The following is a 123108-nucleotide window of genomic DNA, read 5'->3' as shown; positions in this document are numbered from 1 at the left end:
GTCGAAACGAATAAGTTGCTCCATTAGCTTTACTCCCAGACAATGTTTTTCAATGAACTTTTAAATCTTATGGACTAAAATTTTTAACTCAGATATCAATTTTCATATGCGAAATTATGGTAGAAAGTTTTTATTCTTTTATCAAGACAAATTTTATTTCAATTAATTTGGTAAGCTTTAATTAACTCTGCTAGAAAAAATGGAATTAAGCTTAAATGTGTTTTCGGTAAGAATCTTGATCTACGTTCAGTATAATTCAGTAAATTTTGCTGCCAGGATAAAACGCGAAAACATTTGAAAGTAGCTTTGGTCTATTAAAATTCAAATCTATAAACGACTGGCTGCAAACAAAGTTTAAATTTAATTTTTTATACGAGCTAAACTTCATATTCGATCAGGATGAAAGAAAAATGTGAAAATTTTAGTTTAGTTTTAATAAAGATGAAGTATAAGCATATTATTCAGAGATCTGCATAAATTTAAAAATTCAGTGTTTCCTTTGGTGAATGAAAGTGTGTGTCTGAAAATTGAATGTCAAGTCTGAATGTCTTCAGCAAAGCAATACAGCGACCAATAGATTTAAAACGACTTGACTTGTGTCGAATGAAAAGAGAGTGACAGCGTGCTTTTACTCTGCATCAGACAAAAGAATGTATGGAACAACAAAAGGAAAATATGAAGAATCAAGATGGTAGAATGAGATATTTCACTTAGCCGCCATCAGTCGGCGAAGAAAGATGAAATGAATGAAAATAGACCAGCACTGTGAAAAAAAAAACGTTGGATCAGTAAGGTAGTAGGTACTTCAAATAATTAACAAAATGTTAGGTTAGAATATCCGAAGGATATTTGTGTTTTGCTGTGGGAAAAGGTGAGCATCGCAAAGAGCTGATACAGCTGTTTGGATGTAATACTACAAAAAGTATTAATTATGTATTTCTTATGTAAAAAGGAAAAAAATTGTTGCAAGTTTTTTATATAATTTTGTATAGTATCAATTTGAAGATCTCTGTGAATATATGAATTTGGGATGAACGAATGTCCTTCAAGAAACAGTATGCTATGAAGAGGACAAAAGACAAATAATCTACTTTTGGTTAAAAGAGGCAAATTATATTTTATCAAACTGCGGCTGAACAAAACCAAAATTTCCACTGTTACCAAACTGAAATGTTTGCGAAATATTAGAATACAGAAAATCTAATGACTCAGTTGTTTATCAGTTCTGTAAATTGAACGTACAAAACTAACAGGAAGAATTTTAAATTTTAGGTTAATTAAAATTAGGTTTCTAAATAAATTATCTAATAAGAGATTTACAGTTTATAAATTCACAAATGAAGTCTCATATTTTACTCTCGTCTGATTTAGTCTCCAAACATTTTCTTAACGAACTAGAACTAGTCTCAAGTCATTGAAAGCATGAAGTAAGGCAAAATTTTCCGCAGAATATGAAAATTATGGAAAACTGATACCGAGAAAATTGGTAAAAGAACATGACGACATATTATTCCGAGGATCCCTGTGGGCCTGCTCGGATAATTCTGTCTCCAGGAAATGAAGGGATCCAGAATGGAAAGTTAGTTACATCAGTTCTTTGGTTTGTTACTATTATATATAGAAAACGTATAATATTATATATCCAAGACGAATACAAAGTATTTTTACTTTACCAGAGTATTTCGATTTTCAGTTCACTTTTAAATAAAATAAGGTGCTACACTTTAACACAAGATATTTATGAGTACTCCAGCGCATAATAGTTTGTAATAAGACAAATCTTTGTGACTTCAGGTATTATGTAATTAAATTAACGGCTCACAATTAAAATATGTACAATGTTGTTGTTAGATATACGTAGCTTTATTAGAAAGATCAAATTTAGAGACATAAAACAGCTCAAGTATCACACAAGAATAATGATAAATAATAAAAAAAAGAAAACATTTAAAGTAAGAATCAGAATAATTAAACATGGGAACAAAAGTAAAAATCTAAAAATTTAAACAACAAGGAAAGGAGCATAAGAGATGTAGTTTTTACAAGGAGTTCATGAAAGCTCTGGTATTCCAGTACAGTTTACTTATCTCAACACGTGTCTGAGACTCTTTATCTAGTTCTGGGCCTATAAAAAGATGCTCATCATTCGTGATACCCGAATTATAAATTTGGCCTATACTAGATGGAAAGATGACCATTTTTATTAAGATGATGTGCCATGCAATCGTGGCCTGTTTGCAGTCTGAAGTTTACCACAGCCTCTTTACGGGGTTTTTGACAAAACGTTTTCCATGTTTCTTGAATGTTAGCCCAGGATTTTCCTGTAGATTTTGCTGCCTGCTCAGATTTAAGAGTATCTATTAATTTCTCAAAAATATGCTTTTTAAATGACTCTGGATGAAGTGGTTTGCTCTCTTGTGGCTCAAGTGTTCCTCTTTTGGCTAGTGAGTATGCCTTACCTACATGCGAAGGGCCGATACCTACTACATTGGAAGAATACATTGGTCGATATCTACATTGGAAGGTCGATACCTACATTTTTTTTTTGAGGGGGAGGTCGATATATACATTGGAAAACGATTGTTTTGCAGTGTTTATAAAGAGAGTTCAAGGTTTGTCTTTTTTTTTTGACACAATCTGGGTATCTGTGTCATGATTTACAACTACAGTCTGGATGGCTGCTTTGGAATCGACTAAAATATCTGCTTAAGAGAAGCAATCGATCTTTATCTTGAGGTCGAATTGTATCTTGAGGTTAAAATATGGGCAATATTTGGTTACATTTTGTATTTTAATATTACCGAACATGGAGTGCAATCTAATTTGCATGCTAACTTTCATTGGGGATTTATTTGATAGTATAATGTAATGTATTTTTGAAGCGTTAATTTTTTTTTTTTTTTTTTTTTTTTTTTTTTTTTTTTTTTTTTTATGCGAATGTTGAACTTTGAATATTTAACCTTAGCGTACATGCGGTGATGAAATGATCACCGTTTATTACAGAATATAATCTGTTTTAAAGTTTTTTTATTTAGTTTTATTCCCTTTCTTTTGACGGATTCATTCTGTGTATCAGACTATCTCAGGGTCTGAGTAGAAATCAGCAGTGATCGAGAATCGGATTTTCACTGCATTTTCTTAAACATTCTTTACCTTCATTAGTAAGAAAACTCTTAATATTTAAAAATTAATAATCGTTTATGATTAATCGGGGAAAAAAAGCGGATTGTTAGAACCGCAGTGCTAAGTGTTGTGGGATTAAGTTAATAAGAAGTTCTGTCAGAATTCAAAAAATATTAGCTTTTATTAGTTGCTCTTTATTTAATCATTTTTGCAGAGAAGGAATTCATGTTAACCAATGTACTAACGAAAATTAATGCAAAAAAATTGTGACTAAATAAAATAACAATCAGATTAAGAATTATAGCACAATCAAACCGAAATGCATAGGACTATTACCCTATGACCCTCATTTGGTTACTGTCATGGGATAACAAAACACGTAATTAATAGTTGTTAAGAGTTATGTATAAGAAAAAGATAGAAGGTTTAAAATATTTCGCATGTAGAAGAGACATAAATAATATTTTGGTTTAATTGGTAGCTGCATATTTTCCGAAGTTCAAATAGATGATTGGAAGGTAAATATGATAAGCTAAAATTAGGAACGAAATTATGTTTTATTTTTTAGCATTTTTACCATACCACTGAAAAAGTGCGAAAGGTTTATTTAAAATAAATCGTATCCATTTGTAATGGAACACTTAAGAAAATAAATAAAATTATTCGCGCTAATTATTGAAGGACAACACCGACTTTTATCCTCAATGAGTGAGTTATTTCTGCTAAGCTGCAATGTACTGAATCAATGCAATTGCTCATGTGGTGCATATTGCAGGGAGTTTGCCAAACACTGCGGTACTCTGTCAGGCAGTGATTACTCGTAAACGTAAGGTTTCCGTTTAAGTAAGAAAGTAGACATTTAAAAATAGACAGTTTTGACAGGATAATTTTGATGTTTTAAATAATTTTCTTCAAGAGATACTTGGCTTCTAAATAATTTTGAATTATGTTGCGTATGTTACATAAGAAATGGTTGTTACAGTTTTCTGTTTTGTATAATTTATACTGATTACTAAAAATTACATCAAAACGGAAATTTTCAAAGAAAATCTTCATCAGTTTTTTTGCAATAATGCAATGTCGTTTAGAACCCTACATCATTAAAAACGTCATGGAAGAAACTGGAAAATAGGAAGAAAAAGGCCAGTTATTATTTGAATAATTGTAAGTTTGATCATAATGATTAGTATATACGATTATTCTATATACGATATGCGATTAGAGATTGATCGTATATAGATACGACTCTATACGAATAGTATATACGATAATTCGTATAGAGCTCTTACTGTGTTAATAACTTATGTAGATTTATGCATAGAAAGCAACATATAAAACATAAAATTGTTATTAATTAGTTTGGAATATCGGCCTTTTAGTTGGGCTGGGCAAATTGGAATGGTAAGTTACATTGCTAAATCCATTTAAAGTTTTCTGTCTAACATGACTAAATGTACTCAAATTTAAATGTGAAGCTGCGTGATTTTTACATAAAACGAAAGATAAAAACTTTTACCTAAGCCTACGTAAATGCGAGCTGTAAATGTTGTGTTGACCTAACTCTTCTATTGAACTTCGCTCATCGTAAACATTAAGTAAAGATGAAGCATATTTTCAGAATAAATTTCGAGCTTCAGATGATTTCTTATGCAGTGTCTGATGCTGTTTTAATGCTCGTAAAATTTATTTTATTGGCTTTTCAAACACTTGCCGCTTAATGTGAATGCAGCTGCAATTCTGACATTCATTCGAATCATTTATGACTAAGACATGCTTTCTGATGCAATGGACACTTTCATTACCATTTTCATCATTTTTTTTTTCATTATGCCAAACAATGATATAAAAAAGTAAACTTAATTGGACTTTAAAGAGTCAGCGAGCTCTGATTGCAGCATACCTATGAATTTAAAATTTACTTAATATATTAAAAAAGAACGCATACCACGGAATTTTCTGTTCTTTCCCTTCTTTTCTTTTTAAAGAAATTCTTTTAGAAAAATTGTTTCTTAAATTTTGGGTAAATTTGTAAGTAATTTGATCTAGTAATATATTCTAGATCTACTCTGAATTTCTCCACTCATATCATAATTAGAATTCAAGTTACGAATTTGGAGGGAGGTGTAATATACGTTATTTATTAAATAATAAGCAAAATTTATTTTCGTTAAGTCTTATCGTATTCGTTAAGTCTTATCGTATAGAATATGAAATCTGCGTACAGCGTTTAATACCTATTAAAGGGCTCTTAAGTCAGAAATTTTATATGAAATTGTCTCAGTTTTATGTATTTTCGTGACTATAAATTTACCCTGATTCTTATAATTCAGAAGGTAATTTATGAAAAAACGTTAAGTTAGTTGAAGGTTAAAAATAGTTTTTATTTTAAATACTAGTTTTCCTTAAATAAGCAATATTTTGAAAATTTTAAAAATCAAAACTTCAGTACGGTCTGCTTTTTTAAATTCTTAAGTCGCTATATGTGCTTATAAATGTTTAGTGATAGCGTCATAAATTTTCCTAAACTTTTGAAATGTCTTAAATATAATTTATGCTCGTTTGTTTTATCAATTAAGATATGAAATCTGCTGCTCAGAATAGAACTATTACAACGCATCCGCTGGAAATTTATCGTTATGCCTTATTAAGCTTTGATTTCCCACAGGACACAGGACAAAATTCACACACAGGACAAGAAATCGAGAATTAAAAGCTGTCATGTATGTCTTTAAAGCTGTCATGTATTTAATTTCGAATTAAAAGCTGTCATGTATGCTTTAAATTTAACAGTAGTTAGTTGTTTATAGACCCCCCCGCCGAAAAAAAAAAACCTGCAGTGCCCGAACTACCTGTCAAATGTTCTATTACTAGTAATAGGGAAAGTTTGGTTTCCTTGTTTGCTCGTTAATCAGAGTGTGCATGAACTATATGGCCAAAAGCCATTAAATAAATTTATTACATTCAAGAAATTAGATGCATTTTACGAACTCTATTAAGATTGCACCCTTTTCCCTTTTTACAATATTTTTTCTCGACACTCCTTATAAAAACTATTTCTAACTTCTAGAAATTTTCGTCCTTTCCCCCCTTTTTTTTACAATTCATTTAACTAAAATTCAAGTTTGTTTTTTACAAAAAATTTTTCGGGTTCAATGCTTCTGGTTTACTTCAATCAGATACAATTATACTAACTTTATATAAGGAGATAATATGCTCAATATTCCATTAGCAAATAAATTATTATTATATTTCTTTGCAGCTAATGAGCATGTATTGGAAAATTTATTTCGATATCAATTGATTCCATCTTATATATGTATGTACATAAGGTATATTCTCCCTCTTTTCTGCATGCCTTCAGGTGTAATTCGAAGCATACTCGACGTGATTCGGGAAGTCAGGAGTTCGAATCCCGGCGAGAGCTTTTCAGACTTCTTTAGTTTCCAAACTTCGAAAAAAAAAAAAAAAAACCTAGTGACAAAAAGAGAGGTTATGTACAAAATATAACAAATGTACAAAATGTACAAAAAGAGAGCTTATTAGTTCAGAAAATTACTGTTTGCTTTATTGTAGTTAATTCATCATTTAGTTATCGTTTGTAAATTTACCATCATTTAATTATAATTTATTAAAGTCACGAAACATGCTCGTATTTGTAATTATCTGAACCTTTTCAAACAACTAGTGCCAAAATACTGTAAATGCTGCATATTTTCCTTTCAATGATATTGTAAATCACAGTGGCGTAGGTAGGGTGGGGCAAGGGGGACATCTGTCCCCGGGCGCAGCATTCAGGGGGCGCCAAATTGATGTTACGAAATTTTAGAATGAAATGCTTTCCGTTCTTGGCACAGAGAAAGGTATGTTGGCACAGAGAAAGAGATGTTAGTAATAACAACGATATGAATGATAATAATGGCTTTATTGGAAATCGACCGATAGCGTATCTGGTGTTGCATTACATTTCAAAACGGAAAGATCTACAACAAATACTGCCAAATAAGAACACTAGTACAAAGCAAAATCTATGCACCTGAAAATACATAATTATTTAATTAAAGCCTTGTACCTCAAAGTTAGCTTGCGAACATAATTTCCCTGCTGAAAATTTATATTCAGATCTGCACAAATCAGATTGGGGTCAAAATTCAAGAAACTAACATTACGATTAACCTATGTATTGTGTGAAATGACATTCACCTGTAAATTCGTTTCTTTTGCATTTACTTTGTATTGCAGGCAAAGCAGTTATGGATTCGTGGAACGGATAACATCTTTATAAACAAACATTAATTCCAAAATGATCGATTCTAAGCAAACTATTAATTCGTTAAGGAACAAATTAAAGTACAGAATTCATATGTATAATTATTGATGTGTATGCATAACTACAGAAGACTGTGCATATTGAAAAATGTAAATACATCTGCTTACTATAACGTAAGTAAAGAATGTGCACTTCTCCAGAAGACATGCTGATCTGAAAATTTATAAGAAGACTAGGTATTATTATCATAGTTGCTACTGTTCTCTTTTTAGTGTCATTAATATAGCCAGAAACAAAATAATTTAAATAACTCACAGCTAGCGGGTGATTTTGTGTCCATAGTAAACAAATTTCGTAGCATTCGAAAAATTTTTGGTATTATTTAACCTATAAAACTATAGGTAACTATCTATAAAACTATAGGTAACTATCTATAGACGTGATAAATTACATTCATGCGACTTTAAAATCTTGAAACCTTCTTCAGATTTTATGTAACACAAATACTTTTAATGCTTTATTTATAAACATAGACAACTGATAAACTGTTGGATAGGACTATAATAATGCTCCCGAAAGGAGTTGAAAACTTGGTATCCTATATACTAGCATAACTATATTTATGACAAATATTTTTAAAACATCTAAAATACTAGATATATGTAACGAATGATAAAATATTTGCATAATGAAAAACTCTTCACTCGCCTCGTCTAAGATAATATAGCTTGATTTCTTACGCGCAGATTATCATGTCTTTTTTCAAAATGTGCAGGTGATTCGGATTGTTTACATACACGCGGACACAACAAGAAATAATCTGCAAATGAAAGACTTGGTAATTCAGGGAGCCAAAAAGGCTCTCTCGCAAAGTCTGCACCTTATGCAGTAATAGGTTTTTTGGAAGCGGGAAACGTGAAAAATGAGAATTCTCTCGCCGGCACTCTAACCTGGATCTCTCGAATACGCGTCGAGTGTGCTACCGATACACCGCGAAGGCATGCAGGAAGAATGGAGAAAATACTTTATAACCTAATAAATGAAAAAAATTCAATATGAATCCATTTTATGCTACGCATCGAGTAGCGGATAAGCTCGTGTGTCGTGTTAAGAGAAGGATTTCTTCTTGCGCGTATTCAGTATGAAGCGTTTCGATGAAAATATCAACGAGGAGTGTAATGCTATGGATAGCTCTTTTCTTGGGAAGTATTCTGACCATTATTCTTACAGAATAACCTGGTAACTTCTGAACATCAGGACTAAATTAAGTACATTCCTTTATGATGACTTTTACGGTCTCTGATACACACGATTTCATTCAGAAAAAAAAATGTTCAACATAACGCTGAGAAAAAACTTACACCTTACTCCCAAAACGGTGACTTAAAAGCAGGAACTCTGTTTTTTATCATGGCCCTCATAAACCTGATCAAAGATTTGTGCTTAGAATTTACGAGTCATGTATTCTAAATATGCCATTGATAAGCAGTGATGGATATTATATTGTTATCAGGTACAAAGTGTCAAAAGATACTATTGAAGTGTTTAAATATGACTCACCAGGTTGCAGGGACGTTTGGTATTTCGAAACATGAATAATTAGATGCGCCCTGGTTTGGATTCGGAGACCGAACCACGGATCTTCCAGTGCTAACTGGACACGCTACCAATTTACAACATGGCAGCACATATGTGGGAATGCCATGCTTTATAAGAAAGCATCTTTTGGGGAGAAAAAGAAGTATCTATATTTGCATTATATTTAGAAGGTAAATTCAATGTGTTCGTCGTTATACGCTTTGTAATTTCTTTTTTAAGACATGACAGTTGAATGCTAAATTAAATTTATATATTTCAAAAAGTAACCGATCAGTTAAGATTCGGGAAAGCTTAGGAAAATTCTAGCAGTTTATTGAATGTATTTTGTGTTATTACTGTTTACTTTATGTTACTTGTAATAAAATTTATACTTTATAGAAGAAAAAGTCTTGCAGTTGCGCATACGTACCTAAATCTTATTATTTATAGAAAAGAGAGTTTTCATAGAGGTTGCACATGAATGAGAGTAAGTAAGAAACAAAGCGAGCAAGACTACTTGTTAGTCTAGAAGCAAGAAAATGTCAATAGCACCAGAAATCGGAAAAACTTTTGTCGATTTAGATATGTCATTCCCACCTCTCTACATGATTATTGCTCTTATACGTGATATTTTGACTTAATATAGTGTAATTAGCATCTATTAGATACTTCTCGATTTACGATGGAGTAATGTCTTGATAAATATATTAAAAACTTGAAATATCAATATCTCAGCATTCTCGGGGGTATGTGCAGCTCCATATTTTATCTCGCCAAAGATGTCTACCAGAGGAAAGATCAGTGATCTAGTTTTGTAGCTGTGTAGTCTGCTGAATAATTAATTTCGTAATGTAGCCTGCTGAATAATTATTATTTTCGCACCATCCTAAAATTTAAAAATTTAAATCAGATTATATAAATCGAAAGCCCTTTGTATACTACATTATCTTTGCTGAGGTCCGTAACATAGTATATTTAAGGCTGGTATCGTTTGATTGCATAAAACAAGAATTTGATTGCATTGCCGGAAGATAATGATATCTTATTACGTTGTAAATGCACTCTATTAACTAAAAGGATGTAGGAATGTCTGAAATTCGTTGTTCATAATTTTACACTGAATATGACTGGTGTGTATGATAAAGGAAGACTATGAACATAAACATTCTTAAACAATTGGAATCAAGCCCGCCAGAATTCATATTTCAAATAGACAAAACTTTTAATGAAATATGACCACTTTTCTTAAATTTTTATAAGCATTTTTAAGTTCAAATTTTAGTTTCCTCTTTGCTTTTTATTTCTATTTCAACTCATTCCATTCTGTAAGTGTGCAGATATACATCATTAGCATTTATGAAAACGCAGAGAGGTGTTTATGTACGGTAGAAAGCAGATAGTATAAGAGTTCTGCAAAATAATTCTATTTGCAACTGTTACAAGTACCTCAGTGTCTGTCATTCATTAACCCATTGCTTTGAATGAATAATTGCTTCGAGTGAATAAAACTCTGATTTCCTAAATCAGAGTTTCTTAAACTGTGGGTCGGGACCTGTAGCAGGGTGTCACCAAAAACTTTAGCAGTTTTGATATTTCTTTAACTTATTATAATAATTTTACAGCTGCCAAATATTTTTACACAATGTATTTGAAAACAGATAAAGATAAGACAATACAGACAAATTAAAAAACAAGAATGTTTCGATGCATTCTTTTTATAATATAAATGTTCAATTTACTTGCCTTGCACGTGACGTTGTCATTTCGTCTGTTACTTATTTAAAATTTTCACATTGTTCTATGTCTTAAAATTCGAAATTCAAGTGAATGATCTAAAACTGCAAAAGTATATTACAGTACAAGTGAAAAAATTGACAATTTCACTCATGTGTGTGTCGGATTTGTGCAATGCTTATGGGGTGCCATAAAATTTTCGCAACTATAAGGGTCACGAAAAATTCTCGGTGATAAAAAAGGGTCTCGACTGAAAAAAAGTTTAAGAATCATTTGATCCTGTTATTAACGTCCACAAAGTCGATGACAATTATCTTAAGATGATCGCTGCGAAGTATCCTCAGATGTTCTGTGCTGAACACAATTCCGTTAACAGCTGCACCAGATTTAGTTTTAGCTATTAAGAGAAGCTTAATATTAAGTTATTTAAGTTTATATTTAATATTACGTATTCTGTTTCTATTATAAGTTATATAAATATATATTATATAACTTATTATTAAATATAAACTTAAATATTTTGACTAGATCTGTTTTTGACATCTTTTTTGTTTTAAATCTCCTCTCTGATGTTTGTTATACTTAACCCTTTGTTGCATGCAAATAATCTAGAGGAGTTAAACGAGAATGTCTGTATTTTTTCTACTTAAATAACCTTAGTAATAATAAAAAAATAATTTTATTCAAATTTCGTTTTAAATAATGGCTACAGTTTGTTCGCTACAGTGGACAGCATGCATATACGTCCTTGCATACAAATCTCTTCCCAACGATTTACGGTCATTGCATTTGAAATCATTTCCTGCTTCGTTTGCAGTGATCATTACCATCTTCTAAATGGTAAATGTACAACTGACATGTACATACAGATCTCGCAAATACCTTCATTTCGTCGATTGGGATTGAATTCATTTTGCTACAATTTTGTAACCTGTACCTATTGGGTTAAAATGCAAATGTTTAGAAATTCCTTGCCAAACATAAACACTTCCAGTGGTATTTTGGCTCGATGAGCGGTACATTTGGGTTTCAATTCACTCTTTTCGGTAGATCTTTATCGACCCACACCACAATTTTCTCAAACTGACATTTAAAATAAAATGTCTAAAATGAATAATTATGAATAAAAAATGGCAGTATAAGAAAATGTAAGCAATATTATATAATGTTTTCTATCATTGAAATTGAGAAATTGTACTAACTCGGAAACAGAAGTAGCAGCCTTTTTCCAAATAGCAATGCTTTACATAGTGATGCTATGCAGCCATATAAGATCGACAGTTGAAAGTTCTAATAATGTAGAATAAATAAACATAGGAATGGAATTTGTTAAGGCATTTACAGAAGAATAAACAAATTTAAACTTTTGTCTATTAGAGTGGACATGATGCAACAAAGGGTTAAGGTAGATAAGTCGTAAATGACAACTAGATCTGGAACCATATCTAGTCTACATAGCAGATACGGTTTGGCCGTTTTATCTAGCTTATAATCAACTAGAGCTTAGGGTATGAATTCTTTTGCTATTGATTCTTAGCCGCTGTTTAAAATTTGAAATGATTCACGAATTTAAAACTGAAATTTGCTCCAAATTTATGTTTTATAAGGTATTTCTCCCATTTCCCTAGCGAGCCTTCGTGGTGTAGTGATTCTGCACACTGAGCCGGTAATTCAGAGGTACGTGGTTCGATTCCCGGCGAAGGCGGTTGCTATTTTTCATCTCTCCAGCTTCCAAAAAATTCCTAATGTCTCTACAGTTTATCGAAAAATTTCTTTCTTTCTTGTGGTTCCCTTTTACGATTCTGGTTAATTCATAGGTGTTTGTAACAGTTCAGATATCAGCGCTTCTCTAGTATCTGTCCAGAAAAAAAAAAAAAAAAAAAACATATATTAAAATCCTGAATTTACAAACCAGGCTTATAGTTTATTAAAGAAATTTATTAAGAAAGAAATATTTTTTCCCGTAATGAAATTTATTGAAAAAAGAGGTTACTAAAATCAACGAGTCCCAAAGTATTCTTTCCTATCAGTCTGAAATTGTAAAATATATACTGCCCACACAAATAAAATTATGTCAAAAATAGAATACAAGAAAATTGTGATATCACCGGAAGACATTGAATATATTATGGTGTTACCTTTAACTCTTCTGTGTCAGTGAGTACCAAAGTCCCTTTGCTAGCACCAAATAAACTTTGGCAAAAGAGAGACAGAGATGAAAGTGAAAAAAAGGTTCTCCGTTCCGAATACAATGAGCAGCCTCAATTCGACGCTCGCTTAACGAGTGGAACCGACTAGTGTCCCGAGTCTTCTCGGGTAGTTACACTCACTTAATCTCGACTCCCGGATAATTAATGCCCGTCGCTTCCAATCTTATAAATAGACACCACCCCACCCAACGATGATACCAGCTGACGAGAATTTTCGCGCAATAAGAGCGAACATATTCTGAGACTTCCTTTTCGCTCTTTTTGTCTTAACAATCCTATTATTCTGCTGCAATAAACGAGGTTCTATGAATGTTTTTGATAATTCTGGCTTAATTTGGTTTCTTAAGTTTGGGCCTCAAGACAATATTCGGTGATTTTCGAAAAGGTTTGAAGTTTTCGTTTCGTTGTATGCAAAATCTATGAATATTTGTTAGCTTAATTATATACATTTTTGAACTAATTCTGAATAATTGTGTATATTTTATTATTATTGTTGTTCTAATAATGCACTATTTTCTTCTAAGGCCTTAGAAAAAAGGCCTTTTTAAAACTAAAGCAACTATATATAGGTGCTACACAATAATTCGCAACTATGTATGTAGGTAATGAGATTAAAAATTTGAGAACTATAATTCTGTAATGTTTATTAACATTTTCTAATAGTTGTAACTATTGCCAGGTATTTCATTTTCAGTTGTAGAGTGTTTAGGTTTTTTGAAGTAATAAACGTGAAAAATGTACTGTGACTCCAGGACTCGAACCCGGGACCTCTCGAATACGCATCGAGTATGCTTCCAATTACATCATAAGGTATTTTATCCCTTATATCCGTAGAGGGCATGCGAAAAGAAGGGATAAAATACATTATATGCTCTTCTCTTTTAGAGGACGAATAGGGATTAGGGCACTCAGTCGACAAGTGTTGGTGGTTTTTATTCTATTCAAAGATCTAATAATGTAGAATGAATAAACATAGGAATGGAATTTGTTAATTATTCTATTATAAGATCGACAGTTGAAAGTTCTAATAATGTAGAATGAATAAACATAGGAATGGAATTTTTAAGGCATTTACAGAAGAATAAACAAATTTAAACTTTTCTCTACTAGAGTGGACGTAATATAATAATTTTAAATAATAATCAAAATAATTTTAAACAAGCAACTCTAAAGTTCATTCCATCGAAATCATAATCAGTAAAAAAAAAAACATTTATATGCTAATTAGGTTATTTGGACTAAATATTTTATTATGAGAAACGGAGATGAATCCGTCAGTCGAGAAATTCAAGACATCCTGATCCTTTATGCTATCTTATAAACTTTTACTACAGTTTTAGAAGATGTTTCATAAACTTGATTCATATTTATATATTCAGGGCCGAATTAAGACTTTTAGAGGCCCAACGCACTTAAAAAATTTTGGTACCCCGCACAGATGTTTACGCCAGATTTTTCTTCATTCCTTCTCTCTGTAGATTTTTATTTAGCTGTACCATCCATTTCATGCTAAAATTAGTACCTAAGGACCTAGGGATTTTCCTGAATACCTAAGAACCTTTTTAGGATGCCCCTTTCTTTGATGCCTTAAACTGCGCGCTTATGTTGTTTAATGTTTAATCCAGCCTTACATATATATTGCAGCGTTTTTCAATACACTTCAAAACTGGAAGCCAAATGAGATACGTAAATAAATATTATACATTATTTTAAGTAAAATAAGAAGTTTTGTATCAAGAGAAATTTCTTGCATTTATCATGACCATCGACCCAGAGGAAATGAAAGATTCTCATTATAAAACTTTATTTATTTATCAAAAGGATATATTATCTTAATCTAGTAAGAATGTTTAAGTTCTTTTTACCAGTCTTTTGATATAATATCGGTGATCTGGTTGGGAGCGAAATATAATTTAGAGTGTTCTTGTTGCTCGTGGATTGTGCCGCTTAACACTTGTAATTAGACCTAAGTTCAGATCCTGACAAACTTGCTGACTAAATGGATTCTTTTCGTAATTTTCCACATATGAAATGTGAATAGAAGCCATTTTAGCTCAGAAAATCCTCCACAAAGGTATTCCCTCTTAGCTAGATGATTTTGTGGCACTTGATGAAATAAAGAACTGACTATTGATCCATAGATGATTTTTTTTTATGAATTTGTCAGTACAAATACTTATTTTGCCCTCTTTTTTTACTGAAGTGAAATGGATTAACCTGTATAAGAAAGAAGCAGCTGATAATGTTTTAGCACGAAAAACACACATGAAACCTGTACTGCTTTATAGCCCTTTTTGGTGAAATTCGTTTGGTTTTAGATGTAATAATCACCTATGAAAGGAAGCTGCGGTGACAGATTTAACTGTATTTTCTTCAGCATATGTTTCTATGAGTAATTACGTATCATGCCCTCGAGTGTTGGCGGAATTTCGGCAACGGTCGTCAATCTCCATACGTTACTGCAGAATTCTAAAAGACACGGTCATCCGTAATTGGCACTAAATAACGCTACTTGGCCAGTCGAGGGTTAATGCGTAAGTACCTTTCTATGTATTATAGTTTTTATTCGTTTTATGAAATCTATATTTTTACTATCGTGAATTTTATTATTTTTTCTGTTCTTATATGCGCGGAGTAGATTCTCTTCTGTAAGAGGTCAATAGTAGTCTGAATATATTTGTATTCATTTTTCCACTCTGCTTCTTTTCCATCTGGGTAGTATCTTAATGAAACATTTCCCATGTTTTTTACAGAAATATGAAAAGAGAAGAAATTACAAAAGTGTTAAATTACGACATCATTTAGGAAAAAAAAAATATCAATTCGGGTTAGTCTTTGTTCATACAATTTTGTACATTTTAAAAGTACTGCATTTTTTTACTCGATTTTTATTTGATAAATACATTTGTTAACATCAGTTCAATTGTTTTAATTACAGTCGGTAGATATTATTTGTGACTAAATAAGTAAAGGGTTTTAAAATAAATATTTAATTTTTTTAATTAAAATTTGTAACAAAAGATAAAAACTTGAGTAATATTTCAGTGACATCTTGGAACTAAGAAAAGCTTTCCTGCCGTCGTCTTTTTCAAGCGGGGAAAAAATGTGTCATTCCCCACGAAGTGTCTACTTCTACTTTATCTTTTGTGAAAGATCTACAGAAAGTGATGATGAAAAATCTTTCCTCATCTTCTCGTGATGGCAGATGAGATAAGGGATGTCGTCTGCAATGCTGCTGAGTTTTTTCATCCTCCCTTACGAAATTCTCCCCCGGAATTCTCTCTTATCTTTGTTTCTTATTTATTATCTTTGAGTAATTGTTGACGATTTTGTTTCAGACTTATGATATGAGCATATCGGCTCTGTGGAGTTTTGAGATTTTTTGAAAGCTTTTCAACCTAAATTCCGATTCTACGGTTTGTTGTTTCTGAAAACTACTATTTAAGTTAAAGAAACGGATATATTTCCAATATATATTAATTTACTCGCATACAGGAGATCATCAAACTCATTATGAAAACATTTCCTACTTAAAAGCATTTGTTTTAACGATTCCAGATAAATAATACTTTCAATGATTAATAATATTGCCGACAGCTGGGGCAGTAATTTAAAAGCTAACAAAGAATGGTGAAATTCGCAGGGTAAATCATGAAAATTCATAGCCTTTCTTCCGCTCTTTAGAGATAACGGAAAGTCGTATAAAGGAACATTGTTTACACAAGTAAATGTTCAAGTCATAGGAATGACAAAGCTTCACATTCTATCAACTGATACTTTTGAAGAATACTTTGTTCATGAAGAAAGTAATTTAATTTTCAGTATCTTTCGTTTTAGCTTCTATTCAAAGAAAACTTTGCATTCACGATAAACTGTCATCATTTTCTGTTGAACAAAAAATGATAATGAATAGAAAATGGCTAACAATTTAAAATTGGAGAAGGACAACAAATTTGAGGTTCAGAGGCAGAGGATTATGCTGAGATTTTTATAATAAATACAATTATTGTTCAGAAATTGTAGTAGAAAAGGAAATGAAAATAGATGCATGAATAACGTAAAAATCGGAATTTTGCAGAAACAAGGGCTCAAATGAATTGCATCTGATTGATAAAAATTATTTTTTGTGTACCTCAAAACTTATGAGGTAACAAAAAATAATTAATGCACTTACTGGTAAATATAAATAATTAATGTACTGTTAAATTAAATAATTAACTTACTGTTAAATATTAAAAATGCTTGATTAAATTAATAAATAATACTAAACCTACAGCGAGGCTTTTGGGTTCACAATTTAATATTTTGCCTAATTATGGTCGTAAATAATCACCTTTCTTATATCTAAATTAGAATAATGTGTAAAAAAATACATATGTGTAAAAATTTGCTATTTAAAATTTTTCAATCACTGTAAATTATTACTGTTATAAATTCACTATTTTTAGCTTATATATTAAATTTTTTATTTACTTCAAAATTTCTTCTCGACAGTTTCCTTTTTTTTCGGGGGGTGTGTGTGTGTGTGTGTCTGAGGGGGAGGATTATTTTTCATTTTATAAAAGCTTTTTATCAGTGCATAAGACAGTCAGTCACGAAATTATTAATTTTAACCTGAAAATAACATTTCAATTTAATTCTGCTTTTAGAAAAAGTAAAGTAATTTTTAAATATTTAATGCAATTCGTTAAAAATCTATGGCTATGATTCCTATTTTATAAAAGTTGGTCTTCGAAAAATACTTTCAGGTTCTTTCAGTAAAAATAGAAACGATATAAATTATATCCACATAAACTCTTAAATGATGATAAGGTCGGGGCACATTTTCCTTTTTTCAGAGTTTGTAGTGCATAACAGCATTCAGTTAGCTGTGACTATGGAAGAAAGCAGTTAAAGAGGAATTCAGCGTTCACAGCAGTTCAGTTATTTTTAGAGTCATGAATACTATTTCTAGTGTGCACAGTGATACAGCTATAGCAAACTATAGCACAGTAGTACAGCTAGAGGGACGTAACTATTAATGAGATTTTGAATAAAGAATTAAACTGGAAAGAAAAAGGAGTTTGTTTTAGATCAAGTATTCAAAGAAATCGCTACAAGATTTCAACAGATGCATGCTCTTCTGCATTTAAATTTTAATTAAAAAATACAAATATCAACTAAATTATGATCACAGTGACATCAGTGGAGTTTATATATGAAGAGAGCCAGCAAATTCAGGAACTGCTTCAGGCGGCAAAATAAGGGATTACCCCGGGCGACAAAAGTACTTTCTACGACTCTGATATAGCATCTAATTCAAGCAGAGTTACTAATTCTTACCATGACGCTACACTCTGTAATCAACTGTTACAACAGATGCGTGCATAGTATTTCTTTTCCTAAATATTTTACCTAGAATTTCTTATTAAAAAGGAAAATTCTTCATTTCGCATTTGTTTGAAATGTTTAGAACAGTGTATTGTAAAATTTCCAAAGCTAATTTCGGTATTTTTATGTATAAGTGTGACATTTATAAAAATTCATTCCAAACAGAATATCTATGGAAAATCTATAAATATATATATAGATATTTATCGATAATGTTCTGCTAAATAGTTTCCTGAAATCTATTAAACTGATTGCAATAAAACGTGTTAGAATAACTTCTGAGTATTTAAGTTTTAATGCTTAGACGTTTCTCGCTTTGAAAGAGGACATGAAAAATTTTACATTTTCATAAAAATTGAAGCAAATCAAAAACTTCTATTTGAAACAAAATTTAGATTTAGGTAGTAAAAGGGGAGGGGAAAAAGATGCGATAACACTGAATTTTTAAAAAGGTTTTCAAAACTCTTTAAGTAATAAAAAAAGCATTTAACTTACTATTCACCTTTTTCCAAAATAGCAGAAAAAAATGTATTATAAACTTTTGAGAGTGGCAAAATAATTCTGATTCTGAAAAGGAAAAAGATGGTGTTCAGCAGATTCTTTCTAATGCAGGAGTAAAATTTATCGGTAACCGAAAACTTAACTAAAAGAAAATTCAAAACACGCTCGAGTCAGATCTTCTCGCTTGAGAGCTGAAACATTTTGGGAAAGAACAGACAAACAGATATTCGAACAGATCTTAGAATAACTGTGAGGCATATAGTAAAACCTATTTAACCTATTTCGTACAAAATGAACGTAGTTTTTCGGCTGGTAATGTTTTCGTAACCAGAAAAAAATTCTTATGGATAATGTTAGAGGCGTCTGAAAAAATAAAAAAAAAATTAAAAATAATAAAATGAACAAACAGATAACATACGAGATAAAACTTCTGTAGGAGTAAATATTATTTTACAAGAACTTCGTTTTGATTTATTACATCAAATCTAAAATTCATTAAATAAATTGCTGAAGTTTAAAATATTATTAATTTTTATTTCTTTCATATGTTTTGTATTGATATCACTTATAACGAAAACTACAAAAACTTCACTTAGCCAACCCATTCGACGAGAATCAAACTTACTGTCAATTACCTGTATTCAGAGTTCTTACCTGCGTTCAAACACAGGCGAATGGGCTTGCTGAATGGTTGTTTTTAGTGATTTTCCCCACGTGAAACATGATTACGATCCAGTTGCCCTTATGAAGTCCTCCAGGAAGGCATCTCTCTCCGTAAGAAGATAGCGCTTGCGCCCATATTCAAAATATCTAAAACAACCCAACAAGAGATGTTATCCTCTCTACCACTAGCAAATTTCACGAAACGTGAACAGACTCTTTTAAAAGCATGATTTGCTAAGCGGATAATGACAGTGACATCATCATCATGCTTTATTAAACATAATGTGATTGGAAAGCTTTATTTTCTAATTTACTCTTCTGAAGTTTTAGCCGGCGAGCTTAAAAAAGAATATCGAATTACGTATTTCTCATCTACTAGAAAAATTGGATCCTACAGCAGTATGTTTTGACTGAAGAATAATAACACGATTTACATAATAATGTAATTAATATAGAAATTAGCTAAGCTTTTCGATGCAAAGGAAACTCCTCACTTTATAATTTAACAAACTCACAAACCAAAGTTAGTGCTGATTTTAAATATTTACAAAAATAAATAATTTCTAATATGCTTTGCTAATTTTTTAATTTAAAACCAACCTCTATCTAATGCTTATTTTCTCCTAAATTTAAAATATAAATATTTAATGTGTAGTTATTTAGATTATACTACGGAAAACGGAATAAGTAAATACTTCTGAATTTTACAGTCATAAAGCATAAAATTTCAGAAACACTGTGCTTATTCTGTTGCATCAATGGTATAAATAAGAAAGTAAACATTACGGAGTTTTTAATTATAGTCAATTTTCATTTATAAAATGAGCAGTAGATGAATTCATAATAAGTCTTAATTCTTTCAAAATCGTGTTTCTTACAGCATAGTTTTATTAAACTATTTTCAAAAATGTACTGCTCATGTATTTTGAAAAAAATTAAGAATTTAAATGAAATAGATTTCTGCTAAGTACTCTTAAATAAATCGATAAACTGTTTTAAGTTTGTTTATTTTATAAGTTCCAAACATAATTTGCAAAACAACCGATTGATGGTTTAAGATAAACCAGTCTGGGAGACCTAAGGCAGTCATTCTTTTTATGCAGTTTCTTGAATATGAATATCTTTCCCATGTATCACACTCCATCACTAACTTTCTTCAGTAAGGAATTTCAAGAATCATAAACCATCATTAAAATACAATTTATGTTTTACCAAACATCACTGCTTAGGAATGTTTTCGAGTATCTTTACACATTAAACTCCACAACCTTGGATTGAAGCAGAAGCGGTCGGCCTATCTGTTGGAAGTGCACTGCAACGTATTTTTCCTCCTATACGTGTCAGCTTCCGATCATAAATTTGAGAAACCCGGTGCAGCATTTCTTCGGAACGTGTAAATAATTATTTTTTGTTTTATTCCGTGGCTCTTCTAATTGGGAGAGTCGGGAAGCCAGATGCCGAGGGAGGGAGAAGAGATCGGGTCAGGCCGAGTGGCACGTATCTATGCACACCCCCACTGCGTTAGCGGCGGAAGAGATGAATATGGAACTAATAAAAAATATTCCAAAAACAAAATCTTGCGACTGTTTTTTAACCTGCGAAGGAAACTGGGGTTTTTTAGATTTAATTTAAAAAAAATTAAATTCATAAATCAATCCAATGTCATTTTCTTCACCTTTTTATTTGTCTTATAACACCATAGCTTTCCTTTAATATTGTATTATACTATATTATATCCAAAAAGTTTTTAAAAAAGAAAGCTGTTATTTTACCGCTTTAATAGTTTTTGGCTTATAAACTTCATTCATCACCATATACCTAGTGCTTTCTTGCATAAATTTAAAAATTTTCAACTTTTATGCCTAGATATTAAATTAAAAATTGGACGAAGGACTGTTAAATATACATTGATATGTTCTATTTAATATAATTTTTTCATTACGGTTCTTCATTTATCATGCACATAAATAAACGAAGAAACATTTTCGCAAAATTCCCGAGTTAAAAAATTAAATGAAATGCATTATTTTTATGTTTATGTCTTTAATTTTCTAGTACTTGGTGAAATAAGAATACACTTTATAGTTCTCCTAAGAATAAGCTTTAAAACTATCAGACAATTGTTTACATTTGAAGAATTTTAAGGAAATTTTAAGCTTCAATTTAATAAAAATGAAGCATAGGCAAACGCCAACCCTTTTGTCAGTATCAAAGATTACTCCAAAATCGCATTGCTCAACTTCCCTCGATAAAGTCTGCAACGTCATGTATTCTTAGCTATCATAAAATGTCTGTCAAGTTCAAGACTGTTTGGTATATTTATAAGGTATTTTCTCCCTCCTTTCTGCGGGGTGTAACGGTAGCACCCTCGGCGTGTATTCGAGAGGTCCAAGTTCGAGTCCCGGCGAAGGAAATACACTTTTTTTTTTCATGTCTCCTGCTTCAAAATAACCTTATGACTCTACAAATTATCACCAAGTCTTTCAAAGCGCTTCAAAGTCAGATGAAGGGTGTATGGAAACCTTTATTAACTCAAAGTTTAACAGCCAACTCGTGCTTACAAAATCCAACACTTTAGGCTTAAATCTAAAGACAATGAATAACTTAAAATTGATTTAGTTAAGTATAGCCTAAAGGCTTTACAGTTAAACCACCGGCTCTGAATCGAAGTCGGCGTAAACAAGCTTAATAGCAAGAATAAATTAGCGCTACAGAATCATAGTATGTACGAATTACTGCCGATACTCCTTCCTTTAAATACTTCCTTCTTAAACCTAATCTGAATATCAAGCGTTCTGGAAATTCGCATTCTGGCAGGGAAATGAAATGATGTTAACAGAAAAAGTATTTTAACTTAAAATAACGCGTTTGAAAATTAAATGACACTCAACAAGTGTATTCGTTCCATACTGCTGCACGTTAATGATTGAAATGGTGGCACAGTTTGAAGCTACATTTTATAAGTAAAAATAAGGAATAGCAGCTATTTATATTTATTAAATGTCACACTGCTTTCTGTTAGACAAGAAACATGCTACAGTATTTATTGCTGCAAAGTGTGAATAAAGAAACTACGCAATCCAAAAATTTAAGCATTTTTAAAAACCTATTTTCGAGTTTTTTTTTAAAAGCGATATATACATAGAGCTAACAGCCAGCATCTTCAAACCAGTCTTTTAGAGCAGAGGAAACAAGTATTTCAATAGTACACGATACAATCGAAAAGTCAAGAGAGATCTTTGATTAAAATACGTTTGACAGTAAAACCATGGTATGAGAAGAAATCCCTTCATAAGCAATCAGAAAATCTTATTCCATTGTACATAGGTTCATACAGATGTACTGCGTAATTGAAATCTCAGTATAAAATCGAGATAATATATTAAAGACAGTTTTTCAAGGGAACAGAGGAAAAGATATCTTCTAACCCTTATTTTCAAATATATATAGTTATCCTCACTAGCAAAACAGGCTAAAATTAATTCATCTAATGAAAATGGAAAACTTACTGTGTTAAAAACATCTAATGCCTGTAATCAGTGTGCGAGTAACGCATAACGGTTGCAGTCAAAAGCTGTAATAACGGTGAAAGCCATAATCGCACATAAAGCAGATTAAAAAAAAATCGATGAGGAAAAAAAGTGTAAGAGTTACGCACAAAAAGGCTTTTAATTTCTTTATTTACATTTTCTAAATTTTCTCATTGCAGTATCAGTTATAATTCTGACTGTGTAGCATATCCCTGCCTAACACGTTATAATACATAATTTAAAATCAGAAAGTCTGAAAATTTGCCACTTTTTACTAACATTGTGCTGTCTTTTTATGCATTTTATCATTCCACACACAGTTTCGAAGTTATTGTATCTCTTCTCGTGGTGCTCACCGTGTAGCATACTTCCGCTTGTTTTGCAAGATCTTAACATGACTTTCAGCTTCCATCCTTCACAGCCCCTTGTCATGCTTTGTGAGAAGCCACCGGAGCGCCCTAATGAGAATAGGACCCTCTTGTTTTTCAGCGGTACCTACTTCTGTGACTTCCATTGTGTTGGCAGAAAAATGAAAATGACGAAAGTCAGTTCTCTTTACTTCAGCGGCTAGCGTGAACAGTGGAGGTACACTGTGCCAAGTTTCAACTGCAATTTTGTATCTTTCTTTGAAACCCATTCCCTGACATATTAGCTACGGGGGGAGGGAAAGGGTATAGATCGAAGCGTTTTACATCATCCGGAATCGGCAAGATATTTTGAAGAGGAAAATACCTTAAGGGCAGTTGCTTTACACGCTGGGTGCCAAAAAGATTCATAGAGGAGGCAGCTATAAAAATAGGGAAAATTAAAAGAATTTTACTTCCCGATAGCAAATGTAGCATCACATATAGAGACTCTCTTGTTTTTAGAGTGACGCATCTTTTCACCCTTGCGACTTGCTTGCAATTTTTGCTTAATTCAGCTTTACTTCAATTAATCAGATCAAGCAGTTTAAAGGTCTTCATTTCTTTGAAATCTTTAAAACGTTTAAGGGTTGAGTTTTTCAAGCTTGCAATTTTTTTCTTTCATTTTAGAAACTACTTTTTTGGAAGAATTTCCTATAAATCTTAAATTATATTTTTTCCCAAAATATATCCAGCATTTTTTTATTATACGCAGCACATTTTCTTTCATCTTTAAAAGATTAAAAAACAAACATCTATAAGCATAAAGGGAATACTTTGAAGAAGTTTTACATTCTCTTAAACTGCTCCTGCTTATTAAAATAAAATATATTTTGCACGAATAAGCACAATTTCTGTTCTCGTAGATCAATTAATCATACAAAGAATGAAAAGAATAAATTTATCTCAATCTTTTGATCATTCCTTGAATTGGGCATTTTGAATATGAAATAGTGAATAAAACAAGAGGATAAAAAAATTAATACAAAATTTTTGGCTTCGATGTCACAAAGCGAACTTGAAAAAAACTGAAATCAAATTTTCAGTTATTTGGGAACACTTTGTTTCCCACATGGCATATTTAAAAAGCAGTCATAATGATTCGAACTACGGAACGCGATATATGAAGAAAACAATATTGGTTTTAAAATGATTAGACATCGTAAATCAACTTATAACCATTCAAATCAGGAAAAAAATAGGGTATACAAATATTCAATTTAAAATAGTAATTTAATTGTACGGCAAGTTACTACTTCAATTAATGAGTCGCCTGAAAGCGTGAATAGTTCATCTCAGTGAGACATCTCGTTGCACAAATAATTTATTTTAATAAACGAGAAATTTCCTCTGTCGATTAGAAATATCTGCAAAATACAACAGCAGTTCCCAAATTTAAAGAAATAGTTATTTTCCTTTGATTAGATTTTTCTGAAACGTTGGCGATTATTCGTGTAGCTGCAACTCCCAATTCTAAAAATTATGTACGGTTATTAGAATACCTGATGTACGGTTTTTATTATTGTTAATTATGTACGGTTATTAGAATATCTCATGCAGTTAGTGAACAAAAATCACCTGTGCGTATTCGAATAAATTATGAACTTTTTTTAAAAAAATAGGCTTACAAACATGCATAAAAGTAAGTAAAAGCATTAAGTCTTGATGCTGCTCTGTATATATATGTACTGTGGATAATATAATTAACATTATTAGATTATTATACGCAAATTGAACCTATACTTTTGTCAGAATTTACACAAGAAAAAATACGTCTGTAATTTTCTGTTAAGATTATTAAAATGTATATTAAAATATACGTTAAGGTAGTAGGAAAACTGTATATCGTTCTTCAGTCAACTATTACTCATCTATGTAATCTCTCTATTCAGATTATTCGAAAAGCTAAAAATTTGCTTGAGGAACCATTTAAGAAGAAAATTATATGCTTATTTTATGAATACGCTCAGATATGATTTCTCGACTTGATATTATAATATTATAAGCTAAATTTAAATAAATATATATGAACGAATTTATTTTAAAATTCCACATGAAAATAATTTGATTCAGTTTCTGAAGTACTTTGAAAGTTGTTGAATAAATCTTTTCTCATCAGTTCACATTCAGTCTATTTCTATAACATATATAATATGTATGATGTAGTATACTATACATTCCGGCCCACCAGCGGCCGAGCGGTAAAGCCGCTGAACACTCGTAGTTAGGTTCGAATCCTGCGAACGGGCTGGATGCATGGGTGTTTTCGTAGTTTTCCTCGTGTGTAACGTGTATGCCAGCCAGTTTCCCTTACAAATTCCTCCACTAAGGCATCACTCCCCTTAGGAAGATAGCCCTCGAGGCTTTGCCGTAATTAAATAACCTAACCTACTATAAATTCCACAATTTCTGAAACTTTATTGTAAAATTTATTTTTCTTATGCATATAAAGGAACTCTTTACTGCCTTCCTGTATCCATTCAAATAATGGTTTACAAGGTATTTTTTCTTTTCTAACCGAATACCACCATGGTCTAACTGGAAGCATACTCAAAGCGTATTCGTGAGATCTGGTGTTCGAACGCCGGCGAGAACAATGGAATCATTTCGGAAGGAATTACCAAGGAATAGAACTGAATTCGGTTTTACGAATTAAAATGCACCATTCGCATCGTATAATATTCGTTTTGCAGTCAAAATGTTTCGTATTCACGTGCAAAGGATCAGATTTTAAATGATATCTTTCATACATACCGATTTCTTCTGACTAACATACGCCCTATACCTTTATTCACTTCTTCACAATCTTTATCTGTGAACACGAAATATTAATACATTTTCATAAATTCAGATACACAACTATTTAGCGTTAAGTTCTGTTTAAATGCGTTTAATACAAATACTGCTTTTATTAAAGAACCATATTATGGAATTATAATTGTAATCACGAAAAAATTCATTATTTGGGATTTATCAGCTTATAATCCTTTCATGTCAACTTTATAAATTTTGGTAAGAATGGTTTCTGTTCGCAATGGCACGTCTTCATGAAATGCGTCAATCCATTTAAAACATTTTTCAGCCTCAAACACTAAATTTTTGTCAAGATGAGTCTTTATACTTTTTAATCAGTTCTTTGCATCAATTTGAATTTATCTGGCAACTTTTGATTTACTTATCTCCGATCTAAAATTCAATGAGTTTCTATTTTCTTAATTTCGCATTCAACATATAGTTTAAATTATGTAATATGTTTAACCTTAATATGTTAACCGTATTATGTAATTAGTAAAATAATTCTTTACAAATTAAAATTTATAATTTTACATGTTATAAAATTCAAAGTCTTAGCCATTAAAAAACTAAAAAATATTTTTTTGAGGTAACGCTTGTTTTCAATTACAAAAATGCAATGATTTTTTTTCCTTTTTGCTTCCTTGTATGAAGTATTGTAAACGCGAAAAAATTCGGGTATCATATTTCAACGAAAATATCCACTGACCGCTCTCGAATCCATTTGAACGATGTTTCTGCATGACATCTCTACGTACGGACAGCATAAAGGACCTCTTTTTCCCAAAACGCATTGTGAAATGGATTCAGAAGAGATTCATTTCGTGATATCTGTACGTAACTATGCATGTATAACTCAAAAACGAGTAGCTTCAGAACGTTAAAATTTAGTATATAGGACTGCTATAACGTGTAGTTGAGCACCTACCTGTTTGGCTATATATTGCTATAATATGAAGTGGTGCACCTCCTTGCCACACTAATAAATATGCATCCACTCTGTTACTCGGCTATCTGAGCTCAATTTTTTTTATTAGTAAATTGTGCATTTTTTGCTTTAATTCTTAATTATATTATTCTTATGTTCCGTTTAAAGATTTTATGCCTTTAGTTAATCTGCAAGCAATAGTTGTAGAATTATCTGCATGCAGTAGTTGTTAGCCGTATTTGATGTTTTAGGTTTTTCTGAATTTTACTATTTTTTATGAAGATGTTTTAAGTTTTTATGTAGTTTTGTCTTCCCGCGAAGTGAAAATTTAATTTTTTGAATGAGAAATATATCTGTAATGAAATTCGAGGAAATGAGTTTAAATGAAAATCAGCAAAAAATATGTATAATCTAATGGGCCGTCCAAGAAATCATAAATAAAAATATGTATAATCTAACGGGCCGTCATGTGGTGTCTATTTTTAACACAAATAGATCAATTTAAGTTATATAAAAGAAATTTGCTTAAGATCTTAAATCTTGATGTACATAGCTTTGAAACAGCTTTCAAAATTTTCAGCTCTTGAAATTCTAAACACTAGTACATTTCTGGTATTGACAAAAATAAGTCAAATTAAACTATTAATAAAGGAAACATATTTTTTGTTTTCTCTAAGGAAATTCATTCTCCCATCGTTAAAAATGAATCATGCTAAGATATGGGAAGAAATTGCGGTAAAGATATTGAAAGTATTTCATTGATTAAAATTCTAAATATGTCTAATATCTAATATATAATTCTAAATATATCGGTATTATTATCTAATAATCTGTTGTGCGAAAAAAATAACAAAGATGTTTTTGATATCTCTTCCTCGTAACGACATTATCATTCTACATCACATATGAAAGACATAAGGTACTTTCGATATCTCTGATATTGTAGAGACATTAGGTTTTTTGGAAGCAGAAGAGATGAAAAATGAGCAATGCCTTAGCAGAGACTCGAACCACGGACCTCTCGAATACGCGTCGAGCGTGCTGACCACTACACCACGAATGCATGCTAAGAAGGCTAGAGAAATACCTTATAACTTAATATATGGCTTGAAACAAAATATTCTAGTAACAATTTTTAATGGTTTACCTGTTAGTTAAAGTAGTTATCTCTTGTTATAGATTACAAATAAATTTTAAATTGCACGAAAAACTCTTTGAATTTAAATATTAATTTATTTTTTAATTAACTGTATTTGCACTTGTTTTTACATTTTCTTGTTTTTTTCTAAAATTCGAGAATGTTCTATACATACATTCCTTTAAAGATTATCACTTCATAAATATAGATATTATCTTTAAGTGCTTTCTTTCTCTCGCTTTATATACATATAATCGCTGCTAGAAAATTCTATTTTATTTAACACGTGTTATACACTCATCACTCAAAGATTAAATCTGTCGCTTTATTTCGAATCTTTTAGTTTGATATGTCGAACTGTGGAGTATTTATACCACCAAGAATAAATTTAACACATTTACAAGAAAATACCATTAAAATTTTATTGATGTACTTCATACTCATTCTAACTGTACAATACTGGAAGGTTTGCATGGACAGATTGATGCATAAACTCAAGACACTTAGCTTTGGAATTGCTATTAAAAAACATCTTTTTTTAAGTCTTTAGTTTCTTGATCTTTTGGTGCCTTTCGATGTTCTGTTAACTAAAATGTATTAGCTGTTTGTTCGGTGAAAAATATGTACACATCTGGTTTTCTTTTCGAACATCGAAAAATATCTCAGAATCGTTTTAATTCGGGCATATATAAAACCTATACATAAAGCAATTTTTTAGCATATACAGTATCAAGATGGGTTTGAAAATCTATAAAATTAACTGCGTTTCAGAAAGTTTTCCAATTTAAGGACTGATTCACAAACAACAGAAAATTTGGGAAACAGATATGTAACAAAAAAGTAGATTTCAGAACATTACGTTCCGACAAAAATGCTCTAGATTCTTTCTTCCGAATTTTAAGGAATATGAATGCATTTTTTCCCAAATAAGTACATTTTGTGAACTTTCAGACATGTTAATGAACTTTTTAAAGATAGATTTTTCTTATCCTTAAAACTCGCGCACAATATATGTACATTATATATCGACATGAAACTAATAAGTCTCGGTAAAAAATCTGTGCATTATATTGATTTTAGCTTTACCAGTTGACATATATGTGCAGATTACTGTACATCCATACGGCTTTAGGAATAAAAATCTGGAAGTTGAAAAAGAATCCGTGTCTGTGTAAAATACGTCACTCAAGGACATCTTCGCAGACCAGCGGCAAGATGTCCTGGTTTAAGACCTGAAGAGATCTGTAGTTTAATGATTCATAAGGCATATGAATCCATCCCTATAGTTCTGGACACTTTCAAAAAAGTTCATGAAACGAAGTTATATGCATGACAGCTTCGCCATTGTGAACAGAGTTCGGGTTCATACCATGGTGGTTCACGATTGGCGTCAGGGGATTGCTGCTGTCGAAGTCCATCGAGGCACCAGGTCCCACTTGTGTCGACAAGGACCCATCAGAAGCCACCCCTCCGCATGAATGTACAGGGCTGGGCTCGGAGTAAGAACTTGTAGCACCCGGGCTGCACAAACCTCCCCCCATGTGGCCGCCCTGATGCAACTGGGGGGTTGGGGGTTGGTCATTTGACATCATACCTGGTATCGAATCTTGTTGTTTCATGTTATTTCGCCGCCATTTAGCCCGAGCATTCTGAAACCAAACCTGAAACAAAATACAAGACAAATGAATTAAATATCAGAAATATCTTAAAATTTTGGCTGAAGTTTTCAATATTCAGCTTACTTTCTAAATATTAAAATACAGAAAGTAGGGAATTTATACATTTTTCGGGTTTGTGACATGAAATTTTGTGCAAATTGGCTCCATTAGGTTTTATCCCAAGTTTTTTTCATAATACATTTAAAAAAATTAGAATTCTTTTACAGAATGCCCCAGTATATGTCTACTAATATAGCAATCGAAAAAAATTACCTAGTAACAGAGATCTAATGCAGTGTCAACGATTATCATTTTGCTTACACATCCTTGTTAAAAATAATATAATGCGTAATCCATGTTACAGTAATGTTCCATTAATTATTTGTTTACATCTAATTATTATCATCATTTAACATTTTTCGAATTCGTTTGCCATTTCAAGTAAGCTCAGTTTCTCACATTAATCTCCGCGTACTAAATTCGATTACTCTTTGTTTAATTATTAAAAAGCTTGCGAGATAACGAGATGTAAATACGTTATGTGATTCACTTCTTTCACAGATGAATCATTCGTATCTCTACATGTAATCTGCAAATAAATAAAAATGATGTTTTGACAGGGTAGTTGGTTCAACTGGAAACTTTATCAGATTTAGGTTTGCCCTGAAATAGGAACTCGTGTAATAGCTAAAGTAGCCAATGTATGTTATTTCCATGTACAACAAAGTGGATCAGAGAATCTTTATTCTCGACATAATGACGATCAGTAGCTTTACATATATGTACCATTAAGGTAACAAAAATGGAGAAATAATGCAGTTTTCTTTCTGATTCTCTTTTCCCGCATACATAAAAAGAAAATATAATATGCGTACAGAAATTAAAACTGTTACGCAGATATTGGCTTAATCCCGAAGAAAGAATTCTTTCCTTCATGACGGTTATGAAATATACAAAGTTTAATCAACAAGTTTAAATTATGTCAGTGGCTAGTATTTTTTACGAGCAATTAATGTGATAATATAATATGTGGAATTTTGATTATAAAATTATGCTTACAAACTTAGTATTGATAAGTCTAGTTTATGCTGATAAAGAAATTAAGTACGGTAGTATTTCGTTTTACGTCATTAATCTGTTCCAGATCCATGTAATGAGTGATCCAGTCTTTAAGACCGCTGAATACTGGCAGTTCGACTTGGTGTGGGCTCGAGCCCAGGCGAAAGGGCTCGCTACATGATTGGTTTTTGTGTTTTTTAACGGGAATACGAACCAGTTTTTCTTCTTAAAACCACGAAGGCATCGAAGGCCATACGAAGGCATCCTTCCTCTCAGGCAGATAGCCGTTGCGTCTTTGCCATAGTCATATCATATATAACGCTTAATATAATTCTAAATCCCTGGACTTAAACGAATTTTTCCAATAGGAAATACAACGAATATAATTATTCCGCTTTTATAAAAATATTATTATAGCACAGTTTAATATTAAAATACCAATGCAGTGAGTGAAGTATAAACTCTGAATGAAATACTGCACATTGTAAATCTTTTTCTATTACACAGATCAAAAGCAATTTTCACTTTCTTGTACGAAGCTACGGACGTATTGTAATCGCGGAAAATTTCGAGTGTCAAATTTCAACGGAAATATCCAATTTTACTGTTCCCGAACCCATTTTGATGCTATTTTTACATGATTTCTGTATGTTCGGACAGAATAAAGGACTTTTTTTCCTCAAAACGAAAGATAAAATGGATTCAAATGAGATTTCTTCGTTACGACGGTACGTGCGTACGCATGTATAGCGATTAGCCGTAGAACGTTGAAATTTTGTACATGAGACTGCTGTAACATGTAGTTGTACAACTTCCTTTTATATTGCAATTGGCGGCACCAAACGTATATATATATATATATATATATATATATATATGTAAGATATAACAAAGTATGATAGCTGTTTCAAAAAAATAATTGACGACCTCAAAATTAACATTCTAAATTTGGTAATCTGCCCCTAAATTCATCTCTTCTCACAGGTTCCAGACTTTTCTATCTTATGTAACGTTTTAATGCAGATGCCTCTCGTCCAATCAAATTAATTCTCAACCAAAACTGTGAACTGAAACTTCAGCCTTCTTGCTATGAAAGTACTCTAACCTTCTCCTTTTTCCGCTTTAGCTCTCCTGCTGGTAAGACGCTTTTCATCCATGCTGCTGCCGCTTACTTGCTTAAGATGACGTCGTACTTCAAAATGGGAATTATTCTATTCAAATATTATTGAGAAATATCTTGTCTGAAAAAGGATTATTTGATATGCATGGAAAAAATAAAGATTGTGATTTTTCAAAACATGTTGTGCTAAATTGCGTCATCATGCTTTCCACTCTGCCACCTTCAAGCCACTACGGTCTTCTCGGTCATCTACGCAGTATCGTAAGCTGTTGGGAGGTCCACTGCTTTCATCTACGCATTTTAAAATCATGATATATATATATATATATATATATGCATTCCCCTTTACCCGGCTTAAAAGACCTTTACCGGCCTTTTTTTATTTATTTATTTATTTTTTATTTTTTTATTTTTGCAATCCTTGGTCTTAGTCATATACTTTCAATTACAAAGGTGTTTTAAATGACGAAAATGTTCATCATTTGACAATATGAGACATTTAAAAAATGTTAACTTTAAACAAATAACTGAACTTAACTTTTAACATGGTCTCCCGGTTCCTGTACCTATATTCAGGGAAGTTTTATTCTCGTTATGAAAAAATAAAAATAAAATTATAATTTTAATTTTTCATAACGAGAATAAAACGAGATTTCATAACGAGAAATTTGACTCCCGTACAACAAAAATTGACTGGGATATTTAATTTCAAAATTTGCAATCTCTGATGGTCATTTTCGAACTGCTTCGAGGGACCGGTTAATTAAGTTCAAGTTTAAATGAATTACAGCGAAAAATGTATATAATTTAATAGGCAAGACGTGTAGTATCCACATCAGATTTTTAGACATGTTCTAATGTCTCTAATCTTTGTTTTGTAATCAATTCATCCTCTTCGCAACGTAGCCTAACACAGTCGTAAATACAGTAGTCCTCAGTATACGGTATGCAATATCTAAGTCAAGGGTACGCATGTCGTCTTCATATTTTTCAACAAGCTCTTTCTTCACCTTCATGGTGATGTGATCTTAACCATCTTCGTCGCTCATAAGTTATTCCTATTAACTTTCTTCAGACTCGCTGTTAACGAATTTAGAAAACAATTACGCAAAAAAAGCACAAAATTCAGAGTTATAGCGCGGGAACAGTAGGAACAAGCGAACTGACGCTCATAAGCAGTCGTAGCATTGTCTCGAAAGAGACCTGGTATGAAAGAATATAAAACCGAAACAGCTAAACAAGGCTAGCCCCGTGTAGTCGTGGTTCATCGACTTCGAGTCGTATTCCAAACAAATATCCCATATGAAACAAGCAAACAAAAAAGAACTTTCACCTTCAAACGGAACGTATACCGAGATACTGCTATATAAAAGGAAACTAATTTTGGGTATTTATCGCCACTAATAGAGTTAAACTCATTCAAATAATCCCAATGTCTCTACAAGCATATATACTTACGTATGACGTCAACGAAAAATGTCCATTCTGCAGACCGTTTTGGAATAAAGAATCCTTTATTCTGTCCTTACGCACAGACGTCAAGCGAATGGATATTTCCGTTAAAGTATGATACCTGAAATTTTTCGCGATTACAATACTTCCTTTTATCATACAATGATCTATAGCACCGATACTGTATTTAATAACAGTCGAAATCAAACAATCTAAAGCATGTTTTCAGATATTTTACCTCATTAATATAAAAGCACATTTTCTGACATAAAAAGTGATGCTATTTTGAAACAGAAAACTAACTGACGTATAAAATCACTTTATAGAAAGAATCGTCAGATTAAATAGAGGTTGACTACAATTATACTATCCGCTAAATCAATGACCGCATCTTGACGTTGACAAGAAAATATGAGGAAAAAATACTGACTCCCTGCACATTTGGCACCTACATTTTTGATACGTAAAAATTACTATACGGATTTCATCAACGAGGACGCTAACTGTTTTTTACGTAAAATTCTTATTAAATTATCAGCTATGGTTAATGTATTTCAGAATATCTTTCAGAAAAGTTTTAAAATAAAAGATATTTTAAATGCAGTAGATTGAATAGAACAAGTTTTTACATAGGGAAAGAAATGTTTGCAATCTCACTAATAAAAAAGACGGAGCAGGATCAATAGAATAGCAGGATCAATAGAATTCATTGTTGAAAGGACTTAAATCATCTTTATTACCTTCAAACAGGGTAAAAGTATCGTCTACGTAGCGGAACCATGCCGGGAAGTTTAAAGTTTCAAACAATTTTCATTCATAATAATGCATGTAGATATCAGCCAGGATGGGACTGAGGGGGCTTCCCATGGCTAATCCTTCAGTTTGCTTGTAATATTTATTAAGGAAAACAAAATGTGTTTGTTTCAAACAGAGTTGAGTGAGAGAAATTAGCTCATCAATTTCAATGCAAGAGAAATGAAATTCGCGAAGTCTGGTTTCTAGACATCTTAATGCACCCTCCACTGGAACATTGGTGAATAATGATTTTACATCAAAACTAACCATAAGTAAATTTCTAGGAGAAATGTTTTTAACCTTTTTTACAAACTCTATTGAATTTTTTATGGTGTAAATGTTATTGTCTAATAGAGTTGAAAATCTAAAAACTTAATATTTAGCTAATGGATACGAGGCAGTACCTAAATTTGATACAATAGGGCGGAAAGGAATACCACTTTTATGAATTTTGGGAAGAGCATATAATCTGGCACAATTCGCAACAGATGGGATATGTTTTAAGTTGCTTAAAATGATTTGTGAAGATTTGATCGCAGTTTTTATTTTTGACAAGTCCGAAAGTGAAGGATCTTTAGGGATCGTATTATATGGTCCTTCGTTTAAGAGTTTAGTGACACCATCGATGTAAGAGTTCTTATCCTTTCAACAACGAATTCTATTGATCCTGCTATTCAGTTCACTTTTGAACTTCAGACTTGCAATTCTCTTCTGTTTCTCGACATTCTGGTCACACGTAACACATCAAACTTCAGTACTACGGTTAACCGTAAACCTTCATCGGTTTGCCTTCCACTACACTTTAAATCATGTCATCCGACTAAACAAAAGTTAGCTTCATCTTATTCCTATGTTTTCCGTGCTCTTCCAAGTTTGCTCCTCTAAACTAGCCCTTGATGAAGAACTAAATTATTTAAAAGCAATAGCTATTGACGGGGGCTTTTCATGCAACATTATTAATCAAGCAGTTAAAAAATTCTCATCTCAACACTCTAAAAGGCGAGTATATCGCCGTTAGCCTTAAACTAAATTGTTATTAGTCCAGCCTTGCTATTTGTCTCTGAATTTATTGTTACATTATTCTTAAGTTCCACCACAAGTCGTCGGTGTTATTGTAAGCACAAAGTAGGACCATTTGTGTTAAAGAATTTCATGAAAAATAAAGGGTTTATATTACTCTTCTTGTGTGCTTGTACACACCTGTGCGAGAAGTTTCCAAGACTGATTTTCAAATCAAACGATCCACAGCACCAAAAATTTCAAAACTCAAACTAGCCCAACGCATAGTCATTTCAATTACTAGTGAAATCTATGCTTCATTTTCTCCTTTTTATTCTATTCATCATTGTACAGTGTACTAGAATCGAAACGAAGAACATATTTTAAATGATAACGGCTCTCATTAAAACAGCGCGCAAACTATTATACAGAATGATTCGCTACCGCCATGTACAAACTTCTGGCATGGGTAGGTTACTCGGTGACGAACCGCGATCAGATAGCAATTCAGGGTCGGAAACTCTTCCAACATGTGCATGTATGTAAACAACACGAGAAATAAAATAACAGCACATAAGTGAAGAACATTATTTTGTATAAAAAAATGCAATTTGGCTACGAACAACCTGTAGTTGCGATATTAAGAGAGGCCACAGAAAGTGATTGGAGTTTCTATTACCAGCTACAATACAAGATTGACATCGGTGCCGCATGGACTGGCGGACGATTTGATATATTCTAAGTATCTTTCGGACGGCTGCGGCAGCTACACAAATGCTTATAACATTCTCCTTCACTGTGCACGGGTGTATGATCCACTAGAAGTTTCATGTGATCTACCCCCATCCAAATCTAGGAAAAATAAGTCTGACGATCCTACAGACTGAGACCACCATGCCTGATCCAGTGTTACCTAAATATCGCATTTATGTGTTTCTGAACGTTACAGCTGAAGTGAAATGGGGTCCTATCATGCTGGAGCCATATATCAAGGCAGAGCCATGTTTGATCTGTCGATCATTTCACAGTTCGGTAAAAAACTTTCTACAAAAATAATCTTATAACACCCGTCCGTCCAAATGAATAGACATATTAACTGTTTCAGATCAATGTCAGATAAAACACTGACAGCAAACCGGTTAGTGTTACACATATTTGTGTAACATGGGGGTTCTTCCACCCACTATATATGCCAATTCTGGTAACTTTTTTCTGGTGAAATATACCTCATCTGTGAATAAGACAGAAGCAAGAGAAAGGAGGTCCACCGCTCTGTTTTTGCACATAGCACTGAGAAAAAGCAACTTTCTGTGGTAGCTTTTTGCGCTGCTCATAATTCTCCAGTAGCTCGTAATTTCTGCACCGCTGCTAGTGGTATGGCTACACTTTTTCACATAAAACTTTGATGAGGTTGTGCAAATGTTTGGGTGTTCGGGATGCGCCTAGCTCGATACAGGGACCTGTTTGAGATTATGGGGCCCTTTATAGTCCAGATATTATATATCAGTTCCTAATATGATTTTTTAATATCTAGAATGTTTTTTTGGGGGGAGCTCCAAGAAAGCGGGGGTCCTAAGCTATAGCTTGTGTAGCTTTAACGTAAATTCTGCGCTGGCTGCGTATGCTAGATACATATCTGCTAACTTTTCATTTGTGGAAACATCCATGTTACTATCTCTGCGGGTGGTTGTCGAAATGATGGTATTCCTGCGCCGTCGTGTTATTAGTTCCTCAACAACTTCATCTATTTACGTTTCGATTGCTTTTACGACCCTGTATTACTATCCGATTCTGATTCATTTCTTCGAATAACCTAACCCTTCTAGAACCCTTCTTCTTCTTCTTCCAAGCACCTACGAAGACATATTCCTCTGTTCATTTCTTTCGAAAATTTAAAATGTGCTAAAGAGTCTTTTGAAACACGCATTCGTTGATTAATTTTTCACAATCATGGAATTTCGGCCGTAAGAAATAAAGCAATTATTTTCCTAAAATTTTGTCAACTAAATAAAAGGCTTTTTTGGTATGGGGCATAGTTTCACCTCTTTATTAGACTATAATATACGCATATTACTAGGGTTGTTCTGCTTCTTGAAAGAAAAGTATGGACACTGTTGATCAAAATATATACACAAATGAATAATAATGAACTGTTTACAGTCCAATAAATATTCATTCATTTTTAATTAAAACATTCATAATTTTTAGTAAGAACTTTCATTAAAAATATTGCATCAGTTTCTTTATTATAAGTTTGCAGAATCCAACTCAAAATATTTCCAATTATTGAGATAAGGAATTTGGAAAAAAATAAGATTTTCAGTTCGCTCGGTTTTAAAAGATCCTTTACAAAACAAGTATAACAGATTTAAAATCATTGTAGCATTCAATACCCCCCTTTTTTTAAAATTCCTACTATTAGCTCACACACTTACTATATCTTGTTCAAATTTTCAATCGTTAATGAAATACTTTTTATTCATTCACTCAAGTTCAAATACATTTTTATAACTTGTAGTGGATGATACTTGAGGTTAACGCAGTTTTTTCATATATAAAAATTTTTTAATAAAAATAAAATAAAATTTAATAAAAAGTTAATAAAATAAAAATTTTCTTTGTTGACCTTTTTTATATTCACACTATACAGCTCACCTTTATTTAGGAATTGACTTAAAAAAATTGTTTATATTACTTGTTTGTGGTGCCGTTAACCTAAAAATTTATGAAATTCCTGAATGTCTGTGTATTTTTACTACTCCCCTTTTTAATTAAATTACAACAAGAAAAGGCAACGAAAGAGCACTTTCTACAAATCCCTTCTTCCCCAAAACTTGCCTTTGCGTTAATTTTGCAACAAAATATAATTTTTGTCGTGAGTTGAATAATAACGTACATTGCCTCATTTTCTTAATAATCACGCTTTATTACGAAAATGAAGAATAAATATTTTAACTTGATGGATGTAAGTTTCTTACAGTAATTAGAGACATCTACAGATACTATCAAAATTGGCTGCATTTAACTCGTCATGAAACTTCCTATATTGCAAAAGCTGACGGAACATTATTTGCTAAAAATAAAGATATTTAATTTACCGAGGTACACCGACATTACGGTGTATTTAAATACAAACAATCCGTAGTACATATGTGTAATTAGTAAATCTAATGTTATTAGTTCACAGAAACATAAAATATTTATAACATTATATAAATAATTAATAGTAATAAAATTTACACCTGTCAAATGTTTACACGCGAAATTGTTAAGTTTTATGCAGTCTGTCAAGACTTCAAACGACAACTCACGACTCAACTATAAATCTTCAGCTCGGATGATTATATTCCTCTAAAGATTTTCTTACAAAGGACGCGAATGGAATTCGTAAAATTGTTAATATTAAACTGACTGGTAAATTCAGCTAGTTAAAGAGAAAACTTGATGTTCAAACTCCTATATTTTCTCTTCGTTAGTTTATTCCTCATAAAGATCGCGTTGTGTATTCATAATGTAGTTCCCCTCTGATATATTCACACTATCTACTTCACCTTTATTCATTCTTTAAAAAGTTTCTTTGTAAAGATATTCCTGCTGTGAGAAATCGAATTCAAATGTTTAGCCGTAATAAATTATGGACACCAAGTTTCTTTATTTATTCTAGTTTCCGACAATTTTGTGTTTGAAAGTTGAACCAAAACTTTTTTCTCCTACGTCATTCCGTATTTGCATTTTTGTAAACTTTACATAACGAAAGCAATTAGCAGAAGGATATTTTTCTCAATTGCTGTAAACTGAAATATCTGAATTTCACATTTTCTCCTGCTGTTTTAATGGATGAGGTTTATATTTGTAAAACGGATTGAGGAGAGTAAGAACCAGATATATTTGGAACGTTACAGAAATAAATACCCTACATTCATTTCTTATGAAAAGCTGAAATGTAACAATCCTACATATCTTTTTACTTGTTGTGCTATCAGACTATATACTTTCCTTACTTTTTAAACATATCATTTAACTTTCTTAAGACGGAGGAAATGAACAGGGACTGATACTTGGGAAAAGTATTTATTCCTACTGGAAATAAAAACTGATGCTTACGTTGAAGTCTGCAAAACTATGCAGAAACGGAATAGTCAGCTTAAAATACGATCAACTTCCGAGGGAAGGAGTGCTTCAGACCATCATAATTTTAAAGCCCAGAAGCCATTTGGACTGAATCCAAGAAATGCTTTCCATTTCTTAGTCTCAATGTTCCCCTCTTGGGATGCAGAATTCGGTCCCCTCGGGTATATGCAGCAGTTTCGCGTGCCACTTCTTGTAGACAGACGAGTCGCGTTGTCTAACGTGGAATGCTTAATTCATATTATCTGGAAAGGAAAAGGAATCCGGTGGAAAGACTTCCAGAAAACGTTGAACAATAAAAGGAACTTGTCGAGGGAACAACAAACAATGGGCAAAAGGGTCATTTTTGATTGGAGATAAAAACTATTTTAGTGCCAGCGTTAAAAAGTAAATCGGAATAATTATAAAAACAAATTATGTGTTTACTAATGTAAAGTTTTCAGGTCTGATGCAACAATGGCGAAAGGGCCCAGACTTTTAACCTTATTAAAACTACGTCAATAGCTTCGTTAAAAAATAGAGAATCTCATATTCCTTTGTTCTGAGATGTTCTTTACCCCCAATGAATTGTTTGGTAAAATAAAATAAAATTTAACAAAAAGTAAATAAAATAACATTTTTCTTTGTTTAAATCATTGAGTTTTTTATTTACTTTTTATTAAATTTTATTGAAGTTATTAATCAGCATGAAAAACATTGCTTCATACAACGCTATTATAACATCCTTGTGACAATATCTACATACGATTATTATTTATGAAAATTGTAATTATCTTCTTTACCAGCATAAAAACGCACGATTATGGAAAAATAAAAACGCAATAATCTGATTTCAGTCGCGTTACATCGAATCTAAAACTGCACACAGCCAGGCAGTTTTCAGCTTTAAATAATATATACACAAACATGCCTTTATATACACAAACTTCTTATAATTTTATGCTTGTCATGTATATTTTGGGACTAGGAAATCAAATATTCATTCTGTAGATTAAGAGATTTATGTTCTGCGCTTAGGTACAACTTGTGGGGGGGGGGTTCGAGAAAAATAAATAAGAAAGAAGTGAGGCATTTAATTTTTTAACTTTTCACATTCTATGCGTTTCGTCCTCATTTATCGCTAAATTGCTAGTACGAATTACAAATGCATAGTAGAGATCGCTTTTTTTAACCAATGTAAACCGAAACGTTTCCGAGTGTTTCGGCTAAATCTGCTTAAATTATTGAGTTTAAAAATAAAAATATCACATCTGTGTCTCTAATAGCAAAACAGGATAAAAAAAAAAACAAACGATAATTTAGTAAAGCTTCGGGGCACGATTAATGAAAATGGATGCTACCTTTTTTGTGTTTAAACTGAATGCAGGAGGCAATTATTTTCTTAAAGTTTTTTTAAGGATCTTTTTTCAATAAAGGATTAAGAATTTTTCTTTTTAAAGATATTTCCTTCATAGAACCCTCATAGTATGTATTTAAGAGTTAAATAAGTTTTTTGTTACCATTTATCTGTAATTCGGCAATTCATAGAGAAAGTTTGGAATATAACTCTTAAATGATCCTTAAATGGGAATATGCGAAAGTAAAGCAGTTACCAACCTGTAACACCCTCTTCGACAAGCCCGTTTTCTGTGCCAGCTGCTTCAAGTCTTTCGCATCTGGATTTTGGTTGATGGCAAAGTAAGATTTCATCGTTCTTAGTTGATGGTGCTTGAAGGACGTGCGCATGCGCTTCGTCCGTTGTCCTCCGTTGCTGGATAAGGGAGGAGAAGACTGTGAGGTTGAGTTCGTGCCATCGAGATGAGAAAGGTGGAGATTGCAAGCTGTGGAGTCGATGGGTGATAAACCTAAATGTGAAAAAGTTAGACATTGCAATAAGACCTAAGTAAAGACTAGGATTTTAAGTTGACCTAACATCTACAAGTCATATAAATTAGAAAGAATTTGACAATCTCTATTAAAAGACTTATAAAATTGTTTGGTATTTCTTGGTCCTAATCAAGAATTAAATAAATTTATCAACCGTGATTCATAACATTCCAATGCTTAAAAGTTCGCAGGTATTTTAACACATTCTTGTTTGAAATATAACAAATTATTGCCCAGTTGCCTTCTAGGTGGCACCTAACAGAACATAAACATTTGCTTCAGTGCTCTTACCATTCACGAAAGCACTAGTGAAATCCCACTTTTGATATTCGTTATAAACCCACTATCACGTCGTTTTTGAACAGTTCGAATTGCGAAAAAATTATGACCGTTTAAAAATCATGGTGACAGGAAAAAGCAACAGAAGTGAGAAATCTGAAAAAAAGGAGTCTCTAGAGTGAATGAGGAAGATGTTTTGAGATTTTATGTATTTTTGCCTTGCCGCGAAGTAAGAACTGGATTGATTGCGTAATATAAATCTAATAAAATTCGATAAAATAAACTTAAATGAAGTGCAAAATGTGTACGGATTACAGAATATTCAATTTAATAATTTATTTTAGCTAGTAACATATTAAATCAAAGACATCGGTAGAGTATCGCTTCATCCCCAACAGTGTTCAAAGCGACGCTTAATAGAATTTAAGATCGCGAGAAATTCATACACATGTTTTGTTAAAATTATCTGAATTTAAATTTAAGGGGAAAAATCGGATTAAATATGCTGATGCTCATCATTCTAAATTTTATTAGATATTCAGACTTCTCACGTGTATTGTTTTTGATGTAAAATGACACAGTATTGTGAATATTAAATTGATGTAGTGCACTTTTTAAATAAGACGGAAAATTAAATTACGAATTTCTAAGTAGAGATAATAGCTACATTCTCTTAATTTTAATCAAAGCGAAGTTCATGTTTTTAAAAGCTGCAAAGCGATTCTGTAATTTAACTAAACCGCAAAATAAAAATTACAAACTTTTAAAGAATCTCTTTAAAATAAGCCCAATGTCTTATTTAAATTTCGTATATCAGAATCTTTCACAATCGTAATGATTTCCTTTCATCATTATAAAGTGATAACTCAATTAAAAAAGCGTAAAATATCCATACGTATGCCAACATTTAAGATATCATAATCCTCAACAAACTTTTAAAATGCAAAATATTCAATTCTCACATTTAAAAGAAAGCAAAAGAGAGAGAAATTTCTTTTACGACGGGATTTCCGAAATTTAATTAAGAGTAACGTATCAAAAATATAGGAGAAAAAACTGAACGAGGAGGAATTGTTATGACAGTTTCGTTAAATTAAATGTCACGCAAAGAGTGCTCTTCATTTACTTCATTAGCAACTATTCTTTCGAATCTTAATTAAAAACTCCGGTTGTTAAATACTGTTCGCAAGGAAAAAGAATGAAAGACCTGTCAATGAGAAAACAGTAATTTGATTTAAAATTTGCGTAAAAAATCAGTTTTTTTTCTCATTCGAATTACATAGTTCATTTATTTCTAGTTCGTATGAAAGGTTTATTAATAACATTCAATTAAAATGTCATTTCATCAGCAGACAGAAAGTACGAGCTTCTATACTATATTAAAAAGCAAACTTCTTCCAGTATAAAGCTTACTGATGGATCGTTTTAGACGAAAGTCCAGAAGCCCATTAATGGCGGACCAGGACGTAATATTATTCGGTGATTAAAACTGTAAGCATAGTTGACTGCATAGTTAATTGCTACACAAAAATAAGAAGCTACACAATTATTTCTGGCAAAATCTTCCCCAGTTTAAAACATAATAATTCCCATCCTTTTAAAATCTGAAGCCACGTAGATTCGATTGCATTGGATTTTTTTCACTGCACTGGACTAAAAGCCCGCAGTAACTATCTGTTTAAAAGGAGAGATACCTTCGTGGAGAGATTTTCTACGAAAACTTCCTCATATTGCCACAGGAGGAAATCAGGAAAACACCCATGCAGCTAGCACATTCTTCGGGAGCTAAACCTGTGTCAAACTACCTGGGTCAATGGTCTTACCGATTTGGCCATTAATGGGTCCACCTACGACCATCCACGAAAATTAGTAATTTCAGCCCAGCTGTAATTTTTGGACCGGAATACAATTAGCTACACAAGTATTTTTGCATTTCTTCTAGGTATAAACGAAGGTCAATATTTCTTTAAAAACAGTTTTTTCTCTATAAGCTGAGAGATTTTGAGAATTTTGCAATAATTATGCTATCCATTTTCAAATAAAAACATAAACATATATCGTTCTCGGAATAGAAGAGAAAAGCATAGATTAAAGAATATATAAATTAGATTAAACATTTAGCTCAGTACCAACACTCACATTATCATTGATGGGAAAACATATTTCCTTTTTTTTTTTAACTTCAACTCTGTAACTTTTAAATCTATTATGAATTATTTGTAGGTTTAATTTAATGGGATTTTTCTGTTCTTGACAGAATTTGTAACTTGAAATTGAGAATATCGTAGTTCTTCGCATGTGAACGTAAGTCGTAACATTTCTTAGGAGAAATAAAGTCCTTAAACGCTTTACCATAATAAACTGTTCACGTATTGCGGTCTTAAAAGTTTCTTTCAGATATGTAAACATGGTAAATTTAAAGAATTTCTTGTTTTATTAACCAGATGTAAACTATGCAATATACTTAACACACATATGTTAACTCGCTTAGATCGATAGCTCCTGTACTTACCCCTCTCTTATTTTTTGCATAGGAACAAGAAAGCGGAAATGCCTATAAAGCGTCAGCGAAAATATGAAAGATTGATGAATATGACGTACCAGAATTGAATGAAGTAAGTAGTTACATTTCTGTTAAAAAGCCGGAAAATTAAACAGTAAAGATAAGAAATAGTACTAAAGACAGCTTAACAAAAATCAAGAAAAACACAAGTTATTTAACAAATAACAGACAATTTTAAAAATGGAGGAAATATGAATATAAAACGCAGCTTAATTTGTTTAAGCCGCGATTTTTTTCAGATTATTTAAAATAATATTGAGATGTATTTAACTGTATTTCGTATAAAAATTTGAACTGAGTTTACCGAATCTAGCCAGACATCATCTTTGATTTTACTCTTTGTACATTTCTTTGTGGTAATGTTTGCATTGTTTATCCTGTGGCACTCAGTATTGAGATGAACTTCCACTTGCCAAGGTTTCAGCTGTTTCAAAATAGTTTTTATAGTTACTCGGTTGTTTAATTTTCGTGCAGGCACTTTCGTCGTTGTTTAAGTTAAATGTGGTATGACATGTTTCATACTGCTCTCATATTTCTTGCCATTAATTTACGCCACGCTTTAATTGCATTTTTCGTAAGTTCCTGGGCTTACCAGCGGCCGAGTGGTAAAGTCGCTGAACACTGGGAGTTCGGTCCGAGGTTCGAATCCCGCGAACGGGCTGGCTGCATGGGTGTTTTCGTGGTTTTCCCCATGCGTAACGTGTATACGAGCCAGTTTCCCTTAGAAAGTCCTCCACGAAGGCATCCCTCCCCTTACGCAGATAGCCCTAATGTGCTTTGCCATAATTAAATACACCACACCACCGTAAGTTTCTGATCTTGTAGCTCTTCGAAATTCCATTAAGGTAGGTTCATTTTCGAAAAAAAAAATCATCTTAAAATTAAAAAATAATTGTAGGTATTAAAAAATATTTGTGTGTTCTAAATTAATTTTTATCGATTGAAATTTAATGTTTTTAAAATTGCAAACTATATTATATTAAATCCGGCCTCGGAGTCGGAATACGCGAGGTCCTACCGTCCTTAAAAATGGAATCGGATTTTTCGCACTCGATGAACGAGGATTGCATTTTTTATACAAATGATGAAAAATGTAATTACCGGAATTATGTCTGGATAGGGCATCCGCCCCTGCTAAGTCTCCATTTTTCTTCTTCCTCGGCCTGCCTTTCCGGCCTGTCGTGACGGTCCCGCCGCACGTCGTCGAGAATGGGCCGTACCCCAAGCAATGCCCCACCGTCGGCCTCTCCGCCAGAAGACTTTCCTCCGCCCCAGGATGCGCGAGAGGATGGAGAGCGGGATGTTCGTCAGCCGGCGGCGAGGCGAAATAGTCTCGGGACATCATCTCGTAATGCGCTCGGCAGTAGACAAGGTTATCTCGCAGTCCGAAGTAATCTCCTTGCGTCAGGGCCGTGTTACACCACGCGCAAGTGAAACAATGGAGGTGAAATACAAGATCTCGAGCCCTCATCACAAGCTCGGAAGCGAAGATCCCGTGCTGGCAACGAGAGCACCGCTTCACAGCAAATAATCTGCAAAAACAACAAAGGAAAAATTTTAATATTTTAACAAGAACCTTCATCAAAAGCACATGCATTTTCAAGCTGAAAACTATGCGAGAATTTCTCATCAGTTGATGAGATAATAATATTCCTTCGTGCAGGAAAAAAAAATTACGTAAAATACATTCAGGCTTCTGTTATAGTAGATCAATTATGAATGAAGTCATATTTCAACATGGAATAATTTCTTTTTTTTAGATATAAGAAAATATTTGCAAAAGTCGGCATTATTTATCACATACCATACATATATTTAACACATACGTACATTTAAATATGCATGATTAAATATTTGAAGTTTTTTCGTAACGTACACATCTATGTAAACTGATGGCATTATGCGAGCATGCGTAATAATTAGATTTCGCTTTCAGTTCCATTCAAAATTTATTACAAAAAATAACGGAAATCAATTTTTTTGAGGATGAGTACTTTTCTCGAAAATGATTGATGATTAAAAAAACGTATTAATTCTTTTAATATAACAAAATGTTAACTATATAATTTTCTCCTTCTCTTCTGTATGCCTTCGTGGTGTAAAGGTTGACACTCGAAAGGTTCAGGTTTGATTCCCTGCGAGAGCATTGCACATTCTTCACGTTTCCTGCTTCAAAAAATATGACTCTACAAGTGGCGCCCGAACTAAAATGTGGTGGATGGATGCTTCACGACCAGGCATTTGGCGATAGGGTCCCCTAAACCCTAGTCGCCCTTTAAAAGGGAGAGTATATAAGGTATTTTTCCCTCCCTTTTGCATGCCTTCGTGGTGTAACCGTTAACACACTTGGTGCGTATTCGAAAGGCCTAGGTTAGAGTCCCGTCGACGACATTGTAACTTTTTCACGTTTCCTGTTTCAAAAAATTCTAATCTCTCTACTGGAAACATATAATTTAGGATTTGTCTTAATTTAACGTATTATGATGACAGTAATACTATTTATTTTATTTTATATTTTAAATAAGACATTTTAACAGGAAATATAAATGTGAAATGGCACATATAAAGGACAGGAATAAATGTCTTATAAATTTGCATAAACTGATGCTAAATAATTCTATGCTTTATACAGTAAACTATGAATGAAAAGAAATCTTATCATTGACGTATTCGGGGAGGGGGAGAAGATATATATTAGAACAAAATAATATCTTCAGTTATAGCTGGTTTAAAACAGGGTTTGATAAACTTTTTTTTCAGTCGCGACCCCTTTTTATCACTACGATTCTTTCGCTACCCCCAAGACCCATAATATTTACGGAAATTCTGTGGAACCCCATAAGCACTGCGCAAATCCGACACACGCGTGTGTGAAACTGTCCATTTCTTCATTTGCACTCTAATACACTATTGCAGTTACAGGTCATGAACTTTAATTTCTAATTTTAAGACATAGAACAATGTGAAAATTTTAAATAAACAGACGAAATAACAGCGTCACGTGCAAAGCAAGTAAAATGAACGTTTCTATTATAAACAGAATGCGTCGAAACGTTCTCCTTTTGACCCTCTGCTGCAGGTTCTGCGATCCCCAGTTTAAGAAACGCTGGTTTAAAAGAAAATTTTTAAAAATCCTCATCAGTTTGGAAGAATAACCCCTAAATCTTTAGCCAACATACGAAAAACGTTTTTTGAAGAACATTTAAGCTAAAAATTAGAAAAACGTTTTTTGAAGAACATTTAAGCTAAAAATTAACGAAAAAAAGATTTCTCTTCATAAATTTAAAGCCTATCAGAAATGAATACGAAAGAAAGCATAAAAATGCTTTTGTTCACGAAAGATTTGAAATAATCATTGATAGCGAAATGCAGATACAGAACGCGTCGCAATTTACATTTGCGAAGAGAGGGGGTGGTAGGGCTGTGAAAATGGTGTTAGGCGACGGTTGACGAAAGATAATTTAAACGTAACAATGAAAAAAGAGAAATGTGTTTTAAGTAAGCTTATATGCTGTGAAGACTTCAACTTCATAATGGTTTTCACAACTGCAAAAAGTTTTATTGAAACACTGAAATGTCTTCATAACTGAAGCATTTTAACGAAAACCGTTACTATGTTTAAAATATGTGATTAACAGTTAGAAAAGATACTGTTTCAGAATTTAAGATAAAGAGCATTTGTGAGTAAAGTGAATTTGTAAATAGTCACGACTAACTTTTTCTCTTCACATTTCCGGAAGACGATGTCATTTTTTGAATTTTTGCCATTCCTTGGCACAAAATCGGAATTTGAATGGTTTTTATTAGTAGAGTTCATTGGATTTAGCTAAAATTCACTTTATTGGAACGTGTAGGATCAAATATTAAATACATATTTGAATTTTTCTGTGAAATTAGCATAGCCGTTTGTAAATTAACTTAGATTGGAAAAAAAAAAAAAAAGAAAAGAAAAGAAAAGTAGCATGTGAAAACGTATCTTTCGTGTTTCACATTCTGAAATTTGAAAGTGCATTGAAGTAAAATAAAATAAAATGAATGAAAAGCCGTTATTAAAAAAACGAAATTCAATTTTTATTTAGTACTCATTTAATGCTATTAAAAATATCATTTTAAATTTACCTCAATTAGCCTGTCTCAATTAGCAATTAGCTCTGCCTCAGCGGAAGGTCAAGGAAGCTTTTCTTAAGAAAACTCGCATAGGGAAGTTATGAAAACTCTCATACAAGCTAATCAATTCACCAGGATTTAAACTCCGGTCGAACTAGCAGTGGCGCATCAGTTTTACCGCTCGATTGCAAGTGAAACTACTATTTTAAGTTTAAATGAACTGAAACTTAAAATGGTAGTTTCAAGAACTATATGTTTATTAAAAACTTCTTAGCCATAAATATGTTTAAACATAATCACAAATGAGAATGCTCATTTTCAACTAACACAATCCCTTTAATACAAGCACATAAACCAAAATAAAAAATTCTCAGTTAAACGTAAACAGATATATTAAATATAAAGAGAATACACAGACGTTTTAGAATAATTTTCGATCTGCTCTTTATACCCAAAACAAACAATACGTGTCCCCATTTTTCCCAAAATACACATTGTGTCTCAAATAGGTGATGATAGAAAATATCAATATAATTTGTTTTTTAAACAAATTTTCTTTTTTTTATACATAAAAAGCAATAAATGTATATTGCCTGCAAAATCAGAAAAGGGTTTAATATTATTATATTATTCTTTAACTTAAAGATAAACCGCAAAGATACAAAAATAATATCAAAAGCAATAAACCACAGCAGATTAAAATATTCAAAATCAGAATAGAATGCAAACGCCGAAACAAATATTTTAGGAGTCCCGTGTTATGATCGAACAAGGGGAATTCTCCTTGTTATAGCATAACAAAAAATATACTTATTAAGTACAACAATAGAGTCAACAATAGCGTCAACGTCCGTCAAACCAAATTTCCACATGAGATTAGAAACAAAAGTTAGTAATAATTAAAAAATAAGAAGAATAAAAACGGTGTAAAATTTCAGTATTTCTCTTAAGCAAAGAAGAGATGATAACTTATCTAAACCTAAAAATGGAAAAGTTGCTAAGTCAACTAAACCTAAAATTGAAAAAGCTATGACTTAAAAACAGGAACCAAAATGAGTACTATAAAATAATTTAAATGCACACATTTTTAAAAACTGCACAAAATCATCATTTCCGTTGCATTATTTTCATGATATACTTTTGACTTTCAAATGAATCAGATATTCTTATTTGTGTCCATTGTGGTATTTATACCTTTTACGGATGTTTTATCTCTGTACTCAATTTATTTACGTTTGATGTAAATAATTTATCTGCGTAATTTGTCAGTTGACAAGAAGGAGAAATTAACAAAATTTCTATAAAAATACTGAAATATATAAAATCGGCGGGAATTTTTTCAAATTAAATCAAAATGAAGGCAAAAGTTTGGTACGACATGATAATTGCACTAATTAGAATCGCAAGCTAAACTGAAAAATGTTACCTTAAAAGCAAAATTTTTGTAATCTGAATGGAACATTTTCTTCTTAAATATTTCTTGCATGAATGAAAAACTATTTCGCACCAGCTTAAAATAAGTATTATATAATTAAGACACAATAACACGCCGAACAAATACTAATTCAGAAGTCAAACAACAAAAATCAGCGTTATATTTTTAAATTTTCACAGAAAATAGGTGATGATAGAAAATATAACGCTGATTTTTGTTATTTGACTTCTGAATTAGTATATGTTTGAGTGGATCAACCTAAACATACTAAAAGCTTTCTAAATATTTGAGAATATGCTTATATATATAGCTTATGTGACTTTTTTAAAGAAAAGGAATTTTTAAAAGCTAATGCTAAAAAATGCATTTGACACTATAGTTCCTTAGCAAAACTGTAAAATCATGTAACAACAACAAACATTACTAAAGTAGTAAAAACTAAATGTAAAAATTACAAATCGAGATAATTTGAAAATCAAAAAGGGAAGAAAAAATTAAGAAATTTAAACGCACAAAATATTTTAAAAGGACGCTGGTAAGAAATTAAATACATTTCAAATAGACAGTAAATATGTACAAAAAATTGCAACAAATGGCAAATTAGCTCAAAAGTTTGAGCCGGATTTATCAAGGGAAAAGCAGCTCAAAACTTGAATTAAGCTAACACCTTTAGCGCGTTTCGTCAAATGATAATAATTGAGACTATAGACGTAATTTCATTAGTAGAATAATCCAACTTTATAATCTTAAAAAAAAGTAAGTCTCAATTATATCACTTCTTTTCCCGACGCTTGTAATTTAAATTGTAAATGTAAAACTCACTCTAAAACAAGAAAAAGCTGTACAAGAAAGCTTAGTTAGGCAAATGTACAATTAAAATCAATAGCTAAAAAGCTATTAGTCCAAAAATGATACAATTTTAAGGGAGACACCTTCTAGCCGGAAGAATATAAACTTTTTAAGCAGAAGAATTAAAAGAAACGTAATAAAAACGTATCGAAATGGGTCTTGCAAAGACCAAAGAAAAATACAAAAAAAAAAAAAAAAAAAAAAAAAAGAAGAAGAAGAAGAAGAAGATGAAACATACTTGCGTCCAAAGCGGTGGCCTCTTCAATTTAAAATAATCAAAATTGCTGCAAAGAAGGTAAATAGAAGAATTGAAAAGAAGTGCTACCAGAAAAGTAAAGTAGTTAAATTTCTCCAATACGGTGAAGCTTCGTAGAAGGGGGAAACAAACGTAAAGAAGTAACAGCATGCAAACGACTAACCACTTAGTGTCCTCGGCTGCAACTTAGGCATTTCATGATATGCGTCAAACTGGATACCAAAAATCCTAATAACTTTAAGTTAAACTCCTCTTAAAACCTAAAATAAAGGAACTTCGTCTTTATCTCAATTGAATCAATTAGCAGAGTTTTGCACGACATCGTAATCAAGCTCATAAAGATTTCCGATTCCTCTCCAGGCATGGCAAACTCCGTGAAGGCAATAATTGGCTTTCCCATTCCACATTCGGAAAGAATCTCAGCCAACACTATAGCAACAACTTAACAGGACGATGAGCTACATAATTGGTGGTGAGAACCAGATGAGTCGTATATAATCTTTAGGGAGACGTTTAAAGAGGGCGGTAAATTAATTAGAAAATGGAAAGCTAAAGAAGAAATCTTTTGTTCTCTCAGCAGAAATTGACGAGTAATCGTGCGAATGTGCGTTTTAAGATGCTGGCATCGAAGAAATTTTGAGATTATGAGGCTTAGATTGGAGCTCCGCAGTGAGAAAAATTTCAAAGCTATCAAATACCCACTCGTAAAATTCACTTCTTTTCCATGCCGACTGATTCAAAGTAAACCATAATTCTTTTGTACTTTATATGCTAATTGCCTTTTTCTTTCCTCCCTATATTTTTCTAAGAAATCGAATAGAAAAATAAATAAATAAAACAAAAATTTCGCACAAGTCAAGATGTAAGAGGTAAAAATGCGTTCCTTTTTAGGACGGTTTAAAGTTTTAGTCATTGCAGTTGTAGGGCTTTATATTTATTTCAACTAATAATTTAAAGTTTTATTTTAAACTTTCTTATAAGCCTCCATTCCCTAATTGTCAGCGTCGGAGTAGTTAAATGTTGTAGCGCGCGTGAACGAATGCAAATTTTCTATGTTGAAGGAAGTAGTTAAAAGCCGAGTTTCGGTAGGAGAAAGGGAGAGTTGGGCCCTAGCTGCCGTATTTACGTTTGTTTATTGCTGGTTCAAGTGCTTAATTCCATTGCTTTGCTGCCACTAGTGTAGAAGGGGGCAAGTTACGGGACCTCGCTGAGCCCTGTAGTCTAGTTATATCGCTTGTTAATATCTTCAAAATTTAGTTTCTTTATCTGACTTTCAGTTACCACTTAAGTATAGGCGAAGTTTGTTAGTGTCGAGTTGACGCATTCTAAATTTTAAAGAGTTAGTAAAGGGTTTGAACCCTTCTTCTGTGTAGTTTCCTGCTACTCCAGTATACAGATAGAAGTTAACCCTTCTGGACTCTACACAGTTTTATTTCAAATCTAATACAATGTGTAAATAATACTCAAGTAATTTTTAATTAAATTTATTTATATTACTAACATTAAAAAGATTATTGTTCCTATGCGAAAAGCAGATTTAATCTAGGATCAACATTCAAGCAAATATTTTTCTCGAAAAGACTAAGGAGATATTATTTACTGTCATTTCGTAAAGCTGAATTTTTTTAACTTTTCTCATTTAAAGGTAAGAAAAACAGAATAGCTAATAATTTAAATCTTTTAAAGTTTGGTGCGTTGGATTTCTTTCAAATTTTAGCAAACGTTGGCATCCGATGTCGCTTTTGGCAGAATATCGAAATACAAAGGAATCTTCAACTTTGCTTTTGAGTAGTACATTTTCATATGGGTACAAAAGAAAGTTTAAAATGGGGTTTGAAATGAAAAATTTCAAAGTCACAGGGTTTTAAACACTAGGTATTTAAATTTTTGCAAGTGATATTTTACTGCTTGCTTTGCTGTACGATAATGATTTTTTTTTTTTTTTTTTTTGCTAAATTTTGAGCCATAATGTGCTTTGTTAGAATACGAAGATTTCCTTTTCTGCGAATTTCAAACTATTTATTATTAAAATGTATATTTTTGATTTTAAGGGTCACAATACATTTGTTGCTATTCTCAATCTTTGAAATTGACAGAAAAAAGCGCATGGTAAACATTATATATGATTAGATAGTACTGTAGTTGAAACATGCTTTTTAACAGTATTTTAATAAAAACAGTAATAGTAAAGTCTAAATTTCAGCTTTATTTGAATCCGACAAATAATATTTTAGGAAAAAAGAGAAAGCAATTTCCGTGTTGCCAATCAGCGAAAGCAAATCGCTGACACTCTAAAATCAAAATGTAAATAAGTAAGAAAGTGTTAATTAGAGACAGGAAAACTGATCAAGTCATGTATAATTAATGTTTTTCGATCACCTGTGTAACAGATGAACCAAGCAGTTGTGGATCTTAGCTCCATTTTTCTACGCTGGCAGTATTAATTGTAGTTAACATTGTCGGTAATTAAATACGTAAAGATTTACCTGCTCTATCTGGAAATATTTAGGAAGATCTGAAGTTAGTTTAAGAGCATTTATTCCCAAACTATTGAAAATGCCTTGGTTTGGGTATATCATTATATTTTCTTTAATGTTAAAACTAAATTCACTGAAGCAGATTTCAGGTTCCCTATTTTCAACATATTAAATTATTATGATTTTAAAGTTTAAAAAAATTCTTATTAACTGAAATGTTCCGAACTTAAACACCGTTTCTAATTTTTAGCGAAACATAATCATTTGTAGTTGACAAACCTAATGATATAAGTTTAGAGTATTCCTTATGTTATGAAATACAGTCCTGATAAGGCCCATCCAAGATGTTCTAAGTCTATTTCATTGAAAATACTGAAGTTCTGTTTGACATCCATATCTCTGTGCCACGGAACTTTAAAAACTCGAAAGGCACATATTCAATTAAACTAAAACGATATTGCCTTACAACTTCAGTGTAAAAATGCATGAAATATTAGATTCAACCCTAATACTCTAAAATTGTATTTCATAAAATGCATCACAAAACTATCAGATAAAAGTTTTTTTAATTGTTTAATGATTGTTTGTTATAACCAGCATAAAATATTATTCAATATTTTATTTTGTTTAATTATTTAACGTTTTTTTGGATCATAATCGAAGCTAAAATGCTTCTTCATATAAATTCGTATAGTCTACTATATAAATTATACGAATACAGTATTATATTATATAGTCTACTATATAAATTATTCGAATATTGTATTATATTATATAGTCTACTATATAAATTATACAAATGCTGTATTATATTATATAGACTATCTACTATTCGTATAGTCTATATATAAATTCATATAGTCTCGAAATTTGCATTCATCAAAATTTCAATGATGACTGCTATCGAAATTTCATAGTTAATGTTTTAAACGTTTAACGTACAGAAATATATGCTTGTAACTTTCTACTATGTACGATAAAAGTAGGGAAAAAAGACAAGAAAATTTTCATGAACCGACTGAGCAATGAAAATATCGACTCCACATGAAATTCATTTTATAGCAGTATCCGCAGGAGACATTCTGAAAAGTTAACCTCTCTATTCGACGTAGGTTTAATTCACACCTAAACGTAACATTGCAGCAAGTTTTACATTGCTACAGACAGTAAATTTGGATTTAAAAAAGTGCGTTTTATTTAAAAATTGGGTAAAAGCATTATTATACAAATATGATATGATAGCATAAGTATTATTTCCTGTTAAAAATTCATTTGTGCACTTGTTCATTGATTAAAAATATATTATCTGCGAGTAGTTTGGTTAAACCTACGATCTTTTGCCAATATTAAACTCGCATCAACGGTATTTTTAACTATTCAAAATTATGTATATGTTTAAATATTATTTTCTTCATTTGTCTTGACGTTTTATACACATTTCATAACTAATTAACTAAATTTAATAAACTTTTCTTAATTTAATAAATCGAAGCGAGTAAAAGTTTCCAGTATTTTCTCAAGCGCAAAATATCGACAAAGTAAAACATTAAATTTTTCCCCAAGAATTATGTTAATATAAAATTCAGTTTCATAATTTTTAAAATAATAAAAATATGGCATGCGGCATATCTAAGGTCACTTAGTAATGAAAAATGGAAGCATTTAATTTTATTGCATGGAAGCAAACTGAGAATGGAAAATTCTGAATTTGAACCTGATATTAAAATTCCAAATCTAACATTAATGAATCTTCCGCTACCCCAAAGTGAAGAAGAAATTCAAAAATGCATTCAAGAAATTTAGATTTAGAACAGTAAAAAAGGAAATTTTTGAGTGTCTACGAGAGAAGTTAAATTCGCGTGTACAATTTAAAAATAGTCATGTACCATACATAATTCCCTTTCTATTTTTGATCTATCTTCATACTCAACCCCCCCCCCAAATAACATTAAGGGAAAGGCCATGTATTAGCACCTTCTAATTCAATCCTGTTAAATCTTATTCATTTTTTAAATGTTTCAAATAATATATATACAGGCAGGCAAACATTACACAAACTCTAATATATGTAATGCTTTAATTTAATTGTGCGATAGACAGTCTAAGAATTTATATTTATGAAAGAGCTGTATTTTTGTTGCTTAAAACAAATCTTTATCCAAGAATACGTATGAATATTATAAATACTCTAACACAGCTATAAAAACGGCTTATAACTGCTTAAAGATATCAGTATTCTTTTCTCGGCGTCACACGTAAATGTCTGTGTTCTCGAAAGCGTCTACTTTGCAATCGGTTTGCTCAGCCGACGGTGCAGCATGTATCTTCGACGCAGGCGTTGCAAGGTGTCCAAACTCGGCTGTCACTGAGGGCCAAGAAATATTCCCCTCAGTCACGGATAACAGGTGGATAAACGGCCACTCGAGAGATGCGATTTCTCTTTTTCGTTGCATTCGAATTCAGAACACGACTAACGAATCGGGAACAAATGAGTATGAACAAGCGGCGACTGAACTCCATACAAAAGGTACACAAGCAGATTGGAGATTGTTTTTTTCTTCTGTTGTCACAGATGTTGGCAGAAAAGTGAAGGTGCACATCGACAGAAATTCTCCATCCCTCTCCCCCTGAATTTATAAAGAGTTATTTTAAAGCAAAAACTTAAATAAATAAATAAGGATCCATTTCCATTTCTTTCAAAGTCTTATAATCTCTTCCATGATGTAAGATTATATTTTCAAATTTTTCTTAAAACGTCTATCATTGTTAGCAGTCTTGGTAGGAGCCCATCGATCGATTTTGATTTGCTGAAAATATTCTGAGTAATGTCTCACTCATCTGGGAGGCCGGTTTAGGATCAAAATTCCGCAATAATTAGTTACATCGTTAAGCAATGATATAGGCGAAAAACTCGGCAAAACTCTCTTTACTATTAAATAACGATAATTCTGTTATGAATTTTGAAAATATTGCTGAGGAATGTTATATTGCAATTTCTGGTACAAAATTTCAAGAAACTTGGCTCAGTAGAATGTATCAAAAAACAATTAAAATATTTGAACTCGGACGTACACGGAAACCGACTTCGGTAAAGCGATGTAAAAGCTGAATTTTCTCGTATAAAATAGATTTTCTTTTTGACAAGAATTAACTTTTGACTTGTGTTTCCACGGAAATCTTTTTGTCCATAAGCTCTGAAAATAATCGCTCATCATTCTCTACGATCGATCTTCTTTCTTAAAAATTAAAAGAAGTGTGAAATTTCGAGATAAAGTTTTGAAGTTTGAAATTATAATAGTTTGTGAATTTCATTCGTGGGTGTATATGCTTAGAAGCTCTTATTAACTTCCTAACAATATGCTAATCATAATCAACAATATGCGAATTTTTAATTGATTTTCTTTTACATTTTACTTACTAGTTTATACATACAGCATTAAAGGTCACATACAAAATTCGAGGGAAAAAACTAAATTTTCACAGCTTTCAATGGTTTGAATTTCATTTAGGAATTAGACATAATGTAACCGAAATAATGTGATTCCTTAGCAAACGAAATACAAGAAATAACGTAGATAATAAAACGATTTAAGTTTGTTAAAAGTGTGAAAGCTTGGCCGACATTTACACATGCAGGAAATTGTGATAAATGATAATACTATAAGTTTGTACGGATAATTTTATTATGTTTTCCCTCACAAATTATATGAACTTTTACCCACTATTTTTACTTACTATAATCAAAAATTCGCATTTTTTCCGAAGAAAGGGTCTATGCACACTTTTGTTAATTACTGTATGTACTGTATGTTGAAAATTAGAGAAAAAAATATTTTTCAAGAAAAAGGTGTTAATTAATTAAATTGAAAAGGCAACACTTTAACGTCCATGCATGCTATATAGCGTACTGTACAGTACTTATAAGTGCTGAAAGTCATTGCTTGCTGAACATCTCTGTCAAAGTAAGCTGTTTGATGGACACCGTGCCTGCACATAATATTTCTTGGCTAGCCGTTACATGCTTTAAGAGATAAACAGCCAAGCTTTTGAGCTAAGATCTTAGCTTTTTCACAAAGAATCGGACCCGAAATTGGGTTTCCCATAGAACGTTGCGTCAAAAATCCCTTGAAAACGGCATTTTCTAAATTTTTGTTAATTGTTGCCTTCATTGATTTTCTTGAACTTCCATCTTCGTTTTCAAGCAGTGACACGAAGTTTAAAAGTCTAGGTTTGCTCCTTTTAATGTCTGAAATCGTCGATTGTCCAGCACTACGTTTCCATCTTAATTTTTTTCTTGAATTCTCAAAGCGATTTGGATAATGAGCGATTTAGATAGTCGGAGTTCGGATAAGTGGAATAGTAGTGTATTTTATATTGAAGCAGCCTTTCCTATAGCTATTGCTTTAAACTCGCACTTTCTTGCAAGAATGTAATTGATCCGGCTCGCATATATTCAAATGAGGTAGAAAGAACCTATTTAAGGGAAGGTTTTGGAAGGCAACATCAGAGAGCGTGTTCTGCCTGTCTGAAGGCCACGCTGCTGTCTTTGATTTCCTAGCGATTAGATTTCTGTGGCGTTGAGCGCTTCTTTAATTTAATTTTTAGTTATTAACTGTTGAGTTATGCCAAAAGTGTTGGTTTTTATAAGCACGAGTTGGTGCAGTCTGTTAACTTTAATTTGTTTGGTTTGGTTTACGTAATAACAGCAAAGTCTCGAAAGCTATCTGCTAGAGGGGAGGAATGACTTTGTGGAGGACTTTCTAAGGGAAGCTGGCACGTTGCACATGCGGAAAACCACGAAAATGCCCATGGAGCCAGCCCATTCACGGGATTCGAATTCGAACGGAACTAATAGTGTTCAGCGATTTTAACACTTGGCGCTGGTGGGCCTGAAATTTAATTTGAGTCAGTAAAGAGTTTATTTGTTAAAATGTATATAGGATACCTATCAAATCCTTATACATTCCTCTAACCTTTTATTCAAAGGTTCAAAGCTACGGACAGAATCTGTTAAAATAAAGCGATTATGTGTTACTGATTAAAAGCATTTGCAATGGTTCTAGCAGTGAATTGAAGAAATTAGAATGTCTATCTCAAAAACAACGCAAGATGGGAGAAATGCTTTTATTGATTATTTAGCTGAAAATAACTGCGTTAAATAATGTTAGAGTAAAATAACTTCCTATAAACTTTTTATCGATTTAGAGCTATTTATTTAATCCTTAAAAATGTTAGTTGCTTCGCCTTAATCATTTAACCTATCTGCCTATGGAGAAGGATGCCTTCTCAGAGGAATTTTGAAGGGAAACAGTCGCACATGCGCAGTACATATGAGAAAAATCTCCGAAAGCCGCCCAACCGGGATGGTGGTCAAACCGAAGGACCCGGTTTTGAATCTCGGAAAATCACGGGTGTTTGAAAATGTAGTGCCTGTGGGACACTAAATATGCGGCAAGCCGAAAGTTCTCTCGAGAGGTTGTTGGGGGGAAGAGGAGTGGGAGATCCTCGGACCCGTCACACCCCTCGGGCTCTCTTCATCAAAATTGGAGACAGAACTCATGCGCCTTTCCTAGGCGCACATTTTCCATATAATATATAATTTTAGGATTCCACAAGTCCAAGTATTGAAGTTCAGAATGGGAGAAATTTCACTAAATGCTCTAGCAATCTGCATGTGAGCTAAAAAAGCAGGAGCATCCATCTGAGATCGTCCCACAATGCAACTTCACGAGCACCCCCTTCGGGCTTGTATCATCGCAACATCCCCCGCAGCTTTTTTATTGCAGCTTTTCGCAGATTCCTGTGAAGATAATAGAGTCCAACAAGAGACTGAACTTCTGCATGTTGTAAGATGAAAACAGCCAAGATATCGTGAATGGGAGAGCACTTTTTGACCTTGACAATATAGTGAAAGTTTGCTATTTAAATGTGTCAAAAAATACGATACTCGTGTCAAGGCGACTATTTGGCATATCATCACATTCTTTTGAAATGCCAGACGAATTTGTCATGTTACAAAAGACTTAAAAGTATGTTGAACGTCTCTCATAACATCGACTAATATATTTTTTACTTCCTTGTAGGATGTAAAGGAAATATTGTAATCACGAAAAATTTCGGGTATCAGATTTCAACGAAAATATCCATTCTGACACCTATCGATTGCAATTTAACGATATTTCTTCGTGACATCTGTACGTAAGGACAGAACAAAGGACTCTTTCTCCCAAAACGGTATTATAAATGGATTTAAAATAGATTCAGAAGAGATTTTTTTTCGTGACATCCGTACGTATCTCGCATAATTCGAAAACGAGTACCCTCAGAACATTGAAATTTTGTATATAGGATTGCTAAAATATGTAGCTGTGTACCTCCCTTTTTGGTGGCAATCGGCCGTACCAATACATATATATACATTATGTGTGCGTGTAAGGTATAACAAAATGCGATGGTTGCTTTAAGAAACGATTGGCGACGTCAAAATTAAAAATTCTAGATTTTATGTTCTACCCCTAAATTCATCTGTTCTTCCAAATTCGAGATCTTTCCATGTTACATAACAACCTAATATTAGCCAATAACAGATTAGCTGTACTTATGGCATCATACTTTGTATAAATACTCTTTGCAAAACAAGTATGTCATTCCTTTCCCTAGCCTCCGACACGCCAACATTCATGCCGCTCTGCTTCGCAGTCTAGATGCCTAAGTCTTACCTCTGAAAGCCAGTGTACATAAAAAATATTGTATTTAACTATGATAGAATAAATAAATGCCTTGTCTACCGAAAAGTGATTTGATGCGAATTATCACAAAATAAAGTTGTGTTTAGAAATGGCCACGTCTGGACGTCACTGATTTCTGTATCTATCTCTCTATATACGGCCTAAAATACCACATGTATATTAATATCCACTCTGCTGCTCGGCTTGGTGAGCTCAGTTCTTTGCATTCTTACATGTTGGTAAATTGTGCATTTTTTGCTTTACAAGTGATTGAATTATGTTGTTCTTATGCTCCAGTTAAGGTTTTCATGCCTTTAGCTAATCTGCATGCAAAATAATTCAAGCCATCAACAATTATTTGTATGACATCAACAATTTAAAAGTTGTTTAAGTGCGACTAAGCCTAATAGAGCAGCCATATTTGTTTACATTTCAATCTTAGCAGAATAGTGAATTAAGTCAGTTTCTGCATCTTCAGTGTCTTTTTCCCAAGCGGGATCGAAAGTAAACTTTCAGTTTTGCACGTCAGTCAGGACCGAAAAATCAGCCTTCTTGCTGCCTGGCCGAATTGCTTGCTTTTGCGCAGAAATTCTTAATTTAATTGTAAAAGAAAATTTTTAAACTGTTTTAACTGTATTTGGTGTTTTATGTTTTTCAATTTTTATTGAAGATGTTCTGCATTTTTATGTATTTTTGCTTGCCGCGAAGTGAGAACTGAATGAGAAATATATCTCTATGAAATTTGACTGGAGTCGAGCAATAAATTTTCAGGTCTTTCACCGCTTTGTCATTGGAATGTCATTAATTTCAATTTTGAAACAAATAACTGTTCGAATAATTCATTAAAATCGCATTTGATTCTCTACGTTAATTTAATCCGATGCAGTTCAAACGCAAATGAAGATGACAAATTTTCATAAAAGTTGAATAAAAAATGGTAAAATAAGCAAGCTAATTCATTCTTATTAACTCATTTTTATTCTTACTACTCATTAATTTTAATTTATTCTCATTGAACCCAAACCACACAAATACCATGAAAACCTTGTCGCAAGTATGGGACTTTTTCGCCCAAAGTAAACTAACAAATGTTGTTTAAAATCATGATGGAAACTTTCGTTAACAGTAGCGACTCGCTTTACTTTGGAACTCCGTCTGTACATAATGATCCAAAGGCAGAAAAACACAACACGTCTGTGCCAAAACAAAGAAAGATAGCAATTTTTTTTTTAAGACCTCGAGCACAAATTTAAAAATTTCAGAAAGCAACAACTGCATTTCGGCATATTTGCTACACTTTTCCCAAGAGAAATCCTAGAAGCGGGTAAGATTCCCGGCCTTTGTTTTCTCAATCGTTGGCGGTAGAAATACACTTCCAATTACAGAAACGTTTCAAATGATACAAATAAAGAAATCTAACTTTTAATGCAGTCTCATGGTTCTTAATCTTATATTTGGGAAAGTTTTCGAATTAGTTCTGTTTACGCGATTCCTGTTTCCGCGTTTTTCAAAATTCTTCCTGTTCCCGCGAAATGGGACGGTCTAGTCCCCCCTCCCCACAGCTCCTCAGGAGATGTCGCGATATGTCATTAAGAAGAGCTGGACAGTTTCTTTGTGAATAAGTTAGTCTTTGTTTGATAGAAGACGTGTCTTAGTTTAGGCTCTTCCTGAAATCTTAAGTTTCATTCCATTTGTAATTCTGCTACAATAACAGCTGTTATTTTCACATCTTATATTAATCAATATGAATGTTTTAAACATTATTGGAACTAAAAGGAAAAAAACCTTAGCCCTTTATAAAGGTTATCAGTATCGAATTTAGAATAAAAATAAGGAAAATGTAATTTATTGGATTTGCATAAATGAAAGAATTAAAAGCTGCGATAGCGTAATTAAGACCAAAGAAGTCTTCGTTTTAGAAGATAGAATGTCGTTTTAGAACGAATATTTATTCTGAAAGGTTTTTATTATAACTCACCTTTATGCAGAATTTTGGAAGAATATTGTTTTTTACTTTAGGAAACAATCTTTTAGTTCATTGCCAAAATCATCGCAGAGTTTGAACATCTCTCTCTCCTTTTAAATACAATATTATCTTCATTCATGCAAAGATCTGAGATCGTAAATATTTTTCAATTTCTTTTAAAAATTCTTCTTTTTAAACTTAAAAATGTTTTGCTTTCCTACCTTTCGGGGGAGGTCAAGTCCACTCGACCCCTACAATGTAACCCCTTTCGGAAGGGGGTAATGAATATTGATGATTTCGCTGAAATAAGAATGATTTTGATAACCGCGGAAACAGGAATCGCGGAAAACAGAAGACACCAAGTTTTCAGTCTAGTTATGAAAAAATAAAAAAAAAAGTAGTTTGACTCCCGTAGGAAAAAAAAATTGACTGGGATAATTAATATCAAAATTTGCAAATTTTGATCTCATTTTCTACTTGGCTTCCAGTCTCGTGTTGTTAGATTTAAAAATGTTTAAATGGTTTGAATGCAATTATTCATCTCTATCTCATTTCTACGCTATCAGCTACTGTTTTTTGAAATTTTGCTAATAACCAATAATAAGGTCCTTAATCATACTGCGAAGTTTATGCGAGTTAGATTAAAATTTTTCAGAAAACTACATAATTTACATTGAAATCGAGATTTACAAACGAAAACTGCATAGTACCTCGAGAACTTTCCAGTGGGTCATGATTTCTACCATTCGAGCGCAATATCTCGAAATCAAGTTATTTCAAACTACAAAATGTATAAAATCTATAGCACCATTTTATATATTAATGAAATATGTACTTCCGAGAAATGAGGCGCAACTTACAAATGTTTACATCTCTTCAAAAACGAACGTTAAATACGTTAAATTAGTTAGTTATCTATCTGGTTACGTGTTTGAAACATTTGAAATCTAAAAGCGTAAATTTCATCTTCATTTTTTTTCAAACATTAAAACACAAAAGAATCAACCTGAGATTCGCAAAAAGTGTTTTTCATGCCTTTATGTATATTTGCATTTTACAGATATCAGCGAATGAGAGTTTAAGATGTATTTTTTTTTTTTTTTTTAATTCATGCTTTATTTTAACATAATTTCCGAAACAATCCACAAAATTATCAATTGACTTACTTCAACTACTAATTTCAATAATTTTATTAAGATAATTCAGAAGTTACTTTTAGAGCATTATTAAATTGGTATAACGTTTTATCAGGCATAATGTCTGCATTAGAAGAAAGAAATTAAAAGGTTTGAGAGCCATTGTTTTCAGCTAATTTTTCTGCATTATTAATATATATTCCTAACACAAATCTATATATAAAACAGGTTTTTGTTACTCATTTTTTAATCGATGAAGCACACGTGCACTTATCTACTTTATATCATCAAATTGTTCTTGTTATATAGTATACTTGTAAAGGAAGTATTGTAATCGTGAAAAATTTCGGTTAACCGCTTTCAACAGAAATATCCATTATAACCTGTTTTGAATCCATTTGAACTATTTCTTTGCTTGACGCCTGCATTTACGGACAGAATAACTCTTTACGGGAATAACTGCATTTACGGACAGAATAACTCTTTATTCAAAAACGTATTGTAAAATGGATTCAAAAGGGATTTTTTTTCTTGATGTCTGTATGTACGTACGTCTGTATATCTCGCATAACTCAAAAAACGGTTAGCCGTAGAACTTTAAAATTTTGTACACGAGACTGGTGTAACACCTAGCTGTGCGCCTCCCTTTATATATTTGTAATAAAAGCATATTAGATTTGTAATAAAAGCATGTCCATATTAGATTTTTCTTAAGACAGATTTTTGTGGACATAATCTAACGTCTTAGCATACTTCACACCTTTATGCATATCACGTCTCTTCTCATACACAATCACACATAATCACGTGCTGCTGCACCCTCCTGCGCACGCTTCTCAACCATCCGCATACACTTTTGACACTGGATGTGGAGCTGTTTTAGGTGAGACCATCCCTGCTGTATCGCTGATCGTATCAGGTGGGGTTCCGTTTGCGTGACGCGGTGTTCACGCGTGAGTTAACGCGGCGCTTATGCAATTCATCTCCGCGCTAAGCGAGCGTGAAAAACAACGGATCACGCGTCGCGTGACGCGAGTCATGCTTTGGAGCCACGGGTTTCCTTTCAGGAAAAATCAAGGAACAAAGAGGTTTGAGGGACAGGAATTGTTATACGTTAAAAACGATTTCGCCGATCTCTATCGGTATTTCAACAATGAAAATGATATTTCCCCTCCGATGCTATGCTTGTTGACTGACAGCGAAACGATATAGAACGCTAAATAATTTTGCGGCTTACAAATGCATCGGATAAGTAATTACGGCAAAAAACACGAAAGCTTTACTCTGGAGGTGGAAACAAAGATGTAAATGGAGGAAGACACTGTGGAAAACACTCTCGGGTAATTAGTAATAATGGAAAGACTTTAGCTGACCAGTGGTTTTATCGGTTTAGTCACTAGAAGCTAGGTTCATGTGAAGTTACTCATGATGCTTTTTGAAATCAAGTTTGATGTGAAGTTACATGAGCAACTAGAAGAAAGACAGTGATGCATAACTGAAAGTAAGAGTAAAAGCTCTTTATCCTTATCATTAAGCAATTATCAATAATGGCAAACAAATATTAAATAAGCAAGCTTTAACTGAATGTATTTTAGTTGTAAGTGGAATTACTTATGGCACGAAGAAAATTAGAGCTTATAATTCTGCCACGTTACTCATCATCGTCTGGAAAGTAACATTAGGCTAAATTCAAGACCAAAGAAATTCTCTGTTTTTCTTTCTTACATTGATGAAGCTAATAAATAATAGTAATATAATTTAATACTATATTATCAGCCCTTATAATTTAAGAAATAGTAAATTCTCTGCAGAACTCTATGAATTTGACTACTTCCTTTTTTTTTAAATTTCGTAACATTTTAAACGGTTCTTTGAAACCGATTTATTGTTATTCACTATATTTTTATTTTCAGACCTGCACTCAAGTTATTAAGTTTTTGGTACTTTTTTAACAGTCCTATGAGAATCCCAACAACTCAAGTAAGCATTTTGTCCCCTTACAGTTAAGGTATCTCACATCAGAAAACGTAAAAAGTGTTTTCAAGAAACTGACCGAATGATTTAAGTACAGCGATTGTTTTTCTACCATCATATTACCACTCGTAACCCGATGAAAACCCAGATAATAAAAATGAAAAGTGAGAAAAAACAACTTTCTTTTTCCTGTTACTATTCTTATTTCCTCTACCCTGTTGACCTTCACCCACATCTCGCACATACCACCCCATCGAGAAAAAAACTTATTGTGCAGTTGATAAAACATCCTCATTTCCGGGGGACAGCTCAATAAGCAATGTCGCCCACTTCGTCACCCCTGACAAGACAGTCCAGGGGAAATAAAAACTACAGCTCCTGAATTACGTGAGAAAAAGAATATGTGGACTCGAGGCAACTTTCACTCTTCTTCAGTGACATGTGATAGGCAACAACAGTCAGAGCAATAAAAGGGAGGATAATGAGAGCGCAATACCCGCCTTTGTAATTTCTCACTAAAGGTAAAAAGGGAGGGAGATGCCGCAGCGGGAGGCATGTTTTGAATAGTTCTTCGTTCTCTAAGTGCGCGAATAAATCAGCGCTGTCTATAATAAAGAACGTCCGTCTGCCTTTCTTGAGAACTCTTGAAGGGGCATTATTTCAGCACTCGCCCTTTAAGTACTACCGATGTAACATGAGCATTTCATCACGGTTGAATGATGACAGTTATTGAAAAGATTTCGTCTATCCACAGCTACTGTATACCATTCTAAGTTAAATCATCATATGAAGTGCTATGATTTAACATATGATGGGAATCACATGAGACTATACGAAAGCTGTATATTTTAAGTGGCTGGAATGCTGCTATCTCGAGTATCAAGATGGAACTGATTTCGAGCACTAGAAAAAGAACTTTCTGATATGGCTAAAGCTTCGATGTATTGGTTATTCAACTTTGAATGGGGGCGGTCATGTTTACTTAAAATGTATTTAATGACTTTTATTACTCCAAAGAGGAAATTTGCACAGAAAGATTATTAATTTCGTTTTAGCTTTTTGCGTTGATTCACTACAAGCGTTGTTTCACTTTTCAAATTGTTGCCCCCCAATATTATCGCCCTGTTTTATATTTAAAGAAATTAAACAATGAAGAATCTGCATCAGCGCGCGAGACTGTGCATCGGAAATTCTAAAGATATGCTTATTTTATTTTAAAATTATTTTGCGATATTGCTGTTGAATTGAATTTTATGCTTTAAGTACGAAGAGCATGATATTTAATAAATAAAGGTGACACAACGTTAAAAAAACGCCCCTTCGGGCGTAATGTAAAATCTAAAACCTTTCACACCTCTTTTCTTCTTATTATTATTATAAATAATTTTGGAATGCCCTTGAATGAAGTGGGGTATATCATTTTTCAAAATACAGTAATCATGACTGAATCCGATTTATCCCATTTCGTACAAAATACGTAAAAAGAACATATTTTTATTATATGCTTAGTGCAGCTTTTCCCAAACTAGTATTTACACTCGCCACTCATATGTACCTATCGGGCTGCGACTTAAGATTTATCGCGATCCAATACGCATGTACGAGTAGTTGGGAAAAGGAAGATAATAAAAAATTTCAACGGTTTCAGATTTTAAACGGTCGTCCAAAAGGGTTTGTTATGGTTTTTTCGCTCTCGGCTGAGATCGCAGTCTACCAATCTGCTATTACACTCACTCCTACTAACCCTTCCAACCCCTTTTTCAGTATTATTATTAAAGCATCATTTTCTTCGCTCTTACGCCATATACAATCCAACAGCAAAATTACAAAAATTTTAAAAGCAGTATACGTTTAAAATTCCCGATGCAGCTTTAAGTGTTGGAATATGTTTTTCTGTTTTTTTTTTTTTTTTCCAGTCCTTTTTCAGTTGTTCAATACCAATGTTCAGTTTTCTTACTAAAATGGCTCTACATTTTTTTTTTTTTGGTCTTTTTATTATCAACATTTTCTGTGTTTCCTTTATTTATTAAATATTACGTTCTTGGTGCTTATGCCATAGAAAATTCGATTCAAAGGCAAAATTACAAAATATTTAAAAACAGCGTATGTTTAGAGTTTCTGATAGGCGGTCTCGCGCGCTAGAGATAACAATGTTCTAATCCGTATGCTCGCCTTCAAACCGTTGAGTTCGTTGAAAATTCATTAAGGTTTTACATAATATGAAACATAAAATTCGAAATTCAAAATTTGTCTTCCAAGTGCCCATGTTCGGGCGGAGGACTACGTTATTCAAAATTTGATTGCTCTAGGGTACCATGTTTTTTTTTTTTTTTCAAAGAAACATACATACATTCCTGTGGATTCCTCATTATTTAATTTCTGTAAATATAATACAAGGCGATAATATTGGGTGGCAACACTTTGAAAAGTGATACGACTCATTTAAGTGTTTCGATACAAAATGAAATTTCGAGACTATCATCTTATTCGGGACTAACGCCCTTTTTGTGCTAAAAAGAGGAGGTTCCCTGCAGAAAACAATATCATAAGGAAGTTATTCGTAAATAAACATGTTTTCCTAAAAACAATTGCTAACTAATTGAGGATTCGGACATTCTCGAAGCATAGTACTTACGAGGAAGTGTCAGGCCATTCGAGATGCAATATGCAATTTAATTTTCATACACTCACACATATCTATATACATAGACGGACGGACAAGCATAATTTTCATAACATAACTAAACCTAATTCGCAGTATGAACTGGCTGTTTAGTGGCGATAATTACATTCTTCTTAAGAGAATGGAACATTCTTTATAATTATTCTTTTTAAATTAAGCAGCCAGTTCATTGCTAAACCCTTTTGCAGTTCTGAAAACATTAATTCTGCATTTGATTCCACTATTCTGTTATTTCTTTCTTTTAAATTAAATCTAAAAAAATTCCACAAAATTTCAGCTTTCATTTCTTTATGACGAGAAAATTTTCAACAAATTTTACCTTGCGATAAAACGTCCGTTTTTAAGCTTTAGAAACACAAAAAGTTTCCCCAAACACATAAAGCATTTAAACGACTTTCCAAAATTTTTGCACGTGTTTAAATGTATTACTGTTTAAGATATACTTACAGAAGTTTTGGTTTAGAAACTATCATTTTCCAGTCAATAAATTCCCGACTAAAAGTACTCGCTGCTTGCAGATAATAATATAATTCCAAAAATTCAAGTTATTTATATCTTTATGAACGCTCTTACGAGGCGATCAAAGAATTACACTTAATTACTTATTTCAATAATTGAATATTTTATTATAAGTTCCAGAAATATCACAATATGAATCATTTCGACCGAATATATTTTTTTTAAATTATTCTCTCAAATTCGTGTTATTGAACATTTACTAAGACTTTTATATAGTTTTTATATGTTTATTAGTTATATACTTGGAATAATAAAGCTTCATAGGATACGATCACGATGGCAGCACTCACGGCGACACCTGTCTAGTGCGACTTCTAATAAAGACGAGTTTTTCTGAAAACATAAAGAGACATCGGTTTTGAACATCACTTTTCTTCGATAACTATCTCAAGACTGAAATCATTTGGAACCGCGAGTGGGCATCTTAGAGAGGTTTCACTGTATGTTTATATTTTAGCTTTCATGCGTAGGATCTTTAGGTAATCATCAACAAATTCATTTTAAAAGGCAGAATTCTGCCATCACGCATTTATAAATTAAAATGTAAATGCACAGAAGGAAAAAAATATATCATAGTCCTCTCAGAAGGATCATTAGGAAGAACTATTACAACCAAATATTGACATTCACGTTAACGAAGCTGTAACCTATCGAACTATTACAACCAAATATTGACATTCACGTTAACGAAGCTGTAACCTATCTCCCAATTCATAACGTTAACACATGTAGGTCAAATACTCGCATCCGAAACTAAAACATATGTATGTATCTTAATTCGCTACCTTGACCCACACAATCAAATGCCATATCTCTCATTAAAACTTGCAGATATCAGAAATGTTATGAAAGGAAAGCGTTGTTACAGAAGTCCGGTGATAATGGCTCAGCTTAAATGTCAGATGTTCAACTGAGAGAAAATATTTTTCAAATTCGCGTGAAGTGCGGCTCAAAACTGTTAATGAGTTTGAGAGCAACAAATACGCGAACACGTTATATTTACGGATATCCGGAGTATTGTTTCCGCTCACTTCGAAACAGGAAGTCTTGCCACCCGTAAAGAAGGAAGAGTGTGTCTATCATAGGAATACGAATTTTTCCATTGCAGTCCAGTTCATACTCTTGTATACCCAAAAAAACGGAATGAGGACTTGAGTTAAAGACAACGGCTCTACATCGGAACACAACAATTCATCTGGAGTAGTTTGTATTCGGAAACTGAAATCCTTGTCGTGTTTCTTTATTTGTTATTCCTGTTAATTTGCTCGCAAAAATAGAAACTTATCACCCCTTATTTAGCGATGTAGTTCCTTCATTTAATCTATTCGATAGACAGGAAACTTCCCTAAGAAAGCGTTTCTAAGACGAATCTGTGGGAAAAGGTAACACTGAATAGGAAACCATTCGCATCCAGTTCTCTTACAACCAACTTTTTACTCTGTTGTAACTCTAGTTATTCGTATTCGAGATATCCGGATCTCAGGTTATTCAGATGACTTATTCTATATTTTAGGAGAAGTTACAAGAGTCAATTTATTGATATGATTTTTCTTATGCGTTTTAATTTTTTTATATATTTCGATAAATATTGTGAATTTATGAGCATGTTATCCCTCTAAAAAATCAACAGTTTCAACAGTATTATGTGTTGAATAGCGTGCAGGCGCACTTTTAGATTTTAGAAACTGAGACCAGGAAACCATTCTGTAGTAGCTCTCACAAATGGAAAGATGTATTTAAAAAAAGTGTACTTCGAAATTAACCCTTTGCGACACAGTGTGTCCGCTCTAGACACACCTAAAAATTTCCTTCTGTACGCACAAAAAAATTGAATGAAAGAAGATTTATAGGTTACTATAGGTTACTCCGAACCTTCTTTATTTATAGTAGATGGCAGCTCAACACAAACCAGTCCATATATTTTAGCCATGTTTAGTTTTTTAAGACCCTCATTTTTCAAAGAAATTTTCCAGATTTTTTTAGGGTATAAAAGAAATTGTTTGAAAAGAAATTTCTATGTTATTTTTTCGGCTGTATGATAATTTCCTTATTCTATATTAGTTTTAAATTTGTACCTTGAAATCTTGCCTAAAATCAAACGACGAACCCTAGGTGTGCCCAGATCGGGCTCACCGATCATCTAGGACAACTGAGAGTCTGTATTTTAGTATACAGTTTATTGACAACAACAATAATATGCTAATATACTTGTGCTAATACACTTTCTCCGGACAGATATACTCTGGTTCTGAAAATGTAAAATTATTCGACGCTGAATTAATAACTTTAAGTTCCCCTGAAAATGATATATGTACATATAAAATAATTTAGATATGTTGAAGATAGATTGTATGACATTTTATAAAAAATATTTTAAGTCATGATGATACGTTGTAGATGCAGAATGAATAATTTGCTGTCGTGCGAGTTCAAATTTATAATATTCTTATTTATCTGTAAATGGCATTTATTTGCGGTCGCATGTAACTTGGTATACTAATGGCGCCTGTTCCAAAACATTTTATATTTTTCTATATATTTTTAATATACTGTTATTATTATGAAAGTCTTATTAATATGTCAGTATTACATATAAAAAAATTAAAATTCATAAAACTCTGAAATCTGTTTCTCCAAGAAATGATCTTTTTATATATCATCGTTTAAATAATGGATCTGCATGGCAACACGTATTACCAGAGAAGGAAAAAAATCTTAAGACGATCAGCCGGTCATTTTGAATAAGTTGCATACGAAATTTATTTCAATACATTGCTACGTGCATCATTTCTACAACTACGGCGAAAAATTTCGGTGCTAATTTAATCTTTATTCCTGCCAGTTTAATCTAAAGCGAGTTCTGTGTCCTAAATATTAAAGTTAGCTATATAACATACGTATCAAACACTACACTGAAACGAAAAAACAATATCCAGTACTTCCCGGGCGTTCGCCTAAGTCAACCCCCGGGGAGAAAGGCGAAGATGACAGCTTTGATAATTTACAAAATATTATCACCTTAGAGGTTCGGGCTCTTAAACAAGACACCAATTTTTAACAACTCGGCAGGGATGGCCGAACAATCAAAAATGTGTGCAGTTGTCAATTCTGTGTCCCGGCAGTTGTCACTCTTCCTGTAGGTTTTCCTACCTTCTCTGTCAATCTTCAGTCCCCTTTGACGACCAGTTCTAAGCCTGATTACGGTTTTAGTTGTAAGTCTACATCCGTTGATATTATGGAGCTGGTGCTTTATTGGGATTGAATGTTCCTTCAATCTGTATCTGGCCATGACATTTGCGCCCGAGAGGATGACATTTACGTTATTAGTGTTAGAAACTTCATGAAAGACTTTTTATAGAATCTTGCATGTCCATTACGAGAGTGAAAAGCAGTCAGTACGCAAATGACGACTTTCTCCCTTCCACGAGGAATGAAATATTGTGAGTTAGGAAAGAATCTCTCTGGGAAGATGAGGGAGATAGGAAGCTTATCAAATTCACCTGAGCCAATAAAAGACGATCATTTTTCGGCGAATTATTTGGACAGTAAGTGAAAGTCGGGAATAGTTGGAATACAACGCTTTTTTATATATTATGCCCTCCAAGGTACTTTTTCGGTTAAGATAATTCAGGTCTTCCGCTTGAGCTAAAAAAAAGAATGAGGCAATTTTTATTTCCTTAAATCGGAGGCTCTCAACCGGAAAAAATTTGGGAAGAGTTTCATAGATTCAGGGGGAAATGCGGTCAGCCTTTTATTAGTTTATGCATATACAAAAACTACTTTTATTCGGTTTTGTTATATAACAATATTTTCTAAACTTTTTATCATTTAATTTATACAACACATTAAAATATAATCTAAATTTAAAAAAACTTGCATTTATTTTTCGAGTTTGGGAAAGGACGGGGGGGGGGGGGGAGATGATCGTCTTGCGATGGTGAAAGGGGTGCTCGGGGCAAAAAAAGGTTGAGAACCACTGGCTTAAATGTTATGTAAGCAGAGTAAAGTATGAGGCTATATTTTATAAAACGAGGAACTTGTTACATTCTTTAATCTTCCGATTTCAGATTTTTTTTTTTTTTAAACATACAGACTCCCCGTGCACCACAGATGTACAACACGGGGCTTACAGAAGTAAGTTCATTAAAACATTAAAAGTTCCATGCATAAATAAGACGAACAAAAGCAGAGAACAGCAGTCTGGACTTCATGAAAACTGATAAGTTCACTGGCCAAGTCACTCCGAACATTTTCAAATCGTTCTGCAAGCATAATCTAGGGCCATCAAATGTAGGCCATGAGAAAATCAAATGTTCCACATCCTGAGGCACTCTTCTTGAACATTTACATAAATTATTTGATTTTAGATTAAAACGAAGCAGGTAACTTGCAAATTTACGTGACCAGATATTAACTGAGACACTTTAAAATTTATAAAGAGGAAAGACTCGGAATGCAGTCTATGATAAATAGAAGGAAAGAACTTTTTGGTGACCTCAGAATTACAAGATGATATATATTCCTCATTCCACATGCCTAAAAGCTTCTTATAATGAAAGGACTTATAGTAAAAGGACAATAGCTCTTTGGAATGCTCATGTTGATATCAATGGGTAAATTTAAGGCATCTTTAGCTAAGAAAACAGCTTTTTCATTTCCATAGAAACCATGATGAGCACGCACATAAACAAAGCGGATATCAATTCCTCTATTTCTAAGCGAACAAACAGTTACTAGGGTTTCGATAACTAATTTGTCACAGTGGTAATACTGTTCAAAAGTTGAAGAGAATAATCACATTATTCTGATGCATAATGTAAATATTTACACACATCATTAAAAATATTATTTTATGTAGAATACTTATCAGATAAAAAACTATTTTATGTAGAGTACTTATCAAATAAAAAAAACTATTTTATGTAGAGTACTTATCAAATAAAAAAGTTATAACAGATAGAATCATTGGTGGCTTTGCAAATGTGGTCAACAGCAGGAGACTAATGTTAATTACGGAAGGGGAAAGCAAACGGCTGTGTCAGGGATCATAAGGGGAGATATATTTTAAAAGAAAAGTGTTTCTAGGTCTCATTCAGTATCAGTATATCAGGAATATATATCACGCGCTGGAGATAAAAATGCTTTTTTTCGCACAGTGTTGCCATTGCTCGCTTTGAAATCCCTGAGTTTGTTAAACAAAAATTCGTTGGTGTTATAAAATATGAAATCGATAATAAAACAAATTTTAAATTCAAATTAGGGCTTCCACACGTCGATATTCTATGGAAGATTATGTTATTCAAATTTTGATGGCTCTAGGTACCGTCGTTTTATCAAAACATACATACATTCATGCAGACTCTTCATTATTTAATTTCTTTAAATATTATACAGGGCGATAATATTTGGTGGCAACAATTTGAAAAGTGATTCGCCGTTTATAGTTTTCAACGCAAAGTGCCAAAATGGAATTAATAATCCTTCTTTGCAAATTGCCCCTTTGAACTAATAATGTATTCTAAGAGCGATGGGCTGATGCCTAGCAGTAAGGGTTTGGAATCAAGAATATATTTCGCAGAACCATTATATTACTTGCAAGTATTTCATTAACTGATATAGTTAAATTTTGAAATTTATATCCCTTTTCTAGTTTATCTAGGAAAGGGATATAAAAATTAGGAAATATTTTATCTTTAAATAAACATTCAATTTATGTGTAGATAGCTGCAAATATTTCACTTAGTTGTTATAGCAGAGGTGTAATTTTATTGGGGGGAAAAACTAGGAAATTCCACTGGTTAAGTAATGGAAAATCAAGAAATTTTTGCGATCGAGGAGCAAAACGCTTTTTTCTGGGAGGGGGGGGGTCTATACCAGAAACGAAGCAATAACACAGATAACTAGCATGTAACTAAATAAAATATACATTTTTTTAAATTACAAATAACTAGCATGTAACTAAATAAAATATACATTTTTTTAAATTACAAATTTACATTTATTAATCAATTCAAGAAATGCATACAAAAGCATTAAAGTCAAGATTACTGTTTAATTTGACGGTATTTTTAGACATTATGCTGTACATAAAACGGCTTTTCTTCGTTAAGAAGTTCGTTTTAAAAAAGGTACCCTTTTTCATCGAAATCGTCGGCACTGATACGAAATGAATCGCGATTTATAGTATACCTCAATTTCCTGGCCTCTAAGACGCGCAGTGATTTATCAGGTTAAAACTTGGGAAAAATACTTAGACAGAAAAGAATTAAGTACCTATTTTAATGATAAACACTTTATACAACGAAAACGGAACTATTGCATTAAAAAATTAGCAAATACATCAGCGTTTCTTAGAATCCCAGAAATTCATCATCACTGTAGCTAAAATCATAGTTATTTTCACTTAGGTTGTCACTGTAACTAGATTTACCACTTTTCTAAAACACAATGTCATCCTTCTTTCCACCTAGTGCACTGCTAATTCCACACTTTTTAAAAGATTTGTTGTAGGATAAAATTGGATAATAGGATAAATGTATTTTTCAGTATTAACTTCATTCTGAAGAATTTTTGCAGTCTAGTTTGCGTTATTTTATTCATAAGTCTCAAAGTAAAAACAATTTAATGTTTGTATGTCATTAGAAAATTAACCAAAAAGCAGCGACCACAATGTAATTGAAAAACAGTTCTTTAGACGTGAAAAGGTTGAAAGCCATTTGGGTTAAGACTCTTTTCTCAGATGCTCAGCTACTTCGCATACATGTAACATAGCATTAAAAATGAAAAATTCAATATTTACTACAAATTCATTGATGTAACAAATATCTGTCTTTCTACTACTACTTTAAAAAAAAGATGTTATTTGCCTTACAGTTTATAGTTCACTAATACATTTTCATTGTACAAAATTGCATTCCTTCAAAGAATTCAATTTGTATTTTCCTCTGTATAAAATCTGAATGTAGAGAAGTTAGATGTTTAAACGACTCTCACATTTTCTCAAGACCACAGCAAGACTATCCCCCTCCTTTTCCGCCCCCCGTGAAAAAAAAGTGGTTCTAAATTTACGACCTGACCGCATATAGTGTGATTTCGAATCATTATGTAGCCACGCAAATACAGTACAGGATTGGTGGCAATATTAGGTTCCTAAATTCATCACAAGCCATTAGATGCAGGGTAAAGTCATATTTATTTATATGCTTAAAAAAGTAAATTCTCGTACTGTTTATATTATTGTTTATTCACGTTCTTCGTGAAAATATGCTACAAGGACACTTTTGTGTTGTACTGTACAGATGCAGTTTTACATTCATTCAACACCAAGCTTCTTTTTCATTTCCCTCGTTTAACTACTTTTGGTGTATTTAATTATGGCAAAGAACACTAGGGCTATCTGCCTAAGGGAAGGGATGCCTTCGTGGAGGACTTTCTAAGGGAAACTGGCTCGTATACACGTTACACATGGGGAAAACTACGAAAACACCCATGCAGCCAGCCCGTTCGAGGGATTCGAACCTCGGACCGAACTACCAGTGTTCAGCGACTTTACCGCTCGGCCGCTGGTGGGCCAACTACTTTTGGAGCTCTGTGCTTATTTTGTTATATACACCAGAAAATCACAGTACAGGATAACCTCGCCTTTGAAAATGTCTCACATCCATAGAGCTCCGAACCTTATTTTCTCAAGCTATCGAATATTTTGCATGTTCAGCTATCAAAGCATACTGCTCTTTAATTGTTGCTCATAGGAGCTGGATGCCCTTTCAATCCCAATCACAGCAAATTAAAAGTAATTGCATAATAAACGTTTCGCGCAAACCCTATTAAAGAGTAATCACTTTTTTTATTCCTCAATCGAAATGTAAGATATATTTTAAACTCACCTTTTCTCGTCCTCGTTCATATGTATTAAACTGCTATCGTACATAAACACTGAACAAAGCATCAGAAAATGGAAAGCGAGAGCCGCGTTCTCTGGAATACTCGTGATGTCGTCAGGGAAATATCGAGGAATGCGAGAGAATGGTTGTACAGGGTGAAAAGAAATGTAACAAATATCTCATTATATGCAGATTTATGTTAGTGAGATGACAAAACAATTTTAGGAATGAAGCGTTAGACGAAAAAATACAGCATATGTAAACTGTGTTCCATTTTCTGCTTTCATATTCACGAAGCGAAGGAAAACAGCTTGCAGAAAGTGATAGATGAGTAGATTTAGGTAGATGTTCATATGCATACGAACAGAAGGGACTATGACCTTGATGGGAAATGCACACATTGAAATCCAATATAAATTTATTATATGCATAGTATCATATACGCTAAGTGCTTGTTTCCAAATTCCATACTTCATGACACATTAATTCACGAATTACGTTGCACATATTTATATACTATACTTTTCCAATGACGCCAACAGAAGTATAAAAAATAATATACCAATTTAAGGACTAAGAAAATATGTTTATTAGAATTTTTCTGATTGATTTTTAATTTTTAAAAAAATTGTGGAAACATTTATAGGGTATTTCTCCCGCCTTCTTAGCATGCTTTCGTGGTGAAGTGGTCAGCACACTCGCCGCAAATTTTAGAGGTCCGTGGTTCGAGTACCGGAGAGGGTATTGCTCATTTTTTCATGTCTCCTGCTTCGAAATAACCTAATGTCTCCACAATGGAGCCCGAACTAAAAGGTGGTGAGTGATGATTCTTCGCCACCAGGATTTGGCAATTGGGTCCTCTAATCCCCAGTCTACCTTTAAAAGGGGGAGCATGCAAGGTATTTCTTAGCATGCTTTCGAGGTATAATGGTCAGCACACTCGGCGCGTATTCGAGAGGTCCGTGGTTCGAGTCCCGGCAAGAGCATTGCTCATTTTTCATGTCTCCTGGTTTAAAAAAATACCTAACGTCTCTACACATTCATGGGTGCATTTCAATTTAAAATTTTTACCTTTATGTAACTAGGAATGCTTCATTAATGTCACAACAGATGTTACATTAACACATGCACGTAATCAATTAACACTAGCGTATATATAAAGAGGAAGCAGAAAACGGGCAAGTATCTAAAACGGAGGATTTAAGAATGGTTTAAAATTTTATGCTCATTACCTGTGCTACGTGTAGGCCATTTTCTCTGTTTTTCATACCAATTACCCAAATTCTTTTTCGATTTTTTTTCCATTATATAAAAATGTATTTCCTTTTCAACCAACTGCTATTCCGCAAGCCTTTAATAGGTGTTTACCTTTAATAAGTAGTTCTTATCCAGTAGTAGAAACCATTTTTCATCTCTTATTTTCTTCGCAATCATTCACAGTATGCTTACAAAAATTAATTGAATTTTTTAAATATTTTCGCAAACTTTACGAATCCAGTTTAATCCTTTTAAGGCTTCGATGCGGGTTAATAATCTGTTGGGTATTCGGATTAAAGAATTCAGATTTCATACAAGAAATGTGTCTGCCTAAGAAGTCCATTAAATATTAACTGTAAATTTTATTATAACCCTCATCAGATAGACCCTCAATAGAAATAAGAGAAAATGTAAAAGAAGAAAATAATAAAAAGAGAAATAAAAAACGGACGAGACAAATTTAACAGCATTAAAACACCAAGTATCGGCCTTCCACGCGAAATTCCCATGAAAATGCAAATGCCCTTCATGGGAGTCTTTGTTCTCTTTTTTTGTTACTAAAGTATGCCTCGCTGCCCTCTCGAATATAAACCGTGACGAATTAAACCGAGATCAAAAGATGCCGACGTTGTAACCGATTCACTCTCATAACCGCAATAACTCGATGTATTTGATAACAGTTTTGTTTCCTTGCATTATTCGACCTGGTTCTCATTATGCAACAGACTGTTTGGACACCACAGATACTGTTATTGTTTCTGATGGTTAAATGACTAGTTTCATGGTTATAGAAACACTGCCTTCCCGTCCAAGCTTGACTCGTCATTCTTCTCCTAAATAACCGAGATAGGCCAAAAATATTTAAAACTGTTGTATGCCGCATCGTTCTTCAAAATACAAAAATAAACAAAACTGAATTTCCGCAAAATTGCTGACAAAATGTTTTTCCATGATGAATTTCAAGCATATGGGAAAGGTAAATCAAATTCAAGTACATCCGGGATAAGTGTGAGGCAAATAATAAATTTACGTCAGGTACTATAAGAGGAGAATCAAACTACACATAAAATTAAGAAAACAAGTTAAAACATGAAATTATAATTTCCATCTCATCTAAAATATGAAATAATCAAAGAAGATCGCTAGAGATCACTAAAGATTTCGTCACAAAATAGGTAAACCGCATTTCTTTATATTAGTTCATTCTCAATAATCTGCCATTACTTTGCCGTAATCTAAACAAATCTTAAATCCTCAACGGTTTCTTCCCCCCTTCACCTTTCTCTTGAATTTCTCGTACGAAAAATAAGTATATTATTTCTTTGCCCCCCCCCAAAGAAAAATTGCCAAAAAAAGTGGTGACAAAAAAGTGTGCTCTACACATACAACGTTTTCGGGCTAAAAAAAAAAAAACAACTTTTAGAAATTACTTTGGGTCAATCCATAAATTCGTGTGCATTTTTTGGTAAATTTTTAATAATATAAAAAAACACAATTTAACATTTTAATCAATTATATAGTTTTCTCCATTATCTACAATGTCTCACCATCTTACAGGCAGCTTTTTTATGCCATTGCTGCAGAAAGAATATGGTTTTGATGCAAAAAAACTTGAAACTTCATTGTGTACATCCTGTTTAGAATTTAATTTTTTTCCCAGTAAAAAATTTTGTAAGGCGCGAAATAAGTGAAAATCACTTGGAGCAATACCTGGGGAGTAAGCAGGATGTGGTAAAAGCTACCAATTAAATTCCCTAATTTTTTGCAGCGTTGTTCGAGCCGTATGCGGTCTAGCGTTATCGTGAGTAAACAACACTTTCTTGATATTCACCAGTCGTGGGCGTTTTTTGATCTATTCTGAGTTTAGACGGCAAAACGTCTGAATTAATCGTTTGATTTGGTTCTAACAGTTCAAAACGTTCTGAACGGGGTTCATCATCGATGCTGCTTTTTGCAACTTTAAATTTTTTAAACCATTTTTGGGCAGTCCTTACACTAATAGTGTGTTCACCATGTGCACTATAAATTTTTATCGCTGCAAACCTGGCAGATTCACCACACGAAAATAAAAAATGTAGCACAGCACATTTGTACTGATTATCTATATTAATCTTCTATGGGTACTAAAATGCGTTCTATATTTACGAAAGTTGGTGATGAACTGAATAATATGTTAGTCAAACGATGACAAGTTTCAACAGGTTCAAAATTGTATTGTTTTAGTAAATGCGCCATAGTGAATTCCACACATACTCTTAATGCGCACGAACTAATGAACTGACCCTAGTTAAAGTTCTACGATTGAGGAAATTACCTTAAAATTAATTTAATAAAAGTGTAGAATATCTTACTTTACAAGTCAATTCTGTGCAGCTCAAACGCAGGAATTTTTTAATTATTTTACTTTAATTTACTTGATATTTTTTTTTTGAAGAGTTCAATATATATATATATAAATGAATGAACACAAAGTAAAAAATAGTTCAAAACCTTATCCAATTGTGTGCTTACAGTAGCAACAAGCAGTGACAATAATGCAAAATAAAATTTAAAAGAAAAACCAAAAAGAAAGTTTAAAATACATCTCAAGTTTGATTCGAAATAAATCACATGAAAGAAAGGTCAGAAGCACATTCGCAAACTGCAAGAAATAGTAAGACAAAATGAAAATGAAATATGAAATTTACAAAAAAAGTGAAATACGAAATTTACATTTTTCGCTGCATCACCATCAGGGGGGCTGATGCAACGAAAGAAGTAAAATAAATCAAACAGTTTCTTTAAAAAAAAAAAAAAAAATCCTTTTCCGAATCCAGGTAATTTGATATTTTCCCTTTTTCAAATTATTCATTTTTACTACTACATTATTTATGTTGCAATTGAAGTTTTTCTAATTATTCTTTTTGAATTTTCTCAGTTTCAAATTCGTAGTTTTCTAAATTTATTACTTACCACATTTGGGCTCTGTTACTATGCAGGCGAATATTTTTTAATTTCAAAATTTTTATGGCTGAGTTACAAACTTTAAGAACATACTCCTTTATTTTTATTTTTTTTATCAAATTTTCAATTTTTTTTTTTTTAGATGTTGCATTATTTCTGTTTTACATGTTGTTGGACTCGATCGGCTAAATTTTCACTTTTTAAGCTTGTTTACTTTTTTTTAAATCCGTCAAGTGTGTTTTTGAAATTTTAATATTATTTTGTTTTTTCAAATATTGGATTAAAATTTTGCATATAACTGTTTTTCACGTATTGGATAATTATATTTGGGTGTTTTCCTTTCGGACTCTATCTATTTATAATAATTGTATAAATTTGTCTATTTTACCGCAATCTTTTTGAATTTATCCATATTTCTGATGCTTTAATTTTGCATGTTTTTATTTTTTAATTTTTTTTAAAAATTTTTGCACTATAGGGGTTGGACTGATAAAGACATGAATTATTTTTATTGTTTTTTAAGAGTATTTTAAAATTTTAAACTTCAGTATGTCCCCTTGTCAGTTCAAAAACTGACTGTTTTATTTATTTACTTCTTTTATTGCAACAACCCCTGGTGGTAATGCAGACAAAGAAAGTACTGATTATCTATATTAATCTTCTATGGGCACTAAAATGCGTTCTATATTTACGAAAGTTGGTGATGAACTGAATAATATGTTAGTCAAACGATGACAAGTTTCAACAGGTTCAAAATTGTATTGTTTTAGTAAATGCGCCATAGTGAATTCCACACATACTCTTAATGCGCACGAACTAATGAACTGACCCTAGTTAAAGTTCTACGATTGAGGAAATTACCTTAAAATTAATTTAATAAAAGTGTAGAATATCTTACTTTACAAGTCAATCCTGTGCAGCTCAAACGCAGGAATTTTTTAATTATTTTACTTTAATTTACTTGATATTTTTTTTTTGAAGAGTCCAATATATATATATATAAATGAATGAACACAAAGTAAAAAATAGTTCAAAACCTTATCCAATTGTGTGCTTACAGTAGCAACAAGCAGTGACAATAATGCAAAATAAAATTTAAAAGAAAAACCAAAAAGAAAGTTTAAAATACATCTCAAGTTTGATTCGAAATAAATCACATGAAAGAAAGGTCAGAAGCACATTCGCAAACTGCAAGAAATAGTAAGACAAAATGAAAATGAAATGTGAAATTTACAAAAAAAGTGAAATACGAAATTTACATTTTTCGCTGCATCACCATCAGGGGGGCTGATGCAACGAAAGAAGTAAAATAAATCAAACAGTTTCTTTAAAAAAAAAAAAAAAAAATCCTTTTCCGAATCCAGGTAATTTGATATTTTCCCTTTTTCAAATTATTCATTTTTACTACTACATTATTTATGTTGCAATTGAAGTTTTTCTAATTATTCTTTTTGAATTTTCTCAGTTTCAAATTCGTAGTTTTCTAAATTTATTACTTACCACATTTGGGCTCTGTTACTATGCAGGCGAATATTTTTTAATTTCAAAATTTTTATGGCTGAGTTACAAACTTTAAGAACATACTCCTTTATTTTTATTTTTTTTATCAAATTTTCAATTTTTTTTTTTTTTAGATGTTGCATTATTTCTGTTTTACATGTTGTTGGACTCGATCGGCTAAATTTTCACTTTTTAAGCTTGTTTACTTTTTTTTAAATCCGTCAAGTGTGTTTTTGAAATTTTAATATTATTTTGTTTTTTCAAATATTGGATTAAAATTTTGCATATAACTGTTTTTCACGTATTGGATAATTATATTTGGGTGTTTTCCTTTCGGACTCTATCTATTTATAATAATTGTATAAATTTGTCTATTTTACCGCAATCTTTTTGAATTTATCCATATTTCTGATGCTTTAATTTTGCATGTTTTTATTTTTTAATTTTTTTTTAAAATTTTTGCACTATAGGGGTTGGACTGATAAAGACATGAATTATTTTTATTGTTTTTTAAGAGTATTTTAAAATTTTAAACTTCAGTATGTCCCCTTGTCAGTTCAAAAACTGACTGTTTTATTTATTTACTTCTTTTATTGCACCAACCCCCTGGTGGTAATGCAGACAAAGAAAGTACTGATTATCTATATTAATCTTCTATGGGCACTAAAATGCGTTCTATATTTACGAAAGTTGGTGATGAACTGAATAATATGTTAGTCAAACGATGACAAGTTTCAACAGGTTCAAAATTGTATTGTTTTAGTAAATGCGCCATAGTGAATTCCACACATACTCTTAATGCGCACGAACTAATGAACTGACCCTAGTTAAAGTTCTACGATTGAGGAAATTACCTTAAAATTAATTTAATAAAAGTGTAGAATATCTTACTTTACAAGTCAATCCTGTGCAGCTCAAACGCAGGAATTTTTTAATTATTTTACTTTAATTTACTTGATATTTTTTTTTTGAAGAGTCCAATATATATATATATAAATGAATGAACACAAAGTAAAAAATAGTTCAAAACCTTATCCAATTGTGTGCTTACAGTAGCAACAAGCAGTGACAATAATGCAAAATAAAATTTAAAAGAAAAACCAAAAAGAAAGTTTAAAATACATCTCAAGTTTGATTCGAAATAAATCACATGAAAGAAAGGTCAGAAGCACATTCGCAAACTGCAAGAAATAGTAAGACAAAATGAAAATGAAATATGAAATTTACAAAAAAAGTGAAATACGAAATTTACATTTTTCGCTGCATCACCATCAGGGGGGCTGATGCAACGAAAGAAGTAAAATAAATCAAACAGTTTCTTTAAAAAAAAAAAAAAAAAATCCTTTTCCGAATCCAGGTAATTTGATATTTTCCCTTTTTCAAATTATTCATTTTTACTACTACATTATTTATGTTGCAATTGAAGTTTTTCTAATTATTCTTTTTGAATTTTCTCAGTTTCAAATTCGTAGTTTTCTAAATTTATTACTTACCACATTTGGGCTCTGTTACTATGCAGGCGAATATTTTTTAATTTCAAAATTTTTATGGCTGAGTTACAAACTTTAAGAACATACTCCTTTATTTTTATTTTTTTTATCAAATTTTCAATTTTTTTTTTTTTTAGATGTTGCATTATTTCTGTTTTACATGTTGTTGGACTCGATCGGCTAAATTTTCACTTTTTAAGCTTGTTTACTTTTTTTTAAATCCGTCAAGTGTGTTTTTGAAATTTTAATATTATTTTGTTTTTTCAAATATTGGATTAAAATTTTGCATATAACTGTTTTTCACGTATTGGATAATTATATTTGGGTGTTTTCCTTTCGGACTCTATCTATTTATAATAATTGTATAAATTTGTCTATTTTACCGCAATCTTTTTGAATTTATCCATATTTCTGATGCTTTAATTTTGCATGTTTTTATTTTTTAATTTTTTTTTAAAATTTTTGCACTATAGGGGTTGGACTGATAAAGACATGAATTATTTTTATTGTTTTTTAAGAGTATTTTAAAATTTTAAACTTCAGTATGTCCCCTTGTCAGTTCAAAAACTGACTGTTTTATTTATTTACTTCTTTTATTGCACCAACCCCCTGGTGGTAATGCAGACAAAGAAAGTACTGATTATCTATATTAATCTTCTATGGGCACTAAAATGCGTTCTATATTTACGAAAGTTGGTGATGAACTGAATAATATGTTAGTCAAACGATGACAAGTTTCAACAGGTTCAAAATTGTATTGTTTTAGTAAATGCGCCATAGTGAATTCCACACATACTCTTAATGCGCACGAACTAATGAACTGACCCTAGTTAAAGTTCTACGATTGAGGAAATTACCTTAAAATTAATTTAATAAAAGTGTAGAATATCTTACTTTACAAGTCAATCCTGTGCAGCTCAAACGCAGGAATTTTTTAATTATTTTACTTTAATTTACTTGATATTTTTTTTTTTTGAAGAGTCCAATATATATATATATAAATGAATGAACACAAAGTAAAAAATAGTTCAAAACCTTATCCAATTGTGTGCTTACAGTAGCAACAAGCAGTGACAATAATGCAAAATAAAATTTAAAAGAAAAACCAAAAAGAAAGTTTAAAATACATCTCAAGTTTGATTCGAAATAAATCACATGAAAGAAAGGTCAGAAGCACATTCGCAAACTGCAAGAAATAGTAAGACAAAATGAAAATGAAATATGAAATTTACAAAAAAAGTGAAATACGAAATTTACATTTTTCGCTGCATCACCATCAGGGGGGCTGATGCAACGAAAGAAGTAAAATAAATCAAACAGTTTCTTTAAAAAAAAAAAAAAAAAATCCTTTTCCGAATCCAGGTAATTTGATATTTTCCCTTTTTCAAATTATTCATTTTTACTACTACATTATTTATGTTGCAATTGAAGTTTTTCTAATTATTCTTTTTGAATTTTCTCAGTTTCAAATTCGTAGTTTTCTAAATTTATTACTTACCACATTTGGGCTCTGTTACTATGCAGGCGAATATTTTTTAATTTCAAAATTTTTATGGCTGAGTTACAAACTTTAAGAACATACTCCTTTATTTTTATTTTTTTTATCAAATTTTCAATTTTTTTTTTTTTTTAGATGTTGCATTATTTCTGTTTTACATGTTGTTGGACTCGATCGGCTAAATTTTCACTTTTTAAGCTTGTTTACTTTTTTTTAAATCCGTCAAGTGTGTTTTTGAAATTTTAATATTATTTTGTTTTTTCAAATATTGGATTAAAATTTTGCATATAACTGTTTTTCACGTATTGGATAATTATATTTGGGTGTTTTCCTTTCGGACTCTATCTATTTATAATAATTGTATAAATTTGTCTATTTTACCGCAATCTTTTTGAATTTATCCATATTTCTGATGCTTTAATTTTGCATGTTTTTATTTTTTAATTTTTTTTTAAAATTTTTGCACTATAGGGGTTGGACTGATAAAGACATGAATTATTTTTATTGTTTTTTAAGAGTATTTTAAAATTTTAAACTTCAGTATGTCCCCTTGTCAGTTCAAAAACTGACTGTTTTATTTATTTACTTCTTTTATTGCACCAACCCCCTGGTGGTAATGCAGACAAAGAAAGTACTGATTATCTATATTAATCTTCTATGGGCACTAAAATGCGTTCTATATTTACGAAAGTTGGTGATGAACTGAATAATATGTTAGTCAAACGATGACAAGTTTCAACAGGTTCAAAATTGTATTGTTTTAGTAAATGCGCCATAGTGAATTCCACACATACTCTTAATGCGCACGAACTAATGAACTGACCCTAGTTAAAGTTCTACGATTGAGGAAATTACCTTAAAATTAATTTAATAAAAGTGTAGAATATCTTACTTTACAAGTCAATCCTGTGCAGCTCAAACGCAGGAATTTTTTAATTATTTTACTTTAATTTACTTGATATTTTTTTTTTTTTGAAGAGTCCAATATATATATATATAAATGAATGAACACAAAGTAAAAAATAGTTCAAAACCTTATCCAATTGTGTGCTTACAGTAGCAACAAGCAGTGACAATAATGCAAAATAAAATTTAAAAGAAAAACCAAAAAGAAAGTTTAAAATACATCTCAAGTTTGATTCGAAATAAATCACATGAAAGAAAGGTCAGAAGCACATTCGCAAACTGCAAGAAATAGTAAGACAAAATGAAAATGAAATATGAAATTTACAAAAAAAGTGAAATACGAAATTTACATTTTTCGCTGCATCACCATCAGGGGGGCTGATGCAACGAAAGAAGTAAAATAAATCAAACAGTTTCTTTAAAAAAAAAAAAAAAAAATCCTTTTCCGAATCCAGGTAATTTGATATTTTCCCTTTTTCAAATTATTCATTTTTACTACTACATTATTTATGTTGCAATTGAAGTTTTTCTAATTATTCTTTTTGAATTTTCTCAGTTTCAAATTCGTAGTTTTCTAAATTTATTACTTACCACATTTGGGCTCTGTTACTATGCAGGCGAATATTTTTTAATTTCAAAATTTTTATGGCTGAGTTACAAACTTTAAGAACATACTCCTTTATTTTTATTTTTTTTATCAAATTTTCAATTTTTTTTTTTTTTAGATGTTGCATTATTTCTGTTTTACATGTTGTTGGACTCGATCGGCTAAATTTTCACTTTTTAAGCTTGTTTACTTTTTTTTAAATCCGTCAAGTGTGTTTTTGAAATTTTAATATTATTTTGTTTTTTCAAATATTGGATTAAAATTTTGCATATAACTGTTTTTCACGTATTGGATAATTATATTTGGGTGTTTTCCTTTCGGACTCTATCTATTTATAATAATTGTATAAATTTGTCTATTTTACCGCAATCTTTTTGAATTTATCCATATTTCTGATGCTTTAATTTTGCATGTTTTTATTTTTTAATTTTTTTTTAAAATTTTTGCACTATAGGGGTTGGACTGATAAAGACATGAATTATTTTTATTGTTTTTTAAGAGTATTTTAAAATTTTAAACTTCAGTATGTCCCCTTGTCAGTTCAAAAACTGACTGTTTTATTTATTTACTTCTTTTATTGCACCAACCCCCTGGTGGCAATGCAGACAAAGATGTTAATTTCTTATTTCATTGTTGATTTTGCCACATTTCGTCTCCTTATTTCTTGCAATTTGCCACTATGTTTCTGGTGTTATTACGAACTGAATATGTGATGAATTTTATGAATTATAAAATATATATAATGATGAATTATATTAATTATAAAATAAATATTATAATATATATATATATATATATATATATATATATATATATATATATATATAATGCAATATGTATATTATATCTATTGCGTAATATATGTTATGTATAAAGGTACTCATTTTGGTTTCTGCAATTCACTTTTGACAATGTATCTAAGCTTGGCTTTGAACACAAAATTACATTCAAATTGACCTCGACTGAATATAATTAAAAAGTAGCTTCTAGGCAAGGATGGCATATAATGAAGGCTGCGCGAATGCCCCAATATGCATTATAGGTGAATATATGTTAAAGGAGATTCTTCGGCATTCCAAATGTGTGAGAAAGAAGAGGATAAAAACGTATTGGTATGGTAATAGGATATACATATTAAACCCTTTCAATTAAATCAAGCGAGCAGTCGGCTCTGGAGTTTGGATGTTAATATATTTTCCTTTGCTCGAAAATAAAGAACAGTTATTTCTACGCTCTGTGAATGTAGTAAAAACTACTTCAAGCATTAAGACGATTGATCGGTAAGCAGCATTACTACTGTCATTAATTTCTTAGTGGACAATATTATAAACGTTGATGTATTTGATACAAAAACTGAATTATTAATTTTTTTCTTACCACATAATATCAATAAATTATTTTTATGTTTTTCTTAGATGTTAGTATTTCAAAATGTCGTTTTTCACTGGGGCAAAATCCTTGACCGAGGATTACATCTACTTAATGGATGTTATCTGAATTATTTATATGCATGAACTTGGCAAATTTATCGTCAAAAGACACGAAAAGAATAAAAAATAATGAAGGAAAATATCCAGGCATAATTCCTGAATCAATTCTGTAAATTTCTGCATGCGTTTTTAAATTACATCTAAAGCAGAAAGTCTATAAACTGCGACAAACTCTACTCCTATCTTTTACTATGCTTAATTTTTTAAAATCGTATCATTCCTTAATAATAATAATAACAGAAAGGCCGTTTTTTATATATATGTATCTTCTTAAAACATGCATCTCATATGAAACGTGTTACAATATTATCAAATATCACAAACAAAGATTGCAAAACGCTACTATTTTTATCATTCCGTCATTGAAATAATTGGAAAATAAATCAGTGCCCGTTTTGCTTATTTTCGTATTCTGAAAAAGTATAAAACTTCAGTTTGTAGTTTTTGCTAATCTTTTTAATAACAAATCAAGTAAGAGTACGAAGCGATGTAGTTACGGTGCTACATTAAATGCTGCATTAAATCATTTACAAGTCGAAGATTCTAAAGATTACTTTTAAAAAGTTAAAATTTAAATCTTGAACATATGATCTAAAATTCTCTTATCAGACTTTACTATTATTTAAAATTTTTTGCTTAAATACTTCAAATTAACATTTATATCACAGCAGAAATTAGAAATCCTCAACTATGAGCTGAAGGAAGTCGTTGTCGACCAATCATACTGAAAGTCTTTCTCCAAATTGAAATATTTAGAAAACAAATTTTATAGGCCTCCTTTTATAGCTGTGGCATCCTAATACCTAAAGATACATTAGCTGTGAAGATATATGTACATATCAGTATCCAGCATTACAATGGAGCTTGGATATGATTCAGCACATTCTACGCAATGTACTAACCCATACGCTCCCTTTTCAATACAAACTGTGGAAAGTAATGGAAAAGAGAAGGGGGGATTACAGTTCCAGAAATGTTTGCATGATAAAATACTTTAAACCCGTTCCAGCTGGCCTGTGGGCAGCAATTCCTTGCAAGCTTTCGATTTCTTCATAACCAGTGGAGATATAATGTCTAAAATATTCATACGCATTTATGCTATTTTAAGGTGACTTTTGGCCTCCTTTCTCAACTAATCTTTTAAATATCGGATAATAAAGCTCAAGAAAGATTTCTTATGATGTTACTTGCGAATTCATTGCGCATGGAAAAACCTTTGAGAAATATTATTTGAAAGCTATAAATTAAAATACAAATTTAAAAAAAAATTCTAGAAACGAGTTCTAGGATCGAATTCTTCGATTTAAAAAACTCATTTTTAAAATATACACAAAATATTTTATGCGTATTATGAATATATTGTTGCGTGCGTACGGGTTCGTTATGAAATGAATGCACAAGTCCGATGAAAAATGAACAAAAATTTATTATTATCACAACAAAAATGCTTAAATTTTCTCAAATTAATATGCAGTATTACAATATCTCACAGTAGTTTTCTTTTAACTACTCAAATGTCAATAGAACGTAATTCAAAACAGCTAAAGAACGCTAATCCGCGAATTCGCTACAATCAACAACAGTAGTTTTCTAAACAACAACAAACTAAGCAACTACTAACTACAAACTGAGATGTTTTCCTCCTTTTATAAGATTTTAAAATCACGCGCTAGAATTTTCCAGCACTTTCTCGAAATCAAAAAGAGATATTTATTTATTTAACGCACGCGCTCTTGTATTTTTAATTTTTCCGGCTTAGCTTTCTTTTAATATTCGTCACGCGCTGCACTGCGCGAGAAATAAAACCATTTAATTTATAATTGAACTAACATTAGCTTTTTAAATACCAAATTCGTAACACTGCCCCCTTCCCAAGGACTGCACGTCCCGGGCAGTACAATCCCTAGACAGGAAGCTAAACTTACAACTGTGGCATAATTGCAACTGAGGCATAAACATTACATTACAATATCAAACAACATAAACAATAAATGCAATAACTAACTTAAACAAATCAAATGCTATCAAATACTAAATACAAAACAAATACTAAATACAAATAAAATACTAAATGCAAATCAAATACCAAATACAAATCAAATCAAATACACATTTAAAAACAAAAAGGACCATGGTCTGATACTATTTACAATTATTTACATTACGTACTATGGCCATAGTAATGAGCTAACCTGTCGTAAGAGTTCGAAGACTCACGGATCCGAACCACGGCGTCATTCGTGTTCAATACTGTATATGGACCATCCGAAGGTGACTGTAATTTAGGACTCAGTCCTTTTCGTTGAATCGGGTTCCACAACCATACCTTGTCTCCTTTGTTGGATCTATGTCTAGTAGCTCTTGTGTCGCATCTGGTCTTCATTTTCTCCGTCGCCAAGTTGACTCGCTTTCGTGCAGAACGGTGCATCCCCTCAAACCGGGCCTGGGCATCTTGGATGTGTTCCTCAGGAGATGAAGGCGCATCCGTAGGGCGACTAAACAGGCGGTCACAAGGCAGACGAAGGTCTCGACCGAAGAGCTTCTGGGATGGAGAATAGCTGGTAGTCTTGAGTTTCTTTTCGACCCTGGTATGATTTCGGCAGCTTCCCAAGCTCGATCTTTCGGACAAGGCGTCGACATTTCCAGGCGAGGATCCCTTTTGAGGATGGATAGTCATGCCATCAGATGCTGAAAGCAGCTTATTGTTTTTGAAATCTAAGGAAAAATTGTATTTCCTTAAAAAGTCCAATCCGAGTATGCATGGATCTGTAATATCCGCCACATATGCCGTGTGATGGTAGGCGGCACTTCCAAACGTGATGTTTACGTTTAACTTCCCAGTTATGTCGATCTTGTCACCAGACGCAGTCTGAAGGGTAACACAGGATGGCGTCCAATTAAGTTTATCTTTTAACTGTTCAGCTAAATCTTTCCTAATGATGGTAACATTAGCTCCTGTGTCAATGATCATATTGCAATGAACTCCATCGATATTCCCATTGATGGACAGTCCGTTATTGTTGCCACTCACTATAGAGATCTTAAGCGCTTTAAAACAGGGTTTTTCATTATCTGGCAACCTCCGTTCCTTGATATGGTCATTAATTTGTTTCCTGCGTCGTTGCTCAGAAATTGTCTCAATTTTCGTACCCTGGGGTGTTCTGCAATTCTTTCGTACGTGGCCTTCAGCTCCACAGTTCCAGCACTTTGGTTTCTTGTCAGTCCTTTTCCTTCCCGTGGCATTTAATTGTCTGTTTAAATCGTATGCCTTATTTTCCGTGCTCTGGGGAGTTCTGCAGTTCCTTCGTAGGTGGCCTTCAACACCGCAATTCCAGCACTTTAGGGTCGGTTTTGTTTCACCACTATTCCGTCTTAAAGCATTCACTGGTCTTGTCAACTCATCCGTTTCATTATCCGTGCCCTGGGGTGTTCTGCAATGCCGTCGTAGGTGACCTTCAGAACCACATCTCCAACATCTTACAGCCACTTTGTTCTCACTGCTACTCCGTATCAAATCTTCGACTTGTCTGGCTAAATCATCTAAACGAGCCATCAGTTGATCCACTGGCTCATGGACTCGCACAGCTCTAACTGGGTAGCGGTCTCGACGAGTGGCTTGCTCGGCTGCCTCAAATTTCATGGCGTACACTAGAGCACTTTTTAAATCTTTTACATCCGCCATTCGTAGAGCTTTCTGTATTTCAGTATCTCGGATGCCGTCGATAAAGTATTGCAAAGACAGGATTTCCCTTGTTTCTGTCGGGCATTCCGAAAAGGCGAGATGGGACAGCCTTTCAACATCCGCGGCGAGCTCCTGAAGTGTTTCGGTAGGCTTCTGTTGACGAGATTTTAATTGGAGCCTGCTGTAGTCTTTTAAACACTTCTCCCCAAAGCGCAACTCCAAGGCGCCGGACAGAGCTTCGAAATCTAACCTTTTGTTTTCGGGAAGAGTCTGAAGGATATCCGCTGTGTCGGCTCTTAGAGAAGCGGCGAGATGACAGGCCTTAGCTTGGGAATCCCATCCATTCGCATCCGCCACGATAGAAAATTGTGTCTTATACACCTGCCAGGAGGTCTTCCCATCATATGTGGATAGCTTCAGAGGTGGACGAGCAGGCATTGGTAAGAATTTAAAATCATCACTCCTGCTCCCTGCCGACGCTACGAATTTCTTTAAAGTATCCATTTCTTTGGCAACTGCAGAAACTCTCTCATCAATTTGTTCTTTTACGGAAGAAACTCTTTCTTCTATTTCTTCTTTCACCGAAGAAACTCTTTCTTCAATATGTCCAACTTTATTTTCAACTGCGTCAATTCTGCCTTCCATAGCTTCAAATTTATTTTCTATTATGCAAGTAATTTCTCTTTTCATTTCTTCTTGACCAGCTTGAACGGCTTTCATTTCGTCCTTAACGGATTCCTGGCCCAATTTCATTTCTTCCTTAACGGATTCCTGGCCCAATTTCATTTCTTCCTTAAATGATGCTTGGCCAGCTTCCATCTTTTCTTGGAATGCAGCAAAAGCACTAATGAGCTGTCTCAATTGTTCTTCCATCGCTCTTGTTATTGGCATTCAAATCCCACTTCTGACACCAAAAATTGTTGCGTGCGTACGGGTTCGTTATGAAATGAATGCACAAGTCCGATGAAAAATGAACAAAAATTTATTATTATCACAACAAAAATGCTTAAATTTTCTCAAATTAATATGCAGTATTACAATATCTCACAGTAGTTTTCTTTTAACTACTCAAATGTCAATAGAACGTAATTCAAAACAGCTAAAGAACGCTAATCCGCGAATTCGCTACAATCAACAACAGTAGTTTTCTAAACAACAACAAACTAAGCAACTACTAACTACAAACTGAGATGTTTTCCTCCTTTTATAAGATTTTAAAATCACGCGCTAGAATTTTCCAGCACTTTCTCGAAATCAAAAAGAGATATTTATTTATTTAACGCACGCGCTCTTGTATTTTTAATTTTTCCGGCTTAGCTTTCTTTTAATATTCGTCACGCGCTGCACTGCGCGAGAAATAAAACCATTTAATTTATAATTGAACTAACATTAGCTTTTTAAATACCAAATTCGTAACAATATATATAACAATTTATTTACTAAAGAAATATTGATTATATTATCTCCTAATATAAATTTAGTAGAAGTATCAAAAAAGAGGGAACCCATATGTAGGAAGTTTAATTCCGAAAATTGTGTTTTAAAGTAACTTGGATGTAAATTATGAAAAAGACGTTTTACGGGGACTTGAATTTCAATCATGAATAACAAAATTTGCAAAGATGGCATTGTTATGTTTCTTAATGTTCTCATGTTTATTTCAATTACTTTAAATTCTATTTCATAATTCCAATTAAGATTACTACTGTTTATTTTTATAAAAATAGTCTTGAATTAACATGCTTAAAAGAGAAGGTGTCGGGGGGGGACATTTACTCAAATATCTTGTAAATTTTACTTCATAAATTGCTTTTCACTCAAAATTTATAAGGAATCTTGTATTAGCGAAAATGCTTCATTCAGAATGAGTTCTTTGGTAATCTACTTTGGTTTTAAATCCCATCACTTCACGGAACTACAAATTTGGCCTAACTTAATTTGCCAGTTTGGCATCATCATTCTTACTTGAGTAAAAGACGAAACACCTTCGCATTTATTAATTATTGTTCATTAAACGGGAGTTGGTTTGTTCCCCTTGAAAAGTCAACTAATTTACGATCAATAGCGATAATTACTTGTTTTTAATTTTTAATTTCTTTTTGAAAGTTTGAAATTTTGTTATTCATGATTTAAATTCAAGTCCCCGTAAAACGTTTTTTTCATAATTTACATCCAAGCTACTTTAAAACACAATTTTCGGAATTAAACTTCCAAGCTACTTTAAAACATATGGGTTCCCTCTTTTTTTTACATTTTCTACATATGGGTTCCCTCTTTTTTGATATTTGTACTAAATTTATATTAGGAGATAATACAATCAATATTTTTAGTTAATAAATTATGAATATATATATATATATATATATATATATACTTAGCGTTAGCAATTTAGCACAAAGATATTGTTTTCTGGTACTCCGCAGACGTAAATTAATGAATACAGAATATATTTAGTGAAAAGAAGCTTCAAAGACGAAGTACTTGAACTTTGGAAGCTTTCTTGGAATATTAAATTACTATTTCATGTTTCCTGTGTTTCTGCCCATTAAAAATTTTCAAGATGCATATATCATTTTTACAAATGATAAGCACATTTACATTATTGTTCTATGTAAATTGCATTCGTGGAATACATTATGCGATTTTCGTATATTAATTAAATTAATAAATATACACTGCAGGATTAGGGTTCTATTTTATTTTATACTTTTAAAAGTTTCTATTATGTTTTCATTCGATTGGCTTCCGTTGTTATATATTTTTGAGCAGATTTTTTTTAATAAAAAGCATCCGTGTAATAGATATATAGTAATCTAACCTTAACAAAAATATAAATTTTGCAAAAAATAAATCTGCAGACTATGAGAATGCAGGATAATAAAATATAATGCAAAAAATAAAGTATAATGCATTTGTTTATTACTGACCGTCAATAATAAAAAATAGTTAAATTCCTAAAATCGGGGAAATGTTCGAAAGATGTGATTTTCCTATTTTAAAGTATTACACAGTTAACACATTTTTCCCGTTTGAAAAACTAACGACATTTTTCTGAATACACTGCCCCCCTTTTTTTCCCCAATATTCATGCCTACACACCATTCATAGTATGTACAATGCTTCGTACACTATTTGAATTATTCTTTCTCGTCGAAGCTGTTTTTAAAATACCAACATTCGAGAGAAAACGCTGCTTTTCAGCTCCGCGCTTAGGATCAAAAGGGCTGAATGACAGCAAATATATACCCTGATTTATTCGAAATTTGCTTCTCAGCGTTCTCACAGTTCCAGCCATTTCCAGAAACACCTTTCCCTCGAGCAATTGCACTTTACTAGTTCTTCATTAATACCGAGTCGAGGAGTAACCGGCGGTAGAGAAGAAGAGCGCCTCTGTGTTCCTCTTGTCACATAAATATCTCTCCTGTTTGCCTTCGAGGGTCAAGTATTGACACTGAGTTAAGCCCAACAAAGAGCTTTTTATATTGGGGATAGTTTCACTTGTTACAGATGTTACCTGCCGCTGGCTGAATATCCTTTCATGAATCAGAAAGGGCCTGAAACGGAGACTCTCCCAAATCATTATTTTGTTTTCTAACATTTTTGCAATAAATTCATATCGGACTGACAAACATAAACTCAAGGGAATGGTGGACTTTAAAATAGCTAAAAATCAACCAAAATATTTAATTTTCTGCTAATCGTTGGAATATGGAAACAGGTAGTTTGGCGACATTTTGTTAAGGCGATAAAGGTTACTAGCTAGGACTTTAGCAGTGTACATGGATAAAGTCAAGAGTGTGCGCAATGCCATTTTTGTGCAATTCTGGGATGTTTTTTGAAGTGAAAATAGGTCGACGTGTACATGGATAGCGTGTATGTGCAATTCTTAAAAACGCGGCAAGCAGTTTGCGATTCTGCACTTTCTCCCAATTTCGCACCTAATCTTCGTCACGATGAAGCACTTTTGTTCCATAAGAGTTCTAGCATAAGCGTAATTCGGCTAGCAGATTGTTGGAAAAAAATGTTGAGGGAAAAAAAAAAAAAAAAACATGCCTTTACTTCGTGAAAACAAAATGACGTCCAAACAAAAACTAGCAGGTTGCTGTAGCAGGGTTGGTCGCCAAATTTTTCGCCAAAAAATCGCCAAGTTACCATAATCCAAAGATTAACCTGAATTTGATTTTTTTACTCTCGTAATATTCCCTACACGCAACTACATCGTATGCAAAAACCGAATTCAAATATTCTAATTTTTAAAGAAGTTAGAAGCATTTAAAATGTATAAACAATGTAAACTTTGCCCTTTAAATTTTGAAGAAAATTTTTTAAAAAAAAGTATTTCAATAATTATAATTTATATATTTGCCGAAGAGAAGTGTTTATTTCTAAAAAAAAAAAAGGCTAGAAATGTCAGAATTGACAACTATTAATGAATTTAACTTTGGTTATGTAAATGCTATACGCGTAGAGCATGAGGAAACTCGTTTTCCCTATTCGTTGCAAAAAAGCGGGAGCAACGTCGCTTGAACCAAAGCAAAAAGAGAAGTTTACCTGCTTGAAAAAAAAAAAAAAAAAAAAAAACAGAAATAGTAAAAAAATATTGTAAACCATTAAAAGATAATGTAAATGTGACAAATGAAGCTAAAACATAGGGTGCGGATGAATTTTAAAAGTTTCATTGGATATAAATGCATAAATTGTTTCTCCCTACGACTTCGAATCACATACCAATTTGAGATACGTTTATATTTTTCATACTTAATATTATGAGATTAAAAATAGTTAAATGATTCGAAAATGTTATCTAGTGTTTACAAATTCATATTTAAAGTTAATTTGCTGTTTCTCATGACCCTGTATTAAAGGTAAGTTTGGAGAAAAACTTTAAATTCGGTTTTCACAAAACAAATTTTTTCTCACTTCGTATGTCTTGAAAATGCTCCTTGCGCCTCATTTTTAGTTTAAAATGAATGATATTTGGAAGAAACTATGTATGCATTTTTGGATATGAGGTTATGAAGAAGTTTAAACTTGTGATAATGTTTAACAAAAGGTGACATTTTTTCAAAAACTGGGTTAAGTTCACAAAAATCTTTTTTTAAAGTTTAAATTTGTAACTATTAAAGTGTTGACAATGTTTTTGATATATATAGATATATGGATAAGCAGTTCTGAAGACGCCATATTGATTCCCATATCATTATTATCGATGCGATATACAAACCAAATTTTGCATAGCTTACGTGGGAAAGTAAATGCACATTTAAGCATCAGTGAAATATACAGTCAAAATATTTTTTAATCTGAAAAAAATCTGCATTGCTGTACTCATACGAGATGGCACGAAGCAGATAAATTTTGACATGTCGCACTTAAGATTCAGATATTATGAATAATTAGTAGCTTTAGGGCAGGAAGAGGGCGAAGCCAAATTAAAATGAGGAATTAAAAACACTATTGTCAAATTAAAGTTTTTATATCTTTCACACACACACATAAACAGGGTGCCCGAATCAAATGTACCTAATTTGTGGAGGTACATTGTACTTAACAGAGAATTTGAAAGCATAAAAAAAAATGTAAAAGTAGATAGCAATACTCATAGAATTTTTGTTAAACAATCAGTACAATTCCACATGAGCTTTGTTGGTAGCCCTGAGAATTTCCATAATCGATTGTTCAAAATAGGTACATTTCATTCCGAAACCATGCATATACGGTATGCAAGGTATGTAAATATGACGTATAATTCTGTTTTGAACTACAGCTGGTATTCGGAGAGTACCTAGGTATAACATTATATATCTAATAACATGCATAATGTCCTTATAATGTATGACCTAATATTTTTCGAATTTTTATACCATTCGATCTTATTAAAATTTATAATAAAATTCCAAGTATTTCTTCGAAAGATTTTCATTTTTGATGGAATAATTTAACCTAAATTGAAGTTAAAAAGTTTTAAAAAAATAGGTATATTTACTTATTGTTTTTTGTACTGTCTGTGCATTTCTAAAGAAAGCAAGTTTCCCTTCGCAGGTACTCAATTCTACGCAGAGAAAGAAATAAAAAGTGAAACATAATCGAGAAGTTATCTAAACATTAAAATGTTTTCGTAATTCTTTCTTCTGCACGCAAAGATTAATTGCGAACATAAAATATAGATTAAAAAAACTTTTTTAAATTGCGTAATTTTTGAAATACTCTAAACCGCAAAACAACAAATTTTTTAGCTATCGTAATGTGCTTCACCTTAATGAGACTAGAAAAGGGTGCTAACATTAACAGATTTCTAAACCAAAATTGTCAGACGGGAATTTCAGTGAAGTAAACATTCTTACGACGCTTCATTCTATGCCATTTCAAAATTTATTCTTTAGAATTCCGGTAATGTCTGAGATATGAAAGCCCCACGATGTTACTTTTTTATTTATGTCTGATCAAAGATATTATGATAGCTAAAGTTATTTCACTTTTAGGAACATTTCGTTAAAACCGCGTTATTTAAAAGTTTTTAAATTTTTTTAAGTTTATAATTTTTTATACCTTTCACAAAATACAAAAATTTAGAAAGATAATATGGAAAGAAAAATCTACAAAATACAGAAATTATAATAAAGAAAAATCACTGCTTCTGTGAGTGTATTCGATTTATAAATAGCATTTTTCTAACATAGGTATTTTGACACAAAATCGGACTTTTTCTAAAATAACATACCGATTTTTTTCCATATTTCAATTCTACCACTCAATTATTAAACTTTATAGAATTTAATGGGAAACTTAGCTAGAAATTTAAAAATTTATCCTGGCACACTTTTTTCAGTTTTCACCAAGAATAATTCGTTTGGTAAAATTCTTAAAAACAACCTATTTTCCTTTCCCCTTTTTGCATTGAGCACGAGTTGTTTACATGCCTTCGTACAACTCTTACTTAGTTGTTTCAGATTTTTATTGCATGTGTAACACGTACAATAACTCCAATAAAAGTGTTTAAAACACTATCATTTTACAGTGATGTTTTGGATCACAGAAGTGAATAATTCAAATTTAATATAAGAATAACCGAACGTATTAAACACAGTAACGAACACAATAATACTTCATATCAAGGTCACTATAAGATATTTATTCCACTATAAAGTAGTGTACAAACTCTTGGCACTTCAAAAAGGGGCAGGCGTAGAGGGCAAGAACACACACACGCATTTACGGAAAGAAGGTCCCTAATCTGCTAAGCACGAAGTCTCGTCGGTATGTGCGTGCAAACACACCATTTCAACGTGCGCTTACAGAGGAATAAAAAAGAAAAAGAAAATAAATAAATAAAACTTCACAGCTTGTGGGGGGGGGGAGGAAGTAAATAAAAACGAAGAAATTCAACAAGAAATTTGGCCAGTAGGAAAGTTTCTTCTCAAGGGATATATTCTCCGTTGACATTTACGAGCAGCTTAATCTGGAGCAAAAACCGGGTTCTGGCGCAGCCTTCCACTGTCTTAGAGGAAGGAAGGAAATCAGTAAAACAAAAAGCGAACAAAAAAAGAAAAAAAAATTCTGGATTAGAATGGAGTTGGACAAGCGTATTGTTGGATACGCTGTCCAGTGAAGGTGATGTTTATAACATTATGTAATTTCTTTCAGTATTAAAACGCCATAAATGGGCGATGAGGATGAAACTTGCCACGGAGGGAATAAGGGCTTTAATTCCACTTCTAAGAAATGACCCAAAGGGCAGCTGAAAAAGCGAAGGGAAAAAGAACTGCAACAATAAAAATGTTCCTCGAAGGGCATACGGATAGTATATTGTTCTTTTAAGCAGACAGAAGCTTATAAATATTCTTTTATAATGACCATCACATGCCCCACGTGAGTGTAATGAAGCCTAAAAATATGTTTTTAAAATGACTGTCACCCGTCGAACGAAAAACCTTTGAAAATGATAAAAGTCGAGTTTAAAATAACTTCTAATAGAGACATTTTACGTTTCTGAAACTTTTCATTTGCTGCTCTTATGTACCTCAGCAAAATTTCCAAACAAATTAAACACGCTTGATTAATGACGCTTTCATTTTACGAACTTTCGAACAAGTCGTTCTCCAAGAATGAAATTAATTCAGAGTCGAAAAGAAAATAAACAATATTAAAACTGCTTGTTGAAAAGAGAAAATGCAATGTTCACATTATCAGTGCAAAAAAGCTACAAGCCATTTCATTTCAAACAAAAGTCGCTATCACAAAAAGACTTGTGAAAGTGATGAGAAAACGGTGAATACAATACATTTGGCAAATCGGCATACTAGAACATTTCAAAGGGGCAATGATGATACAGTCAACAATTATCAGTCAAAGCTGCATGACGGTGCAGTCAACAGTCCTAATGCATTTTGAAGAGCAACACAGAAGAGGAATAAGAACCTATTAAAACCTATTAGAAAATTATTATTTAACCTATTAAAAAGTTCTATTCGAAGCTAATGGGGGTTGCGTTTTCCAAGTTTGAAGGAGGCCTCACTTTTTTTGAGAAACCGAGATCCAAATTCTAAGAGGTTGTCTAAATTAAAGCCTCCTCGGCACAATATCAGTGTTATCGTCTTATTTACCATGAAGACCTGCACATAAATGTTTAAACACTTATTTTTATTAGAAATCTGTGCTGTGGCCCATCTAACATGCCAACTCCTCATCGCAAATGCCCCCTTTACTTATGGAGAGTCACTCAATCTACTCTCCTCACTTCACACCATTTCAATTCCCGCTAACCTCATCCCCACATGCCTCAAAGACACGGAGATAGGAACAAAAGGAAGAGGCCTTTTTTCTCAGCGGTTAACGCAGCCTTCGAGCTTTTGATAGCCTAAGGGGGTGTGGCACTTTTTACATCCGCTGTAAGTTACTTTGACAGCTGCTTTGAAACTTAAAAATCGAAAGTTACACAGACCGTACCTAAGCGTGAAATCGATGAATATTTATTTCATTTGTCTGTTAATTTATAACTGGAGCAAGCTGGAAGAAAAACAACAAAAATAAATACAAGGAAACCACAAATTAAACCTAATGGAAAGAAAAACTATATTACCAATGCAAACTGTCTTTTGCTACATGAATCATTTACCAGATTTAAGTAGTTTTTATAGAAAATAAAGAAAAAATTGGTAAAATGCATTCTGAAGAATATACATCTATACAAATATTCAGTAATTACACACTGCTGTTTATGATTCTATTATTATAAGTCTACAATTTCAAATGAGAATAATATTATTAAGTTTCTTAATAACTTAAAAATATTTGTTATAATAATAAGACTTTCAAAGTGATATATCAATAACAGAAATCAATAGAATGCGAATTTGAAGAGAACAAGCTGCTGTTATTTAATCCATGATAACAAGCAAGCCAGGACTATCTGCTTAAGCGAACGGATTCCTTCGTGTTGAACGTTTTAAGAGAAACGGACTGGTATTGGCGGAATAAAATAAATAATACATAATATGCTCTAAGACAGCGGTTCTCAACCTTTTGACTAACGCGTACCATCTGAACAAAAACTGAAAACCTTTAGTACCACCACTACAAAGTACTACTACCGCCACCACTCTTGAACAAAGCTCAGATCGCATAACTTTACAAGTATTAGACAAATAACTGAATCAGGATGTAGGGTTTTAATTTTTGAATTTAATAGTCAAAAATACTTTGCTTCTTTGCGTACCACCTATTTTTCTCTTGCGTGCCACCGGTTGAGAACCCCTGCTTTTAGTCATATCTTTTTGTAAAAATTAACTCTATCAATTCGGCGAAAATAACTCTCTAAGCAGGTAGATCTAAAAATCAGGAAAAGCATTTACATAGCGGCCTGTGACTATGTGACTACTCCGTGTGTTGAAAATCGGTCTCTTAAATTGCGTCGCACACTACTCATACAGAGAGATTTTATCAGCTTTTCTTTCTGATATCTGGATTATGAAAAGAAAAATAATTTCTCAGCAATTAAAAACTGCTGCGAATTTAAAGTTTGATTGAGTCTGAAATAGTTCTGCGTATGGTGAGTGTGATGGTTAGTGGAAGATGGCTACCATCGCCGCGAAGAGCTCGATTCCGAATGCCGCATAAAATACGGACGCTTTCAATTTTAGTTCTTTTCCAAATGAGGGCACTTAAAATCCACTGATCCGAAAATCTTTTCGAGAGATGGTGATAAGAGAAGAAATGTATTAGATCCTTGAACTTTACTCTCCGAGATGGTTACATGTGTTTCATAGTTTGTGCTTTTTGTCGTAATTGGCAGACTTTGTGTTTTTTGTCAAAATTGAAAAATACACTTAATTAAGGGAACCTGTGAAATATGACACTTACAAAATGGACATGTTTTCCGAGTCGAAACTCTCGTTGGCTGCTATTCACGAGACCATAGGAGTCCATTGTCAGATACGGCAGCTGAACGGCAAGGCATATTAGTCTCGTTCTTTGAGGGTCGGGGAATTCAGGAACATAACTGAGGAGTGCTAGCTAAAATGAAATATCTACTAACGGAGTTTCGACTGTATATGTATTTATAAAGACTCAATTTCTAAAATTAGAAACGATGCAGCCCTACGGAAGGCAAAGAATTATTAACTAACAATTAAAATTAAATAAAACTAAAAATAATAAAGTAAATTAAATTGTTGACAAATAGTTAAACAATTAATTGAAATATTTAATCTAATTTTATTTGGGGCTTTGGCTGGAATTAAAATTCATTTAGAAATTGAGATGTACAGAAAGCTCTGATGGGCTCCGATTAAAGTTAAGCTCTCATCTCTCATATAAATTAATGCACCCAACCTTTTCCCCACTTATGTCGGATAACAAATTTTTCATTCATATCTACAAAAAAAAAATCCGAGTATGTTAAATAATTAAAATGCATAACTGAAGTGAATTATAGAACAGAAAATTAAATAGTTTGTACATTTGCAGTATTTTTACAAACAGCGAAAAGAAGAAAGATTAAAGATTCGCATTAAAGTACCCATTACAGTAAGTTTAAATTACATTCTGTTAATTTGTTAAATGTGTCTTAAAAATGGTACCTTAAACGGCCAAAAGGTGAGAATCTTTAAATGCAATAAAGATTATTCTAGAGTAACTTTAAATGCAATAAAGATGATTTTAGTGTTACTTTAAATGCAATAAAGATGATTCTACTGTTACTTTAAATGCAATAAAGATGATTCTAGTGTTACTTTAAATGCAATAAAGATGATTCTAGTGTTATCTGATTTTGCTAATTATGAGAATTAGATTCTTTCTACAAGTTATCAATAAACTAGGATTCTTTCGAAAATTTTCGTTTGACTGCCAAAGTAATTATAAAAGGAAAAAAAAATCATGAAATGCACACAAACGGCTATGGTACTGATTTAGTTAAATGAAACTACTACTTAAGCGCTCGCCTATTTTTAACATGTCTCTGTTTCTCTCATAACTGCAGTTCGAAATGATTTCGTATAAATTTAGCAATTAAAACATGAAATAATAGAATTAAACCGATACACTTGTATATTTAATTCAAAGAAAGCTGAGTTAAGTCTCAGGACTTCATAACATGCCACAGTTTTTTATAAATCATTTCAATATCTTTCTCTGGTAATTAAATACTTCATTCTTTAAATCAGAAATCGAATATAACGATACGATTTAAAATTATTTTAAAAATTAATAACTCACCTAAGAATTTTAAGTCGTATCACAAATCGCTAAAGCAAAAGGTTTTAAATTTATCCGGATGTTACCTAGGTGGACATGGACATTCTCAATAAACAATAAAAGAATAATAGGGAAAAAATCTTTTTTTTTTTTTTTTTTTTTTTTTTAGCAGCAGGACATTTCGCTAGTTAAACACTGGTCTGGGAAAGATGAATCAAGCTGCTATTTAGCTGTCTTGTTACCTAGGATGTGGCCTTGGGTGCACACCAGAAGGAGTCTGAATTTTACCAGCGAGAAAAGTGAATTTTGATGCATAACACCACAAAGGACGGATCCGAAAGCTCCCACCACTCTTTCCCAACCGTCAAACCTCCTGAAAAGACTTTCGCTTCGAAAGTATTTTAAGTGCCGCTATGGCCCAAAGACACAATACACTTCCAAACATTTATGCCTTCTCCGAGTTTCCAACCCAAGGCTTATGGCAGCCGGCTTCCCTACCACCATGCCAACAGGACGAATTCCTCCCCTCCCCAACGGCGGAATCTAGTCATTCATAGCCATTGGCCACTGCTAAGTCCGAAAGCGGTAATATCTTTACTGTGGAGGTACCTAAGAGATAAGTCACCGTCGCCTCCTATGAAGAGACGGGCAAATTACATTCATGCCTCCTTCGAGATTCGAACCCTGGCCCTTCGGTACGGCAGTCCGAGTCACTAACCACTTTCCGGACTGGGCGGAAAAAATGTGATATATTAAATGGGTCATGAACTGAAGATTATTCTTCTATAGGAAAGCAAGTTCATTAAAGCGTTTTAATTTTTAATAAAAAATTATTTATGTCCGTGGATTTAAAAAAGTAAAAAACCCAAATAAAATGCTATCCCGCTTCAAAATGTTGTACTATACTTCAAAATGTTGCAAAATCTAATAATTTGTTACTGATATTTAGAGTGCATTTTAGCAACTGTATATGAGGTTTGAGGAAGCAGTTGAACAGGATTTCAATGAACACTTCATTCCTTAAATATTTTAATTCAGTTTGTTTAAAATTTAGTTTATGAATACATAGGCAAATTCTTTTGTTATATTATTACGTTTAAAAACTAAAACACGAAACTAATACCGTTTATCTTAATATTGACATGCACCAAATATTAGTTTTAACAACGAAAATATTACAAAACCAAAATTTTGTTTCAATATGGATTTCGATTATGTTATTGGACTACGACAAAGCACGTGATGGCTATCTGCTTATGTGGAGGATGCCTTCATGAAGGTTTTCTTAAAGAAAACTGGCTTGCTATCTACGGGGCATGCATTTCATAAATTACTGCGGATAACGTGAAAATGCTAAGTGTACTGTGATCCTCATGTGATATTATAACTAGCTGCGATAATTTAAAATGCATTTAATTTGGGATATAGCCAGTTTATGAATGTTTGCAACATTATTGTAATCAGTAAAAGATCTTTCTAAACTATTATATTACGTACTTCGAGATAAAACGTACTCCGAGGAAAAAATACATATATGCAGAAATATTAAATGTCGATTTTAGTACTTAATCAAAGATCTTGAAACTTTGGTGCTCCTTTTCTGTTTTTAGGATAGTGTGCTTTTGATGAGCGAAAAAAACACATCCAGCGCTTTGACACGTGCCACTCAGAAGAAATGATCTGCTCTCGCGTTTGTCGCGTTGGTTAACGAGACAGTGGCTATAAATATTCCAAAACGTGACTCATTGGTGCATTTAAGGATGGCAAATAATGGTTTTCATTTATTACCGGTGATGTTCTTTCTCCTTCAAAGGTCATGAATCTTTCATTTAAATATGGTAGCTGCTGTCAAAACACATATTACATTCATTCGGAAAGACAGTTTTCCGAAAATGATTATTGAAAACAAGCATCTATAAAAAAATTGAAAAACTTTAGTACTACCACTACATTTTACCGTGATCTTTTTTCTATTTCTCAATAGAAATATTAAAAAAATATATATTGCCATTTGCACAACCTGTTGGCTATTTGTACATTAAATATGCACGCATAAAAATATTAGATTAAAAATTGGTTACCATTATCAAAATTTAAGTTATTTAATTCTAAAATTTATTATGAAATTTGGGCGTTTCAAGAGAGATCCATGTCTTTGTCTGGTCATATTTCACTTAGCTTTAACCGTAAATGAGGATCCACTTTTAATTTTATTCTGTATATATATATATATATTTTTTTTTCCAAATGTAACATGGAAGAAAATTCTTGCACGAAAAAGGAATAAAAATTTAATAGCTTCTTTAAATTCTTTTTTTTTTTTTTTTTTTTTTTTTTTTCTTTCCAGTTGAGCGAAAAGTTAATATGTGTGATATTTTTGAAATCTTCAGTTAGAGTTCAATCAAAGAAAATTTCTATCAGTTGTTCTTTTTCTTCACGAGATTTTTTAATTTAGTCGCTAAAAATACTTTTTTTACTTACTTTATTTCTTTGCGTACCACCATCTACATTTCATATCAAATATCAATAAACCATTTAATGTGGTACATTCGTCCTTTTTACAATCCCAGTCTAGCTTTATTCTGGAAACTAAACCTGTAAAAGCTTTCAACTCGGTTAGCGAATTGATTATTTGTATTTAAAGCTAGTAAAAATAGTTGCAAAAATAGTCATTTTCTTTCTATAATATTCCCATGGATAATAGCTGGACGTTCTGGGGATTAAGGGACCCAATCGCCAAATCCTGGTGGTGACGAGTCATCATCCATCACATTTTAGTTTGAGCGTCTCTGTAGAAAATCATTTTAGAATATTTTGATGCTGGAGACGTGAAAAATGACCAATGCCCTCGCCGGGACTCGAAATTGGACCTCTCGAATAGGCACCGAGTGTGCCAACCGTTACACCATGAAGGCATGCAGAAAGGAGGGAGAAAATAGCTTATAATTGTATGTAGAGAAAATGAGATAAGGAACATTTCAAACATTTTTGCAAAATTCTTCAAACTCCGAAAGTTTTCAGAGTCTGAAATGTTTGATGGGGTAGAAATCGACTATTTAATCATTTAGTAAATTAGCTACTTCAATCAAAATTTTTAAAAAATGGCGTGGGGAATAAATGAATAAAGAAAAGCATTATCTGAAACAGAGAGGCAATTATTATTCCATTTATTATATTCATTCGATTAAATGTCAGTAGATTACTTTTTATTCTACTCACTAAGGTGTAGCATCTATAGTCGAAACTTTGATGACGAACTACAATAACTAAAACGGTTTTTCAGTTTCGATATTAACAGTTTTATAATCAACGACATTAGCTTTTCTCCCGAAAAGTATAGATAACATGTTTTGGGGTACTTATGAAACTGACACAACAGAAAATGAATTTAAAAATAACTGAGAAAAAAATCGTAGTTTATATTATTCGTTTCCAATATTGCTATTAATCCGAAATTTACTTTGAAATTCCATAATATGAATGCGTATTATTTTGAAATTCCATAACATGACTATATATTGCCTAGGTACTAAGGCTAGTGGTCAAAGACTGCACAATTGATTTTAAGTTGCTCAGAACACCTCACCGGCGTAGCAATTTAAATGTAGGCAGTAATAACGCAAAGCCGAAGAATTACAATCTTAACAGAGATGGCGAAACATAGTAAAGTGGCCTCGAGAAGAACAGTAAAGCTGATTAATTAAAGTTACATCAAAAGCTGGTTAATTAAAGTAATAATAACATTACAAGTTATAAAATAAAACAGCTTTTCATCTAGTCCTCCCCCCCCCGTAAAACAGCACGCAAAGCTGACTTTTTCTAAATAAGAAACAATAAAATTATTTTTTTATTTGTCTAAATACACATTTTAATGATATTTAACCTGAAGTAAAACAGTGAAATTATTCTTTATTTACTTGGGCTCTAAACTTACATTCCATAATCGTATTTCTATTTTTATTGCAATAAAATTAAATCAGAAATTTCATTTTACTCGCATTAAACATTAAATTAATAATTTCCTGAAAAATATGTACAGTACATACCTTTTTATATGCTTAAATTAAAAACATGTAAGTAAATTAACAGTTAGTTTCGTTTTATTTTTATTGCAAGATTATTGAACGAAAGAACGATTCAGATAGTCAAAATTCAAAAGGGAAAATAATTTCACTTATGATAATAACATGTCCTTCGGAAAATCATTATGTTAAGAATCATGTTAAAAATTAATTATCGAATATCTGTAAAATCTCGGTGTACTTTCACAACTATTTAATTTTATGCGATGCGCATTGATCATTTTTAAAACATGAAAGGGAGAAACTGATTGTTAAGCCTGAATGTAAGAAAAAGCTATTAAGTCGTTTTTTTTTTTTTTTTTTTCCTTTTCTCAGCTATAAAACTGGAATAATTTCTGGAACTTTAAATGTGATCTTAAAGAATGATTTGCTTTATAGAAAGAGGGAAATTTGGGATGTGTAATTTTAACCTATAATAGCATGGAAGAATTTCAACTAAGCATTCAAAATGACATCATTGACAGTGTGTTCTTTACGATCATAAAGGAAATGGCATGAGATGAATTTCTTACTTTCTTTTAGTTTCGTTATGCCAACAACATTTGTGAAATATTTGCCAAATTCCAAAATCTTGAAAGAGCTTTATAAATGTGTTTTTAATTGAAAACTAATTTGGGATTGTAGTATTAATTTGGATTGCACGAAGCAGAAACAAAGCAGGAATAGACAACAAAACTTTTGTACAAACAAATAACCGTGAACAAAAACAGAAACAAACCTACCACCTTGCAGAGAAATGTGAAGGTGATAGGTTTATTTCTAATTTATTTATTTCTGTTTTTGTTTGTTACTCATTTGTTTTAGTGAAGATTACAGTATTTCGCATGCATGTGACTTTTTCTGTAATACAAAACTGGGGGGGTAGAGACACCTCACCCTCTTTATCCTCCCTGTTGCGAACGGAGAGGAGGGAGACAATATTTTTTGAATAATTCAGGATATCACCTCGACTCAGACACTTATTCAGTAGGGGGTGTTCTATGAATATTTAGGTGGCCTTGCTGCCGGCATTCGGCAGTTTCGTCTGTTTCTAGTTTCTAATTGTACGTGAAATATATCGAATCTGAATACTGCAGATTATGCAAATTATATTTAACCAATTAGATTATACAAATTATATTATTATGCAAATTATATTTAATAATATGACAGTCAAACATATGATAACTCTAAACTAATTACTTTCTTCGAATTCGAGTTAATTTTTATATTCGGGAAAATATTTTAACAAATCTCAAACAGAATTTTATATTGAATAAAATATTTAGATTTCATTCAGCTTTTTCATTAAATTTCATATTATAAATAATCGTTTGGAAATTAAATAAAAATTTAATTTTCGGGCTAATGAAGCCACCATACTTGAGTTTATTACACATGAACCTGCGTTAATTAGAATATGCATGTGTCAGGCGACAGATTATAAACTGAGGAGGGCAGTCAGAAAACATTTTGTCTTTTTTATGTGGCATATTTTATGAACATCATTTAACTCTGATATCGCTGCTTTTACTCTTGAGTAAAAGCGTATATCTGTAATTTTATCGTCCCCTGTATACCTTAGAAACCGATATTGTGGTCAAAACACTAATTTTCTTTTTCTTACGCGCGATGAAAGTCTTATTTCTTATGTTTTCAAAACTGTTTGAATTTTGTTCTTACGTTAATTTAAATCGAAGTTATGATACTTTATTTGACAGCTTGTCCTCGAAAAGCGTACCAGAAGCACACAAGACGTAAATATTTAAAAGGCCGAAGTGGGTGTGTCAGAGTTGTTTACTTTTATTTTCGGGGCGTCAAACTTTATCTAATTGCATTTTAAAGATCAAAAAGTATTTTTATGATGGCAACAAAACAAAGTTCTAGCATATTTGCAAGCTGCGTGTTATGACTTCATTAAGGCATTTTCGCTCGTGTTTTGATTCTGTGTTTACATTGTTGATAAGCGTTTTATTTATTACAGAGTAATATTCATTAATTTTTATAAGTATAGATAGGTATTGATATAGATTAGGTATAGATATGGTAAATTAGGTATAGATATTGGTTACTACACAGCAAACGAGTATGAAAGGTTTGATGTTAACCGTATCGACAATGCAAAACGACATTCCCTGATTTGGCTTTAAAAAGTAGAGAAAAATTTTTAAATCTGCTAGAAGGCAAAAAAAAAAAAAAAAAAAAAAAAAATGTAAATTCTAAGAAACAAGAGGGCATTAGTTATAAATCAGCGGAATTTTAAGTTTACAAACAAATGATCAAAAGTAGGTAATCGAGTGTTTGAATTCTTTAAATGCATTTATCTCGTTTTTCATTTTTCGTGTTTTAATGCTAATATGAAACACAATATCTCTAAATATTATGATTGAAATCTTATGCAAATTGGTATACATGTTTAAAACACATCATGTAAGGAGACAGATTAATTGATAAATTCATTTTTTATAAAATTATCATGTGTTAAACATGAATTTTAATGAGAAAATATGCTTTTTCTTTGTTATATTACACATTCAAGCTTAAAAAATTCTTAATAACTTCCTAGCTAGAAAATAATACTCTACCTCCCTGAGAATATCGTTATGATGGGTTTGCGTTTTACATAATACGAAAATATATTATACTTTTTTTAACAGAATGTTTCTAATTTATTATAAATATTGCTTTTTTTTTTTTTTCTTGTTTTCTTACTTTACTCCAAAAATACAAAATTAATGGTCATTAAATAACTCAGCTTCTTCATTTTTTTCATCATTAATTACTCATCATTTCATCATCATTTGCCAAAATTAAATGTAATATAAAAGTGTTCGAAGGTATACAGCCCCCTTTTAAACAGTACGTGTGATCAACATGTAATTATTAACTTGAGTTTACTACATGAGGAAGCACCATACATTTAATAGCTGAACCCTCAAGTAACAAAATCAGGTTCCTTTAATATTTAAGAAGAAAAGGGCAAATATATTGCTGCAAAATTAAGATCCCCCCCTTAATTCTAGAACATTCTGGTCTATTTGAAAGAGAAAAGGAAAATATTTTAAACAAAAAACTGCAAAACTTTTATTTATTGCAACAATTTGAGACTATTGACTGGCTAAAGCTATTGAAAATTTCATTTATGCAGAAAAACCTTTGCTTATGTTGGTTGGATTAAGACTACTTGAGTATTTAAAATAATAAAAATCCATTTCAGGCAACGACGTTTAAATTTGCAGAAAGAAATAATAATTAAAAAAAACTGAAAATTTTCAGATTTTATATTACGCCCAAAGGGACTTTTTTTTTTTAACGTTTTGTGTGTTACCTTTATTGATAAAATAGCATGATCTTTGCACTTAAACCATCAAATTCAATTCAACAGCAATATCGCAAAATAATTTTAACGGAGCATATCTTCAGAATTTCCGATACATAGTCTCGCGCGCTAGAAATAAAAATGTCCCCCCCGTACAGTTTTGCCATTGCTCGCTTTGAAATCGTTGAGGTCCTTAACCAAAAACTCATAAATGCTTTACAAAATATGAAATAGGTAATAAAACAAATTCCAAAATCCAATTGTTCAAAATTGGATGGCTCTAGGTACAGTTTTTATCACAGTAACATACATACATTTATGTAGAACCTTCATTATTTAATTTTTTTAAATACAATACAGGGCGATAAAATTTGTTGGCAACAATTTGAAAATAAAAACTCCGTTTATAGTGAAACGCCACAAAATGCCAAAGCGAAATTAATAGCTTTTCTCGTCTAACGCCCTTTGGGCTAAAAAGATATTCCTAAATCATTACATTAGCTATCTCTATCCTTAACTACTTATCTGAAATAACCTCATGTGATTGTACATTTAATTTTGATACCTTACTTACAGTGACTATGAAGTAAAACAAGTCTTTAAAAATTTAAATGCTACAATTATAGCCAATAAATCCAAGGTAAAAAATAATATGAAAAATATTCATGTTCAATTCTATCAAATTCATCTCTATTGCCAATCTACTTTCTTCCAATTCTTTTTGAAAAAAAAAAGTGGCTAATCTTTTTTAAAGGCTTCATTTTCTATCCTTATCATATGATATATCTCATTCATTGGAGTAAAAATATAGTTCTGGTATTTATTAACGACATATTGAAAACCAGAAACTGTACACGCTTAGATTTTCATACTTTTAATTATTACATTAATCCATTAATCTTTTCGACAAAATAAATAAATAATTCAATATATCAACTGGTGAAAAAATAATCAAACGTTACAAATGCTGATTTTGTCAATTTAAAGTATGTTTTTTATTCTGTTTCACTGTTAGGATGCTATGGATGATTTATTTAAAATTTGAGCAATGTACAATTTAAAATTTCAGCAATGAAGTTACATTTCCGATAAATAGTGTCTGTTACGTGACTATTATTACACACGTAATCTTTCAAATATAATATTTTAAATAATTTATGACATATATTTGTTGTTAAAAAACAATTGGTAGAACAACACTTTTATGTTTTTTCCTTGGGTGCATTCTTAAAATCTTAACTGATTATATAGTTTTACTTAATAAAAAACTCGAACGTTACCAGACGTTACCAGATTTTTTAAAACGTGGCAAATTGCCACTTTTGTAGATTGCCTTTCTACGTAACGAAACACTTTTATGTTTTAAATTAAAACAGTGCTTACATAAATAAACATCGGATCAAAAGCAAACTATCGATATTATATGTACAAGATCTATAGCTTATTTTCTTTACATTTAGTGCTACCGTACTAACTTCAGCCGAAATGTTCAACAAAAAATGAGGATACACAAGTAACTCTTTTTCAAATTTAACAGTCTTTAAACTTTCATTTTTCCTTAGATAGGAATGCAAGTTTTTCGTTTATTTTTCAACTACTATTTTTAAATTGATACTCGCCGTTTTCGAAAAAGGGATTAAGAAAATTACGTTCCAGTTTATTACGTCCAAGACAATTGTTTCCTCTCTGTCAATACTTCAAGTAAAATAAGTGTTCATATATCTTCACAATAAGGAAACAAACGAAATAGAGATTATGTTTTGAGCATTTCGTACATCTTCGTAAGCATTTTATTAATGACGAAAAAGATGTTGTGAAAACAAAGTATGATATTTTTTACTAAAAATTTTAAAACCGTAATTTTTTAATTTGAAATAATATTTCTATATGTATATATCTCACTCAATGAGTGCTCAGAATATGGTAAATATACACCAGATGGTCATTCAGCAAAATTTTCGTCTTTGGTAATTTTGTGTTTTACTAAAAATGAAAGAAATGACCGCAATGGTTTTGTAGAACCAATTGGAGAGTTTCAAATAACAGACATTATTATTCAACAAGCCTCAGATTGCTGATAAAAATCCAAAAGCATCTAAATTTATTACTATATCCTGTTGTATTGTTATTACAAGTACCATTTATGGTAACTTAGCTAACTAAAGCAAAAATATAAATAGGACAAAGACTTTTATTTTGAGCAAAGCAAAAATTGTCGTTGAATTTTTGTTTGCTCAGCAGCTTGGCTAAAATAATTGTTGGAACAAATGCTTTAGTAGGTGATTGCAATTTATAAATTCAAAAAGTATATAAACTTATTGATATATATCGCGTAATATAAAAGTTAGGCCACATAGCTTAAATTAAAACGGTGCATAATATTAATTACGCAATATTTCAAATATATATTCAAATATTCTAAGATGGGAATTCAGTTTTAAGGAATATCTCAAAATGTTTTTTTTTAACTCATACTCTAATACACAGACATTGAAAAATAGTTAATTTATTAATAAAAAAGGGACTAAGTGAGGTTAATTTAACATATTTATTTCCCATTTATTTTATCATGGTCTGGGAAGAGGTCTAACATGGTTTGAGAATAATTCTCTTGCATTCGTATTAATTCAGTTAACGCAAAGAATTAATTAACGCAAACAGATCGATGGGAATTTCATTGCCTTTATAAGGAAGTCCAAGCAGAAAAGATTTTTAGCTAAAATATTTGTCTTATGATAAGAAAATTTGAAACATTACATTAAGTGGTTTTCTTACTTGAGATTTTTCTTACACATTTCTCTCACTCTCAGTTATCAATCGTTTGAATAGTTTTTGCAAAAATAATTATCAATCATTGTAAACAAACAGCCACATCCCCCCACACACACAAATATAATTACGAATAGTTAAAGCATTTCCGTCAGCTTTCAGAACATGGTATTCTGGTATGTGATATTTTATATTTGCCTGTTTAATAACAGAATTCCCTTGTTTAGTAAAACTTGCAACATACTTTATTTAGAATATTATTAAATATGGTATGTTTGTACTTCCTTCGTTGAATAACAATTTGCTTTTCAAGAAATTTAAAAGCAAATATTTTTCCTCAAATCACATCATCTTAATAAGATTGGCATTCTTCCGTCTAGTATATGCCACTGATTCTTACTTTAAATGTTTGTTCTTTTATTATTATTATTATATATCATTGTTCTTGTGTGATACTTGATCTGTTTCATATGTTTGGATTGATCTTTCCAATACAGCCATATGTAACAATTTTCCTCCAATTATTTTATCATTATTATTATTACTATTGTTATTTGTTCTTAACACTGCAGATTCAGTACAAAGAATAATGATCTAATTTAGCTCCACACCTAAATCAAAATGTTCATTACTTAAAACCCGAAAACATTCATGAGAAAACATATTTCCATTTATTTTCAGACAATATCCATAAAAAAAGCTTATGCCTAAATGCCCTTCCTATTCCCCCCCCCGTTGATTTATAAATGCAATCACCCATAGAACCCACATGAAAGGGGGAAATCTCCCTTCCCCACCTATACAGAGCCCCAGTTTCATACGTGCACAGATTACGGGGAGATTAAATGAAAAAACTGACGGTTAATGTTGATTGTTCAAAAACAGAAAACGGTGTTTAGGGGATTTAAGATTCGGAATATGTTTTTTCATCGTGTATGGAAACATCGGAGAATTTTACAAAGTGGCATTTAGTAGATTTACTTGCATTGCTCGTGAGGGGGAACCAGAAAATGGGCGAAACTTCAAAAAAATAAAATTTAGTTCACCAACTTTTTTCTCCCTCCCCCCAATATTTTGTTCTTTTAGTACAAGTATAATTTCCTTTACCAGAAAATAACTTCGAATAACGACCAAAAGACTATTCGAAAAATTTGCAAAAAGAAACAAAATTCCATAAATATTCTGAAAAACTCAAAGCACGCAAAAAACTTTAAATCTGTGAGCATTCCTGAAAGCGTTTTCATTTCATATCACAAGATGACTCTTCTTTCCTATCACTTACATTATATTGGAATAATTTCCACCAGTAAAATTTGCTTGGACATCACACTATCTATACATTTATTAATATGCAATGTATATCATTTCCAAGATATTCCTATGGAGACAATTTTTATTCAGATGATCTTTAGAGGAAAAATATCGCTAAGAATTCCCCAAACATGAGATAACACTAAACTGAAAGCGAAAATTTGCAGCAGTTTTTACTAACCAGAGACCTTTTTATTGGCTTGAAACTTTTTTCATTTTCACATTTTGCTTATAAACATTTGCTCAATCTAAACTTCGAAACCGCTTTGTTATTTCGGATCTAAACTTCAGTATTAAAATAAGTCTTCAAATCCCTTTTTAACTCTTGATGGGAACAGAAAAAAAAAAAAAAATAAATAAATAAATTTAAAAACTCCCGTATATAATTGCATGCTGCATAAAACGTTTACACTGTTTTCATATTTACTCATTAAGCATATATCCGTTAAAACTGTTTTTTAAATAAATGAATTAATATCAGTCAAACTCTTAGTATCAGAAACTGGACGAAAATTAAGAGACCTGGAATAAAGTATGAAAATCTGCCGGGACATGCCGTTTCAAACATCACATGTGTCTCGTGGCTAATTCGCTACATCAGCTCATGTTTTAGCATGTTAGTTATTAGTCACATAAGATGTTATAATTATTACAAAGTCAATGATACATTTTACTTTATACTTCTTCATTCTAAATTACGGAGTTAAAAAGGAATTGCAGTTCTACTGAAAATAACTAAATAACATGTATCGCATTTATTTAAAGGAGTGCGATATACAATGAGAATAACTTTTATTCTAACACGGCAACTGAAAAATTTTGCTCAAGATTTTCTCTCTAATAGTTTGGTTCCAAAGCAAATTAACAAACCACAACATATACACATATATATATTTGTAATACAATTTTAAAAAAATCCTTCAAATGTATTGCATACGATTACAAATGTCACAGGTGCATCAATTTTTGGTTTTTTTCTTCTCCCATGCTACAGAACAAATCGGAGAATTATGGATTCTCAGGAGAGCCGATTTCGAATGTTGCGACTCATTTTAAAAATCGCGATAATGCATAGTGGCTGAGGAATGAGAACAAATAATAAAACAATTCTTCAATCCTTTATAAGAATTTCGATCTTTTCAATAACCTATTATATAGTTAAAAATCATCTACTTCTGGCCTTATCATAGATACCTCATATATATAGCTCTACATATATTTTTAAACGCAAATTTTCGTATTCGAAAATAAAACGTAAAATACCGTATAGTAAGAGCTTCAGTTCAAAAGTTTTCTGAAAATATGATGTAAAGCATAAACATTTAAAACATCGAGCATCTCTGGCAAAGTGTCTTATTTCAAAACTTTCGAATTAATATTTTTTGACTGGCAGGCATCAAAATAAGGCTTACCTGTAGTAGTCTTCTTTACAATAGATGTGTCCGTCCCTCCAGAAACATGTCAATTCTGTGTCCAGCTGCGCTTTGCAGCGATGGCATGTCAAACACGACACGTGCCACTGACGATCGACCGCCTGGAGATAGTAACGGTCCGATATTTGACCACCACAGCCGGCACAATTGCTGGGTGGTGGGGGTGGGTCGTACTCTCCCGGGGAAATGACGGGCATAGTCCCCGGTCTGTTGTCCGTAGGGTGACTGCTTACCATGTGCGGGTCATGAGATTCCGGAGACAGACCCTTGCACTCGCGATGAGGGGTTTTCTGGTAGGGTACCAGGTTGGCCGTTGGTTTGAGAACGATGACACAGTATTTCAAAAATAAAACACGATCAGTGTTACGAGAGATTCATAAACTGAATATTACTACTCGGCATGCTTACAAAATTATTTTTTCACGATATTTGGGTGCAACTCTAACAAGTTTACATTCAGTGTGTCACAACTCTCGTGAGCATCCTGAGGCCAGCGGCATTCACCTTCTTGTCTCAATTTTAAAGCAAATGGCTTTTTGTCTTAAGACATCATTCTTTTCACGAAGGTAAAACACAGGCTTATTCTGGAAAATCTTATATTCGATTTCAGATCAGCTTTATCCCACCTTTCGAATCGGCCAAAATACAACAGAGTCACTGCAGTTTCTGTATGCGAACAGAAAGGTCTCTTAAATAAATTAAGCACAAGCGAGATTTTTCGCTGAATTATAAATAAGGAACGTATGGACAGAGCTTACTACGACATACACTGCAAATTATAGTTCAATAAGCCTGCTGTCAACACACGTGAAATTTGTTAAAGCCTTGAGTGCTGCTCACGATAGTCAACATACACTTGAAATGACGTTCTCCGTTTGCTCCCACACGAGCCTCTGAGAGAAGCGGCTATCACGCTGTTGGGCATCGATCTGGGACTCCGCCTGTTTTTACTCTCCTCCAATAGAGTGGAGAGGTGTTCCTAGAGGAGGCGGATGCCACTGACGCAACCTCGAGGCTAAGAGCGGCAGGTTGTTGTGTTTTCTTACGCTTAGTATGCTTTTTTTTTTTTTTTTTCCCTTTTTTAGTCCTAAACGATATCTTTTTATTCATCTCACGCCCAAGCAGAACAAAGAAAATAGAGTCAGTACAACATATAGGGACTTACTCACGTTTATGCGGTTTCACAATGCAAGCTGACACGAGGCTTATGTGTCAAAATTTTCTATTATTACAGCACACGGGTTTTTTTCCTCATTTAAATTCAAAGCGACGGTGACTGTTTGTTCTCCTGTGGAATACGTTCTGCCATGCCATAAATAATAAATCCCATTTAATAAAATAAATAATAAATTTATTATTATTGTTGTTTGGTTTACAATCAGTTAACTATTGCCGACTAAATTATAGGAAAGCAGTTTCTCATTTCTGATAGCTTTGAAAATAGTATAAAAAAACGCCAAATTTTATATATTGTTTACAGATATTGTCAACACATAAATATTCAGTACATTGTATGATAACTAACTATATACAAGGTATACCGTAAATGTTGCGACAAACTTCTAGGGAAGGTAGGGCACATCATAAGGATTAAGAATTGCATAGGAATCCATGCCCGGAAACAGGAGTGTAGCTAGAGTTTCCAGAGCCCGGGGCAAACTGAAGAATTTGCGCCCCTTTCTGTGTGCCAAGAATGGGAAACATTTCATAAAAAAATTTCGTAGCATCAATTTGGCGCCCCCTGACTGCAGCACCCGGGGACAGATGTCCCCTCTTGCCCCATCCTAGCTACGTCACTGCCCAGAAGTGTCAGGGGTAAGTGGTAGCAGAGGTAGAAGATGGGAAAAGAAACAAGAGAGTGATTAATTTGAAACATTTATTGGACATGGGTGCATATGGTGTACGACAGCTTGAATGTTACAACAGATGCTCGAAGTTTGCACCATCAGGCGCCAAACATGCCTGACACCGACGGAGACCATTTATTGCCGGACATGTTCAAACATTTTGATTTTTTTTAAAAACATTTTGTTTTCTTTGATTGTAGCAGCTACGCAGGCGAGTCTTGCCACGAGATCCATTTCAGACACAACAGGATCGTGATACAGGACACTTTTGATGGCTTCCCACAAAAAGAAATCAAGGCTGGATAAATCCGGTAAGCGTGAGGGCTAGGGAACTGGTCCACCACTCCCAATCCATCGATGCGGAAATGATCTGTTCAAATGGCTATGAACATCCAGTACAAAATGAGTAGGAGCTCCATCATGTTGGAATCACATGTTGCTCCTCACATTTGGTGGAACATCGGGAGGAACCTGCTCCAGAAAGATCAAATAATTCGCCACATTCGAATGGTCCATCGGTGTCGGGCATGTTTGGTGTCTGATGGTGCAAACTTCGAGCACCTGTTGTAACATTCAAGCTGTCGTACACCATTTGTATTCATGTCCAATAAATGTTTCAAATTAATCACTCTTGCTTCTTTTCCCATTTTCTACCTCTGCTACCACTTACCCCCTGACATTTTCTTCTATAGGTTCCTATGCAATTCTTAATCCTTATGATGTGCCCTACCTTCCCTAGAAGTTTGTCGCAACATTTGCGATACACCCTGTATGTGATATTTCGGTGTATATGACTTGAGGGTAGCATAGCTACACGGTTGACATTATCAGAGATTCGTATCCGAAATTAACATAATTTTATTGTGTGATAAAGAACTTCCAACGACAAATATTGATTCGAATTTTATTAATATGGGCTCGATTTACACCCTCACACTTTTGAAACATTTTCTGACAATGTATACAAGTCAGAGCAACACAAAACAAAGCAGCACGTACAAGTAGCAGGGCAGGAAGAGTAGAGAGAAAAGGCGCTTATGCAGCAACAGCATGCATTGCACCATGATTACATAAATAGGACCGGATTCATTTTCAGATCATGCGCTTCAGGTTCATATTTAAAGCAGGAAGGGGAGGTAATCAAATTAAATTTATGTGTGCTTTGCTACGCATGTGCTTTGCTATATGTTTCTGATTAATTTTCAGACTATTTGGTTATCTACGAAATTTTATTCATAGTTCATAGAATGTTACTAATTTTCACTTTTCCAATGCATTTTGTATGTGACGAATACTCAGTATAGAAAATTATACTTGGCTACACTTTGTACTGCATTGGATAAACGAGTAATTTTATTTTGAATTTCATACTTTTTTTTTTTTTTTTTTTTTTTAGTCCAAAGGGATTTGAATCCCGAAGGACTATTAGTTTCGTTTTGGCATTTTGCGTAGGACTCATAAATGTCGGTTCACTTTTCAAACTGTTGCCATAAAATGTTAGAGTCCTGCATTATATTTGAAGAAATTAAATAATGAAAATCTGCGTAAATGTATGTCTATTTTTCACATTGTCATAAAATAACGGTACATAGAGTCATCGAATTTTGAATAACGTAATCCTCCAACGAATATGAGCATGTGGAAGACCAAATTTGAAATTTGAAATTTGTGTTATGATCGATTTCCTATTTTTTAAAACTTTGACGAATTTTTGATTAACAAACTCAAGGATTTCAAAGCGAGCAATGACAACGTTGTGCAGAAAAAACATTTTTATCTCCAGCGCGTGAGTCTCTGTATCGGAAATTCTAAAGATATGCTCGTTTTAAAACTATTTTGCGATATTGCTGTTGCACTGGATCTTATGGTTTAAGTGCGAGGAACATGATATTTAATAAAGAAAGGTAACACACAAAATGTTAAAAAACGCCCCTTTGGACGTAATTTAAAATCTGAAACATTTCAGATTTTTTTTTTTTTTTTTTTTATACACGTTCTGCCCCTTCAAACAGAAAAGGCTTAGTGATAGAAAAGCATTTGTTGGAAAAGCGTTAGAGAGTTAGCAAAACCAGAGAGATGTAATTTTGACAGAAAATTTTGATTTAAATCTTAAATGTAACATTTTTACCATATTTTAGAGTTTTAGTAAGATTTTCAGTCTCGTTTTATAAATTAGAAAAGTTTACAGCTCATGAAAATCTTTGCTTGACAGTAATGTCAATGGATCTTGTAGTCAGTATAAAACCAAAATATTTTTATTACCGTGTTTACTCGTGTAATAGTCGCACCCCCGTTTTGAAGCCGAAAAATCGCCAAAAGTGTACAATATTGAGTGCTGGATTTCCACGCATAATAGTCGCACTAAGACTTTCATAATAAAAAATTGGCAAAAAGAGTGCGACCATTAGGCGAGTAAATACGGTACATATTCATGAAATTCTGGTTTTATTCATTATAAAACAAACCGCAATTTCGTATTGTAAAGCAGTGTAAAATATACGTTAGCAATTAATAATAAAAAAACTAACAAAATAAAATATAGTAGCAAACTATGATAAAAATTAGCAGTATCTCACATAGCGAATCAGCGTAACCACTTGCTGATGGCTGTTGGATGCTTAAATACAATAGCAATTAAGAACATTTGCTCTTTACACGCAATAACTGGCTTTTAGCCTTGTACAAGGATATCAAAGTTTCTATTCATAATTTATACCCATAAAAATCTTCAAGTTCCCGCCCAGATGGTATAGTGGTTAGGGGAGCCGACTGTGCCACCAAAGGTCCTGGGTTCGAATCCCAGAGAAGGCATGGTTGTAACTGTCCGTCCTTTCATAGGAGGCAAAAGTGGCCCACCTATGTAGGTGCCTACACAATAAAGTGACCACCGCCTCTGGCCTTAGTAGTGGCCAAGACAAAGTCGGCCGAGGACCCAGCCATTGGAATCAATCCGATAGTCTCGCGCACTGGAGATAATTTTTTTTTTTTTTTTTTTTCTTTTCATACAGTGTTGCCATGGCTCGCTTTGAAATCGTTGAGTTTGTTAATCGAAAATTCGTTAAAGTTTTACGAAATATGAAATAGCTAATAAAACAAATTCCAAATTTGGGCTTCTAGATGCCCATATTCTGGTACAAACGCACGTTATTCAAAACTGGATGGCTTTAGGTACCATCGTTTTATCACATTGCGAGAAACATACATACATTTATGCAGATTCTTCATTATTTAATTTCCTTAAATATAATACAGGGTAGTAATATTTTGTGACAACTGTTTTAAAAGTGAACCGACATTTAAAGTTTTAAACGCAAAATGCCAAAACGAAATTAATAGTCCAACTGGGCTAACGCCCTTTGGGCTAAGAAGAAAAAAGAAGCCAGACTGAGAAAAAATCAGATTTAGCAGTCATTTGTTACAATTAAGGTTTTGGATCAGTTTTGTTCATATTTGTTCAATACAAGGCAATACTTTTTTAAAACTTTTCCCACTATTACCAATATCAAAATTTTATGTGCCATTAATTATTTTAAATAGTCGCAACAAATTTGAAAATTTTATAACTAATTTTCATTATTATAATTTACACTTTAACATCATTTGAAATAGTTTTACTGATATTATGGTTTTTATTATTAATACATTACTAATTTTCTTCTTTTACCCAAAACTGAAATATCCCCATAGCTTTCTCCCAAAACAAACATATCCATCTGTTAAGTAAATACACACTAATTAATTGATGTAACATAATTCAAAAATGGCTACAGGGATGCCAGACTGTAGGTAATCGCCCTCTTTGAACGGCACTGATGATGATGTCGTGTCTATAACAAAGTGCAATTATATAGCTTCGAAGCCGTCAAAGACAGCTTTTGCAACCTCGGCAGCTCCGAGCTTTGAACGGCACTAAAATATTCTATTATATTACAAAAAATAAATTCACTCTATTCTAAGTAAAACAAATTATAACTATAGTATATGAAAGAGGTGTTTTTTTTTTTTTTTTTTTTTGAATAAATTGGGAGCCCTCAAAGTTTATCTCATGTTGTAGCTCTGCATGTAATTATTAATTAATTATAAGAATATTCAGTATTACAATTTTCATATTAATACTGAAAAGCAAAATTATTGCATTTTTCTATACCAGTTTTTCAAAATTTTGTCATTCAGGCTTTCATATTCAAATCATTCTCAAAATAATTATTTAATTCTTAAGGAATGCGTTCAAAATTTTAAAAAAATCCTAATTATTAATACAGTAATTTTTAATAACTTCCTCTAATAAAATAATTACTGTTCTTTAAATTCATTACTTAATTTTTTAAACATAATTATTCAAATTTAAATCTTTTGATACCATACAATTTTCTTGAGGAGTTTGAAAACATCGAGGTAGAAATTTTCGCTTTTAAACTTTTAAACCGAAAACCATGTCGTCAGAAACTGTACTATACACCGCGCAAACTTCATGATTTGTATCATTAGCGTTTTTTCTTTTTTAAAATAAAAAACATAATGTGACGAAAATCAGCGTTTTGATCTTCCATTTTTGGCACTACATTGAAAGAAAAATTACATTAATGCAGAAAAATTATGTAAGAGTAATACATAAAAAAAAAAAAAAAAAAAGACTTAAAAATTTTGCGTGATGTAAACAATTTTGTTTCTTCAGTTGCTTTTTTACGACAGAATTTTGTTTTTTCTCGTGTCCGCTGTTCTTGATTCTGTTCTTCAAATATTAAATGCACCAAAAGATTGCTTCCTTTCTATCTATTAATAAATTCGTGATGAATTGAGGAAATGAAATTGTTTAATGAGTCACTTCTTTTAAAAAAGAGTAATTATTGGTGTTATTTAGTCTCTATAAAATAGTGTTCCAATGAGTAATTTGCTTATTTTCTTTAACAAAGATGTAGCCTTTCCTACATCTTTCCTCACCCTTAAAAAGTGAAGATTTCAGATAAGACTCCTTTTACTGGTTGTTACCAGTTTATAATGGCAGTACAGTTAACTTCCTTCTGTGAGCGTTTATACTGGTATGAGATCATTCAATTACGATCGACATATTTTCCTATTTCTCTAGCTTCCTATGCAAAATTTGCCAGCGTTGAGTGGATGCAAGAGAAA

At 32.2% G+C, this 123108-nt stretch overlaps 1 protein-coding gene across 1 annotated transcript; it reads right to left on the bottom strand.

Annotated features, from left to right (window-relative positions):
* Positions 1-28635: 28635 nt before the first annotated feature.
* On the bottom strand, positions 28636-117028 carry LOC118195733 (LIM/homeobox protein Lhx9-like). Its single transcript, XM_035367056.2, has 4 exons — positions 116111-117028; positions 45260-45690; positions 41047-41294; positions 28636-29900 (listed from the first exon to the last, which is right to left on the bottom strand). The coding sequence occupies exons 1-4, from the start codon at positions 116365-116367 to the stop codon at positions 29538-29540; spliced, it is 1299 nt and encodes a 432-aa protein (XP_035222947.1). The 5' UTR covers positions 116368-117028; the 3' UTR covers positions 28636-29537.
* Positions 117029-123108: the final 6080 nt, after the last annotated feature.

This window comes from Stegodyphus dumicola, chromosome 9, assembly GCF_044657685.1.
Source record: "Stegodyphus dumicola isolate Sdum_Otavi_A_Nest chromosome 9, ASM4465768v1".
Taxonomy (NCBI): Eukaryota; Metazoa; Arthropoda; class Arachnida; order Araneae; family Eresidae; genus Stegodyphus; species Stegodyphus dumicola.
The sequence above is the reverse complement of the archived record's forward strand: the minus strand, read 5'-3'. Positions and strand labels throughout refer to the sequence as shown.

Excerpts from the sequence above, each read along its gene's own strand:
- LOC118195733 (XM_035367056.2), bottom strand. The coding sequence starts at position 116,367 with ATGGTAAGCAGTCACCCTACGGACAACAGACCGGGGACTATGCCCGTC. Across the intron at positions 45,691-116,110 it reads TGTAAAGAAGACTACTACAG|ATTATTTGCTGTGAAGCGGT; the intron begins GTAAGCCTTATT and ends TTGTTTTTGCAG. Across the intron at positions 41,295-45,259 it reads CCTATCCAGACATAATTCCG|GTTTATCACCCATCGACTCC; the intron begins GTAATTACATTT and ends TTTCACATTTAG.